Source organism: Pelodiscus sinensis, chromosome 2 (assembly GCF_049634645.1).
Source record: "Pelodiscus sinensis isolate JC-2024 chromosome 2, ASM4963464v1, whole genome shotgun sequence".
Classification (NCBI taxonomy): domain Eukaryota; kingdom Metazoa; phylum Chordata; order Testudines; family Trionychidae; genus Pelodiscus; species Pelodiscus sinensis.
In genome coordinates, this window is record NC_134712.1 from 138952960 (window position 1) to 139097138 (window position 144179).

A 144179-nucleotide genomic window follows, 5' to 3' on the forward strand; every position below is an offset into this window, starting at 1 on the left:
AAGGGAAGAACCCGAGAGTACACCTGAAGGGTTGTTGGGTGTGGGTGAGAGAAATATGGAACATGTATTTGGGGGGGTGGGAGGGATTGCTAGGAGTTGGGGAGCCTTTCCTATGCTGACCCTGGCTGACTCCAAACCTCTTCTCTAACATTGTCAGGAATATCTGTTCCATCTCCATACCCTGCAACTTCACTCCCCATTCACCCTTTGGATCAATGCTATCACCCCACTAGCTTCTGTGTCCACATACAATGCTGCCTCCCCCATTAGCCATTCTGAACCCTCAGTCTGTGAGACTCCCTCAGCATCCTCTTGTACCCCCCTGTATCCACTCCAGGCAGGGTGCTGTGATGAACTCCTGGGTGAATTCTGCCCAACAGTGCGCACAAAGAATTTTTCACCCACAGAAAATACATTCTGCTCTAGAAGTGCTGCAGTTCCACACTTTGCCCACCAAAAGCCACTAAGGCATCAGAACAGCTATTTGCCTTCAGGTGAAAGACAGAATTGCAGCACTTCTCAGGAAGAATGTATTTTCGGTGGGGAAAAATTCTGTGGTTTATATGAATTCTGTGAATCTGCAGTGGCGCAGTTTTCCCCCAAGAGTAGTACACATCAGTGTTGTTCAGAGATGTAATATAAAATGTTCTCATCCTCATGAGTTCTTGATGCCTTTTTTAAATAACTTCAATAGTGTGTGAAAAAACCCCAAGAATTAAACATTAACATTATAGATGGACTGACCTCTGGCACAAGCTTATTATATTAAAAAAAAATCTTGAATACATGGGAAATCAGTGCCTCTAGAATGAGCAAATCTGACAGTGCTGTAATATGTTCATTTCTTCTGAAAATTTTACTTCTACAACAGTGTCCGTGATAGAACCAGGGAAAATACTTCTCCATCAGAAATTGATTTCAGTTAGTACACACTTCAAAGATATACAAAACTGAGTGGGAAATCACTTTCTGGTGGTAGTTATCCCAAAAGTTTCAGATTATGGGATTTCTTTTTCTTTGTGTTTTCTTTAAAAATCCCAACAGATTTTTATACTTTGAGCCCCACAAAAAACCTTTTGAAGTTACTGAAGAAATTCCCAATGATTTCACTGTGCTTTATAACGTACCAAAATGGCAAATACTAAATTGCTTCAAATCCAAATGCTATTTTCAAAAGTACCATAAATGACTTAAATACCGGTCCCATTGACTTTGAATTGGACTCACACTCCTAATTCACTTGGGGACTTTTGAAAATCTCACTGATAATTTTTACAAATATTACCTATCTTTAATAACTGTAACTAGATATACAGAGTTATTATCAGTAAGCAGAAGATAATTATATTACAAAAATCCACTTTCAGTTGATTTATGCATTGAATCATATAATTGGAAGGGATCTCAACAGGTCATCTAGTCTAGTCTCCAGCATTCATGGCAGGACTAAATATTATCTAGATCATTCCTGACAGATGTTCTGTCAAATCGCCCCCACATCTCTTCTACAGACCAAGCCCAGTTCCCGCAGCTTCTCTTCATAAATTATGTACCTCTAAAATCCTAAGTTTCATTCCCTTCCACTAGACTCTCTCCAATTTGACCAAATCTTTTCTGTTGTGGGGGGCCCAAAACAGGATGCAGTTCTCCAGAAGCAGCCTTACCAATGCTAAATAGAGGAGAATAATGACTTCCCTCAACCTGCTGGCAATACTTGTACCAGTGCAGCCCAATATGCCGTTAGCCTTCCTGGAAACAGACCCATTGTTGACTCATATCTAGTTTCTCATCCACTGTAATTTCCAAATCCTTTTCTGCAGAACCGACACTAAGGGTATGGCTTTGCTGTGGTGGTTTTTTTTTTTCAGAAGAGGTATGCAAATAGTGCTCGAATTTGCATACCTTCTTCCATTTTTTTTCCAGAAGAGGCTTTTCCGCCATTTGGCCCTGTATATACAGAGCCAAATGTCGGGAAAACCCCCTCTTTTGAAAGCCTCCTTCCTCATAAAATGAGGTTTATAGAGGCTTTCAAAAGAGGGGGTTTTTGCCCCGACCTTTGGCCCTGTGTAGATGAGGCCAAATGGCAGAAAAGCATCTTCCGGGGAAAAAAAACAGAAGAAGGTATGCAAATGCAAGTGCTATTTGCATATCTCTTCCAAAAAAAACCCCCATAGTGTAGCTGTATCCTTAGACTATTGGGCCCCCAGCCTGTAACTGAACATGGGAGTCTTCCATCCAAAGTTCAAGACTCTGCACTTGTTCTTGTTGAACCTCATCAGATTTCTATTGGCCCAGTCCTCCAATTTGTTTAGGTCACTCTGGACTCCCTCCCTTTCCTCCTCTCCCCCCAGCGAGTTTCCTGAAGGTGCACTCATTCCCATCATCCTGATCATTAATGAAGATGTTGTACAAAACTGGCCCCAGATGAACCCTTGGGGCACTCTAATTAATAAAGCAATTGTTCACTACCCATTGAGCCTGACAATCTAGCCAGCTTTCTATCCACCTTATAATCTATTCTTCCAGTACATACTACTTCAAGCTGCTAGAAAGAATACCGTGGGAGATTGCATCAAAAGCTTTTTTAAAGTTAAGGTGTATCACATCCATCACTTCCCCTATATCCAGAGAGCCAGGTATCTCATTGTAGAAAGAAATTAGGTTGGTCAAGTACGACTACCCTTGGTGAATCCATAGGGACTTTTCCTGTTCATCGTCCTCTCCTCCATGGATTCCTTGAGGACCTGTTCCATGATTTTTTCCAGGGACTGAGGTGAGGCTGGTTGGTCGGTAGTTCCCCAGATTCTCTTCCTTTTCTCTTTTTAAAAGATGGGTGCTATATTTTTCATCTTCCAGTTGTCCAGTATCTCCATTGATCATCATACATTTTCAAAGATAATGGTCAATGGCTCTGCAATCACATCAGTGAACTCTCTCTGCAATCTTGCATGCATTAGATCCAGCCCCATAGACTTGTGCATGTCCATCTTTTTCTAAATAGTCCTTAAACTGTGTTTTCATTACTAAGAGATGTTCACCACCTCTCCATACTGTTTTGCCCACTGCAGCATTTCAGGGCTATGTCTAGATTACCCTTGGCTTCCAAAAAAAGATATGCAAATTACGTGTGAATTCACATATCTCCTTCCGATCCCTTTTTCAGAAGAGGTTTTTTCGAGGAAAAAAAAAGCAGTCTAGATGGTTTTTTTTCATACAAACCCCCACCTTTCTTGAAAGAACCCTTATTCCTCAAAAAATTAGGTTTACAGGGTTCTTTCAAAAAAGGGGGCTTTTTGAGCGAAAAACTCTGTCTAGACTGCTTTTTTTTCCCCAAAAAATCCAAAAAAGGGATTAGAAGAAGATATGCAAATTCATGCCTAATTTGCATATCTTTCAGAAGCCGAGCGTAGTCTAGACAAAGCCCAGGAGATAACCTTCCCTGTTAAAGACTGAGACAAAAAAGCATTGGGTACTTGTGGAAAAAGCTCATCATCTGTCACACAGTTGCTTTCCCCATTTAGTAAGGGACCTGCACTTTCCCTGACCTTCTTCTTGTTGCTAACTTGTCTGTAGAAATTTTTCTTGTTATCCTTCACATCCCATGCTAGCTGCAACTCCATTTACACTTTGGCCTTCCTGATTACATCCCTGCATGGTCAAGCAATATTTTCATATGCCTCCCTAGTCATCTGTCTAAGTTTCCACTTCTTATAAGTTTCCTTTTTGTATTTAAGCTCACAAAAGATTTCTCTGGTAAGATAAGCTGATTGTCTTCCTGTCTGTTTGCTTTTCTTTCTGCTGATTTGATTGGTTTATTCCTGCACCCTCAATAAGGTCTCTTGAAAATACAACCAGCTCTCCTGGACTCCTTTCCTCCTCATATTAGCTCCCTAGGGGATCCTGTCCATCAGTTTTCTAAGGGAGTCAGTCTGCATTTTTGAAGTCCAGGGTCCATATTCTGCTTCTCTCCTTTCTTCCTTTAGTCAGGATCCTGGACTTGATCATCTCATGGTCACTGCTGCCCCAGTTGCCCCCTACTTCTACTTCCCCTACTAATTCTTCCCTGTTTGTAGGTCAAGAAGAGCATGACCTCTATTCGTTTCCTCCAGCACTTACACCAGGAAGTTGCCCCAAACACTCTCCAACAACTTCCTGGATTGTCTGTGCACTGTTGTACTGCTCTCCCAGAAGATGTCAGGGTGACTGAAGTCCCCCAGGAGAACCAGGACCTAAACTTCTATTAGTTGTCTAAAGCCTTGTCTGCCTTATCCTCCTGGTCTGGGGGTGGGGGTCTATAGTCTATTATACCTTAGGAGCATACCAAAGACAATGCTTGTAGCCAGGTCGATACTAAATGAACTAAAGATGTGTTAACTAAGAAAAAGAAACAAAGTTGAAGCAGGAAAACACATGCACAGAAATGCGTCACAGTTTTAGTTTCTAAAAGGTGGTTGAAGCTTCTATAATGAGTAATCTCTGAATGTCTTCTAGAGAACACAGGGTAAGTAGTTGAGGATCTCTTGGTTATGCTTATAAATCGTACCCTTCCAACACTGAAGAAGCACAGAGATGCAGTTTATTCCTGTCAGAATTTTTTATCCTTTCTCCCAGAGTTCAAGCAGCTGGAATCAATCCTCATACATACCTGCCCCTCTTGGGTATGTGGGGAACAGTTCATGAAATCTTTTGTTGTTTGATGTTACACAATGTTTTGTCTGGTATTTCTGGGCCTTTTGCTGGCCAGGAGAACATTTTCTGAATCAAACTATTATTTTGCCTTTGATAATGCCTTTCTCCTCACTGTCAGAAGGTTCCTGGTTTCAGAGCAAGCACTTAAATATTACCTTCTACTATGGGACATAGATATTATAAGTGAGATTAATGTGTACAACAACTTACAGTTCGATAATACTAACACACAGGTAAGTCAAACTGGTTTCTAGCTAGTCTGTGTTCATTTGAGGCTTAGGGGCTTTGGCATAGTGTGAGCAAGCATAAGGGCGTGTGCTTTGCTTTTGAGTTATCTGCACTAAAGGAGTCAAGTCCCACACCATTTAGAACATTCTGTTTTTTGAATCCATTGTTTTAGTCCATATTTTTTGGTTGCCAAATATGGCTCACATTTGAGCTTTGGCAGATTGGGAGGTAAGAGGCACTGTCATGCAGTGACGGCATTGAAGAAACTTTCAGAGTCAGGACCTGAAATTGCTTGGTTAACTAAGACAAAGGTACAATCTAACCCGTGGGAAACTTCCCATTTAAGATGTTATATTAGGCACAGTCCTGAAAAATGTTAGCTGCACCATGCCAGGAGGCAGACATCCTCCCTTGAACAGTTGCCGCCTTGTTTCTTCCTTGCTCTGGGGGATAGGAGGCTAATGAGGGTAATAATTTGATGTATTTGTCACTGGTGAATGCCATGATTCAACAGCCCTCATATTGATTTAAATGAGCTGGCCAATGCACTTGGAGAGGAAAACCCAGCCTCCACTTTCTCTGGGGTCAGGCAGCATATTGGGCACACATTTTCTATTTGCTCCTTTGAAAACAGACAAGTGGTCAGTGCCCAGTTTTATACAGAGAGGAAGCAAAAGATGAAATAATGCCTCAATAAAAAGTTTAAAGGAGAGGAGAAATTTACTATCAACAAAAACTAGAATATGTAAAAAAAAAATCTTTTTTTATTATAAAACATAAAGGGTTCCACTCTCCTTTTGATATGCAAATCACTCTCCCATTAACATCAGTGAGAGTTAAAGCCACTGGCAGCAGGCACCAGTATCAGCTTTCAGACTTTTTCCTGATCTGAATCAACAAAAAATGTGTATTCCTCAAAGCAGCTGCATTAACAGACAAGGAAGTGTTGAATCTTCTGCTGCCTGTTCTTTGTATGAAACTAGATGCTGACCACTTCTTGTCCTTAAAGAGACAGTATAAGTTTTATATAGGCCAGTCCCAAATGTCGATTTATTAACTAGTATTTTTCACTCTTTTATAACTTAACTCCTGGGAGGATTTAACCTCCATAACTCTCTCAGCCACCAACATATAAATAAATCCCAAATACTCCCATTTTAGACAAAAGGCTACCATGGAAAAATTCAGTCCAGAAGGTGAAAACATAAAATAACAATATGTAGAAATATGGGTAATTGTAGTGTAAACAATCTTACTACCTTATATCTGGGTTGACTTGTAGAGCTCATGGGCAGAGGGTGAATCTATGGGTTGGGGAGACTAGTCTCCTAGTCCTGCCCCTTCTGCCACCTTCCCACTTGTTCCATGCTCTCTGGCATCCATCCCCAAGTGTGGCCACTAGCACCTGCCTCAAACTTGTGCCCTCACCTTCCTCGGCCCTGGAGCACTGAACAGTGCAGCCCCAGTTCCCCCCTGCTCTGGAGTACTGGAGGGCCAGGGAGCATGGCCCCAGCCTACCCCTCTAGATGCTCCATGTGGTCCAACCCCTGGGCAGCATGCCTCAGTGCTCTGAGCCACATAGCCTGGCCTGACCCCCAGCCAGCCACCCCGCACCTGTCCAAGCTGCCTCACTTCCCCCACCGCACACAGATGGTGTCCTGGCCCCAACACCGCCCATCCCCACCTAGCATTGAGTAGCACCAATCCCAACAGTCTCCCTAGAGAGCAACCTGTCTAGGCTGGGGCCTCCTTGTAGCTGCACACTGCATGTAGGAGGAGGCGTGGCCGGAGGTGAAGCATGGGCAGTACCACCCATGGCTATTTGGATAGGCACAGCCTTTCCTACATTATGTACCACCCATGTTTACAGCACGGCTTTAATAATAGTAGAGGGACACAGAAATAGCTTGACAGACAAAAGACAATACATGTTTTCATTTGTCACTTAGTCACATCTCCAATGCCACACAAATTATGCCAACTTAAGCTATAGTGTAGACATAAAGTTATGTTTGCACTGTACGTTACGTCAACTTAAATTACATTGATGAACGTCAACTGCTGTAATTAAACCACTTTTGCACATCCACACAATGCTTCTTGTGATGTCAGAGTGCAACCATATTTGGTGCTTTTGCATCAAAAGAGAGAGCAATGTACCGTGAATAGTTATCTCACTGTACAACTTGCCTCCATCTGCCCCTTGGTGCTCTTGGAAGGGATATCAGTGCTTCATGGTAATGGACTCACCACCCCATTATGTAGTCCCCTCTGCTCTGTTATTCTATAAGTTTCTACATTTTGGGCCACTTTTAAACAGCCCCTGTGAACTAAATGCCTGCTACCTCTGTCTGAAAGCGTGGATCCTGCACTACTCTCCAGTTTTGTGATGGGGATTATAAACACAATATGGCTGATAATGCAGTACCTCATGAGCTGTGAATATAAGAATGATACAATGCTGTCTGTTCTGCCATGTATCGTGGAAAGAAACAACTCAAGATTGCTATTGAAATTCACGGACAAGCTGCGTGAGGTGGACTACTGATACTTGGCTCAGGAAAAAGTCCCTGAGTAGCAGGATCACATGGTGATGCAAGTCTGGGATGATAAACAGCAACTGCAGAACTTTTGGATGTGCGAACCTTTCTGGCACTGTGTGTGGAGCTTGCCACTGCCCGTCAAAATGAGAGCTGCTTTCACTGTGAAGAAGTGGAAATCACTGTCTGGAAGCTAAGAACTCCAGACTACCAATTAACTGCCAGTCAGTTTGAAGGTGGAAGGTTGCAGTGATGCAAGTGTGCAAGTCTATAGTATAATAGGTTATAGGGGCATTGCTGAGAGGTCAAATCAAGGTAAATTGCTTAGAAACAGGGCTATTTACAAAGCTATTCCTAGGTTAATTTGTACCTCAGATCTTACCCAAAAGAGCACGCTATGAAAATCTTTTAGAATTTAAAATGTAAACGTTTATTAATAAAAGAGAAAAAGAAAAGGTTGGGAGTAAAATCGTTAAAGGATCGAATTACAAACACCAACTGCAAGATTACTGGTGCAGGCTTGTAGCAGAGGTGGAAAAGTCTGCTATCTTATAAGTCTCTGGAATTCATCCTTAGTTAAGATGGGTGATCAGTCCTTTCAGGCTCAGTTCATAGCCAAGATGCTTCTGAAGTGATGAACTGGAGCAAAGGCCAGTGGAGGAACCTCTAGGGTCCTTTTTATAATCTTGCCCATGTGGAGAGAATTCCATTGTTCTTGCTGCATGAAAGTACCTCCCAAAATGGAGTTTGTCACATGAGCAAGTCACCTGTCCATGCACGATTCAGTCCTTAGCAGCATTTGCCTATGTGCTGGTTTGAAGGTTCACAGCAAAATTCCTTAGATGTGGATTGCACCACTCAATGTCCATTGTCAGTGAAGTACTGCTATTCACTTGAGTAGCCTCCTTCCCCCTTTCACAATAGGTGGGAGAATCCTTTTGATATCTCCCAGAAGCAAATACTTGGAATACCAGTAGAGAGCCACTATTTATAACTTTAAATACAAACATCATACATGCTTATGAATAGTATAAACCAAATCAGCTAAGCATAAGCTTTCAGTAGATACCTCACTTGGCCCACTTTGTACAAAATTTTGGGCAAGCATACTAGAGTAGATGCAATAATGTTCATCTCAGAATTCAAGGGTCATTAATCAACTCCTGCTGAAAAGAAGTGTTAATCTATGTAATGTGTGAAAAATTGTGGATGGGTTTATGGAAATGGGATTCCATAACTACAGTGGGGTGATATATGGCAGGCATATTCCCCTTTTAGCCCAAGACTATCTGTGACATAATACATCAACGGAAAGAGCTACTTTTCTATGGTATTGCAAGCACTGATGGATCACTTGGGTCATTTCACCAATATCGACATGGGCAGGGCTTGAAGAACGGTGGCGAAAGCCGCTCGCCAGCCCCGCACTGCGCATGTGCAAGACCTGCATTGCACATGCGAACGCTGCAAATGAACAGGGCACCCAGCTGAAATCTACTTGTCACGGGTAAGTAGATTCAATACTTTGTCAAGCCTTGAACATGGGGATGTCAGGGAAGGGACCACAAACTAAATATGAGTCAACAGTGTGTCACGGTTGCAAAAAAAGCAAACATGATTCTGGGATGCATTAATAGGAGTGCTGCGAGCAAGACACAAGAAGTTATTCTTCCTCTCTACTCTGTACTGATTAGGCCTCAGTTGGAGTGTTGTGTTCAGTTCTGGGCACCACATTTCAAGAAAGATGTGGAGAAATTTGAAAAGGTCCAGAGAAGAGCAACAAAAATGATTAAAAGTCTAGAACACGACCTATGAGGGAAGACTGAAAGAATTGGGGCTTGTTTCGTTTAGAAAAGAGAAGACTGAGAGGCAATAGGATAGCAGTTTTCAAGTATCTAAAAAGGGTGTTACAAGGAGTGGGGAGAAAAATTGTTTTCCTTGGCTTCTGAGGGTAGGACAAGAAGCAATGTGCTTACATTGCAGCAAGGGAGGTTTAGGTTGGACTTTAGGAAAAACTTCCTAACTGTCAGGGTGTTTAAACACTGGAATAAATTGCCTAGGGGGGTTGTGGACTCTCCATCACTGGAGATATTTAAGAGTAGGCTGGATAGACATCTATCAGGGATGATCTAGACAGTGCTTGGTCCTGCCTTGAGGGCAAGGGACTGGACTTGATGACCTCTCGGGGTCCTTTCCAGTTCTGTGATTCTATGATTTAGAGTGGGAGTTTGCATTGCTCAGCATTGCTTAAACTCTGCCCTTATTGAAGTCAACTGGTGTATTATCATTGACATCAATCAGTCAGTGCTGGGTTAAACCAACACTGAATGCTCTGAAAAATTCACTGTTAACATTCTACACTATACCTGTCAATGACTTCTATGACAGTTCTAATCTATATCTTTAGAGACCTCACTCGATAGACATATACATCTCTATGGCTCCATATTGCAAATATTGTATTGCGTATGGGATAATTTAGGACGAAAGGTACCATATGTATGTATATATAGCAATGCTTGTGTGTGTGTGTGTGTGTGTGTGTGTGTATATATACAGGGCTCACCAAGCCGCAGCGAGCTCTGCTCACCAGCCGTGCAGTTCGGCACACTGCGCATGCGCAGACCACGCTGCGCGGCTGTGCTGGCTGGTAATCTACTTTCCATGGGTGAGTAGATTACATTAATTGTCGAGCCCTGTGTGTGTGTGTGTGTGTATATATATATATATATATATATAAAGCGAGCAGCAGAAAGGAGCATGTACCCATTGTAATTAAACACTTTCTGGGGAAAAAAACTGCAGATGTTCTTGCAATAGAGTGATGTTTGTCTAAAGAAAAACAGCAGAATATGTGCTGGAAGACCCATTCATTATAATCAGACCTTTTAGATCCTAAACCTGAAAAAATTCTTCGACTGCTAAGATGCATCATGCTAAAGTCAATCCAAAAAAATCTCAATGTATTGAGAATGATAGCACTACAATAATTTCCTGAGTTGCTTCACACAGATGTTTCAGGTTGGAACTATTTGAGATCTAAACAGGTAAATACTCAACCCTCCTCTGAACACCCTAATATCTGTAACCACCTGGTTTCTCTGGCCAATAGCTGAAATGGGAGAAAAACAAAAGTATCAATCTGCATTCAGTTCATATGAGCATCCAATAATGTGGATATATCTGAACTATTCAAACATTTATAATCCACAGAACCGGGTTTAAAATTTCTCGTGAGATTTTATGCACTTCAGCTTCTGGCCAGAAATACACGAGAATATACTTTTTGTTATGTTTGACACTCTCATTCTTACTGAAACTTGTGCATTTAAATTGTGCGCAAAAATGAAAAACAAACAACTCACTTCTCTTTCTACCTGAACAATTTCTAACTTTAAGTCAGACAGATCTGAGTTCTATTTTTTAAAATAGATTTAGAATAGAGGCAAGGAAAAGTAGTTTATCAGAATGGGCACACTCATTCTTAACCTCTAATCTGTAGCTTCTCACTGATGTTCTTGTCTATAATCTAGAAATTAAAAAGATGTAAGTACTTTATCAAAGTAAAAAGTGGATCATACTATTGTTTTCATCCTTCTCTCTGTGGTTAAAAACAAAACATTGATGTGTCCAATCCATATAATTAAAGGAAATTTCTGCGTGAAGCCCTTTAAATATCATTTGGTAGAAACTACATTTGACTGTAGTTTTCCTTTTCATGTGGATGCTCATTCTATGCAGACCATACATTTATCATTAGCTTTATTAGAATACGCACAATATTCAGATCCCAAATCTGGTTTGTTGCAATAAATACCTAGGAATTTAATTAGATGCCTTTTGCATTTTCAGGTGTACTGAGGCAGACTCTAATTTCACTTACACTTGTATGAAAAAGGAATGAATTTTCATTGTCAGTTAAACTACTCTGAATTTATTCCAGTATAAATTACATACTAATTTTTCCAATAAATATTTTACATAGTGTAATCCTTCTGCCAGGCAGAGTTGGTAACACCAAGGGCTGGGTTCAATATAGAGGGGTTCTTCTTAACAATGCAGCACAGAAATGGCTTGAGTCCCCACCCAGTAATCTGAGAAAATTAAATGTTACCTCTTGGTCCCTCTAAAATGCAAGCACTGAGTCAGTGTATAGCAAGGGAAACTTTTAATAATAAAGGGAACGGGGCCCAGCATTAATCTGGAAAAATGCCACAATGATAATTTGCAAGCATATAACTTTGAGCAAAATGCCCCCCCTCCAGAATACATTAGGCACTTGCCTCAAGTCCTCACCTTGTCTTAAGTGGAGGCTTATGATTAATTTATACTTAACTATATTAATTGAATAGTGATTTCTTACTCAAGAAATCTGCAATTGTCATCATTTTAATAGAACAAAGCAGCAGAAGGAAACTGTTTTTGAGGGGGCCTGTAACTCATGAACCTGTTGGTCGAATGACCCCAAATTTTGATCACTAGTGTGAACCTGTGCCTAACAAAGCACTCCAAACTTCAAAGTAATCACAGTGACCATTTAGATTTTAGATCATTAAAGGAGTTGATCTGAAAAGCATATAAATTAGCAGAAATTGAATCCTTCTAGCTATTCTTCTGTATTTGTGCATACACAATGTAAAAAATGCACATTTTCTTAAATACTGTTCCCACTTTGGGTTGGCATCAGACTTAGTGGTTGCCCTGCACTTGGGTAAAACTAAACAGACTGCGATCATTTTGATCTGTGCCATATCAAGATTTTGATCTTGTCCAACCCCTGCTCCTAAAGACTCTTTTTTAAAAATAGACATTCTTCGGGGCTTATGTCTCTAGAGCCTCTGTCTCAAATTACTCCAAATTTGGGCCCTTTAAATGTTCAGTGTCTCTTCCTGGGGTACACCAAATTTAAAACAAATCTGACTGAGCATATCAAATTTAGAATTTGGAAAGGTCAACTTTTAAAAAGACATTGTGAGCCAACCTGAACTATAGTGGTGCTTGTACATCACTATAATATATATTTGTGCTATCTCTGTCCCAGCATTTGTAGGCACTGATCAGCTTGTAGTAATAATTCTTGATTTGCATGCCTCAGAGAATCGCTGGTTGAATGTATATATATTTTCCCTATGCTAGGACTCCATCTTGGATCACACATGGCTGTGGAGACACAGAAGAGGGAGCAGGCAAAAGAGAGTTCTTCCATCTTTAGCTGAAGCCATGGAGAAGGTAACAACCTTCATTACAATTATGAGACTGACCATAAGCAGGGAAAGCTATCTCTATTACGTTGTAATAGTCTCCTTAACAATATATCTAACATGTTTGTCTGCATCTTACAAGACTTGCTGGAATGCTGGTTTCTTTGCTCTGTCCTTACAGGTCCATTCCCCCCTACTCCTCCTCAAAGAGCCCCTGGGACTTTTGGCCCAAGGTCTTCTTGGCTATGCCTTGAAGTGGGCATTGCCCTTTGTTCACTCTCTGATTCCAGTGCTCCCAGAGTCTTCTGATTCCTCTGTTCCCACTCCAGTGTGAATGCCACCTAGGATGAAAAACAGGTTCAGTAGGAAAGCACTGACCATTTCCTAGAATGGGCATGTTCTTGATGAGTTGCCTGACTGGGGTTTATGAACTTTAATCTGCTAGTACGTGGTATTGAGGGATTTAATTTTTCCCCTGAGTCTCTGCTGTAAAAGCAGCCAGTAAATATGGGGTTTAAATACAAAAATGGTGTCTATATATTGGTAAGTGACTCTTAGTGCAGAAAAGGAGAGCATATGGAAGACAAGAAAATACAGCTCTGGAGGAATTATGACAAGGCATTGGAAGACTATCAGTACCCAAATTCATTAGCCTGAATCCTCGCTGCAAAGTGGACAGGTTTCCAGCCTGGAGTTAAAGTGGAACCTGGGCTCTAACCGTTATCCAAACCTGAGGCAGCTAGCCCAGGATAAAGGCACCATCAAACCAGGAGGTTTTGTGTGTGCACAGCAGGGAAAATGGGGACAGCATCAAGGTAAGAGTCTGCAATCAAGAGAGAACATGCGGCTATCCAAGGATGCAAATATTAACAAACCCATTTTATAAACTTAAAAACCAATAAATGGTCTGGTAGCACTTTAGACTAGAGACTAACAAAACACGTGGATGGTATCATGAGCTTTCATGGGCACAGCCCACTTCTTCAGATGACCAGAGTTTTAAAACCCGTTTTATGTATATCTACATTCCAAGGACTGTTCTAGGACAGAGGGAGACAGGCAATTTAGACAGAAGCCATGTTAGTGAATTTGGGCTGAGATGCACTAATTCAGCAAACCCATGGCTCAGTCTTAGTGGATTTGAGGCTTGATCCAAAGATGACAGATTGTTTCTCCTTTTGAAAGACACTCTTATTCAGAATGATGATAAGGTACCGCACAAATTTATTGTTTACTGTGCACTTCTCTCACTGGATATTTAGGTGTTAAAATAACCCTTATGAAGGGCAAATTTCGTATTTGTACTACCTTCCTTATCTGTTTAATAAGAGCTTTATTGTACTCCTCTAGGTTGGTCAGTAACAGAGATTGAAGATCCCCTTTTGAGCTTTTATTGCTTTGTCTGAGCCAGTATCATTTTTTCCTGTTTGCACTTTTCTATTTGTTTGTTTGTTGTTAATACACACTCCTCCTCCCACTCTCACCTTCCTTCTCCTGCCCCTTGTAACCACAGCATTTCTTTCATTATTGAAGTTGCAGTAGCGTAAATTGTCCTCCTACATTTCTGTTATGTTGCAGTTTTCATCATATTGCATTACCTTGTATTCATTTCTTTTTTTATTACTTGTGGTTCCTGGCCCCACTGTACGTAGACACCTAAGAGGGTCTTTCTGTCTTTTTGTCTTCTTTTTGCCTTTGTTCCTTTCTCTCTATTAAGTGCATTTGTACATAGGGGCATTTGTGATCCCTTTCTGTTCATCTTCATTTTACAATCCGAAAGATCAAACTGTCCACTGTTTTATCTGACTTCTGTTTTTGATCATTAAAAAGGAAAAAAATCTTCTTCCTGTCAGATTAAAGTGATGAGAAGCTTGATCAGATACCCATCTCTAGGGCTTGTATCTTATTGTTCAAGGAGAAAGCACCTCCCCCCCCCAAAAGAGGGAGGGGGAAATCAGTAGTACACATTCTTCCCTCTATTCCATAGATTGGAATCTAGAATACACCCTCCTAACACTTTCCAAATACTTAGTTTTATTGTTGATTATAATTGCTTATATGGCACTGCATTTACAAGGTACATTGGAAGACATGTCTCCTGTCCATCAGAGTTTTAAATGTCAGCCAGAGAAGACAAAAACAATGAAACAATAGTTGCAAGAAGAAGATATGAAGCATTCAAGGCAGAGAAAAATGTAGAGCATTGGTTCTCAAACTGGGGGGCGTGAAGAAATTCCAGGGGGGGTGCGAGGCGACCCAGTCCCCTCATCAAATTTTGCTGTTCTGGTCAGTTCCTTTTTTTTTTTTTTTTTGTTCAACAAGTTTTGCTGCTATTTTTTGGGGGTGGGGTGGGGTGGAGGTTTCTTAAAAATCAAAAAGGGGGAGTGATGCTGAAAAGTTTGAGAACTATTGATGTAGAGGCAGTTTGAAGCATAGGAGGCTACATGACAGAAGGCACAAAGTTGAGAATGGGAGACAGAGATAAAAGGAGCAAAAAAAATGAGACACCTGGGTAGGGAAAGAGAAAACATAAGATTAGATTTTTAGCCAATGAAGACACTGAGGCTGTGTCTACACTGGGCCACTTATTCCGGAAAATCAGCCGCTTTTCCGGAATAAGCTGCGAGCTGTCTACACTGGCCCTTGAATTTCCGGAAAAGCAACGACGCTCTACTGTACAAAATCAGCCGCTATTCCGGAAAAACTATTCTGCTCCCCCTCGGGTATAAGTCCTTATTCCGGAACACTGTTCCGGAAAAGGGCCAGTGTAGACAGCCCAGTAGTCTTTTCCGGAAAAAAAGCCCCGATCGCGAAAATGGCAAAATAGATTGCGAAAATAGTATTCTGTTTTAAGCAGTTCCGGAAATTCATGCCAGTGTAGACACAGCCTGAAGGAAAACATTTATGTGTTATGAGAGATGGAAATGATTTTTGGCAGTGCATATAGTAAGAGGTTTTCCATTTATTAAATGGGAAGAAGTAATAAAATTCAGTGAAGGAGTGAATATGAGAGGAAAGCAAAAGTTCAGATTGAATACTGATGTTGTGAGGACAACTATTTCATTTGACAGTTCTGACTGTCTTTGGAGACCTATGGCAATTTCCGCCTAGTACTCCCATTTCCAAGCACTAGCACTACACTGAATGCAACACAATCCTCCAAATCAGTCCTAGCAGCAGTACATTATCATCTAGAGGAGAAAAACATTAAAAGATTTCTGTGGAAATATAAAGCTATTAATATAGCAATTAATATAATAGCAGATGGTTCTGATACTGAATAAGAAGAATTTGGCAATGTTATCAAGCCTTTATAATTGTATAGCTGCTCTCATCTCAGCATCTTAAATGCTGTATAAATAACCTGACAATGTTTCTCCTTCCTTACTTATAATTTACCTAGCATAGCATGTAGTGCTCTGTACACAGTTCAAAAATTTAAATATCTACAAAAATCAGCCCAGTTAACATGCAGTCAGGAAAAACAAACAAACAATAATGTAAGCCGTGCCCACTCAGTGTGGAGTTCTGCCCTCCTCTTGTGGTGCTTAGGCTACTGAAAGACTGATGAGCCTGCAATGGCAGCAGCTAAGTGAGGCAGATGCTGTAGCTCAGATATTTGAGGTTCATGTCTAATAACTCAGAGATCCTGTGTTTGACCCCTGCTGCCGGCAATGTGTGCTGGGATATCAGTATTGCAATAACATTATATAATACTCACTCATCCAGACAAAGCAAAAAACTAGACTCTTCCAGTTTCTTGGAGAGAGCCTATGGGCCTTGCAAAGTAGTTGGAAAGACAAAGGACTTGTGGGCTGTGTCTAGACTGCATCCCTTTTCTGTGAAAGGGATGCAAATTAGACATATCGCAATTGCAATGAAGCGGGGATTTAAATCCCCCCCCCCCCGCTTCATTTGCATAAACATGGTTGCCACTTTTTTCCGGCTCGGAGCTTTGCCGGAAAAAAGCACCAGTCTAGACGGGGATCTTTCGGAAAATAAAGCCTTTTCTGAAAGAATCCTTATTCCTCTTAAAATAAGGGATCTTTTGGAAAAGGCTTTATTTTCCGAAAGATCCCCGTCTAGACTGGTGCTTTTTTCCGGCAAAGCTCCGAGCCGGAAAAAAGTGGCAGCCATGTTTATGCAAATGAAGCGGGGGGGGATTTAAATCCCTGCTTCATTGCAATTGCGATGTGTCTAATTTGCATCCCTTTTACAGAAAAGGGATGCAGTCTAGACACAGCCATGATGTATAGGACTCGGTATCCAAAATCAAAAGCCTCCACTGGGATGCTGTTCCCCAATTGCTTGATATTAAAATCCAGCAAGTGTCAGTTCAAGTATAACAACTGAAACTGTTATGAGTGAGCACTAAGTCTCTTAGACTTGGTCTACACTAAACCAGGAAGGTTGCTTAAGATATGCAACTCCAGCTACGTACCTTAAGTTGAGCCTTGGCAAGAACCACACTGCAGAAGGCTGACGGGAGCAAATGTTCCCGTCTGCTTGCCTTACTCCTCGCAAAAGGAGGCGTGGGAGCTGCCCTCAGTTTTCAATTTATACTAGACCCACTAACTCTAATGCCAGAAGATTGACCCCTGGAGTGTCAATCTTCCCGTAAATATAGACGTGCCTGTAGAGGACAGAACTCTCACTGAAATAATAGGCTAAATTCACCAATGATGAATTCAATGATCACACTCCATGGAATTACATACAAATTGGATTTGCTACGTGTCTTTACTGATCTGCAAATAAGTAAGCAAATACCTGTCAATGGCAAATAAGAACTCTGATACAATATCATTCTACAAAAGGACCACTCTCTCCAATACAACAAATAATGATAGATCCTTGGGGTTTTGTAATCATTTGTTGTTAGTTCCATTTTACATGCATTGGCGAAGTTATGCATGTAAAATGTCTTTGTGCATTATTTCTGTAACAAAACTAGTGCAATAAATCTTGAATGTTACATGTCATAAAATGTACTTTAAAATCTAAAACGGCACAAAAATATCTAACATCAAGTTCAACACCAAACTCAGCCACAATCTGTTGCACACTTTTCTTTTATATGCTTTTCCATAATTTTGTAAAAAAATTATGCACTTGAACTAAGATTGACTTGACACAAGTGATACGGTGACCAGATGTCCTGACTCTTTTAATATCTTGTTCCATGTCCTGATGGTGTTTTTTATTATTATTGAAATGGGCTCTTCCTGCATCCCTACTTCCCTTGAATTAATAGGCAATTTAGACAGCCTGCAACTGTGTCTGGACATGCAAATCAAATACAGCTGGGAGAAGGTAATAATGCCGAATTACCCATCAGAGAGAATAAAAGAAACTGTGTACATAGGAACAAAGTATTTTATGTTTGGTGTATGAAAATGTCTTCACAAACTCTTCTGGGGGCTTTCTACTTTAAAACTAACAACATGCTTCATGATTGTAAAAATGAAAAAATAAAAACTCTTACTACATTATCTAGAGACCTTCCAGTTATTGTTCTGTAGCTTAAAGATTTGAATCCTGCATGCAGATTAATAAAAATCCAGTCCTGCTCTGAGGTGACATTAAACTCTGTGGGTAGTTCTAGAAGGTTTTTCAAATTCTACTTCAAGGTGTTGTGGATTTTTTGTGTTTTTTTTTATGGCCACTTGAAAGGATTTGCATGTAGTCTTCCCACACAGATAATTTTATATATAGCTGGTGTTCCCCCCCCCAAAAAAGTCTTTGTTTTCCTTGGAAAAATTTGACTTTTTTGTTTAAAGAAAGTTTTCAGTTTTATGCTTTTTTTTTAATTGGCTTTCAGTGAAAAAATTGTTAATTTTGGGGTTTTAAGTGAAGTAAATTTTTAACAGTAAGGAGACCCTTTTTATGAATTCTGTTGTCTAAAACAGTTTTTAAGAATTTTTTTTTCAGCCAATATTACCTATATTTTACTTTATTTGAACAATGTCAGCTAAAGTCCTTGGTAGTGTAACAAGCCAGCAGATGGCATCTAAGTGTAAACAGCAAACATCTGGAGGATCAATGCCCAGTACTGCAATAAACTGAAGGATTTCAGGACATTTGGGAGAATCTTAGAAGGTGGACTCTAAGAGTTTGTGGGTGATTGACCTCAGCAGAAGAAAGGAAGACGGTGTTCGCCAAGGAGCAATGTACTACACTGAAAGTCCAGAAGTAGCAGTTACCTGAGATCTACAAAACCCACACAATACCACACCTCCCAATCTCATGGGTTAACAGAGTGATTAAATCACTGCCCTATAACCTATCAAAGTGGTATCCAGTCTTCTACCGGATATATATAAAGTTATATAGGTGGGAGATCTGCCCACCTCTTGAGCTCATATCTGGGATAGATGTATTAGAAGTGTTAATCAAGCCATCTGAGTGTGTCATGTAGATAGGAGAATATCTTGGTTGTGTGAGCCAAGTTCGTAAGAGGCATCAGGGTAAGAAAGACAGAAGAAATACTATGATCTCAGTGTCACTGAGCAGTGTCACTGAGCAGGGATGGAGGCGTTGGTGTGGATTTGGGATCAGACAAGAAGGAAGTTGGCAGTGTAAAAAATCATGCAGAAAGTTTAACAATCCCTGCATAATCATGAGAAAATAGTCCAGAATGCTAACTGTCTGCTGAGCCAGGCAATCTTTTGTGGCCCAGTAAGTGAATTCACAATGCAGGGACACTGATACTACACAGAAGCCTTGAATAACCATCCATCCTGAGCCAAAATACTCTGAGGTCCCATATTGCAGCCAGCTGCAGTTCTAACATGTAACCTCTAAGGTCAGAAATCTCAGAGTAGGTATCCTGTCACAATGAAGATGGGGATAAGAGGTGAGCCATCACTTGAGGTGGTCTCAAAGCAAGGCACAACAGGGGAGCAATGCTGAGATTTATCCATGGCAGACTGCAGGCTCAGGAAACCTAGGGCAGACCATAACAGGTGTCTTGACCATTCAGGAGATATGAGGACTATCCGAAGTCACTTCAGCAGAATGCACAGTGCATCCTTTCAAAAAGGTGGAGCCTAAGTGCAGTAGCCAAATCCTGGAGGATCAATTGCCAAGAGCAGCAAGAAACCAAAGGATATGACAATTCCAGGAAGCTGGAGGGCATTCTCACTTTAGAAGGGTAGTACATGAATCTGTCTGTGGCAGTGGGTGTCGGGGAAAAGAAGGAGGACTGTACTATTCTGAGTGGGGAGGGCTGCATGAGCCTGCGGGAAATGACTCTGATGAACACAGAAGTACAGGGCTGGTGGTGAGCACTTTGGACTCAGACTCATGTTTGTCCAGAGGGACAAGAATAGGCCAATAGCTGAGGAGCAAAATACCATCAGGCCCAGAGGCCAGAGGCCCGGACTGAGTAGCCAGCAGAGAAGCAGATACCTCACCAGGTTAGCACATCTCAGCTCTGTGTCTGCCACTAATGGGAATAGAGATAGCAGGTAAAGGTTTGGGGGCATCTCTGGAGGTGGGAGAAGAGACTGTGCTGTTGTTTCACTGTTCCACTGTTGAATTCCATTAAGTTTACAGGCTTCAATCTGGCACATTGGTCTGCCCCAAACCATGGTCTAGCAAAAGCCCCACTGTGTTCTTTCTGGACTTATGTAAGCAAAGGGGACAGAGAATCGTGCAGGCTCACTACCTTAGTTTGTTTCCCAGTGCTTGTGTCAAGCATGGAGGGGGATGGGGGATGGAGGATGGGCCAACAGTATCAGTTTAAAGCCAGGGCATCACTTACTCTGCTTTCAGAGTTATCTAAAGAACAGACGAGAGAAAATTTACTTCATTTCTGTATTCATGTGTCATGAGGTACACTTCTATCTTGTATACAAGAGAGTTGCACATTAGCAACTTGCATGTAACTGAACGGTGGGCTTTTAATTCAGGAATTCAGAAAAAAAATCCCTAGCCATCCCATAGCTCCTAACATCTAGGGCAGACAGATATTCAGATTTGCTCCAAAGAATGCTTTGAAACCTATTCTGGACAAGAGCCATGCATAGATCATAAGGGACCATGGATACTAGGCCTCCCTTGAGCTTCTGCCAGACTGAAGACCCATAAAGTTTATTGTGGTGCACAGTAAACTTTGATTTCAGTCCTCGTGGAGTTACCTTGCTTTAATTATTTTAATTTATTATCCAGTAAATGTTGTTTAATTTTTGTTTACTGTTGTGTTTTGTGGTTTGTTTTGTAGGTTCCCTAGGGTCTCCTTTTCTTCTTGTATTTCCTTCTAGGACCCAGAGATAAGAGTTGTCTGGTGTAGGGGAATAGTATTCCCCAAAGCTCTCTATGTGGCCCGGTGATTTTCCCCACCTCCCTTCTCCTGTCAATTGAAGAGGAACTTGTGTGTAGAAGGGTGGGGATATTGGGTAGTCAGGGGGCAGAATGTATTGCTCTGGCAAGATGACAACGGTTGGTTGTGTATTGATTTTTCTGGGGATAATGAAGAGCCGTGAAAGCCATGCTGTGTATCTTTTAATTAATGACTCTTTCCTGTTCTATCATATTCATTATACTCTATAAATACCTACAAGGGGAACAAATACATAGTAATGGGCTCTTCAAGCTAGTAGAGAAAGATACAACATGATCCAATGTCTGAAAGATGAAACTTGACAAATTCCGATGGGAAATAAGGTGCACAATTTTAATAATTAACCAGTTTACCAAGGGATGTGGTGGATTCTCTATCACTGACAAAACTGGATTTTTTTAAACTAGCAGGCTGTGCCCTATGCTCACTACACTCACCAACCCTCCTCTCTGGCCACTTAATAGTCCTATATAAAGAAGTATATCCCATTGTGCTGTGTGTGTATTTGACTGAAAATTAAATACAATGAGTAATCCTGTGGCACCTTAGAGACCAACAAAAATAAATAGAGAGAATTATGAGCTTTCATGGATAAAACATGAAAAGCTCATGATTCTCTATATATTTTTGTTGGTCTCTAAGGTGCCATAGAACTATTCATTGTTTTTAAAGCTACAGACTAACATCACCACCCCTCTGTGACAAAAGGTTAAAAGAAGATTCTGTTGAAATAAGCAAGTTGACAAGAAAGCAAGAGATGTCTGTATTGAATCAGGAAGAATAAGACTTTTGCCCATCCTGTAAGCCAAACCTGAAGTCTCATTTGGTCTGGATGTGAAATTCTGGGGTTTTACTTAGCAAGGAATAATGAACACATTTTTGTTTATTTTGATCCATCTGGGTATGCAGCCTTGAGTTTTGAGTTCAGATGACCCTTACCCAGAACTAGTGTGAGGATGCTGCAGTGGCAGTCCCATAAAGTGGGCTCTTGTCATTAGCAGAACATTGTTGGGGAATCTTTTGACTTATGCTAACAGCTGATTTCACAGGTGAGGTCCGTTGCACAACTGCTGTGAACGTTTACATCCATATGGTAGGTAGATTGGTTGACGTTGATGTGCTTACTCCCAAATTTCCTGATTGGGTAACTGGAATGTGCCAAGTCTTTCAGAGCTGTGCTTATTATATATACCATTTATTATACCATTGCAAATATTATCCACTGTGGAATCTTGATGGCTTGGCAAATCTCTATCATATTAGCTCTGCCCTTGTGAATGCCACTTCACTTTGCTTCTCTTCCTTCCACTTAGGTTCTCAGATTTGTTCAGTGTGCTTGCACATTGGGGGTAGAAAAATACCAGTTAGGTTACTGCACACAGGAAATACTTGACAACTTTCACTAACAACAACAGCTCCCTGTGAAGAGTGGAGATTCCCCATAATTCTTAGTGTGGAATTACAGTACATATGGACCTTCTGATGATTCCCTAGCAAGTCAACATCAGGGGATAATAGGGCATTTGCCTTTTTTCAGGCCATTGGCAGTAAGAGTGTATGGGTCTAGTGCTTCATATCTACTTCTTCAAAAGATGTTTCATAGGTGGGGTGGCAAAGGAATGTACCATGCATGGCTCTGTGATATGCCAGAATCCCCAGAAGACTCGGGGAAGGGGACCGAGAAGGCTACCTGGCTCTTAGAAGATGGAGAGGGTATAAGGCACCAGGAAAAGGACAAGAGCTAAGGGTAGATGTTCCTAGGGCCCAGAAAAGAAGGAACATCTGTTAGGGTATGTCTACACTTGCCCCCTACTTCGAAGTAAGGAGGCAAATGAAGCATACTGAAGTTGCAAATCAAGCCCGGCATTTAAATATCCCGGGCTTGATTTGCATGTTCTTGGCCGGTCACCATTTTAGAAATTTACTAGCCTGGAATAACTGCCTGCGTTTACAATCGGCAGAGAAATGGGAGTCTGATTTAAAGCCCCTAATTCGAATTATCTGGTAAACCTCATTGCAGGAGGAATGCCGCGTGTAGATGTGGGCAGTTAGTCCGGGCTAGTGAATTTCTAGAACCCATTGTGAACCTTTGCCAATGTTCATAAACAAAACAAAGCCTGATCCTACCCTAATGTTGGTAGAGCTCTAGAGTCCATGGAAACTTTTTATCCTAGTCACAATATCTTTATGAGATAGGAAAATATTATCAATCTCATTTAAGAGGGGAAGGCAGAGAAAGTTTAAGTAATTCATAGAGGTGTTGTGTGGATTAATTAACTAATGGTTGTAGAGTGCTTTAGACATATGAAGTGCTATATAAAGGGTAAGTATTATTATGCTTGTTAGAACTGTAGCAAGCTGTTCACTACAGCTTCTAACAAACAAGCCTCCATAGACTTAGTTTGCAAGTCTACAATTTCCCTGTCATTCTGCCAACTCTCAATCTTGTGATTAGTTGAGAGTCTAGGAAAAAAAACAGGACTATGTAGCACTTTAAAGACTAACAAGATGGTTTATTCGGTGATGAGATTTCGTGGGTCAGACCCACTTCCTCAGATCAAATAGTGGAAGAAAATTGTCACAACCATATATACCAAAGGATATAATTAAAAAAATGAACACATATGAAAAGGACAAATCAAATTTCAGAACAGAAGGGGGATGGGGGGGGGGAGGTAAATGTCTGTGAGCTAATGATATTAGAGGTGATAATTGGAGAAGCTATCTTTGTAATGGGTAAGATAATTAAAGTCTTTGTTCAAACTTAGGCATAAAGTGTCAAATTTAAGCATGAATGACAGTTCAGAGGATTCTCTTTCAAGTGTAGTCTTAAAAGGCCTTTGAAGCAGGATGCAGGTAATCAAGTCGTTGAGACAATGTCCTTTCTGGTTGAAATGGCAAGAAACTGTTTTTTCTTTGTGATCCTGTCTAATATCTGTTTTGTGGGCATTGATCCTTTGGTGAAGTGTCTGAGACGTTTGTCCAATGTACATAGCAGACGGACACTTTTGGCACATGACAGCAAAAATTATATTTCTGGATGCGCAGGAATATGTGTTCTTGATCTTATAACTCACTTGGTTAGGTCCAATAATGGTATCAGCAGAGTGAATATGTGGACAAAGCTGGCAACGGGGTTTGTTGCAAGGGAAGGTACCAGGGTTGGTATTAGTGTGGTATGTCCTGTGGTTGTTGGTAAGAATCATCTTGAGGTTAGGTGGTTGTCTATAGGGGTATGTCTACACTACAAAGTTAATTCGAACTAACAGCCGTTAGTTCGAAATTAACTTTCATAGGCGCTACACAGGCAAACCGCTAGTTCGAACTTAATTCGAACTAGCGGAGCGCTTAATTCAAACTAGGTAAACCTCATTCTACGAGGACTAACGCCTAGTTCGAATTAAGTAGTTTGAATTAAGGGCTGCGTAGCCACTTAATTCGAACTAGTGGGATGCTAGCCCTCCCCAGCTTGCCCTGGTGGCCACTCTGGGCACCACCAGGGAAACTCGTCTGCCTCCCTCCCAGCCCCAGAGCCCTTAAAGGGGCACGGTCTGGCTACGGTGCCCGTGCCAGGTGCAAGCCTGCCAGCACCCAGCCAGCAGACCCTGCACCTGGCACGGCACAGCACGAGCCAGCCACCCACTGCCACCCAGCCCTCCGCCTCTTCCCGGGACCAGGCTGGTGGCTCCCAGGAGCCTGCCTGGGGCCGCAAGAGGCGGGCACCCGCTTGGTCTAGTGCGGAGATCGTGGACCTCATCGAGGTTTGGAGGAAAGCCTCCAACGTCCACGACCTCCGCACTAGGCACAGGAAAGTGGCCGTCTAGGGCAGGATAGCTGCCAGCCTGGCCACCCAGGAGCAGGTTTGCATGAAAATCAAGGTGGTCGAGTGAGACCCCGACCCTGAGCCCTGAGCCCTGAGCTTAGAACATAAAAACATAAGAATGGCCGAACTGGGTCAGACCAAAGGTCCCTCTAGCCCAGTGGCCTGTCTGCCGACAGCGGCCAACACTAGGTACCCTGGAGGAGATGGACCGAATACAATGACCAAGCCATTTGTCTCGTGCCATCCATCTCCAGCCCTCCACAAACAGAGGCCAGGGACACCATTTCTACCCCCTGGCTAATACCACTCCATGGACCCAACCTCCATGAATTTATCTAACTTCTCTTTAAACTCTGTTCTAGTTCTAGCCTTCACAGCCTCCTGCAGCAAGGAGTTCCACAGGTTGACTATTTGCTTTGTGAAGAAGAACTTTCTGTTATTAGTTTGAAGCCTGCTACCCATTCATTTCATTTGGTGTCCTCTAATCCTTCTATTATGGGAACTAATGAAGAACTTTTCTTTATGCACCCTCTCCACACCACTCATGCTTTTATAGACCTCTATCATATCCCCCCTCAGTCTCGTATTTTCTAAGCTGAAAAGTCCCAGTCTCTTTAGCCTCTCTTCATGTGGGACCTGTTCCAAACTCCTGATCATTTTAGTTGCCCTTTTCTGAACCTTTTCCAAGGCCAAAATATCTTTTCTGGGGTGAGGAGATCACATCTGTACACAGTACTGAAGATATGACGTACCATAGTTTGATACTTCCCCTCCTCCTCCTACTCCTGGCTTCCCCCTTCCAGCTCCCTCCTCCCAGGTTTCCTCCTCCCCTCTCCCACCCTCTCTCTTCCCCTCTCCCACCTCTTTTTCCCAGTCTCCCCGAGTTTTGTTCAATAAAGAGAGTTTCTATTTTTGAACACACGTGTCCTTTATATTGTACATCAGCAAGGGGGGCTAGGGAGGGTAAGTGGAAGGAGGTGAGGGAAGAATGGGGTACGAGCCCCCGATGGGGAGGAGTGGGGTGGCTCTGTGGGCTCCTTGGAGTGGAAGTTCTCCTGCAGCCCCCGGATTGACACCCCCCCCAGATGGCAGCCTGCGGCAAGTGCAGCCGGGCTGATGGCCGAGTGCTGTGATGTGTCGAGTGTGGGCCCTCCGGGCACTCCAAGCCAGGACTGCTTTGCTGTCCCTCATCGAGATAGACAAGCGAGCGGGGAACCCCTGAGAACTGTCTGGCCGGGGTGGGGACCGGGGTGGGGGTCGGGTCCCTTTAAGCACAGCCCTCGGCTAGCCTGAGACAGCAGCTCCACGCTCTAAGTCCTCATCTGATGCCCTGCTGGCACTGCTTCCGGCCATCCTTAACCTCGGTTCAGGGTCCACTCAATGTGGACATGCTAGTTCGAATTAGCAAAATGCTAATTTGAACTAGTTTTTATGTCTAGATTCACTAGTTCGAATTAGCTTGGTTCGAATTAACTAATTTGAATTAAGTTAGTTCGAATTAGCACTGTAGTGTAGACATACCCTAGGAGACTATGGGTCTGTCTCCCAGAGCCTACTGGAGTTTAGTATCCTGTTCCAGTATAGGCTGTAGTTTATTGATAATGTGTTGGACAGGTTTAAGTTGGGGGTTGTAGGTGATAACAAGTGGTGTTCTATTGTTGGTTTTCTTGGGTCTGTCTTGAAGTAGATGGTTTCTAGGTATTTGTCTGGCTCTTTCAATTTGCTTTTTTATTTCTCCGGGTGGGTAGTTGAGGTTTATAAATGCTTGGTAGAGATCCTGAAGTTTCTGGTCTCTGTCAGTGGAATTAAAGCAGATGCGGTTGTATCGAAGGGCTTGGCTATAGATGATGGATTGTATGGTGTGTTCTGGATGGGAACTGGAAGCATGTAGGTAACTCTATGAGTCAGTGGGTTTTCTATAGAGAGTGGTGTCTAATTTTCCATTGCTGATTTGTACTGTGGTGTCCAGGAAATGGATCTCTCGTGTAGAATCGTCCAGGCTGAGATTGATGGTGGGGTGTAGGTTGTTAAAATCTCTGTGGAATATCTCCAGTGTTTCTTGGCCATGCGTCCAGATCATAAAGATGTCATCAATGTAGCATAAGTAGAGAAGGAGTAAAAGGGGACAGGAGCTGAGGAAACGTTGTTCTAGGTCAGCCATAAAGATATTAGCATACTGTGGGGCCATGCATGTACCCATGGCTGTGCTGCTGATCTGGAGGTATAAGTTGTTCTCAAACTGGAAATAATTGTGGGTGAGAACAAAGTTACATAGGTCTGCTATCAGATTGGCAGTGGTGTCCTCTGGGATAGTGTTTCTAATTGCTTGTAATCCGTCTTCATGTGGGATGTTGGTGTATAGAGCTTCTACATCCATGGTGGCAAGGATGGTGTTATCGACGTTTTGTAGTTTCCTTAGGACGTCAGTAGTATCTCGGAGATAACTGGAGGTGTTGGTTGCATAGGGTTTGAGAAGAGAGTCTACATAGCTGGATAAACCAGGAAAAAAAGTCTTCCAGCCTCTTACATGGAGTGGAAGTTCTCATCAGTTGCATGTGTAGCCTGTAATAGTTTTATTGAAGTGCAGCAGACACGAGAGAGTGATTTTTCAGGACAAACAGCTAGATTCAGTAAAGTAGTAAAAATGTGCTATAAAGTACAATGTTAAGCTGCAAGGGGTTGGCTCGAAAAGCCAATAGGCCTCCTTCATTTCTAACTGATGATTGAAGCTACGTAACAGTGCTCATATGGGGGAAAATGTGAAGCTGGATTTTGTGTGCTCCAGCCATGTGGTGGGAAGGAGTCTGGAGCACCATCACTGACTCCCCAGTGCTGGTGGGGAGCCCTGAACCTCAGGGGCTGGATCCAGGCAAGTGAGGGGCCATATCTAGCCCCCAGGCCTGAGGTTCCCCACCCCTGTCTTAAAGGCTCAAGATCCAGGAGGCAAATAAACAGAGACTATCATCAGTCTTGTTTATTCACAGAACAGGAAGCAGCAGTATAAACTTGCTTATGCTGCTTTGATACCTCTGGGAGTATGAAGCCAGTTCAAACTCCGTGAGTTGAGAGTGTGAATTTTTTAAACAAATTTGTCAGTAAAACTGAAAAATACAAAAAATGGGCTTTTTTGTGTGATTTTGTTATTTTACTTGTCTCCTTGTAATGCTTTTCTTCCCTCCCTCCATTTTTTTCCATTAGAAAAATGGAAAAAAGGTTTTTGATCAGGTAATATTTTTATTTAGTGAACAAGCAGACAATAGGATTATACAAGAATCTTTCCTGGCAGAGTTGGTCAGATTATTCACTGCAAATCACTTTATTTGTGGCTTTACCTGTCTCTTCTCTTTGTGAATCATTCATATGTCAATATATTTTCTGCTATTGTATTAGTTATAAATACTTGACAACTAGATTGCATAAAAATGTTCAAACAATGGGCTGTGTGAAAATGCTTTGTGAGGACTACTCATGGTGTATCACATGGTAATTTTTGCACCCATTTCAAGTGCAGGAGTAAGACTGAGACTAGGAAATGACAAAAATACACTTCTGGTATTAATTTTAATATGAATATTTCTTTGTGCTAAAATGCTTGAAACTCTGGGAATTCAGATATTTCACAAATATCTGGTGGTTATCTAGATGCTCATGTATGACATGACACCATGAAAGAAAAATAGTCTTTATTTGTGAGTTTTATCCGGAAAATTATTCATGAACCATTTTAATGGTTTTTCTAAAGGTCTGCTTCTTTATACTTGCTCCTGATTTTAAAAAGTAAAATACAATTTATGTGGCTTCATTTAACATGCACTAGCTTTGCAATTACAGAAGAGATCAGAATAGATTATCTCTTCTTGCCTTGGAATCTACAAACCGTACGAATCTGTGATCTGTCCCTTTAAATACTAAGGAACAGGTCAACTTCCAAAATGTCCCTACAAGAATTCTATCCAATCAATAGGTCAGGGAATACAAGATCTAGTGAGACCTTATGATCATTCACTAGCCACTGCTATCAACAATCTGGTACCATTGTATCCCCTTATGTTGGATGATTATGGTTCTTCAAGCTCCAACAGATGTTAAGAGAAGGAGATTTGGAAATGTGTGTGATTAACAAACAGAGAGATGTAGTAGATACTAGCAAAATAAATAACTAACAAGCCTGTACCTCGGGTACAAGGTAGACTAAGTGATTCTATTTCTCTTCTGGCATCACAACTGAACCTCTCCACACCATGAATGGCTCTGTTAATCATGCCTTCTCTGAGGGCTTGCTTACATACAATTTTTATATCACTATATTTGTGTGGATACCAGTATAGTTAAAGCAGTACAACTATCTAGCATGGATGCAGTTATACCAGTACAAAAGTAGTTACATCACTATAGCTTATTCTGCTAAATCTACATTTCTAAACTGATAATAAATTTATCGTAATATGAACATGTATTTAGAGCTGCTCATAAATGCACATCTAATATCCCTCACTGGAAAAAACTACCAACCTACTTTACAGAGTGTTCCTAAATTCAATTAAAAATTGAATTCCCAAGGAAGATGTGCGTCAATTTTTATATCCCCAAAGATGTCCACTGCTACATCTTCTGCTGCTCATGCCAATATGTTCTCCTGAAGATGCTGAATAACTGCAAACTCTGGGTCTTCATGTACCAAAACAAACACTGCTGGCTACTTGGTTACTGAATCTTGAAGTGGTGAAGAAGGAAGTTTTCCAGAAAGGCAGAAATGGGGGTCACAGACTCATCCTAAATCATTACACTCACAGTACACACAAGGGAGCATGAAATAATCCTTGTGTTGCTAATAATAATGGGAAGGTGAAATTGGAGGAGGCAGAGTGCTGAACAAGACTAAGGGGATATCTAGTTACGCAAGCGTACGCAGTACAGTATGGTAGCTAAAATGGAATTTTAGGCTGTGTTTGAAGAGGGATCATATTTCAAGCTTGGAAAACAACAGACCATCTTTAAAGGGGTCTTGTGCAATAACATCTGGAACATAGAATTTAGGTATGACAACCTCATAGCCAGCCATATTGACAAACAAGAGGGACCTCAAAGAAACCGACTTAAAATGATAAGGGAGTCTGGAAGAATTGATCAGTGAGGAAAGATTTTAAAACCTTAACCATGTAACTTGGCCGAGTTACAACTAAAGGGGGAATGTGACTTAATTCTGTAAAAGTGGAGGTATAAACAACAGAGAGAGGGGACTACTGAATAACACTGAAGAAATGGGCTGTGCCCATGAAAGCTCATGATACCATCTACATGTTTTGTTAGTCTATAAAGTGCTATGAGATTATTTGTTGTTTTTTAAGTAACAAAAGTGTTTGAGTAGAGGTCATGGGATAAAAAGAAAGGGTAAATTTAGGCTGCAGTCAGGAAACGTTTCTTGATAGTGAGCTGTGGTATGCTGTTGAAGTTTATTGGGAGCTAAAAGAAACCCATTACTTGGCACAGTAAACCAGTCAAAACTCAGATAAAACCACAAAAGGAAAACACTCCTTTACTGATGGAGAGATAGAGTTGATGAACAAACAGGTCTTTGCAGTCATTAGCTTCAGCAAGCCAAATTAAATCTGGGTGTGACTCCATTCACACATCAGACTGTGTAATATTTAGGAGAACTACAGCTCAGGTTTGAACCTCTGGTGATGTTGTATTGTGCTTTAACAACTGCCAAAATCTCTAGGAAAAAGAGAAAAATCTGGGTTTAACTTTTGCGACATAAATTACTTTCTCCCAAAGCCAAAACAAAGCCCTTAAAATTATCACAGTGAGATTGTTTATATAAATTCATAAAGGAAAGGTGCAGATCACAAACAAACTTTAGTTTCATAGTTCATCTTTAAAACTCCAAAAATTAGACATACATGAATGTAAGTGATGCCAAGATCATGCCCGGTATTCTGAGAAGTAACTAGAAACCATTTAGTGTAGACCATCCATTAATATGACTATGCAACAGAAATATTCAACTCTGCGAATGTTGCTGAATTTAGCTGATAATTATTGTCTCTAGAAAATGTATTATATGATCTGTCCCTTCCTAATGAATATTATTTTGCAGTTGAATTAGTGAATTGGAGTCTTCTTTCTCCACACACTAGCTGACATATTTTTGCAACATTCATGACTTGCAAAGTATGGGTACCTTAAACCACAGCTCTTCCCTTGTTTCAAATGGCATGTAGTTATCCCCTTGGAAGTTCTGAGTGGTTGAGCAGAAGCTGCACTGAAGTCCCTGGATTTTTATTTGGAAATGAATATGTTCAGCATCTTGCAGGGCCAGGCCATGCAGTATAATTCTTATCCTTTCCCGATTGTCCCAGTTTTGTTCCATTAGCAGATGAAAGGCATCATATGCTTGACTGCATTATCTATAAATCTGGTGTATCTTACACAGGGCTAATGGCAATCTATAGTTTATCATGCTTAATGCTATCCTCTGGGAATAAAACAAAAGATGCTATTAGTGCATTCTCCCTTATTATGAAATTATGCTGTGCTAAACCGTGAGTGTATTTAAGACATCTGTGATTTTTCATTTTCAACTTTAAATATGAAAGTACTGTTAATTTGTTGACTAAAAATAATTTGCAATGGTTTTTTAGACTTTCCCCAGGTTCTATGCAGCCTTCACAGTGTGATTGCTTTATTTGGCACATCTTTGTGCTTATTTACAAGGTGATTCTTTTATACAATCCCAGTGATAAAAAGTCAATATTGTAATGACAACATTGCAGAAAAAGACATGTTGTGGTGGTTCATTCTTCAACATATTGATGGAATATAGCAATGGCAAAATTATCATAAATTTACACCTAATACATTTAGGGTGATAAGCAGAATACAACAAACTCATTTCTTGAATGTTATGACAGAAACAGTTACATGTAGCTGCTAGGAATTTCAAACTATGAAATTTCAGACATGCAGTAGAATGTATCCACTTGATGAGACAACATATTGCTCAATATTTACATTATTTCCGTTATCTAATTCAGCCAATTAAAAATATTGATATAGCTATCTAATTTCATTAAGATCCTACATGACTATAAAATTAGCCAAAAAAGCAAAGCTAAAATAATAAGTAATGACGTTAACACTGATTTCTAAGACCCCATTGCAGAATTACCCAGGTCTGCTGTATACTACTGATTGTAACCATTAATCACAATCTGGCACTGGTCTTGCTTAGGGCTATTTCTTTCCCCTCCTCCCTCATTTTAATCTCTGAATTTTTATTTTGAAAATTTCTCTGAAGTTTGTTATACAGTGTTAAGTTTCCACAATTGTTTTGTATCATCAGGTTCAATTTATGATTACTTTCCATTTACTCAGATACACAATAAGGTAGGATCTATATAGGATAATGTGGAGCTTTCTACCTTTAGGACTGAAGGAGTTTATCTAGTCTTGGAACAAGACATTGGTGCTTGAATTCACAGAGTTTGGGGGGGTTTCCCCCTGAAATCCTAGTTATCCACCAGTGTTAAGTGTCCTCTTTCAACTGTCTGGCTAGATACGTCTAGTGTTATTTTTTAGTTTTGGAGCGGAACCTTTTCACAGAAAATTAATCTTAAAATCTATACAACCGGTCCCTGGCTTACGAACAAGTTATGTATCAAACACTAGGTCGTAACTCGATCTGTTCGTAAGTCGGATTACATTCACTTACGTATGGCCGCGCTGTTCATAAGTGCAGATTTTGTTCGTAACTCGGGTTCCAGCTGCATAGGAGGTTGGTCGTAAATACGAATGGTCGTAAGTCAATGTGTTTGTAACTCGGGGATTGTCTGTAGTGTCTTTTCTCCACTAACAGTGTGCAGGAGAATAGCTAACACATATTAGTTACTTCCATGTAAAAACATCATTCTCGGCAGTGAAGGTGTGCTCATCTGTCTTACTCTGGGAAATTACATCATGTTAGATCACATACCCTAATGTAAAACACTCTGTATAGACATGGTCATGCTCAGATGACATGTTAAAAACGACTTCTGCTTAGCAACATAAAGTGCTAAGATGTGTTTAACATCACATTATTGAACACATTCTAACAAAAGATTTCTTAATATAGATTTTCTGTTCCCTTAAGGCATAGTGCATGTCTTTTCTAAAGTGCTTTCATGAGGGATAATGGTGAGTGGAATAGAAGAAGAATTTGTGTAGAGGAATTGTCATTTCCCTCTCTGATTCTTAAGAGGCAAACTTGTGCACTGCTTTAGTATAATTGGTACATGCACCTGGATGTGAAGTGGATGGAGCACATTTTATAAATTGAAACATAAACTAAATCAATATACTGGCACAGATTGCTTTGCTAATTAAAACAAAAAAACAAAAAAACTTTGCCATCATAGGAAAAATCAAGACTTTCAATATAGATATAATTGGAACATTGTTAAAGACAGCTTTTAAATCAAACTCACAGCAGCTGGCACTGGACACTTTATGACACTATAAAAGATGCCAATTTACCTCTACATGTTACTATAGTTCTTTTGTCTCTGTCATGTTTTGACCAATCACATATTTTTAAAGATAGCATTAACATTTTCAAATTTTATTAAGGAAAAAAGTGACCATCTGAACAATACTGGCTTCCTTTACCTGCATAACCCCTCACTCTATACTAAAGATAGCCCTCAATTGCCAAAAAGACAATTGGCTTTTTAGTAGTAGACGTTTGGTTTTCTGGATGAAAGCCTTTTTCTGCAAGTCGTGTGCAAAACTTAACAAAATTTCACAATAATTGATTCCGAGCCTCAGGTGCAGAAGTAACTCTAGTTGCTCTTTGGACTCCAGGCATCCTATTCTGGTTCTATTTGGTAGGTCTTCAGTGTGATAAAAATCCCACAGGACTGTGTGTCAGAGTCTGGGTTAGCTGACTTGGGTACTGTCATGATTATGAGAGAGGGTTAGCAGCTGGGGGAGTAAGGGGTTAATTACACCTAGCTAGGTGGAGTGGCCAATAGAAATGTAGGTAAGACTTTCAACTGGGACAAAGGAATTTTGTTTTTTCCTCCTTTGTCTCTGGGGGGTTTGCTCTGTAGCTACTGAGAGAAACAAGCATGTCTCTCTCTCCCTCGAAGAAAAGACTCTTTCTTCACTTTCTGTAAGTAGGGTAAAGTTTAGATAAATCAGTTAGGTTTTATTGTTTTCTCTTTGGGGATGAGGTCTGATGTCTGGGCACACTTTAAGAAACGGTTAGTTTTTCTCCGTAACTAAGTTACAACTTTGTCCCAGTTGAAAGTCCTACCTATATTTCTATTGGCCACTCCACCTGGCTAGGTGTAGTTAACCCCTTAGTTCCCCAGCTGCTAGCCCTCTCTCATAATCATGACAGGTACAATGGACTTAGGTGGTGTAGCTGAAAAATTTCAATACAGATGTTTGAAATTGGGCGGGGAGTCCAGGCCATTGACTTTTTATCATGGTGTAGATATATTCGCTAAAGTCGATGGCGGTGTTGCTATTGATGGCATCGAGGTCAGGATTTCAACCTATGTCTTTAGTTCTTACAAAAACAAAGAAAGTACAGTCTTCTAGAATGTGGGAGGTTGGTACTACAAGTTACACTCAGTTTTGACATAGGTACTGTGCATGCTACCTCTCACGAAGCTATGTGACTGACTACAGCTCCTTTGCTTTCTAACCATGGCTCACTTTTTCATAGAGACTGACTGTCATGTCAAATTGTGCCAAACAGTGGGATACTCTTTTTAATCAGGATTGGTGCTTCAACCTTGCAGAAGTGAATGAAAGGAGGTCTTTCACTGTACCACCTGCTTTCTGATGTTTTTCTTATTTGTTGTTTCCCTTGCTTTATGAAGAACAATTAATAATCAGCTCCTCAACCAACTGCTAGTTCTTTTCTCATTTCCCTTAGTTTCTTAGGCTGCTTCCATCTGGTCCTGAGGCTTATCCCCTTTGAGATTCAATAACTTGATTACACATTCCTTATTATGGTTCCTGCAATGTGCTACACGGCATGCATACAACAGGACTGGTGGTTTAGAAATTAAGGGAACTGAAGTTTATGTGATGAATTCAGTATTTCTATACTTCACTTTGAAGCTGCAGAGCTGTTCAAATGTTTTCAGCAGCTCAAAATATGCCCATGACTCTTAGAGAGAGCTCACATTTCCAGGCAGAACTTGATTACACATTCCTTATTATTATTTCCTGCTATGTGCGACACAGCATGCATACAACAAGATTGGTAGCTTAAAAGTTAAGGGAATGGAAGCGTTTGATGAAAATTCAGCACTTTATACTTCAATTTATACCCAACTCCGTCTGCCTTCCAATCAGATGGGGAATCCAAATCCTCTGCTTAGCGAGGTCAGTGCATTTGAGCATGATCTCAGAACATGATACGTACAGTCCTGCCAGCTTTTATTCATACAATATGGATAACAACATTTTGTTACCCTGAATTTAGCACTAAAGTGATTTGTAACCCGACACCAGCCAAAATTGAGAACTTGTGCAACTCAGCTCTGTCTGTTAGGGTGTGTCTATTCAGCACAGTTATTTCGGAATAACTGACATTATTTCAAAATAATAACATGAGTGTCTACATAGCAATTCCATTATTTTGAAATAAATTTGAAACCACGGACAGCTTATTCTGACTTCTGTAAATGTCATTCCACAAGGAATAACGCCTATTCTGAAACAGCTATTTCAGAATAGCAATAGTGTGGACACTCCACTGATGCTATTTCGAAATAGCTCCTCCCCAGGACCATTCAAACTAATTACTCCCCAATGCCTCTTGGGGCTCTAAATCGAGGTAGCACGACCACATCAGGGAAGCCCACCCTGGACTAATTTGGAGGCTTCCCTGTAATGTAGATGTCCTATTTCAAAATAAGCTATTTCGGAGTATTTCTTCTGGAATACAGGCAGTCCCCGGGTTACATGGATCCGACTTACATCGGATCTCTACTTACAAATGGGGTGAGGCAACCCCGCACTAGCTGCTTCCCCCCAGCAGACCAGGGAGACGCAAAGCTAGCGCCTCCCCCCCCCCCCAGCAGACTAGGGAGACGCGGAACGGCTTTTCTCAGCAGACACCTCAGCTTGAGAATAAAGGACTGAGGGAAGTGAGGTGTGGGAGAATAAAACTGAGCTCTGGAGAAATGTTTGGCTAGAGTTTCCCCTACAATATGTACCAGTTTCGACTTGCATACAAATTCAACTTAAGAACAAACCTATAGTCCCTATCTTGTACGTAACCCGGGGACTGCCTGTAGTTTATTTTGAAATAAGTGGGCAGTGTAGATGTTTCCTTAGATACTTGGACAGAGTAGGTGTGTTTATGTAAATACAGCCTTGAAGTCTCCCCTCCCCCCATTCCCAGCTCATCACCCGATGCCAAGGGAGAGTTTATACAGATCTCTCACACTCACACTCACACTCACACACAACCTTTTCCATTTTTTTTGCCTTTCACAAAAATTAATAGGATTTCTCCCTTTGATATCTGGAACACTCCCTGAAATGTCGCAGTTGACCAGATACAGCGTTCAGAACTCATTACCTTACAGAAAAAATAATCCCACTGATTTGAGTCTCACATTGCTCTGGCTACTAGGAAAGCATGAGAGACATAATATGCCTGGAGTACAAAAAAATGATTTCTGCAGAGTTCCTGATGAAGTCTTATTCAGAGTCTTTACCCATGCCAGGATTCTAGGACGGGGGTAGGATTTCTTGTCATTTTCACTCTCCTTTTTAGTAAAATATGGCACAGCAGACAAGGAGGTGTGTCCAGAAGCAGGCAGAAGGGAATTCTGGAAGGATGGGCCCCACCAAATCTCAGATACAGACTTGTCAGTCTACTCCATCCCTAGACAAGCAGAGAGACAAGGAAAGGAAGCTCTAGTTATCATCACCTTCCAACAGGGGAATACAACAACATTGCCTCTTAGTATGGAAAGAATCACAGAAATTTAGGTCTGAAAGGAATGTCAAGAGATCATCTAGTCCAGTTCCCTGCCCTCAGGGCTAAGCATTATCTAGACCATCCCTGACAGGTGTTTCTCTAAACTGCTCTTAAAAATCTCCAAGGATGGAGATTCCACACCCTCCTTGGGCAATTTATTCTAGTGCTTAAATACCCTGACAAGTAGGAAATTTTTCCTAATGTCCAACCTAAACCTCCCTTGCTGCAGTATAAGCCCATTGCTTCTTGTCCTATCATCAGAGGTTAAGAAGAATGTTTATTTCTGCTCCTTCTAACAACCTTTCATGTACTTTTCCAGGGTAAACAAACCCAAAATTTTCACTCTTCCCTCATAGATCATGTTTTCTAGACCTTTAATAATTTTTGTTGCTCTTCTCTGAATTTTCTCCCACTTGTCCACATTTTTCCTGAAATGTGATTCCCAGAACTTGGACACAATACTCCACTTGAGGCCTAATCAGTACAGAGTAGAATGGAAGAATTACTTTTTATGTCTTGCTCTAGAGAAACATTTGTTCTATAAGAAAGCAATTACAGAAACCTTTGTTAATGGATGAGGTCTAAAGGAAACAAAGAAGGCATCTTCAAAAGAAACAGATTTGCATCCATGTGAAATTACTACTGTTTTACACAGGAACAAGACAGTGTGTTTGGAAGATGTTACCTTAGAATGGCAGCCTGGTATAAGAAAAGGACTCCAGGCTAGAATATCTCAGTTCTAATAATTTCTGCCATTGACAAAATGAGATCACTTTTAGGTGCTTCATTTTTAATGCAGATAGAGAATAAAGATATCATTTACTCATAAACATTGTAGGATTCTATTTGCAAAGCATGTTGAAGAGATAAAACACTTTAGTCAGTGGCAGTGCCAAATATTACTTGTAATACATTTCTAATCCAGTCTAGAAAAATAATTAAGCCTATATCCAGTTTAGAAAAAATAATTAGGTCTAGAACACCTAACAAATCTGAATGCGGAGAGAGCCATTTCAGTCCCCTTTTTTATAGCACCGTTCTCCTTCACCACACTGCAAGAAGGCTTTGTTGCTGAGACAAAAATCCAGGATGTGGGAGAGGACAGAGATGTAGAAGTCTTAAGGTTGGAATGGCAAGAGGAGAAAATGTTTGAGCAGTATGAGAAAGTTTGACTGGTTTGAGGGTGCATGGGTAGAAGAGTGTAGAGAATCAGCAGTGAGGACAAATATTGTTGCACATGATAAGGCCAAAAGAGGCTATTATGATCATCCAGTCCAGCCTCCTGATGACATAAGCCATAGGACTTCACTGAATTAACTTGTTTGAATAAGAGCAGGTCCCTTAAGGGGGGGGGGGAAGGGAGAATCAAAATTCAACCAAACCTGATTTAAGATTTCTACTGACTGAGAATCCACCATAACCCTTGTTACATTGTTTCAGTGTTTAATTATCCTCACTGTTAAAAGTTCACACCTGATTTAAAAACATTAGAATGGCCATACTGGATCAAACCGAACCATTATCTAGTTTTCTAAAGTGATCAATGCCAAGTGCTTTAGAGAGAGTGAACAGAAAAGGTAATCATCAAGTAATCCATCCCATTCTATCTGGCAGATAGAGGCTGGAGACTCAATCCCTGCCTGTCCTGGCTAATATTAAATTCTACTCTGAATTTCTACTCTAATTTCAACTTTCAGCTACTGGGTTGTCTTATACATTTGTCTGCTAGTTGCTAGCCCTTTATTCTCCAGGTAGGGACTTACAAACAGTGCTCAAAAACTGCTGATCAAGCCTTAAAATGATACCATTGAGAAGAGCACTTTTTATACGAGATGTCATTTTTTGTGTACTCTGAATGGCATGTTTTCAGAAACAGGGAAGCACCCTGGTTCCATATGAAGTATATTATCTTAGAATAAATTTAGCAAGTATTGTTTTGCAGAGTTAGTATTTATTATTTTGGAAGGGTGATAGATGAATTGAAACACTTGCTATTTTAAGGGGAGGACACACTTGATAAAATTATTGTAGAGAAACCATTATCCTTATAAAAAAAATCACTTTGCCAGTGACTAGGGGATTCCACCATCCTAACTGAGGTACAAAACATACAAAACAAAACAAACAAATAACAGAGTAATTCAGAGTTTTGAGATGCTGTTCAATTGAGGACGGAGGATGCAGTTTCCATTTATTGTGCCTGATGTTTCTCTGCTCAATTCCTTTCCCAGCAACTATAATAAAGAAAGGCAGTTGAAACATAATCCAGACAAGGGGACTGCTGGTGAAAGAGAGATCGCAATAAACCTGAAACATGAGAGAAGTTCATGTAGGATAACATGAAGCAAAAAGCTAACCAAACGTGCTGTTTTCATTTCCTTTTCCACATGCCATTTTGTATCACAGCTTTTTCTAGTTCAATAATTATGAAAAATATTAGGAAATATTTTCATAAATAAAAGCCCCTGAATTTAGGGGCTATGCTTTGGAGAATCAAATCATTTTCCTTCATGAACATTGGGACAAAGATTGCTACTTTTCAAAATTCAACCGCTGAAAGTTCCATGAATTTTAGAATGAATTATCATTACTCAAAAAATCATACTGTGTATTAGTAATTATTTGCTATCCATCTTATTAAAATATTGGTCAGGATTGTCATAACTTTTAACAATGTGAGATCTATGATCAATATTATATTGATAAATTATTAATAAATTCTAACACTTGGTTACCATAATAATAAACAGACTTTAAATATTTTTGTATTTGTGTCCTCATCTAAATATGACACACACAAGTAAAGTTCCTTTCACTTTCCCTTAATTTTCTTCTCTAGCTTTTTGTGGAATGACTTCATAGAACAGCATAAAGTACAAATCTGTATTGTTTTGACCTGGAAGTGTTGACCTTTGTTAAATAAAGAGGCATTGTTTTCTGCCTGGGGACCAGATCGTCTAATTGCAGAAAGATGGCTGTGACACAGCTGGTGTATGGGTTTGTTCCCAAGGTAACTCTTCCATAAAAAGTAATTCAAAATCAATCACTTGGTTTATAGAAACAGAGCAGGTGCTCTGTGCTCCATTAGGGGGAAATATTGTTTGACATCAGAGGGTAATGTTTTAATTCAAATCCCACCCCCCTTAGTAAAAAAGAATGAAGTCCTTTGTCAGTGTCTGTTACAGCTGATAGGAACATAGCTATTTCAGTTTGAAAGGTATTCAGGGATTTCTGTTGTGGTGTACTTGAGTTAGCCCTCTACCCTTGCTCTCCAAATTTCTCCTTGAACCCAGAAAACTTGATAGAAAATTGGCTGAAACCTTTTTAGTTTTCCCAGTGTTGATCTAAAACCACAGGGTTAGGGACTAATGGGCTATGTCTACACAGCAGCGTTATTTCAGAATAACACCAGTTAGCAAGCATGTTATTTCAAAATAAATTTGAAATAATGGGCTTCTTATTCTGACTCCTGTAACCCTCATTGTATGAGGAGTAAGGAAAGTCAGGGGAAGGGTGCTCTATTCCAAAATAACTGTTGTGTAGATAGCTTATTTCAACTTTTGGCGCTATTTCAACGTAAGCTATGCAATTAGTGTAGCTCAAGTTGCGTAACTTATTTTGAGTTTAGCCCTGTTGCGTAGACGTGCCCAGGATGATATTATTGATAACATCTATTACACCATAAAGTGCCTCTCACAGAAAAATCTAAAATTGTTCAAGGAAAAAAAAAAGATCTTTTAGTTTAAGAATTTTTATTATTTTTATTAAGAATTTTTATCTGATTGAATTCTGTGGGCCTCTTTCTGTTTAAATCAGTGGGAGCTGAATTGGGCACTTAATAGTTAATTATTGTAACAGGTATGGAAAAATTCCTAAGCAACCAAACAAATTCCCTCGGGCTACCCCTTTCTGAAAACAAACTGACAAAGGGAGAAAATGGGCTGGTGCCCTTTTTGTTTCTTACATGGATGAAGGCCTGAAAGGGTTTCCCCCTCATCCTCTCCACATAACTCATGTTCTTTTCCTGCTTCCTTTTTACTTCTGATATTGGTTCCAAACGAAAACCTGGAACGTGCTATGATTTAAAAATATTAGATATTATCAGGAAAATGAAGTTTAGGGCTAGAGCCACAATGGGTACTTAGACTCAGTGTTACAAAACAGAATTTTTAGGTGCCACAAGTGGAATTCACCACTTTATATTAGGCACCCAGGCTCCCTGTACACTTCATGGGGAGAGTTAGGCAGATTAGAATGAGATCCACAAAAGAAGCAAGCTGAGTAGGAATCTAAGCAGTAGAAAATGCCGAGGAGAGGGGCAAGGCCTAATCCCACTTCTACGAAGCCCAACTCTCTTTCACAGTAGGCACTGTGCTCCCTTTGGGACTCATGGCTGTGAACTCTTTCCTGCAGTTAGGTGCTTACAACAAGTCAGTCTGTTTTTGTTCACTAGCTCTGTGGCTAGAGCACTCACTTTAAACAGGGGTTAAGCTTCCCACTTTGCTTGATGTGCAGGAAGAATTTGAACACAACTCTCCCACTAACGTGCCCTACCCTCTGCACTTTGATGAATTCTGGGGGCACTCTCACTGTCTCCTGTTGAACCTTGTTTCATTTTCTATAAAATATTTAAATAGTCCTTGGAGCAGGAACTTGGACTTGGTCATTCAAATGAATGCCCCTACTCCTGGGTGACAGAATCATTGTCACTTTTGTGCAATGAATATTTAGTTAGTTATACAAAGTTGAGCAGTTTCAACATGAGAAAGAAACAGAAGCCAAAGTGGGGATTTGAGCCTTCATCTTGTGTTCTAGGTGACAGGCATATTGGTTTGGGCAGGGGAGGGGGAAAAGAATGAGCAGAAAGGTGAAAGGAAGCTACCATCTTGTCTTCTTTCTTTGTTTCAGACAGATTTGATCCTGCAAGGCACTGAAGTGAAATGTGATGGTCTATCCCTGGCGGTAAGTGTAGGGATGGTGCAGTAAATTGTTCCATAGTTACTATGGGCAATATTGATTCTGGATGACACATTGCTCATGAAGATGCCAAAGAGTCAGATGAGGCATGTGCTCAAGGTGGCTCAGCGCCCTTTGGGCCCTTTGTCTGTAATTGGCCTCTTCACAAGTATGGTGCCATTACAGCTCACTGTGAGGTGTCCTTCTGAGAAATATTTTGGCAAAACTCAAGGAATACCTGTTTAAAAGCCTTCTTGAGGCTGTGTGAGATGACAAAAGGGAATTCTGTGGAAAAATCAGTGTAGTGATGCAAAGGAGGAGTGTAGTTGCTGCTTCCTGGGTCTGATGGCTAATTCAAATGCAAATACATCAAGCCAGTAAAAAACCATCTCTTCCTTCTCTACATCTGAATCCAAGCACCATATTCAAGCAATTTATTTTGGACTTGAATTTGCAGACTGGAAAATCAAAGACCTACATATTCAGAAGTTTACAGTACATGTTTCAGAACATTTCACCAACTGATACTGTATGAACAGTTACTGGTTTAAAAAACTGCACTTTTATTTTTCTTTTGGGAATGCTAGAAGTTTGTGTGCTCATCCCGGTGAAATATATTTTGTTTTTACTATTGTGTTGTCTCTTTTTCCAGAACTGCCAGTGCAGCAAGTTGTTCAAAAAAACCAGTTACTTCAAAAGGCAATTCTTTAATTACACAATTCTGACAACTGTTATGAGACAGGAAAGGAAGAAAAAGGGCAGGACATTCTAGGCCTTCAAACAAATATATTTTAAACAAAAGCCAAGAAATAAAACAGCTACCTGAGCTCCCTTCCACATCCTCAGTGGTTTTCTCCAGGCTCATCTGAGCTGGGTCTGCATCACCCTCAACTAGCTGTTGTCTGTCTGTAGTATCTGCATCCTCTATATCTTTCTCCATTGCTGTACACTACTCAAGTTCCTTCATTTGGATCTTGAGGTGTTTGAGGGTGAGGTCCCAATCACATATGGAATCCAGTTCTGCATAGAAGTGGCAGATAAGGTACCATCCCAGATTTTTTTGTTGTCTTCTTTTGCTTTGTTGCTACCCTCTTTTGCTTTATTGTATGATTACTTCCATTCCTTCCCCTTGGTCTTGCATTGGTGCTCATCTTAGTTGTAGCTCAGCTACTACATGACCTCTGCAATGTCTTTAGGGATGTATTTATTTCTGAGGTTGTCACAGCTGGGCTTTAACAGTTCATTCTCCCTTCATATGTATTATTTCCAGGACCAGACAGCAATATGAAGTTTAGCTGGTAAATAACAGAGGACAGTCACTGATACACTATGGGACACCCGGTGCTTGTTGGTAGTGCTGCTAGTGGGCATGGCAGTTCTCCCTCATGACAGTAGCAGCCTCCTCTTGTCTCTTGGCCTTCTAGCCAGATCAGTTCCAATTCTCTCCCCTTTCCCTTATACAACACAACTCAGCTAGCATGTGAAAGGGGGAAATACCTCCCCCTCAGGCTGCATCAGAAGCAGGTATCCCTCCACTCAGAAAGGTATCTTCAGGCAGTTGTGGATGGAAGGGTCCTGCCTTCTCTCAGACATTGCAAGTTAAACATCCTTTCTCCTCCCTGGTCTGCCCACTAATGAGCTGTTTTGCCTCCTTTTAACTCAGGTTATACATCTCTTGCACATGTGGCAGGGCGGGGTTTTCTGAGCCCAGTGCAGTTCCTTAAACATGCATGGCCAGGTGTGAGCTTTGACCACTGCACCACACAATGTGATCTGGATCACTTGGGAAGCTGGGCAGAAGCAAACAATATGTGTTTTAATACAGCTACATGTAAATGTGTACATCTAGGAGCAAAGAACATGGCTACATCTACACTGGCATGATTTTGCGCAAATACTTCTAACACAAGAGTTTTTGCGTTAAAGCATTTGCACAAAAGAGCGTCTACACTGGCATGTGCTTTTGTGCAAGAGATGTGCTTTTGCGCAAAAGCATCCATGCCAGCGTGGACGCTGTCTTGTGCAAGAAAGCTCTGATGGCCATTTTAGCCATCGGGCTTTCTTGTGCAAGATTTCATGTTGCCTGTCTACACTGGCCACTTGCACAAGAGGGCTTATCCCTGTGCGGGAGCATCAGAGTATTTGTGCAAGAAGCACTGATTTTATATATTAGAACGTCAGTGTTCTTGCACAAGTACTCGCAGCCAGTATAGACAGGTGGCAAGATTCTGAGCAAAAGTGGCTGCTTTTGCACAAAATCATTGCCAATGTAGACACAGCACATATGTATAGGATGGGAGGAAGCCCTGTGGCGCATAATCAGCTGGACATCAACTCCCAATGCAAAACTTTGGCCAAAAGAGCTATTGTGTTCTTTGGATAAATAAAACAAGGGAATCTCAAACAGGAGAAAGGAGTTCATAATGCCTCTGTTGGGTTGAGGATCTCTGGATTTGAAGCCAGTGTGGAGGGTGGGGCCAACTTCCCTTACAAGTCACTGCTGTAGTAACACACTAAGGCTATGTCTATACTGCAGGCTTCTTGCACAAGAATGGCTGTTCTTGCACAAAAACTTGTGAAGTGTCCATACTACAAGCCAACTCTTGCGTAAAAAGTTCTTGCACAAGAAGCCTGCAGTGTAGACATAGCCTAAGGGTGCGAATAAACTGCAGAGTTTTTTCAGAAAAACAGCCATTTTTCTGAAGAAACTTCACTTACGTCCACATTGCTATTGCGTTCTTTCGAAAAACAAATCGAAAGAATGCAGGATTTTCTCTGACATTGGTAAACCTCATTCTACGAGGAAGAATGCCTTTTCCAAAAGAGCTCTTGCAGAAAAAGGCATATGTGGACACAGAAGAGGGAGATTTTTCAAAAGAAGAGGCCTCCAGGAAAAAGCACAGGTGCCCAGATGGCCACTCCACCCATTGTAATCACAGCTTAAATGTGAGATAGTGTCCATTTAGTGTGAACACTATCTTTTGAAAAAGCAGATAGCTTTTTCCATGCTCTTTGACAGTGTGAACGCTCTTTTTCGGAAGACTTTTTTTGGAAGATCTCTTCCGAAAAAGCTTCTTTTGAAAGAAACCTGCAGTCTAGACATACCCTAAGAAAAGCCCATTTGGGGAACACTGGAAGCAGTCTGAAAGATTTAGATGATACCCTGGTAGGGGGAGAACTTTAATATGACTTAGCTGGAGGATTAAGCCAGAAAGAGAAAAGTGCTCTAGCTCCTAGTAAATGATGGAAGCTATGGGCTGAGTAATGGCAGGAAAGAACATCAGATCATATGGAAGAGAGAATTTCTCTGAAGTGCTGCTAAGAGGTGCCATTTTAACAATGATAGTTATTAACCAACTGGAATATTCTACCTGCAGTTATGTTGGATTCTCCATCATTAGTAATTTTTAAATTAAGTTTGGATGTTTTTTCCTAACAGAAACGCTCTAGTTCAGAGGTGGGCAAAAAGGCTTCCTTTGGCTGGATCCTACCTGCCAGGCAAGTTGATCCAGCCCATGGGGGCCCTACCACTCCCTCCACTCCCAGGCCAATCAGCGTCTGGGGGTGGAGGTAAGCACGTGATGTCTCCTGCCCTACCCCAACCCTGCAAGGAGAGCACGATGTTTAGAAGCTCCACGATCTCCTAGCCAGGCAGGAGGAGACTTTGTGAGCAACCCCTGCCCCCAAGCCCTGATTGGCCTGGGGGAAGGGAGAGCGTGCAAAGTCTCCTCCCACCCTGTGAGGGGCCTGGTGCTTGTAAGTGCTGCCTGCTCTTTGCAGGATGGGAGCAAGGTGGGAGGAGACTTGACATGCTCCTCCCATACCCAGACCAATCAGGGTTTAGGGGCAGGGGGAGCACGTGAAGTCTCCTCCCATCCTGCAAGGGGCTCAGTACTTAGTCAACCAGCAGCTGCTACTCAGCTGGCAGTTGACTCGAAGCACGGCGCTTCCTTGCAGGGCAGGGGTGGGGAGCGAAAGACTTCATGTGCTCACCCTCCCCAGGCTTTGATTGACCTGGGGGCAGCAGGGAGAGTACACAAAGTCTCCTCCTGCTGCCAGGGGCACAGGTACCTAGAGGGAACTCCCAGCTGTTCTGAAGAGCTGGCGGTTCTCTTAGGGGGTGGGGGAGAATGACTAAGACTTTGTGCGCTCCCCAGACCAATTTGGATCTGTGGGTGGGGAAGCACAGAAATGTCCCGGCCTCGCCCCTTCTGCCTGAGGTCCCGCCCCTTCCAGAGCAGCCCGGGGCCACTTAAAAAATTTCTGATATGGCCCCTAGTTAAAAATTATTGCCCACCCCTGCTCTAATTCAAACAGGAATCAATTTAGGGAAGTCTTGTAGCCTGTGTTATACTTGATGTCAGACAATTCTATCCAGATGATCTATTAATTATTAAATCATTCAGACTTTAAATAATAAAATGATAGTATTGGAGTACTTTGCATTTGTCTCTATTTACCTTGGACTATTTCTCCATTTGTCCAGATCATTTTGGATCATAATCTTATCAGAAAAGCACCAGCTTGGTATCATCTTCACACTTCATAAGTGTACTCTCAATGCCATTATCCAAATTGTTGATGAAGATATTGAACAGAACCGGTCCCAAAACTGACTCTTGCAGGACCCCACTTGTTATGTCCTTTTAGCATGACTGTGAATCATAGATGATTACTCTCTGGGAGTGGTTCTCCAATCAGTTTTGCACTTATCCCTCCCCGATAGTGGATTTCTTTTCTTTGTTCATGTCAACATGAGTTTTCTATTACTGCCTGTTTTAAAATTAAGAGTGGATGTTTTGCAAAAATCTGTGCTCTGTGAATTATATTGGAGAAGTTCTGTGGCCTATGTAATACAGGAGGCTAGAGAAGGTGATCACAGTGTTGCTTTTGGCCTTGGCAATCTATGAATCTGGACCTAAATGGTTTAAAGATTGTATTAATATAAATAATATAAAAGAAATTGTAAGTACTATTCTAATATGGTGTTTTTCATTGGTAAATCTCACAAAGCTTTATAAAGGACATTGCTTCATTATCCTCAATTTACAAATGGGGAAACTGAGGAACAGTTACTTGCCCAAGGTCATCCCCTCCCCCACTAATAGCTGAGAACAAATAGAAACCAAATCTTCTGAGTCCTTGTCTACTGTTGGATCCACTCAAGACCACTGTCTCCCTACAGAAAAAGGAAAAATTAATTTCTCAATACATTAAGTATATCTGTAAAGTAGAAATTTAAATAAATATATAAACAATGGTGACTTAATCCCAGATACTTAATCCTATAGCCAGAGTGAAAGTGTAGCATTCCAAGATGGGAGTCACAAAAACATATTTTTCCATTTTTTTCCCATATGCCCTCAGACATTTTCATCTTTCTTTAAACAATATCACAAGGGTCTCCTTTTGGTTACATAAGATAGCTTTCTGAGGTCCCTGAACTTTGGAAAATCAATTTTTGGGTTACAGTAAAACGGACTTTTCTCTCAAAGCCTATTCAGGATTTCTGCTTTATCCAAGTGCAACTAAATGTACTATAAAATCTTAAATGAATTTGACCATTGCCTCGCCCGTCTGACCACTGCAAAATTATGGTTACAAAAATCTGGCCATGCATCAGCTAAGAAGTTGAGATATTTTTGGATGCATTTAGTACTCAGTAGAAAGTATTCACCATCATTTGAGTAAGTCTCTCAACATACTGCATCCTTAATTCCCTTGCCTAAAGGAAGGCTTTTTGTGTCTGAAGAATTCACATGAATGAGCACAACCAACTTTTACTCAAATATTTGTATTACATTATCGGTGAAAAGGGAATGGTCTAGAAAATATAGTGAGAAATTGATTTATAATAAAGCTAAATCCACTATAGGATTTAGAAATCTTTCCCAAGAAGATTTGGTTGCCTGAGTCAGGTCTGGAAAGATATGAATCTTTTCTTTCTTGTATTACAAAATATCCTTCTGATGCCATAATTCATTGATAACTCTGTATTTGCCCCATATAGTTGTAAGAGATTGTTAAAAATCTGTAAGTCTGTAGTGATAAGAAGAGCAGTGAAAGACATTATTAGTGAAATTCAATACTACATAAGGATTTGTGAAAGAAAGAATTGATGATATAGTATGAAATCTAAAAAATATGTAGCCAGTAAGTATGTTCCTTACTACTTAACTGGTCTCATTAGTTGTAATGAGACAACTTGACTTGGGTACTATTCAACATGTGTGAATGTGGTAAAATCTGCCCCCTAATGATTTTTGAACCAATTTTGGGGTGTTTTGCATGCCTAATAAAGAAATATTGTAAGTATTAGCATGGCTTTCCAGGACCTCAAATTTGGAATTCAGAGACAATTACACTACTTAAGATTTTACACTGTTGTTCTGAATTGCAGTTCTCAGATTTCCTAATTTGGAAGAAAATTCTGTAACAGATTTTATTTATCATTAGGTCCCACAGTTTTCAATTAAAACAATCATTTTAATATTTCACTTAATCAAAACATTTTTGAGACTAAACACTTACAAAATTGTGTCTAAAATATCTTCCAAAGTTAGAGTAGAAATGAAATAGGAGAGGACAATTTGTGAGGCTAAGGGCTCGACTCTATGCCCACTGAAGCCTATGGATAGACTCACATTGTTTTCAGTAGGCAACAGACTGTGCCTTGAATCCTAATTATATATGGTACAGAGATACAAAACAGTAAAAAATGTTTAGGTCAGGAAGTCTGCTGCTGTCAGACATCTCAGAAAGCACAATACCCTCACAAAGTAACCCATTGTATTTCATGGTGGAGATAGAGTTCCTTACTGCTTTCCTTAGTAATTGTAGCAGTAAGGAGGAACAGTGAACAGGCTCACTCTTAGCAAGGGGAAGTAATAATGTCTCTGATGGAGAAAAGAGGAAAGATGACTCATTTCATAGTTGCCTGTCCCAGACCTAAGGACATAGTCTGCCCTTGTATGCATGCCCATATCTTCCACTAACTTTAATGGGAGCTAAGTACACTTGAAGATGAGTGTTACATTGGCCATTTATTTAGATGCTGCATAATAGTTTGGAGAACTTATAGTCTAAATAAGCTTCTGAACACGTGTTGTTTCCATATGAGGATACTCAAGTATATTCTTGCTTACTTCATCACTGTAAGGAAATGCAGTCACAGCCTGGATATCAACCAACCATACACAAGCTATTTTATCCAAGTTATTGTACCAACTGATTCCGTAGCTACTTACTTTGGCTGTACTCTATTTACAAAGAGTGAATTCTATTGTACAGCATTAACTTCTCTAGTACAGCATCCTCGGGACCTAACCGGTGCTGAACCATGAGAGGTCAATATTGTCTATCATCATTACCAACACTTCCACTGCTTACTGGACTCTTAGAAGACAGTTAGGGGTATATTAGAGCTAAATAACAGCACAGAACACTGAGAGCCAGGTGTGATAGCTGTAAACAAACTTTATGGGACTGCAGGAAACTTGGCCATCCCCATGATAAGTGGACATCCAGCTAACTAAAATCATGCCAGACCACAGATGTTACTGGACCAAAGGGTCCTGGACTAGAGAGGGTCAACCTGTAGTAAAATGAGCTTATAAAATATTCATATTTGTGCACTTGCATGTGGTGGCACAAATATTTATATATTTATTTAATGCATTACATAATACAACTCCTTTAGTTCATGAATTCTTATAGGGCAGACAATAAAAATCATGCAAAAGTTCAGACAATAAATACAGGCATATATTTACTAATATTACCTTCCCTAAAAGACATGAATGATGATTAAAACAACTAACTATCTTTATTAATATTAGTCACTCAGATATTTACATTCATATTCAAATAATGTCTAACATCACTCGATATCATGGACTACTGTGTTTAAGGCTGAGATTTTCAATGGAGACCTAAGAAAATTAGGTACTTACTCCCAATGAATTCTTAAGTCCCTTATAAAAATCCCACCCTTCAAGTCTCAGCATGCTAAGACCATGCTATTGCAGAATTATATCAGATTTTCTAGGTTTTTTTTTAAATTAAGTTTTGAACTTACATTTATGCTTTGATGGAAAAATCTGATACATTTTTAAATTACTCAGAAATTTAAATAAATAGCATTTTTTGAGGAAAAATATATTCTGTTTCTAGAAGATAACTCATTATTAAGGTTAGGTTTAAAGTTCAGTTCCAAAAAAAACCCCCAAAACAAAAAACAACCTGTGCCTTTTATATATTGAGTCCCTATATTAACATGAACTATTATTACCTCTTTGCTACAATGCTGTGTCTAGACCGGCATGATTTTGCGCAAAAGCAAATGCTTTTGCGCAAAATCTTGCCGTCTGTCTACACTGGCCGCACGTATTTGCTCAAGAATACTGACTTTGTAATGTACAAAATTAGTGGTTCTTGCGCAAATACTCTGACGCTCCTGCCCAGTGTAGACAGAAACGTTAATTTCTTGTGCAAGAAAGCCTGATGGCTAAAATAACCATCGGAGCTTTCTTGTGCAAGAGAGCGTCTACACTGGCACAGATGCTTTTGCGCAAAAGCAAATCTTTTGCGCAAAGGCACATGCCAGTATATACGCTGTCTTGCGCAAATACTTTTAGCGGAAAAACTTTTCCATTAAAAGTATTTGCGCAAAATCATGCCAGTCTAGACGCAGCCCTATTGTTAGTATGCTAACTCAGATGACAGCAAGTAAGATTAGGCTTGCATAAGAACATAAGAACATAAGAACGGCCGTATTGGGTCAGACCAAAGGTCCATCTAACCCAGTATCCTGTCTGCCGACAGTGGCCAGCACCAGGTGCCCAGAGAGGGTGGACCGAAGACAATGATCAGGCGATTTGTCTCCTGCCATCTGTCTCCAGCCTCTGACAAACAGAGGCCAAGGACACCATTTTATCCCCTGGCTAATAGCCTTTTATGGACCTAACCTCCATAAAATTATCTAGCTTCTCTTTAAACTCTGTTATAGTCCTAGCCTCCACAGCAAGGGCTCAAACCTTAAACTTGTACTATAGATGAAGCCTGGTTCTGCAAACATTTATTCACAAGACTGACTTTAAGAATGCGAGGATGCATTTACAGATCTGGATCCTATGGGAACAACAGATTCCATTCCATCTTGTGTATCATCACAAGAACTGTGTACTTTAGTTCCAGTCTGTTACAGCTATAGAAATTCATTGAAGGCCATGGGATTGCATAGATGTCACTGAAGGTTTAAATGGGCCTGCAAAAACTTTTTAATTTGGATGATGATGCATGTATAAAAGAAAACCCACCTTACATGCCCAGGCTGAGTTTTCAGCACTTTCAATTAAAAAGTCTCATCTTTGCATTGAAAACTAAGTAACTTTGATACAGAAAGTGAAAGAAAATAAACATAGAACTTCTCAGTGCATTTACACAAATCCACTTTATAGGGTAAAATAATTTTTAATGTAATTTGCAAGGATTGAGATGTTAATTATTAACAGTTTGATTTTTATGATGGAAAAGCTAGTTCAAGCTGCAATAGAAACAATAATATTGCCACTGTAATTCTAAAACAATCACATTTAAATTTCCAAATGGGGGACAGGTTGGATTTGAATGAATTGTTATGTTGCCAAAGAAAAATGTAGTATGTTCACTCCCTTCATGTTTGTAAATCTTTATTTCAGGCTTTACTCTCTTTAGCTAAATTATCAAGCCCTAATTACATCCAAGTCCTATAATTCTTATCAGCTTTTCACCATAGTCCATCCTTTCTTTTGTCTCATTGATCCTCCTTTTTTCCCATCCTTATTAAATCTCACTTCTCATGACTATGCATTGTGTCGACAAAGTGGCTGGTATTTGCAAAGATCTCTGAACGTCTTCCTCTATTTTCTCTGCCCTGCTTCTTTTGCCATTGTCAGTGAGACACTTTGTGGGCAGAGGGTTCACCATGTGGACATCTCATTGCAGTATGTGGCCTGAAATTTGGTTTTCTTGTAGTTATTAATCTACAATTATTTTCTCATTCCTCCTTTGAAACCGACCTCAAATGCATTGGAGTCATATGGTAAATGAAATGCAGCGTATCATTTCTGGCACATCTATAGTGATATATTCTGGTTGCTGCAAGCTTTGAACCTGCTAATTAAACAACATATGACACCAGTCCTAAGTCACTGCTGCCCAGGGTCAGGTAGTGTGTCTCTTATGGATTTTTCTGTTTTGTCTTCATAAAAAATAATAATCTGTCCTTCACCCGAACCAATGCAAACAGAATGTCAGGCTATTCATCTGCAGCCTGAAAAATCTTTGTTAATGATTGATGACAAGATGTGCAAATTAGGTCATGGATGGTTTAAGGTATTGTAGGAACAGAGCCAACAAACGGGCACATTTACAACCTCGTTATCCATCATACCTGTCTTGGCTGCCATATGGAGAATAAAATGCTATTACCTTGAGGAATAACAATTGCATCTGATTATTTTGCTCAGACCACTGTTAATCTTCTTTTCCATGCCACCATGTTGTGAGAGTAATTATAATGCTTCTATGAAAATGATTGTTAATGTGGGCATGTAAAAACCCTATGCTTCTATGCTTGGGACCTACTGCATGAGTATTTTGGCCCAGAGCTGGATTCAGTTTGTTTTTATTACAATAATTGGAGTGAATCCAATCCTCAAGAGACTAAGGACTAACAGGTAGCACTGCTGGATGGACACACTCTGCCCCCTCTCTCTCCCCTCCTCCCTGCCCCCGAGAGAGAGAGAGAGAGAGAGAGAGAGCGCTATACAACCCTCCCCCTTCCTACGGTCCAAGAGCCTGGGCTCCAGTCCAAACCCAAATGTCTGCACCACAATTGAACATCCTTTTAGCCTAAAGCTGCAGTGTAAACATATACCTAGTGTGTAGGGCTACGTGGAGATCATTTGCTGGTTCTATGGAAGTCTATTCCTAGACCCCAATCAGGGTCCAGCCAAATGCTGCCTATGGACACAATTAGTGCTATTTTCCCTATGTGTGTGTGTCCCGCTTTCCAGTATGCATTTACCTTTTGTTTAGTGTCCAGTATTGTGTCATGCCCATCCTTGTATATGCAGATCACCTTGGGTATGTCTACACAGCAGTGTTATTTTGGAATAATGTTATAGAATCATCAAGCTGGAAAAGACCTCAGGAGGTCATCAAGTCCAGCCCCCTGCTCAAGGCAGGACCAATCCCAACTAAATCAACCCGGCCAGGGCTTTGTCAAGCCGAGACTTAAACACCTCTAGGGATGGAGATTCCACCACCTCCCTAGGTAACCCATTCCAGTGCTTCACCACTTTCCTAGTGAAATAGTTTTTCCTAATTTCCAACCTAAACCTCCCCCATTGTCATATTCTGAAATAACATATTGTGTGTCTACGCAGCAAGCCCGTTATTTTGAAATAAATTTGAAATAACAGGTTTCTTACTCTGACTCCTGTAAACCTCATTGTACGAGGAGTAAGGGAAGTTAAGGGAAGAGTGATCTCTCTAACTGCGGTGTAGACTGCACCAAAAGTTGAAATAAACTATTTCAACGTAAGTTATGCAATTAGCATAGCTCTAGTTCGGTAGCTTATTTCAAGTTTAGCCCTGCTGTGTAGACATGCCCCTTCAGGCCAGGCTAGCTCTTTTGGGAGTCCCTTACCTTCATTTGAAGAAAGAGAGAGAATGTCCTGTCAGAGAGAACAACTGGGACCATTTTCAGAACCCTTTCTCTGCCCTTTGCAAATACGCCTCATCCTGAGAGCAGCCACAAAGGAGAACTCTTTTCTCTCAAACAGAGTCCAAAGGTCCCTCTGAAATGTGCACTGTGAAAGCATGTAATCCAAACTTCAACAGGGGTACATATGTGAAAGGAGGCAGAGCAAAAGCTGCTTTGTGAATTTTAATTCAGAATTCCTCACTTTTGCATGATTACAGTCTCAGATGTGAACTGGTTTTGCCCATAAATATACAGTAAGAGGGATCTAGAAGCTACATAATACAAAGAAGGTGTATTTAGACAGATAAAGTTCCATGGTGATGGATGTGAATGGTACTCTCCATGAAACACAAACAGGAATTTAGAAAGGTCTCTAGCCATGAATTCAATAAAAGTAATGATTATGAAGGTAGCAGCAGAGCTCTGTCATTGCTTAGCAGTCACAAAGGTATTGGCAGCGTGAAAATGCTTGTTCTAAAGAACTCTAGGGAAATGTATAAATCTATTGTTGTCCTTTCCAGACTAAAAGAAAGTAATTATCTTGGCAGAAGTGAAATTCCTGTTGTGTTTGCTTTCCTTAGCACTTTGCTGAGAGGTCGTCCTTTAAACTTTTGTTAAAATAAGTAATGGCTTCTATCTTTTCTGCTGTATTGATCGCATAAGTATACCCATATTTGCCCATATTTCATTACATATAAAGGGAAAATATGTACTTGTGTGTAGTATTATAATGGGCTCCTCTTTGCCTTGATGGTTCTGAAACTCAGTATGAGACCAGAACAACATTAATGCTGTTTTCCCCTGACATTGTTTATTTTTTATTGCGGGAAAAATATACAACAAACAATGATGGATTTCTGACAATAGTTGCTTTTTCAGCCCTGTAATTTGTTCTCAGCTAAAAGAAAATGAGAACTGAGAGAAACTGTGAAATGGGAAATGTCTCCATGGATATCTGACACTTAAGCACTCTCTTGTGTGTGTTTTGTTTTGTAAGGTAGGTCAGTTCAATTGATACCAACTGGTTTACTAGAAAGCCGGGGGGCCTTATGTAGTCATCTGACCTGATTAAAGTTATCAGTGGCATTGGTTCCTGGCCCTACCTTGGCTATTTAACTTTTTTTTTACCAATGACTTGGAAGAAAACATAATATCATCTATTAAAGTTTGCCGATGGCACAAAAATTGGAGAAACAGTAAATAATTAAGTATACAAGTTACTGTTACAGTTTCTTGGCACACTGGATACAAGCAAACAATATATGATTTCATATGGTTAAATACATACAGCTAGGAATGACAAATATAGATCATGCTGACAGAATGTAGGACTCTCCTAGGAAGAGGAGATAAAGACTGGGAGGACGGGGGGACATTTTAGATAATCATCTGAACTGGAGCTCCCTATGTGACACTGTGGCCAAAAGGGCTAATGCAATCCTTAGATATATACATGGGAATTTAAAGGCTGCACAGAATAGGTACTTGCATACCCTAATGTCCACATTTATGGGACAGATTTAGATGGACACTTGAAAACTGGACTCCATTCTGAAAGTGAAGGTCAGCTCAGAATGCAACTGAGAATACCATATTCATTAAATACAGAGAATTATTATTCACTGGTACAATGAATTGTGTATAAGAAACAATGCTTAATAAACAGTCTCCTGTCTTACAAGAGTGCTCCAGAAGATCTGTAACAATTGGACTCCACTGAAGCCAGATCTACACTATGGGGAAGGTTGGCTTAACGTATGCAATTCCAGGTGTGTAAAAATTGTAGCTGGAGTTGACGTACCTTAAATGCTCCCATTGACTTCCCTTATTCCTTGTGCGATGTAGGAATTCCAGCATCAATGGAAGCGCTCTCAGTGTTCGATTTAGCGGGTCTTTACTGAACCTGCTAAATCAAACTCTGGAAGATCAAATGCCGCAGTGTTGATCTTCCGGCCTTAGTCAAGTGGCTCAGCCCAGAGGTGGGTGGCAGTGCACAGCGCTGCTGGGAGAAGCTCTAGGAAGGAACTGCACCTTAAGAAGACACAATTCCACCTTTGTTTCCCACTTGCTCTTGTGAGCAAGTGACTCCTCCCTTTCTTAGGGAATAGCACCTTCTGCCTCAGGGAGTCCAATCTCTTACTCTGACCAGCAAGAAAGGGAATAGCTTGCCAACTAACTCTGATCCCTCTACCATCCTTTTGCACACAGAACAAAGTATGGGGGTTGCTGAGTAAGGGCTTTGGAAACAACGTAGGCCTAGGTGCCTACATTTCTATTCCCTCTGTTTTAAAGGCAACAGATTTGTCAGACCCAATGGTGCAGGCAGTAGGGAAGTTCAGGGTGCCAAATAAATGGTTCACATAGTTTCCAGTATCAGCACCCCCACTATAAAATTATTTCAGTAACTCTGACCCTGTTGGTCCTTTTAATTCCCATTTCATTATTTCTATCTTTGATTAATCCTTAAGGGTTTGTGCAGGAAATCCCAGAGAGCTACTGATAATGAAAACGCGTCTCTTTTAACTGAGCATCAAATATGGGCCCTAAGCCAATTCCCTGGATTCAAACACCATCAGACTTTAAGAAGTTTGATAGCTAGCTACTGATCTGAATTTCACAGGCAAAACCCACCTCTGCTCTAAGTGCACACAATGCTGAATGTGTGTTCTTCCCTCCCTGCTCTCCTTTGTTCTCCTCCTGCATCTGGCTTAAAAAAAAACCCTGATCTAAGAAATGCTGCATCAGATCTGGGAGGAATATATCACTGACTGTGGGTTTGTAGGCAGATGTTCAATACTGCATCCTGTGCCAGGGGACTTACTGGTTTAAGAATAAATCCCAGAGTTTATAACCCGGAGAACAGCTCGTCACTCATAGTTAGCAGGTTTCCAAGTTCTGCTTGGCCTGGATAGTTTGTTTTATCATTAGGCAAGGCCTAGGGCAGTAAAACTGCACTGCTGCTTCCCTCTGAACAGAAGGTTCTCTTGGTTGCAAGTAAGCTATTGTGTCAGTATAGAACAGCCAGAAAGCAAATGCATGGAAGGCCAGACACCAGAACGTAATTCACTGTATTTGTGGACATATTGCTAAAAAGAAAGTTGTCCTGTTTTTTCCATGGGATCCTGTACATCTCTAAAGCTGTTCAGTTTGTTTCTTCATGTGTTTAGTTGGATGTATGGACAATGTATCTTTTTTTCAAGGGTCTTTTTCTATGGTACTCCAATATAGAAAGCTGGAAAACCACATCTTCATCAAGTGGTAGCACAGCCAGTAACACAATAGTTCCAGCAATGATGTCCTGACATTGTGTAGCGATACTCATATCACAAAGTTCTGTCAGCATGATTCAACTTCATCATAAAATATCATGGCAAAATATTGCAGCACTAGGTTAGGAGGCCTCACTATGTCATGTGACTGCATGGAATGATGATTCTTTGTCCGTTTTGTATGGAGTGAGGCAGGCACCCAATTAATTTCTGTAAAAACCCTTAGTCTCCTTATCTGACTGTAAGGAGCCAATTCCCAGTCGTGGATTGCTAAACAGAAATAGGCTTCTCCCTTCAGTGTGGATTTAGGTGCCTATTTCTGAGAGAGAGGTAAATTTTAGCGTCATCTAAGGTAGGTGGCTCCCTGCCTAATGTGCTGTCTTCTCTGAAGTGTATTCTAAGGCATCTCTCTCTCCCCGTTGATTGCACAGAGATCCTAGGTGCCTAACTCAGGTTTAGTGGATTACAGCATTATTCCTGTGATTCTCTAGGCCAGTGTTTCTCAAACTGTGCTCCGTGGAGCCCCAGGGGTTCCACGAGACATCTCCAGGGGCCCTGCGAGGTTGACAAACTGGAAACATCGATAGGTACAACACATACAATTAGTGGACTGCTGGGGCTCCGCATAAATTTTTATGCATCTAAAGGGCTCCGGAGTCCAAAAAGTTTGAGAACCGCTGTTCTAGGCATTGAAAAGTTAGATGCTGTGTCATTTAGTATTGCAATGCCTTTTGCGGCTGTGGCTCGTTGTCTGGATTACCTCAGTAACCTCTATTTTTCACCATTCTATGAGGTTCAGGTTTTAATTAAATTCATTTTTTTCCTAAAGATTTTGTTTATATCTGTCAATATGTAATGAATGTTTAGCACACAAAAGTGCTGATACTACAGATTGAATTTAATTGCCTGGCCTCATCTGCCATGGGTCAGTATTACAAAAGATTAAGACCTCATCACATTACAGGGCTCCATATTCATTTTTGACTCCCATAGCTATAAGTGCAGACAAAGTTTTTCTGAGCAGCAGCCACATATTTCTTTATCTTTGATATGGTGCCAAATTCAGCAACAGTGCGGAACAAATTACAAATAGTAATAAGGAGATTAATATTCCTTTTACAGCTCTTCATTTTAAAACAATTTATGATTATAAAACTTGCAAAGGGTTTTTAATAGTAACACCTTCTTTTAGCTACTGTTCCTAAAAAAATCCACTTACCTTGTGTTGAGCTTTTCACCACTGAGGTAGATGCTCCTTGTAGTGCACATTAGCTGACTCACAGATACATAGCATTTCTGTTTCAAACTTTCAGTCAGAGTTGATACCAAATTCTAGGAAATGGTTTGGCCTTTGTGTTCTTAGAAGTGAAAACATGGAATATAAAATGAGGTAGATGTGGTAGGAAAATTGCTCCTAAAGTTGCAGAGAAATACTGAATTGTGCCGACTGCTCAGATTTGCACATTCTTCTGGCTGAAAATGGACCTTTTTAGTTTTGAAATTATAAAATGAAAAAATTTGAAAATGTAGCGATGGCTGCACAACCTGCCAATTGCTCTCATGGCCAAAGAAGTTAATATTAGTACCTGCAAATTACTTGGAGTGGAAAGAAAGTTTGGATTAGTTTGTTAATATATGCATGTTGTTTCATTGTCCCTAAAGGATCCAAGAAACAAATTTATGTATGGACATTTAGCCAAAGGGCATTAGGGATGTTAAAATGGTTAACTAGTTAAATGATGGTGTTAAATCAGTTAACTGTTTTAATCTAGGTCCTGGTACCTAGCCCACTTCATGGCTCTGCCATGGCCGTAGGGTCCTGCCGCCTGGCCTGCTGACCCCTCCATAGCAGGAGCTGCTTTGGCCCCATGCAGATGGCTGCTGCCAGGGTTCACTAGCAAACGCCAGTTAACCATTTCACATCCTTAATGGAGATCAGCAATGCCAGATTCTCTAAATACTCAGTGGGAGTTTAAATATCCACAAGCATGCATCAGACCTAATTCTATGCCTTATCTCAAGGACACAAAATGTATAATAAGGCTATTAGTATACTGAACAGCAGTGCTAGAGGATGGAGCTGCTAATCAAATCAGCTTTTCTGACTGAGAAGAGCATAAAATAATAAGTAGACTTCCCTCTAGTAAAACTTGTCAGTGAACATCTGCCTTTACATAATTTACTTAATCCACGTGTTTGTATATTTCTTCAAAAGATCAATAATATATATGGAAAAGTACAATTTTCAAACTATAACCCTAATGTACTTACTCTAAAAAACCCACCATCTTGAATTTCTGCTTCACTATCCTCAAAAGAATGAGTGCTAGATCGAAAACTTATCTTTTTAATCATTATTTATCATCTCATTTTGATGGGACACAACTTCCTTACTATTACCCAGAGCCTGGCTAACAAACTGAAAAACTTCAAATATATCCTTTTGTCCTCCACCTTCCAGGTGGATACCCTTACCGTTGGAATACAGAATCTTTCTGGCTTTCTTTCTCTGCTGTTAAGACTGTTTCTCTGTGGACAGAGAATCAGTCTGTTGTCCAGTAGTTAGAACACTCACATGGGAGATGCAGGATCCAAAATTTCTGCTTCAGTCACAGAGTTACTTATCCCAGCAGATACAGCTTTCACAGTACTCTATAGTTAAAGCACTACTGTAAGAGGTAGGAGATGTCTATTCAAGCCCCTCCCCCCCTCACCCCTCCCCCCCTGCCCCGGGTCTGGCAAAGCAGGGGGAATTGAATCTGGGTTTGCCACATCCCAGTGGGCTAAAAGTTATGAGGTAGAAACAGCACAACCTCCTCTTCCAATCAGAGTTTGATAGAGACCCTATCAAGAAGGCATGCTAAGAGGGTTTTATTTAGGCTGCTGACTTCCTATCTTCCCCCACCCATTTATTAATCACTTTGCAGTTTATATGAGAGAGAGTCCTGTAAGATCTGAAACAAAAAACAGGACTATGTAGCACTTTAAAGACTAACAAGATGGTTTATTAGGTGGTGAGCTTTCGTGGGCCAGACCCACTTCCTCAGATCAAATACTGGAAGAAAATTGTCACAACCATATATACCAAAGGATACAATTAAAAAAATGAACACGTATGAAAAGGACAAATCAATTTTCAGAACAGAAGGGGGATGGGGGCGGGGTAAATGTCTGTGAGCTAATGATATTAGAGGTGATAATTGGGGAAGCTATCTACAAAGATAGCTTCCCCAATTATCACCTCTAATATCATTAGCTCACAGACATTTACCCCGCCCCCACCCCCCTTCTGTTCTGAAATATGATTTGTCCTTTTCATACGTGTTCATTTTTTTAATTGTATCCTTTGGTATATATGGTTGTGACAATTTTCTTCCACTATTTGATCTGAGGAAATGGGTCTGGCCCACGAAAGCTCATCACCTAATAAACGATCTTGTTAGTCTTTAAAGTGCTACATAGTCCTGTTTTTTGTTTCAGCTAAACCAGACTAACACGGCTACAGTTCTATCACTATTCTGTAAGATCTGAGGCTGTGTCTACACTGCAGCCTTTGTCGGCAGAGACAATGCAAATGAAACATTCATTAGCATTTCTCACACTCTCATTTGCATAGTCTCTTCCGATCCATTTTACAGAAGAGGCTTTTTGGGCAAAAAAACCGCAGTGCAGATGGGGCCATTTTGCACAAAAAACTCTTTTGTGCAAGAACCCTTATTCCTCAAAAAAGCAGGTATACAGGATCTTGTGCAAAAGGGTTTTTTGCCCCGTCTACACTGCAGGTTTTTTGCACAAAAACCTCTTCTGCAAAACGGATCGGAAGAGACTATGCAAATGAGATAGCAAGAAATGCTAATGTGCACTTCATTTGCATTGTCTCTGCCGAGAAAGGCTGCTGTGTAGATGTAGCCTGAGGCCTTTTTCTGCAGGAAAAACAGCAGCCAGAAGCTAAGTTTCAGAGCTTATATTCCATCATTGCACCAAAACAATGTAATATCAGGCTGTTAAGAAGGCACCTCTGTCCTAATAATACTTACTATGGGGTGGGCAATAAAAAAAGTGGTTGCACTCCAGGGTTAGTATCTGGCAGGCTGCTGTCGCTATGTTCACCTGCATCTCTGCTGGTATTGGGTGATTGCAGTTCCCATTGGCCACAGATGGCTGTTCACAGCCAAAGGGAGCAGTGGGAAGTGGCAGAGACTGGGACACGGCTTCCCACCAGTCCCATTGGCCGCAAACAGTCATCTGCAGCTGAGAGCTGCGCTTGCCCAATACCTGCAGAAGTGCTGGTAAATACCTGTGGACTGGATCTGTCCCATAGGCTGATATTTGCCCACCCCAACCTACTATCACCAGATAAAGAAACAGGTCTCAAGTTGTTTGAAGAAAACTTCGATCACATTTGATCTGGCAAGAAACCACTTATCTACAGTTGTGATTGTGAATTCTATACTTCTCTTTTGTTTGTAGTCCCTACTTCTCTACTGTAAATTGATTTGGTCTTTGTCTTATTCTTTCATTGTTTCTGTCTGTCACTTAACTAATTTCACAAGCTTTGAATCAACCAAAGTGATGGGATAAGTTTAGTTCAAGAATTGTTTCAAAATGGCCAAGGTCTGATGAAAAATACTGCTTTGCTGTACTTTCGTTTAAAATGATTGGCTAAGGTATAGCTATGTAGGATCCACATTTTAACTGTATAAACTAAGGTTTAGTTGGAAGATCTTAACTTAACAGCCCAAGGTCAGAGCTGTCAGTCCTCACCACTCTGCTGACCATATTTTATAGAAGCCAGAATCCCCAGATAATCTAATCTTGACTGGCCATCAAAAAAAGTTAATTTGCTTTATTGGGAGTGATGAGCATTATATGCTTAGAGAGCGCCTTTTGTTGATCAATTGTTAATAAATAAAGGTTTAAGATATTACTGTGCCAGGCTCTTTCTCTGGTAAAAGACCCGGCAGATCCATAAAGTCCTGAGTCCACTGGGAATCAGTGTTATCCCTCACCTTACTGAGTGGTAGAGTTGGGTCCCTTACTCCTTCAGGGTATGTGTACGCTACCACCCTAGTTCGAACTAGGGTGGTTAATGTAGGCAACCGAAGTTGCAAATGAAGCCCGGGATTTGAATTTCCTGGGCTTCATTTGCATCTTGCCGGTCGTCGCCATTTTTAAATGTCCGCTAGTTTGGACTCCGTGCCCGCGGCTACACGAGGCACGGACTAGGTAGTTCGGATTAGGCTTCCTATTCCGAACTACCGTTATTCCTATGCTATGGAGAAGATCGACCCTCTGGAGGTTGATCTACTAGTGTTTGAGTTAGTGGGACTAGTGTAGATCCCAAAAATTGAATGCTAAGGGCAGCCCCCAATGGTGTACTGTACTTCTCCTTCTGCAAGGAGTAAGGGAAGCTGATGGAAGCATGTGTTCCTGTTGGCCTCCCGCAGTGTAGATGCTGTGGTGGTTTGGCTTAAGGGAAGCTGAATCCAACTGTGCATTTTGCCTAGCTAGATGGTATATCTTAAGCTGACCTGCCTGGTCTAGTGTAGACCTAGGCTGAGTGTGTTTAGATGCCTACCAACTTCCCCTCCTTCTTTAGGGTGCATGGGGAGGGAAGACACTACTATCCAAACTTAATTAAGATATACTATGGTGTTATTATTATCCATAGTAATGTTAAAACTTTTTTCTCAGTCCTACTGAGATCTTGGCCTCAATTATATCTTGTATTAATAGAGTTCATAGGTTAATTATAGATTGAAAAAAGTCTTTACTTTTATCTCTTTTACATTCATCGCCTTCTAGTGTCATTGGCCGTCCCTCCCTTCTTGCCTTTTGAGGAAAGGTAAATGGAGAAAATGTGATTCTATATCAAGTATTATTCCATAGATTTTTATCATGTACTCTCTTATTCCCCCTCTAAATGTAACAATTATAATATTTTTGATATTACTTCCTTTAATCCTTTCAATACTCCTTTTTGTCCCCACAGTTATATTATATTATTTTTGGGACATGCTATGCATTATTATTGCCTAATACACATTTTCATCTCTTACAACCCTTATTGGTTGTAAGAGATGGTACTTGGTCCTGCTGTGAGGGCAGGGGACTGGACTTGATGACCTCTCAAGGTCCCTTCCAGTTCTGAGATGGTATATATCCATATATTATTATTATATTCCATGTTTAACAGTCAGCCTAATTTTCAATCTAAATCAAAATGTAGGTTGCAATCTTTCAACTTATCTGGTTTGTAATGGGAAAAAGGAGTGGATAGTGAGGCAATAGATGGGGAAAGAGGTTTTCAAGCATAGTTTTTAAAAAATGCATTTTCACCCCATTTCTCAGATGACACATATAACATGATTGATTACATAGCAAAAATTAGCAATGTGAAAGTCTGAGTGAAAAATAAGTATTTTCTAATACAATCTGAACTCAATTGTCTGGCAAGATAGCACAGCAATTACTTTAAGACCTTTCTGAACAAGCTAATGTAATTTTTAAATTCCACTATTTTAAGGCTTGACAGTGATACAACAAAAGGAAATCTGTACAAGATCGTATCCTCCCTTGTCTGATACTCAGTGCAACTCCCCAAGTTGGAGCAGAATTGGGCCCAAGATGCATTTAGAATAATAGTCAGTGGGCTAGAGTCTGGTCTTATTTGCCATGATGGAAAGTAATTCCAATGGCCCTGGAATTATATTATTTAACTGCTGAGTTCGTATAAGTGCACAATTAAGTAGTATAAATGAAATGGCAATTAACAAAATAAAGTATTGAGAAAAATTTTCTTCCAGGCACACAAGCCAAAGCCTACTGTGGGATATGTGCATACATTTGAAGAATAAATTATCTTCTCAAATAGGGTGACCATAATTCCCTATGCCCAATACAGGACACTCAGGGGAGCGGCTGCCAGTGCTCGGGGCTTTAGCCCAAAGAGGATGGGGGGGCTGCTGTTACTTGGGGCTTCAGTCCCACAGTGTGTGTGTGGCGGGGGGAGGAGCTGCAGGTGCTCAGGAATACAGCTCCTGTGGGGAGGGGGAAAGAGGAGCTGCAGGTGCTGTGGGCTCAGAGTGCCTGTGGATTCCTGTCAATCCTGTGCTGCTGCAGGGGTGAAGTTCAGTGCTGCAGCATGCAGGGTGGAGAGTGCGGGGAGAGGAGGAGAGCCGCTGGCACTCGGGGCTCCAGCTCCATAGTGGAGGGCGGGGAGGAAATGCGACAGAGTGGGGACCAAGCCCAGGAATTGGGGCCTCAGCCCTGTGGTGGGAGCTGCCTGAGAACGGGGCTTTGTTTTGCAGCTGGGACCGCCCTGGAACAAAGCTGAGTTTCATGGTGGCAAAAGGGCTTCGACCCCACAGCAAGAGCCACGTGGAAATGGACCTGCAGCCAGTGTTGAGGGTGCCAGAGAAAGGGTTTCAGCTCTGGGGGGAGGGGTGCCAGAGGTCAGGGCTTCAGCTCCATGTTCTGGAAAGGCTGGCAGACTTTCCCCCTTCTTTAGGGTGCATGGGGAGAGAAGACACTACTACCTGGTTTCTTTCGATGTTTCTCCCTCAGCACCCTGCCTGACTCCAGACCCCACGTGCTGGTACCTGCTTTATCACCAGTCACAAATAGGAGGCTGCTGTGGCTGCGCTGACCAGGGAATTCCAGGACCAGCAGGAGGTGAGCAAATATGGGATATTTTGCCCCCTTTAAAAAAAAAGGCAGTCCCGATAAAAACGGGATGGGTGGTCGCCCTATTCTGAAATCTCAGCAACAAAGTCACAAGGAAATCAGGATTGCTTCTTGAAACTGCAAGAGATTTTCAGATCCCAGAAAAAATGTGTACTAGTATTACAAATAAAACATTATCATTGCTCGTTCATCTGGAAAAGAGACTGTAATAGGGAGCACTGTCTATTAAAGAGAAAATAAGGGCAAAAGAAATATTGAAGCTTTTCTGCAAGGTTTCTTAGCGTATATCTCCAAAATAAAGAAAACACATTTTGTCCAGTCCAAGCTTCTGGAACTGAGAAACATAAGGACACCCAGAGTACTGGGGCTGCATCCGTGCTCCTCTTGGCTAATAGTCATTGACAGATCCATCCTCCAATAACTAATCTCAGTCTACATCTAGACTACAGGTTTCTTTCGGAAGAAGCTTTTTTAGAAGAGATCTTCCAAAAAAACTTCTCCCGAAAGAGCATCCACACTGCCAAAGCTCATCAAAAAAGTGATCTGCTTTTTCAAAAGATATCGTCCACACTGAATGGGCGGTCTCTCTCGCATGTAAGCTGTGATTACTATGGATGGAGTGGTCACCAGGGCACCTGTGCTTTCTCTTCTTTCCTCTTCTTTCAAAATAATTCCCTTTTCCCCATCCACACATGCCTTTTTCCAAGAGAGCTCTTTCAGAAAAACGCTTCTTCCTCATCAAAAGAGGTTTACCAATGTTGAAAAAACCCCTCTATTCTTTCTATTTTTTCCCCCTGAAAGAACACAATTGCAGTGTGGACGTAAGTGATTTTTTTTCAGAAAAACTCTGTAGTCTAGACATAACCTCATTCTTTTTTTCAACCCATTTATACTTTTGGCCATCACAGCATCCCCTGGAAATGAGTTCCACAGGTTTACGGTGCATTTTGTGAAGTACATCCTTATGGTTTTTAAGTCTACTAACTCTTAATTTCATTGTGTGACCCCAGGTTCATTGAAGGGGTAAATAACACTTCCTTATTCACTGTCTCCACACCATTCATGATTTTATAGCCCTCTAATGTATTCCCCATTAGTCATCTCTTTTCCAAATTGAATAGTCCCAGTCTTTTTAATCTCTCCTCTTATGGAAGCAGTTTCATTCCCTTAATCATTTTTGTTTCCTTTCTGTACTTTCCCCATTTCTATTACATCTTTTCTGAGATGGGCTAACAAGAACTACATGCAGCTTGCCAGATATGGGTGTACTATAGATTTATATACTAGCATTATGATGTTTTTTGTCCTATTATCTATCCTTTCCCTAATGGTTCCTAACATTCTCTTTGCTTTTTTGACTGCTGCTGCACATGGAATAGATTTTTGAAAGAGAACTATCCACAATGACTACATGATCTGTCCTTCAGTGGTAACAGCCAATTTAGACCCCATTATTTTGTATGCACACTGGGGATTGTTTCTCAGTGTGTGTGTATATTACTTTGCCTTTATCAACACTGAATTTCACTTGCCACTTTGTTGCCTAGTTACTCAAATTTGTGAGATATCTTTGCAGACAGTGTTGGACCCAACAACCTAGAGTAATTTTATATAATCTGCAACTGTTTGCTCCTTTTTCCAGATAATTTATGAATATGTTGAACAAAACTGGTCCCCTATAGGCCCCCAAGAATGCTGCTATTTACCTCTTTCCATTCTAAAAACAGTTTCTATATTTTGTTTTCTGTCTTTTACCAGTTACTGGTCTCTGAGAGGACCTTTCATCTTGTCCCATGACTGCTTGTTTGCTGAAGTCTTGGGGCAGGGAATCTTTTTTTGCATCGGGGAACAATGACCCACAGACAAATCAGTTGGAGGCCACACAAAAGTGAGAAGCAAAAAAACAAAAAAATAAAAAAAACCCAGCCATGACGTGGATCCTGCTTAGAAGAGAAACACCAGTTTCTGTGGGCCCTAGGGTCCAAATATGGTAACCCTAGTGGGGCCCAGATTGGTGTGCAGGAGTGGGCTGGGTTATGGGGTCTGGACAATGGCAGAGGAGGGTACTTACCTGGCTCAGCTCCCTGGGGACGGACCTGGCTCCATCACTTCCAGATGCTGCCCTCTGTTGCTCCTATTGGCCACTTCAGACCCTGCTTTGCTGAGCTGCCATTTCCCCATCAGGGGGAGAGGGAGGAAAAAGGGTAGCAGCAATGTGTGTAGCTGCTTCCTCCCCCATGCCAGGCAGAACCTGTGGATCAAATTGGGCCCTGGCTTACCTGACTCTGACCTGCAAGGTTCCAGGCTCCTCTCTGCAGCAGAGAGCCAGCACTGTTGGAGTTGCGGGGATGGAGGGAGGTGGAGGAACACAGGGCTGGAGCATCAGCAGTGGCTCATGATGCTGGGGGTGGAGGCACCCCGAGTCTCAGGGGCCAGATCCATGTAGACTGGGCTGTAGGTTCCCCACCCATGAGAGCTCTTTAACAGCTGTTAAAATGATGGTGAAGGCTGCTGAAGTTGTGCTGACTGAGTCTCCAATCAGAATGTTAGGTGGGTGTGCATCACTTAATAGAAGGATGTAAGTTGGTTAGGACAGAAACAGTTGGGGTTGGTCCTGCTTTGAGTAGAGAGCTGGACTAGGTGACCTCCTGAGGTCTCGTCCAACCCCAATTTTTATGATTCTATGAAACGCTAAGAATATCCTAGCTAAAAGGAAGTTTAGGCTGACAATTATGTTGAGTTGTAGTTTGAGAAACCAGTAAAGCCAAACTTCATAAAAGGGTGAGTTTAGACATTAGACACAGGTCTATCTAATCTCACAATTTTATATTGAATACAATTGGATGACAGTTTTCACATAATGCTTTAATCACTAGGAGGATTTGATTTTTAAAACTTGCCTCTTTGCCTCTATTTTTTTATTCTGTTTAGCCATGGTGGCATTATTTTTGGTCCTTTTACAATTCTTTATACTTTGGGGTCTCTATTATGGTGTTTTTTAAACAAAGTTTCCATGCAGCTTGCAGGCATTTCACTTTTGTCATTGTTCCTTTCCATTTCCATTTAATTCATTACCTCATCTTTGTGTAGTTTCCTCTTTTGAAGAGAAATGGTATTGTGGTCAACTTTTTTGGTGTACTACTAAAAATTTCAGCTATAATCATTTTTTTGGGCTCATATTCTATGCTTCACTTGGGACTAAATCAAGAATTGCCTCAGCCCTTTGTGGTTTCCAGGACTAACTCCAAGAAGCCATAATTAATTATGTCTAGAAACATTCTAGAATTTCTGAATAGGTATATATCTAGTAAATATGGGAACAATTGAAATCCCCATTATTGTTTTCTATTTTTCACAGTTTGTTTCCCTTGTATTCATGAACATTCATATTACTCAATCACCACAACAACTTGTTGTTAGCGCATTGCTGATATCCCATGACTTCAGAAATAGTTAGAATACTTTTGCTGTCTAACTGGCACATTGTAACACTCCTCGTGGAATGAGGAGTAACAGTAGTTCGAACTAGGAAGCCTAGTCCGAACTACCTAGTTCGTGCCGCGTGTAGCCGCGCGGCACGGGGTTCGAACGAGCAGGGATTTTAAAATGGCAGCGCCCAGTTTATGCAAATGAAGCCCGGGAAATTCAAATCCCGGGCTTCATTTGCAAGTGCGGTATGCCTACATTACCCCGCTAGTTCAAACTAGCGGGGTAGTATAGACATACCCTATAAGGTTTGTTTCAGATTCTGCTAAATGCATTTCAGTGGATGTTCATGGATTTCAGTAAAACCATTGATTTACAGCTATGCTTTGCTGGAGGATATTGATGAGTACATGGATGGGAGATAGTTGGGCATGCCTTGAGCAATGTATCACTGGAGCAAGAGGAGATATTGCCTAGAAAGGTGTGGGATTCTTTGTTATTTCAGAGTAGACAACATTCTACTCCCCACACCAGATATTACAGGTTGCCCTGGGAGACAAGTTATATGAATTTGCACTGATATGTATACTATCTTAATTTGTGTTTATTTTACCTTGCAGTAGTAATGACTGGGGAATCTATTAAGAAATTCTCTGACATCTAAGTAAGGGGTTACCACTTCACTCTATTTTGTTCATTCAGGTTGAGTCCTGGGTCCCCCTTCACTTTGTTTAATTTGTGGTATTATCAGCCAACAAATATAGGGGCCAAGGCTGGCTGAACAACAAAAGAAAACCTCACCCCAGAAATGGGTGAAATTTATATTCTTTCTACCAGCCTCTGCAAAAGCCCGATTGTGGATACCAATATGTGAGAGAAATAATGCAGTGGATCATCTGTCTCCAGGAAAACTCAGTCTTAGACACCCAGGTTTAATTAGACTTGTGTGGTCTGTTTTCAGAACGTCTATAAGACAATGTTTCACTTGTATGTATTCCCCAGACAAAGAGCAGGAACTCAGGTTCCAGTTTTCCATGAACATACATTTTAAGATAATTATTCTTGGGTAAAAACACATGTTTAACAAAAGTCTCCACACATTGTATTGAAATGAAAAGGAGCCAATATGGATGGGCATTAAACTATCTTTATGTTATTAATCTCTGAGAATCAACAGCAGATGGCATGTCCCTGTGTCACATAGGTCCAAGGGCAATCAAGGAAGCTTCATGTGCTCTCCCCACCCTCAGTATCAGCTCCACAGTTCTCATTGGCCAGAAACCATTAGTCAAGATGTTCAGGAATGCAATCTCCATGCTCTGGGAATCCCTAAGCTTAATGGGACCAGATGACAAGTGATGGATCACTCAATGCCCTGGTCTGTTTATTCCCTCTGAATCTTCTGGCACTGGCCACCATTAGAAAACAGGATAATGGGGTAGAAGGACCCCTGGTCAGACTCTACATGGCTGTTCCTATGTAAAAGTTTAAGTTCTTTCACTAAAGTTGCAAAGTTAAATCAGCTCATTAGTACGTATATTATATATTTTCTCTAAGATGCTCGTGCATGAATTTGATTCAGTTCCCAAGCCAACTTTCACACAGCCACTGAAAGTCTGAAAGGAAAAATGCCTTCAGTATTGAAAAACAGAGCAAATATTAATCAGTTGCCTTTTGTCAGGAGGACAATAAAATGAGGTTTTAATAAAGACCTCTTATTCCATCAGCTACTGTGAGTGAATGAAAGGGAGGAGAGACAGATGAAACTAGCTCACCAGCAGTTCCAAACTAACCTAGCTATGCTAACTGACTCAAAAAGTTGCCAAATCTTGCCTTTTTATTGTCTCATGATAGTTTTGGTTTTTTTTAAGCCACGGCTCTTTGAATAATTTAAAACAAAACAGAGGTTTCCTCATGGCTGTAGAGAAAAGCTTAAAAACATGAACACTAAAGGCTGTGACTATAGAAAAATAATAAAACAGGCCAAACTTTGTTAGTTTAAACATGATGAGATTTTTAAACGAATCTCAGGACTTATTCGTGCATTTGGAATGCTTAGGGTTAACAATACTGAAGACTTTACTTGTGAAATCTGTCCCTTGCATTGGAAAGTTAACACAGTTTGGGGCTAAACAACACTCATTGTAAGCTACCTGCACAAAAAGAGCTGGTTTCCCATTAGAGCACAGATGACTATGTCAAACTCTCCACCACAATTATTACCCTTTCCAATAGGCTTGAAAGGCAAGAATTTCATGGGCCATGGATCCTAAGATAAAACAAAAAATTATTCATCCTCTTCCCCTGGAGAGCAGTAACATTAGTGAGGCAGGGCTAGAAAACCTGCATTAGCACTTTCTACACTGCAATAATAATAATAATCATCCATGGCTTTCAGCTAAGATGTGAATATAATGCTCCTGGAAAAAAATTACTTGATTACAGCAGTTATATGGGTCCAGATCTTCAGAATTCAATACAAGTTAGGACCCTAAATACCTATGAAGAGCTGGACCATAGTCACTTTTCTGTGTCAGTACCAGACATTTAAGAAAAGCTCTAAAAGAAAAGTACCCACTCATCCACATATTCAGTTAGTTTGCAGAGGGGTTAGAACACTGAAACACAGTTGTATGACAGAGGAAAGAAATGTTTTTGTTCCTCTTTTATGTTACTCTCAGAATATGTGGTAGATAGCACACGGATTCAGTTTCTAGACCTATAGCTAATTTTCCTTTCTCTTCAAGTGTATTATTTGAGTCTCACACAAAATTGACACACTTTCATAGGCCAGTGAGTTTCTGTTATAAGATAAATAGGAGTCTATTCGGTTTATTGTCTCTGAAAGTGGAAAACTATAAGCAAAGGGCTCTAAAATTAAATAGCTAGTAAGCTGCAACAAAACAGAGGTGTGCTCTTTGTGTCTATAAAATTTTCTATTATTGCTTTTGGCTCGCAAAAAAAAAAAAAAATCCTAGTTTTCTTTACTTACATCTTACAAGGACCGAAGTTCACAAAACCATTTTTTTTACTGGACAGAAAAGTCAGCAACATGTACATATTTGATCTTACAGCAGCAAAATATTGATCTGATTATTCTGACCTATCTTTTGACTTCAAACTCATTGATCTGGCCCTCTGTTTCATAAAGTTGATCTAATTCTATACTTTATGCTTTTATGATTCTGCGCAAGCCTACTGAATCTTAGCTTCCTCATTGATAAAAATCACTAGATTTACCCAGCATGAGTCAACTCAAGTAATTTTTGTGTTTTGGAAATTAAAATGAAAATGTACACGCTTTATTTAAATCATTCCTCCGGGGTGGGACGGGAGATGAGGAGTACAGCATGCAGGCTTCCCCAGGAAAAGAAGATTACCTCGGCCTGGTAGCAGCTCTCTCAGAGTGGGCCATGGACCACTTTGAGAAACACTGATCTAGTTCAATGCCTGCTCAAAGCAGGATCATCCCCAACTAAATCATCCCAGACAAAAAATGTATAAAGATGGAGATTCCACCATCTCTCTATATAACCCATTCCAGTGTTTCACCTCCTTCCTAGTGAAATAGTTTTTCCTCATCTCCAACCTAGACCTCTCTCACTGCAACTTGAGACCATTGCTCCTTGTTCTATCATTTGCCACCACTGAGGACAGTCTAGCTCTATTCTCTTTGACACTTTTCCCTAGCCCTTTTCAAGGGCACCTGCTTAAGGTTTCAGACTCCCAGCCATTACCTCTCTTGGACTGTGAGAAACCCAAATCTATCCTGTCCTTTGGCTGGGCAGAAAGAAGTCTCTATATCTGTTTAAGCAAAGCCTTTCTAAGGCAACCCCCGTGTTCTTCTTCTACTCTGAATTGCCAGATGTCCATTTTTCAACTCAAACAGCCAGTCAGAAAGGGATCCTGGTGGGTTCAGTGGGCACTACTGGCCTAGTTGTTAAAAGTAAGAGGCACAATGAGAACCCAGGACTTAAGGCAGCCTCCCTATCTGTGTTGGCTTTGTGTGGCTTCCAAAGTGGCCGCCAGCATCCTACAGCCCCTAGGAGGCTTCATCCACATGCTGCCCTTGTGCCTGCAGGCATCACCTGCACAGCTCCCATTGGCCAGGAACGTGGCAACTGGGAGTTGTGGGAGTGGTACCAGCAGATGTGAGACAGAACCTCCCTGTGATTAGCAGCTGCAGGAAGCTGGCTGCCATTTTCTGGGACCCAGGGTAAGAGCCGCTGGGTCTCTGCACCACCAGCTGCCTCCACACCTCAATCCCCTGCACCAGCCCAGAGTCCCTTCCTGTACCCAAACTCCTTCCCAGAGTCCCCACCTCAACTCCCTTCCCCACCTCGGACACCCTCCCCCACACCAACCCTCTCATCCCTGGCCCCCTTGTGCCTTCACACCCTAACCACCTGCCCCATTATGGTGAAAGTGAGTTGGGGGAGAGCCAGCAAGTGATGGAGGAAGGGAGGATGGAGTGAGTGGCGGGGGTGGGGGTTGGAGAAGGAGTGAGGCAGGGGGCAGGGCAGGGAAGTTAGGTTTTGTAGAATTAGAACATTGGTAACCCTAGCTGGTCTCTGGAAGAGCCATTTTGAATCAAAATCTTCAATCCTCGCCAAGGGGTGGTACCTCTCTAGAGATATTTACAACCATGGTGCTTTAGCTTAATCGCGCCTCACTATCTTTAGTTTCTGAGGGTATGTCTACACTACCCTGCTAGTTCGAACTAGCGGGGTAATGTAGGCATACCGCACTTGCAAATGAAGCCCGGGATTTGAATTTCCCGGGCTTCATTTGCATAAGTCAGGCGCCGCCATTTTAAAATCCCGGCTAGTTCGAACCCCGTGCCGCGTGGCTACACGCAGCACATTCCACGAGGAGTACAGCTAGTTCAGATTAGGAAGCCTAATCCGAACTAGCTACTCCGTGCCGCGTGTAGCCGCACAGCACGGGGTTTGAACAGCCGGCATTTAAAAATGGCGCCGGCCGGCTTCATGCAAATGAAGCCCGGGAAATTCAAATCCCGGGCTTCATTTGCAAGTGCAGTATGCCTACATTACCCTCCTAGTTCGAATTAGGAGGGTAGTGTAGACATACCCTGAGAGAGCAGTGGCCGTTCTCCCCTCCAAAATTGCACATAATCCCTGATCCATAGTAACACTTTGGCTACGTCTACATTGGCCCCTTTTCCGGAAGGGGCATGCTAATTTTTCAGATCGTAATAGGGAAATCCGCGGGGGATTTAAATATCCCCCGCGGCATTTAAATAAAAATGTCCGCCGCTTTTTTCCGGCTTTTAAAAAAGCCGGAAAAGAGCGTCTAGACTGGCCCCGATCCTCCGGAAAAAGTGCCCTTTTCCGGAGGCTCTTATTCTTACTTTGAAGTAGGAATAAGACCCTCCGGAAAAGGGCACTTTTTCCGGAGGATCGGGGCCAGTCTAGACGCTCTTTTCCGGCTTTTTTAAAAGCCGGAAAAAAGCGGCGGACATTTTTATTTAAATGCCGCGGGGGATATTTAAATCCCCCGCGGATTTCCCTACGACGACTGCTGAAATTTACATGCCCCTTCCGGAAGAGGGGCCAGTGTAGACGTAGCCATTGTGATGGGGCAGCTGCCCCTCACTGCCTGACAATGGGGTCAAAGCAGCCCTTGGAATGGCGGTACATAAATGAGTCACTCAGAGGGAGGCTTTTCCTCCTCCCCTCTCACAGAGTAACAACCTAAGGCTCCTGGGAATATTTTAAAAGTAGCAAAATTAGTTTTAATTACTGGCCACTATCGTGGAGCAGTTCTGTGCAAAACCAGCTTATTTTGATTTTCATGGATTCCACAAACCTAAACTAATAGGTGATTTGCACATGGATTGGCAGGAGCTTAGAGTGGGATTCACAAAAGGATTTAAGCTTTGCAGATCTGAGAATCAGGCGGAAAAAAAACCACACAGGAACAATACTGTGATCCCCAAAACCACATTTGGTATCTAGGCTCCCTACAAAATGAATGGGAACAGATAGTTACCTTAGGCAAGTGGCTCTCAACCTTTCCAGATTACTGTACTCTTTTCAGGAGTCTTATTTATTTTGTGTTACCCAAGTTTCATCTTACTTAAAAACTACTTGCTTTCAAAATCAGACACAGAAATACAAAAGTGTCAAAGTGCACTATTACTGAAAAATTGTTTATGGTCTCATTTACCATGAAATAATAAAAGAAATCAATTGGAATATAAATATTGTACTTACAGTTCAGTGGAACTAGTCAGTATAAACCAGTCATGAACTATATGAAATTTTAGTCTGCAGTGACTTTGCTCATACTTTTATGTAGTCTGTTATAAAACTAGGCAAATATTTAGATAAGATAATGTATCCCAAGAAGACCTCTGCATACCCTCAAGGGTACGTGTATACCTGATTGAAAACCACTAGTTTAGAGTGTGATCCACAGAGCCAGCACACAAGTTGGAGAGTTGCCTAATCTGTTTTATGGAAGATGCTGATATCTGGGCTGTGTACTAAGCCTCGCCCCTGTTTTGCAGATAAGTACCCAAATTAAGATTCTGCTTAACAATCCTTGAATAGGAACATACTGTCAAGAATCAGATGGCTTAGTGTCTTTGGCATTTCTTGCAGGAATGAGTCAGGAGTATGCCTTGATCCAGGCAATGCAGGAGCAGGAAAAGATGGGTAATAACTTGTAGCCAAGTGGTGAGGACTCTTGCCTGAAGCATGGGAAACCATGTTTCAATGCCTCTTGTTCTATTAGAGGAGAGGGAAAGGATTGGAAACTTGCCACAACTAATCTATAGAGTCAGTTTAGACCCTACACTGGCCCATTTAGTATTTAATTATTCAATTAAAGTAGTTATTTAATCAGGCAAGATGGAGGGAGCTTCCATCAGATTGAACCATAGATGAAGGGTTAGGCCACTTCCTGAGGGATAGTAAATCCCTGATTAAATCCCTTCTCAACAGCAGGAGAATGGAAGATGTGAACCATGGATCTCCCCCCTCTGGCAGAATACCTTAACAATGAGCTACAGGTTATGAGGGAAGACTGGTTGCTTCCCTCACATGTTCTGTGTAAACTTGACTGAAAGGGGTGACAAGACTTGTACCCAACACTGGAAGAAAGAGAACAATTATTTTACTTCTATGGTACTTGAGGATCCTCCTTATTGCTCAACATCTCTCATCTGGGGTCCCTTTTGCGTCTGAGTGGAGACATGCATCCCAGTGGCTTGCAGCCCCTCCCTCACTGCAAATCTTTCTTCTGTGGTGGCCAGCTGCCCCACTTATGGTTTTTTTAGTGCACTTTGTAGCTGTTCCATATACATTCAGTTTTTGAATGGGGGGAAGGGGGGGAGCGCTGAGGAATCTACTGACACTTCCCCATCAAGTTCCATGTTTTCCTTCAAGGCCTTTGAATGGGGAAATTGTTGCAGATACAATGGTCTATTCTGAAACGTCTTTTAAACAATGAAAAAAAAAAGGGAGGAAAAAAACATTTGACAGAAAAAGCAAAAACCTGCTTATATAACTTGAAAGTAAATAATTTTTTATAACATTCAACTTCAGTGCTAATGTCACCATGGCTCTGACAATGAAAACATGATTTATTCCCTGCTTGAAGAAACCTGCAGAGAGGCATGCTTCCACAACCACACTGCAACAGTTAATCTAGTAACTTATATTATCTTTCAAAGTCATTTGTGTTAAAGCATGAAACAAAACTAGCTCATAAATAGGAAATGCAGAGCCATAAAATGTTCACAGAAACTCACCCTCCTCTTCTCCAGACAGATGTGAGCCAGACAGTTTTGTCTTAATCAGTTAGATAGCTTAAAAGAGTTAAGGGAATTTGGTTATCAAGGTATCCATCCTTGAAGGTTTTTCCATACAGCATTATTTGTAAAATTGCCCCTATTGCTAAAGTAGGCACTGTTCATTATAGAGACATTCCTCAGTAGCTGAGTTGCCTTTATCAGAACTTCTGAAAGAGACACATTTTTCAGTGGAATAAATGAATAGACAAATCAGCCTTAATTGCATTAAAAGCACCTGTGTACGAATTGAATTGGTGAATATCCTAATTGTATGATCATGACTCACAAATAAAAGATGCTTTCTAGCTTACAGCCAGCATTTAATAGTTTGGAGAAAAACAATTTCCTTTGTGAGGCTGTCTAAGGGATCTGCTTTGCGTCTGCAAATTTAATTTATCCAGTTTTGGAGAGTGGTAACTTGTATACAATAGGCAGCTTTCTTTATTCAATTAAATTCAGGATCAGCACAATGCTAAATGTAAAGATGCAAAATGATTGACTTACTTTTTTACATTTTAAATAGTGGTCGCCTGTTGCATTTTGAGCACTTGACTCTATTATTATTATTAAAGTTATTTGTAAAAATATGTAAGTTTTTCAGCACGGTCTCATTGAATACTATGTTATCCCTTGAAATGAGCCTCTTCAAACAGTATTTTCAGACTGCATTCCAAATTTGTTTGTGCATTTGTGTTGGTGTACAAAAGCATTTGTTGTTTATTGACAAAATTAACTCCACTATAAAGCAAGCATAGGAAAAAATACAACATTTAATTAATGTATGAATGTATTGATTATTTATTCAAAGATAAAACAAGACTCAGAAGCATCTTCTCAGTCTTCTTATGATAAATCTATTATTCTTTTTAATTTATTTCATATTAGGAATAATAACTATTTATATGATTAATGTAATTAGCTCTTTTTCTAAAAGCAAGGGCATCCTGGCTTAAGCAAAGTTCACAGGACAAAAATGAAGTGCCCTGCTATGGGTAAAGGAGATTTAGTACAGGAAAAGAAAAACCATTAATCCCTTGGGGTATGTCTACACTACCCCCCTAGTTCGAACTAGGGGGGTAGTGTAGACATACCCTTGTAGACTAGTATAAACCATTACATTTTTACCAGCAGTGCTAGACAACAAAGACTGAATTTGGCCCCTACTGTGCATATGATCTATTATAAAATAAAAAAAAAAAGGTAAAAATTACTTAGGCCTTGTCTGCACTATGAGAGAAGGTTGAATGTATTAAGGTCGATTTCTTAGCACCCGGTTTTTTAAAGTCAAAAGTCTCCACTGTGAGCAACAATTTGACATAGTTTGAAGTGGTATTTTGAAGAAAGGGAGAGGTACTAACCTTTCCTACATATCCCAGTCATTCAGTTAGCTAATTTTCCTGTAAAAGGTTTAAACCCAGAGACAAGTGGTTCCCTGAGAATCTCCAGGAAGTGTTGTCAGGGATCTAGAAGTGTCAATAGGAAAAAAACATGAGATTTGAATTGAAACAGGTTCTGCCTGTTTCAGGCTTTTGTGTGAGCAGAGCATGACCTGGGAGAGATGAGTTAACCTGGGACAAGGCATGGATTTTCCAGCAATATCCATATTTAAGAAAAGGACTAAACTTTGGAATAACAGATATGCAAGTGAGCAGGGAATGGTTAGTTAGATATGATCAGGTTATTTTCTTTAATTCTGATTTTGGTTGAACTCTTCTGTGCTGATTTATGTACCACTCCCTCTCCACACACTGTAACCTTTAAACTGAATCCCAGGGAAGCAATTCTCTGTGCTTTTAATCCCCCCTTTTTAGTCATTCTGTAACATCTAGCAACTAAGTATGCTTTACCACATATATATTTCTATTTTATTAATAACCCCCCCCCCACACACACACACACACATTTTTAAGACTGTGATCTGATTCCTGTGTGCTAGAAGGCAGGAGGTTCTGTGTGCACATGCCTGAGAATGAAGGTCAGCTATTAAGAAATTGCCATTTGTTTTCAAGCCTTAAAGAATTTGGGAGTACCCCGCAGGAAGAAATTCCCAAGTGTGTATTCCTGGGTTATCAAAGGGGGGTTTGCATTTAGGTGATGGCAACATACTACCAAGGACTGGAGAGGGTGTCTGTGCACGTGGCTGTCCTGGAAAGCTGACATGAAGGTCATTAGATCTGCCATGACCATCAAGACACTCTCCTAGTTCTTTGCTTCCAGTTCCCAGTACTCTCTCCTGTCTTCACACTCCAGTCTCATTTCCTGTAACAGCATATTTCTCCACTCACTTAATTGCTCCCTGTCCAAGTGGCTGGATTGCATTTGCTCTTTGAATAGCTCATCTCTAGTATGTTTCCACCTTCAGATTTGTGCTAGACAGACAGCTGATGAAGCCAGGGCAGTGTGCACCATGTTTGCTGCTACACCTGCTGCAGTGAAAGTGAAGGGCAGATTTACAGAAGATACATTGAGTGTAAAATCAAATCTGTTACAATGAAAGGAAAGTCTTTCCAAAGACAATAGGGATGTATTATGTACAAGACCACAGAGTTATACTTTTAAGCACCCATTATGCAGCAGGTACCCCTCAGAGATCTTAGGGGATCAGCTGAACTTGGTTGGCTTGGTGGCAGGCATGGTAGGGGGCAGGCTGGGACTTGAGCCTGAGAGGAAGAAGGGATCTGGGTGTGGAGACAAGGCAAGACAGGGCCAGGCAGGGCTCATGCAGTGACCTAGGCATTCATGGTCATGTGTGCTGCTCAGGTGTGCTGCCTGTGCTGAGGTCTGCTCATCACACTGGCCCCACTGGAAATGAAATTCAGATTTTCCTGGGGCTTTTCATTTGCAGCTGGAGAGCAGCAGAGTGGAAAGTCCTGGCTAGAGCCATCGCAGCAGGGCCCTGTGGTACACCTCCTGGAGGCCAAGAATTTCAGCTTTCACAGAGCTGAATTTGCACTACCCTAAAGTTGACCATGCAAGGTCAAATTTAGCATTACTCCTCGAGAAAATCAGGATTACGGAAATAGACTTTAACAGCCCTTAAAGTTGCTGGAACAGGCTTGGTGGAATGTTTAGACATGTTAGATGTCTTCAGATCACCGAGAGCCTGATGAAAGACATCCTAGAATAATCAAAGAGCTGGCTAAAGAGATATCTAAGCCATTAATAAGTAGTTTGAAAATTCTCAGAGGGGTAGCTGTGTTACTCTGTATCTACAAAACCAACATGGAGTCCTGTGGCAACTTGGAGTACGTCCACACAGCAACACTATTTCGGGATACCAGAGTATCCCAAAATAGCTATCCCGCATCTTCACAGCAAGTCCGTTATTTTGGGCTTGCTATTCTGACGTCCCTGTAAACCTCATTCTACGAGGAGTAAGGGACATTTCAGAACAGCGTTTTATAAGCTATTTCTAAATAGCATAAAAATAAGATGAGCAATTTGCATAGCTCAAATTGCATATCTTATTTCAAGTTACAGTACTGTGTAGACACACCTTTAGAGACTAAGGTGGGAGAGATTTTGGAGGGCTAGAATTGGGTGAATATAGTCCAATCTATAAAAAGGGAAATAAAGACAACCTGAGGAATTACAGACCACTCAGTTTAACTTTAGTACCCAGAAAGATAATGGAATGAATAATTAAGCCATAAGTTTACGAACACCTAAAAGATGATAATGTGATAATTAACAGCATGGATTTGTCAAGAACAAATCCTGTGGAACCAACCTAATAACTTTCTTTGACAGTGTAACAAGCCACCTGCATGGGGGGAAAACAGTAGATGTCATATATCTTGATTTTAGTAAGACTTGTGGATGACCTTCTCATAAATAAATGAGGGGAATACAATTTGGATGGCTGGGTAAATACCTCATTGGAAAGCTATTCCCAGAGAGGAGTTGTTAGTGTCTCACAATCAAGCTGGCATATCAATTGGGCGGAGGGGGAGGGGGAGTGAGTCCCGCAGAAATCAGTTCTGTATCTGTTCAATATCTTCGTCAATGATTTAGATAATGGCACAGAGAGTATGCTCATAGAGTTTGTGGGTGACACTAAATTGGGAGGAGTTGCAAGTGCTTTTGGGAGTACGATTAAAATTATAAATGTTATGGACAAACTGCAAAAATGGTCTGGAGGATGAAAATCAATAAGGATACATCCAAAGTACTCCACTCAGGAAGGAACACTCAGATGCACATATACAAAATGGCTATGTCTAGACTGGCATGATTTTCTGCAAATGCTTTTAACGGAAAAGTTTTCCGTTAAAAGCATTTGCGGAAAAGAGCGTCTAGATTGGCACAGATACTTTTCCGCAAAAGCACTTATTGCAGAAAAGCGTCCGTGCCAATCTAGATGCGCTTTTCCACAAAAAAGCCCCGATTGCCATTTTCGCAATCGGGACTCTTTTGCGCAAAACAAATCTGAGCAGCCTACACTGGCCCTTTTGCGCAAAAGCTTTGTGCAAAAGGACTTTTGCCCAAACGGGAGCAGCATAGTATTTCCGCAAGAAGCACTGATTTCAGACAGTAGGAAGTCAGTGTTCTTGCGGAAATTCAAGCAGCCAGTGTAGACAGCTGGCAAGTTTTTCCTCAAAAGCAGCTGTATTGCGGAAAAACTTGCCAGTCTAGATGCAGCCAATGGGAAATGACTACTTAGGAAAGAGTGCAGAGGAATAGGATATGGGAGTCATAGTGGATCTCAAGTTAAATATGAGTAAACAATGTAGTACTGTTGCTAAAAAGCTAACAATTCTGGAATGTATTAGCAGGATTGTTGTAAGCAAGACATAAGAAATAACCTAATTTTTCTTCACAACTCTGCTCTGATTGGGCCTCATCTGGAGTATTTTGTCCAGTTCTGGTGCCACATTTCAGGAAAGCTATTTTCATTTTGCTGGCCCTGTAGCTACTTCTCCACTGTCTCCCTATCAGGTGTCATTTGGAAGCCACTTTTATATTTTCCACTGAGAGAATCAAAATGTTTTGGGTCAGTTACATGTGAATCAAAAGACTTCAGCGGAGGTCAACTTGTCCTTAATCTCCATTGCCTGAGCTGTCATTGTGCCTGTTGTGGGTTCCACTTCAGGTGCCAGATTAACAAAAGTATATAAGCACTTTACTGCTATTTTAGGTGCCTACATTCCAGAATGAGGCCCCATTAGGATTCACAAAACCACTGCTCATTTGCCTCCACTTTCACCACCTGAGTTTGCGCAGTACAAGTTTCCTAGGGGTAGGGGAACAGACCCTCTCTGCAAAGAAGACTGTGGAGGTCCAGCTCTCCTAAGAGGAGAGACATATTGGCACTCATGCTTTTGATCATTTTGATGTGCATGCTCTACATTTCAAATCCCATGCATTCAAATAGCAACATGATTTGTAAACCAAAACCAGCCAAAAATGATTGATTGAGTAAAGCAGCTCCATTATGCTGAACATTTAGGTACAGTAGATATCTCTATGCAAAATACAGTCAGCTCCTAAGGTCTTTTCCCCTCAATGTATCATTAGATTTTCAGAGAAGAGTTCATTCAGATCCTGCTCACATAAGAAGTTATTCAGAAGTATTTCAAATTCTGTTTCCAAATATATATGACTGTACTAAATGTTTATGCACTAAGAAATGGCTAGGTTCTCTTTCTGAGACTGACTGGTGCCAGTTATTAACATCTCTGGAGTCAGGGTGTCACAAACCATAGCTCTGAGCGTTCCTGGAATGCTTTTCTGAAAAGACCAACCTGTGGCCTGTGGTTCAGAACAGTGGTGACCTGAGGTGCATGAAAAAGGGGAGTATAATACTGTGATACATAATATTACTGCCAGTCCCCTCCCATTGCTTGTTGGAGGACACATCCTGGCAGGAACAGCCACGTAACAAAACTACCCAAAGAAAGAAGAGCAACCTGGACTGCAGAAAATGAAAAAAATTCCATCTACCCCCTTAGTTGTAAGTCTTACAAGCAGTCCAAGGAGTGATATCTCCATTGCTGGTCCCTCTTGGTCATGATTTAGTCACGTTTTATAGGAAAGCTTGTACAGGCAGTCCCCGGGTTACGTACAAGATAGGGACTGTAGGTTTGTTCTTAAGTTGAATTTGGAAAAGGTTGTGTGTGAGTGTGAGTGTGAGTGTGAGTGTGAGAGATCTGTATAAACTCTCCCTTGGCATCGGGTGATGAGCTGGGAATGGGGGGAGGGGAGACTTCAAGGCTGTATTTACATAAACACACCTACTCTGTCCAAGTATCTAAGGAAACATCTACACTGCCCACTTATTTCAAAATAAACTACAGGCAGTCCCCGGGTTACGTACAAGATAGGGACTATAGGTTTGTTCTTAAGTTGAATTTGTATGCAAGTCGAAACTGGTACATATTGTAGGGGAAACTCTAGCCAAACATTTCTCCAGAGCTCAGTTTTATTCTCCCACACCTCACTTCCCTCAGTCCTTTATTCTCAAGCTGAGGTGTCTGCTGAGAAAAGCCGCTCCGCGTCTCCCTGGTCTGCTGGGGGGGGGGGGGGGCGCTAGCTTCGCGTCTCCCTGGTCTGCTGGGAGGAAGCAGCTAGTGCGGGGTTGCCTCACTCCGTTTGTAAGTAGGGATCCGATGTAAGTCGGCTCCATGTAACCCGGGGACTGCCTGTACTGCATTCGATAGAAGAATAGGAATAAAGACTTCAGATCTGATCTTGAATGCCTCTCCCCTTGTAAAGTGAGTTTCTACCTGGGCTTCAAACTGGATGTAAAATACAACTGTTCTCATTCAATAGAGTTTTGCATTCACTTTACACAGTTTCAAATGGCTACAGAAGGGGCAAGCTGTGCAGAATCATGTTCTTCATTCTCCAGAGTCCTCAGTCCAGTACATCTTACAAGAATTATATTCACATAACTTTGTTTTAAATGCCCCCATTCTAACCTTCTCTTCTGTCTCCTTTTGAAACACTTCTAATGTGCTTGAGTTGTCACTAGGTGATACCTGGACCCCTCCTCTTACTCAGTTATCTTTAACAGGAAGGCTTATCAAACCTCAACTCAAATATAATGTCTGAATAAAAATATTGTAATTTGAGTTATTCAAAATAATGTGATACTAAAAACAGCAAAACAGACTGGTTTTATCTCAGTTCATTGATGCATGCATCAGTTCATATCCTGTTCAGTGCAGGAGCACTATTGAATGATAATGAGTCCACAATAACAATGAATATAAGAGGGTCATAGAAAGGGATGCCCTGATATTTAAAAAGATGAGAAAATTGTACGGAACATAAGAACAGTCACACTGGGTCAGACCAAAGGTCCATCTAGCCCAGTATCCTGTCTACCGACAGTGGCTGATACCAGATGCCCCAGAGGGAGCGAACAGAACAGGTAATCATCAAATGATCCCTCACCTGTCATCCATTTCCAGCCCCAGCTAAACAGAGGCTAGGGACACCATCATAGCTAACAAGTATTGATGGATTTAACCTTCATGAATTTATCTAGTTCCTTTTTGAGCCTATTAAAGTCCTGGTCTTCACATCAAATAACAGCATATAACAGATTTATATGCCTATTGTGGGAAACCATCTATTCCCTCCTCAAATGAGGTGGTGTTGATTTGTTACATCATTGGCATTTTTATAGCAGATTCCAGCTGAGGGATTCACACCCCAGATCTGTCCTGTGTTCTTTTGTATTCAGAAGCATGTATTTTCCTTTCACAAAATGAAAGGGGAATGCAGTTGACTGAAGTGAATGGGGTTCTCTCAGCTATGAGAATTAATGGTAATTTCTGGGTTTGAATTAATTCCATGCACACTACTTGGTGGATCTGCAGCAACATTAATGGAGGTATTTCTGATTCTGTTAATTTACAGAGACATTTCTCCCCACATATAAGTCACTTTCTTTTCTTTTTCAAGGTTCCATGAGAATCTTTTGTCTAAATGATTAATTCTAAATTTGAAGGATATTAAAATAATAATAATAATTAATAATAAATAATACCATCTCTTACGTAGTGCTTTGTTGTTTGGTTTCACTCTCCTTAATTTTGAAAATGGCACATACCTGTGGAAGAAAGATAGTTTCATGATCCTAGGGACTATTCTGTCCTCAGCACATTTTAGAACAGCCTGCTCCCTTGCAATGCTGGCTTTACGAGGTCTATAGATTTCCTTATTCAGAGAATCTCCAGAAGAGATCTCCAGAGAATCTGCCAGAGAAAACAAAATGTTGCTGAAGATGTGACTCAACAAGTATATTCAGGTGGCTTCAGTTTTCTGAAATACTAATTTTTATTATTGGGTCTCTGCCTCTCATCCTACTTCAGCATGGCATACATTCCTCCCTCATCTTATATCTTGTATAAAAGGGTATCACTGCACTGCTGTGGTTGGGTAGATATTCTGCATACATGATTCACATGAATTCAGTATGTCTTCACCAATATCCTTTGCTATAGTGAGGAGAAAAAAATTAACAGCATAGCAAAGCCTAATGGATTACTACTCAGCAATCTGAATGGGCCTTCTTTTGCTTGATTGTAAGAAGGGAATGAAACCCGGTAAGCTCTCCTTAAGACTTTGTTACACATTTGTTAAAAATAGAACATTATGCTGTAATGCTATACTCTATTGACTTGAGCACTGAATACTGACCTGCAACTAGATTTTGCACTGATTTAACATTGCTACCAACACCAGGCGGGGACGTGTTTTGTTTTTTGTTTAATATGCCAAACAGATAAGAAAGAAACAAAATCTGGGGAAAAAAATCCATCCATTGTAAATCATGGTCTTTTAACTTTCACATAACCAGACTTTGGGTCTTATATTCCTTTTCATGACTCTTAGGCTGAGTCTAGACTGCAGGGTTTTTTCGAAAAAATAGCCTTATTTTGAAAAAACTTCACCTGCATCTAGACTACAGCCGCGTTCTTTCAAAATTAAATTGAAAGAACACGGCTTTTCTTTCGACAGCGATACTCCTCATTTCACAAGGAATAACGCCTTTTTTCGAAAGTGCTCTTTCGAAAAAAGGCACTATGTAATGCAAACTATGCTTTTTCGAAAGAGAGCATCCAGACTGCCTGGGTGCTCTCTTTCGAAAAAGCAGCTTGCTTTTTTGAAAGTACCGATTGTAGTCTAGATGCTCTTTTTCGAAAGAAGCTTTTTCGAAAGTATCTTTTGAAAAAGCCTCTTTCGAAAGAGGCTTGCAGTCTAGACATAGCCTTACTGGGAAAGGAGAGGGTCTACTATGTAATATTTCTACCCACTATTTGAAATATTAATTTCAATTGGGCACCATATATGGACTACAGTACTTCTACTTAAATGTGTTTACTAAATGTCAAGGGACTATTTGGAGAAGAAGGGAATCTGCAGTGGGTTAATAAACACTCATTATAATGAATATATATTTTTGAACTGTTGCTAAAAATCAGTATTAAAGAGTGAGATTTTGCAGTATTCTCTGTAATTATTTGACAGCATTAATTCTTTTTAAAAGGAATTTTATTGATTTGATAGGAAGGTGATAAAATTACTTTCTGTGCATGTGTGTATGTAACACATATTTAAAGGAAGTTTTAACATTATCAATTTTTACTTATTATTCAGTTTAATGTGCCAAAATAAGATGATCTGTTTCCATTGCTTTTCTTGTTGCAGAGGAAATAGAAAAGAAAGGGATGTGAGTCAGAACTGCTGCTTGCTTACACTGTTCTTCCATGCATGGAGCTGACATTATTGTACAAAGGATTGATATAGAAGGATTTCCCATTTCATTACAGAGATAGGAGTAGAGGTTCTTTCTCAAATGGCAGTTTTGATGAAATCAGCTATGTAATAACTAGCTGTTGATTAATGGCTACTAAACAATATGACAGAGCAAAATTCTGCACTGAAGCTTGTAATGAATGGAGAGCTCTGAAGAGCTTTTCATAAATATCTTCCTACCATATGGGGAAATAAAAGCCATGGGTTAGGGCACCCAGGCCCTTAGTCAGGGCAGGTCAATACAAATCTATAGCCCAGACCTGTACTCAAGTCAAACTGCAAATATAGTGAGGGGGCCCAGGGCCTGAGTCAAGGTGGAATAATACAAATATGCAGCCTGGACATGGGTTCAGGCTAAGCAGCAAAGCGGTTTGGGAATCCTAGCTCCTGTTGATGACAAATGAACACAGGCTTCGTGGCCTAGAAAAGGTGTGATGTTAGGGGGTGGGGGGAGGCGGGAGATGTAGGCCCATCCACTCCACTGTGTCCCAGCCTAGGGCCCTACCGGGGCAGAGTGGTCTGCCACGTGGTCAGTGGGGAACTTGACCGCAACATGCTAACCTAATCTCATGCAGCAATGCAGCCAGACTAGGCTCAGCTGTCCCTGGGCCACTTCCTAGCTCCCCCCTCAGGGTGTACCTTGATCTGAAGAGGGTCCTCCAGATCATCCATGGGCTGACCAGCATACAGCTCCTGTGACCCTGGCCAGTCCTCAGCTCCACTTAGGCCTTTGGCAGTCTCCCAGGCCAGAAGTAGACAGAAGGGCATTTAGTTCCCCTTCTGTCTGCTGCCCAACTGAGATCAAAGGCCCATCTTTTATACTATCTTTCTTGCCCACTGACTTGTGGTGGGAAGAATGAACACAGCATAGCTCCACCCATTAGGGCTTAGTGAGGCGTTCTTCCCCCCAGATCCATGAGAGGCCACTCCCCTTCACCACAGGGAAGCTCAGGGAAATCCAGAGAAGGGAATAATTTTAATTATAGAAACTAATATCAAATGTTGTCAATAGTTCTTTGCTTGTGGGCATCTTGGAAACTGTGAGTGTGATGGGTTCATTCACAAAGATCCCCTTAACACTATCACTATCACTTGATTTGATGAAATACCACTGAGCCTACTTACCTGCCCTCTGGGGCACCCTACTACCCTGTCCCACTGAGCCAGACTCTCTGGTCTCCTCCAGTGATTACATCAAGTTAGGGTCATAGCCCATAGCAAAGCAACACTGACACAGATCAGTTCAGCTGTGGGGAGACTCAGTCAAAGGGACTTGACATAGCACTCAGGTGCACAACCCCAATGAGTCCAAAACACCAAATAAATCTGTCTTACTATGTATAAAGTTTTATACAGAGGAAGTTCATTTATTTTTCGCTCCCTTTATCAATGAGAGAGAGCCACAGATTTCCCCACCCGCACCCCCCAGATAACAATGATTTTCTTATGTATAAAATGCAGGATTTAAGACAAGTAGTTACAAGTAAGAGCAGACAGATCAAAGTAAGTTACTAAGCAAAATAAAACAAAACATGCTAGCTAAGTCTAATGCTCAAATAAACTTGTTACATGCATGTGATGTAGTGTTGGTACCTTGCTGGTCTCTAGGCTTGGGCTGTGGGTGACCCCCACTGGTTGCTGTCGATACCACGGCCCAGCAGAGTAGCTGATGGAACAGGAAGGTAACCTGTTCGACCAGTTACCTCCCAGGGAGAGGAACAAAGGAAGGAAGGCAGAATGCAGCCCCTGGCTAGGGGGCAGGGCTGGAAGTTGGGCAGTTTCTGTCTGGTATCATGGAGGAAGCAGCCTGAGCAAGGAGGCTGGGATTTAAGGACCCAGTCTCCCCCATCTCAAGGGGGGCTGAGGCATCACAGGCCTAGCCCTGTAACTGGATTACATCTGTGCTGTGCTGTATCCTGGAAAAGCAATAAACTCCCTCTATTCTACGGGCTGGTGGAGTCTGTTTGTGCCACTACGGGGGTACAAGAGGTGGGGGACCCCCGACTGCGTCGCCACAATGCAATTTCTGTAATAGAAAATTATTATAGTAGTTCTAATAATCTTCTCAAGCCCAGAAGCCTCCCAACTTGAACCTGATCCTTCTCTGTGTTTGGTCTTAGATGTTTCCAGCAGTCATTTTGGGTGGTAAGAAGGGGTCGTTTGGTATCTGGGAACAGGCCCTTTTGTTTGGTTTTGCACCTTTATATTCCTGTTGCCAGAGATGAGAATCCTTTGTGTTCAGTTAAAAATTCACATATCCAGTGGAAAAGTACAACATTCAAAATGGATTCCAACAGCAGGTGACCTGGCCACATGTCTTGGTGGTACCAACCATCGTCCAGGCTTACGAGAAAGCAAGACTATTCACAAATTATTGTCCTGAATAGCAAGCCATTAAGTTCCTTGAGTAATAGTAATGGTCCTCATTTAGCATGTGTACATTAGTAAACTGGTTTATATTTCATATTTATAACTTAAAATACATTCCTATCAATAGAATGTACACATTCAGCAGATTATAAATTTTTCAATGATAGTATTTCACATAAAACACATTCAAGTTATATCATATTCCTATTCGTAAGCATATTTTCATAAAGATTACAGAGTGCAACATCAGTGAGAATTAGGATGGATTTGAATGTAAAGAGTTTAATTGTGTCTCTTTGATGTATTCTACTTTGTTCTTCACTGAGCATGCTCGCTATTCTGGAATACTATAGTTCTTAAAGATTATGATTGATTCCAGGTGCTACACGTGGAAGTCAGAAGTTAATCCGAACTAAGTCCTTAGTTCAGATTAACTGTTACACTCATTGCAGGAGGACTTAGTTCGGATTAACTTCTGACTGTCGCATGTAGCCACGGGCAGTTAGTTCAAACTAAGGGGATTTAAAAATGGTGCCCGCCCGGGAACATGCAAATGAAGCCTGGGATATTTAAATCCCGGGCTTCATCTGCAAGTTCGAATGCCTACATTAGCCAACCTAGTTCGAAGTAGGGGGCTAGTGTACACGTACCCTTTAGAATACAAAAAAGCAGCTCAGGAGATGGGGGTCAGGACTAGGAACTCCCATATAACTTGGGGACATGTGTACACAGCAGCGTTATTTCAGAATAATTCACGTTTCAGAAAAAAAGGCAACAAGCAAAATTTTCAAAAGTTTAGATGACTTAGAAGCCTAAGTCACATTTCAAAAGTGAATTAAGTGTTTTTGAAAATGGGAGTTAGGGGGAGATATCCCAAGACTCATATGGAAGTTAGGCACCTGTCTTCCCTGTGGCAAAATGGCTACTATTGATGGGGTGAGCTCTGTACTTTACTTGGCAGAGACTAAGATATCACCCTTACCCCTGCTCTTGAGGCACCAAGGGGCCCACTGTTGGCCCAGATAAGTGGTAAAGAAGGGAAGCAAGGAAGGGACACAAGCCCCAGTCTCTCTCAGACTCTCCAGGTTTCTTATCCTCTTCCCCCTTAGCTAGAGTTTTGTCATTCAATTGGTAGTTTGATTTCTCTATAAAGATTTGGTTCTGAGTAAATAGTGCTTCACTTTATAGAGGCTGGCCCATCATCAGCTAACCCTATCCTTGCCCCTGAGAAAACAGGACAGTTGAATTGGTCACACTGGATTGCAAGAGGAAGTGAAATCTAGAAATTTAATCCTTGGTCTAGAGAGAGAATCACAGGACTCCATGCTGACAAGGCTAGCGGACTGCAATCTAAGTGGGGTACTCAATGTCAGTGGTGCTGTAACCTTGGGAATTGTGTAACTAGGTTATAAAGCTATTATAAGATGAGAACAGCAACACCTACTTTATGTTCCTTCATGTAACTGTCTGTTGTAAATAAGAATAAGGCTACCTTCGCCAGTAGTTACATAATCTGAAGGAAAAGTCAAGGAATACTCAACCATAAAAATAATTACATTTTTTCCTTCAAGTTGCACTACTCCGGAGCATGTTCTGGCTGAAAGTACAACATAATCAGAACAAAAAATGTGCTTCAAACATTCATTGCTAGTACAAAATGCAGAGGAAAGGAAAATCAGTTTATTTTAAATACGTAGCTCTCTGTCTTGGGGCTCTCATTGCTCCCTCAACTGAAGTGAATCTGAGCTGGGTCTTTCTCCATCCCTCAAACGGCTCTGATCCTGATTCTTTACTGACAGGCTTGAAAGTGTAGTCAATGAGTCACTCCTTTCTTTTCACCCACACCTGGCTTCCCAACAACAGGCTCTGATCTGTAGCAACCTTCTGCTCATCTACCATCCTTACTGAAAGACACGTGGGGCTCAGATGAGTCTTTCCTGAGGCCTTCACTATGAACTCTCTCACCTCATCACAGGCAAGAACAGGTTAAAAGTGTAGTTAATCACATTCACTTCAGTGAGGAGCATGATGCTGTAGGATTGAACTATGGTCATGTATATCTTTGTTGCTACCAGTTATGCAATTGCAATAACTCCTACACAGAGTAGTCATGTGCGGTATTAATAGAAAAGTTACAAGCCATCACATATGATGATCCTGTTTGAACACATGAATGGTCTTTGTCTATAAAGTTATGATAGGGTATGTCTACACTACAGCACTAATTCGAACTAACTTAATTCGAATTAGTTAATTCGAACTAAGCTAATTCGAACTAGTGCATCTAGATCTAAAAACTAATTCAAATTAGCGCTTTGCTAATTCGAACTAGCATGTCCACATTGAGTGGACCCTGAACCGAAGTTAAGGCTGGCCAGAACAGTTGCCGGCAGGGCATCAGGTTAGGACTTAGAGTGTGCAGCTGCTGTCTCAGGCTAGCCACGGGCTGTGCTTAAAGGGACCCGACACCCACCCCAGACAGACAGTTTTCAGGGTTCCCCGCTTGCTTGTCTACCTAGATGAGGGACTGGAAAGCAGTCCTGTCTTGGAGTGCTCTGAGTACCCGCACTCGGCACATCAGAGCACTCGGCCATCAGCCCGGCTGCACTTGCCGCAGGCTGCTATCCAGGAGAGTCAATTGGGGGGCTGTCAGGATCCAGGAGGCCCTGCAGGAGAGCTTCCACCCCGAGGAGCCCACAGAGCCACCCCAGTCCTCCCCATTGGGGGCTCATACTCCATTCCTCCCTCACCTCCTTCCACTTACCCCTCCCTAGTCCCCCTTCCTGATGTAAAAAATAAAGGGCATGTGTGTTCAAAAATAGAAACTCTCTTTATTTAACAAAACGGGGGGGGGGGGGGGAATTAACCTCTGGGGAGACTGGGAAAAGGAGGTGGGAAAGGGGAAGAGAAAGAGTGGGAGAGGGGAGGGGGAAACCTGGGAGGAGGGAGCTGGAAGGGGGAAGCGAGGGGAAGAAGGAGGAGGGGAAGTATAAAACTATGGTACACCATATCTTCAGTACTGTGTACAGATGTAGTCTCCTCACCTCAAAAGAGATGGTTTGGCCTTGGAAAGGGTTCAGAAAAGTGCAAGTTCAATGATTAGAGGTTTGGAACAGGTCCCATATGAAGAGAGGCTAAAGAGACTGGGACTTTTTAGCTTAGGAAAGAGGAGACTGAGGGGGGATATGATAGAGGTCTATAAAATCATGAGTGGTGTGGAGAGGGTGCATAAAGAAAAGTTCTTCATAAGTTCCCATAATAGAAGGATTAGAGGACACCAAATGAAATGAATGGGTAGCAGGCTTCAAACTAATAAAAGAAAGTTCTTCTTCACAAAGCAAATAGTCAACCTCTGGAACTCCTTGCCACAGGAGGCTGTGAAGGCTAGAACTATAACAGAGTTTAAAGAGAAGTTAGATAAAGTCATGGAGGTTGGGTCCATGGAGGGCTATTAGCCAGGGGGTAGGAAAGGTGTCCCTGGCCTCTGTTTGTGGAAGGCTGGAGATGGATGGCACGAGACAAATTGCTTGGTCATTGTCTTCGGTCCATCCCCTCCGGGGTAGCTGGTGTTGGCCGCTGTCAGCAGACAAGCTACAGGGCTAGATGGACCTTTGGTCTGACCCAGTACGGCCATTCTTATGTTCTAAGCTCAGGTCTCAGGGTTGGGGGTCTCACTGGACCACCTTGATTTTCATGCAAACCTGCTCCTGGGTTCACATGTGGCCTTTGGTGGCCAGGCTGGCAGCTATCCTGCCCTAGACGGCCACTTTCCAGTGCCTAGTGGAGAGGTCGTGGACATACTTTTTTCGATAGTACTCTGTTGAAAAAAGGTGCTCCAAGCAGAGCCGGGGAGAGACCCATTGCCACATATTGGTAGAGCAGGGCCCTGGCTCTGTAACTCGCCGGCACTTCCGGGTTCAGGGGCGTGAGGCCTCCTTAGGCACGGGGCCTGATTCGACTGAATAGGTCGAATCGGCCTAAGGCCGGCCCTGTTTGTGAGGCATCTCAATACCACCTGCCCTTAGTGTGAGGGACTCTTGTCTGTGCCTAACAGAGATCAGCTCCCTGACTTCATTAACCACAGACACCACAAGCCCTCCCCTTTCTGCCCATGCAGGTATTCACTTTAAACAGCATGACAGGGGAAATATTTAGTGTGTATACATAGATTAGATTTAATTCAATTCAATTCTCACAGCAAAACGACTACGTATTATTATTTTATTGACTGCTGTGACTGAGTTCCCATGGGAGCCGCATGGGGATTGCTCAAACAGGGCAAGAATGGAGCAGACAATCTCCACAATTGGTGTCTAGTCTAATACTTAGATCCATGGTGGGGAACCTAAGATCCAAGCGACTGGATGTGGCCCCTGGCTTGCCTGGATCTGGCCACTGATACTCACCTCTTCTCCCTCCACTCCCCCTCCCCCAATACTGAGCACAAAATCTACTAGCCTGGCCCTTCCTAAGTTCTAGTGTGTGAGAGGAATATGGGGAGTGTCTTTCTCCTTCTCAGTCAAGCTACATCTACACTGCAATGCTATTTTGGGATATCAGAGCATCCTGAAAAAGCTATCTTGCGTCTTCACAGCAGACCCGTTATTTCAAAATATAACAAACTCGCTATTCTGTCGTCCCTGTAAACCTCATTACATGAGTCACAAGGGACGTTTTGGAATAGCAGGTTATTTTAAAATTTGGTGCTGTGTAGACAGCGCCAAATTACAAAATAAGCTATTTTGAAATAAGATGTGCAATTTGTGTAGCTCAAATTGCATATCTTATTTCGAGCTATGGTGCAGTGTAGCCACATCCTCAGGAGCCACGTTAGTGAAGGGTTTTTTGTTTGTTTTGTTTCTTGTTTCTTGCTTTTTACTTTTGTGCTGCCCTGACTGATTTTTCTGTGGGTCAGTGACCAAAAAAAATGACTCCCTGCCCCAGCTTTCGATCCACTAAGCTGGCAACAAAATAGCCTCTATGATACCTTATTGTTACCAGTAGCCAAAAGCACAGTTTCCTTAAAGCAACCCAGCTTTCGAGCTCTCACATAGACAGCCAAGTCAAATACGATGAGGATTATTGAAAAGCATTTTCATCATATAAAAAGTTCTATCAAAGGATCAGACATACTGCATCTCAGGTAAATTAATATTTCAGATCTTACCCAAATACATGCTTAAAGCAAATCTTATTAACTAAATCAACATTAATTTAAAAAAAGAGTACTAGTTAATAGCTCATTATACCTACAGACTTAAAGAAACTTCTTAGGTTAGTTTCAGAATAGACATGATGGGCATTAGAGCTACAGAGAATTCTTTCAGAATTAGTCCATAAGTTCAGTCCAGTGTCCAATATCAGGGTGACCCAGAACAGAACTGGGGAATTCAATCTTGTGGCTTAAACTTCCCTAGATGAAACATACACAGATTTGGGATGAAAGGATCAAGTCCCAAATTCCCTTTATACATTTTCTGGGCAGCCACTTGACAGCATACACTCCTCAGTGAAAAAAAGTGTCTTTGAAGTAACTTCCTATTTCCCAAACATCATCAGTAATTAAGTACATGAATTAACATAAGGCAATTGCCTATCTCCCACCACCTGCTGGTGAATTGCTATATACTTCATAGAGAAATCAAGAGAATGCTATTGCTATATTGAGTGTTAATTGAAATCTTAATATCTTCTTTTGATCTCTGAATTAACTGAATACAGCAAGAGATAGGAACTGCTTGATTACTGCTTGTTAACTTCTAATAGTATATATGTATACACACAAAAACACAAACATTATCTACTATGTATCTCTAAATGTTGAATTGGGGTCAATTAGCTTAATAGTTGTGTAACCCTTTCTGGCTCTGTGACAACTACAACTGGTTAGTTACATAGTAAAAGCACCCTGATAGGCTAATAACTTAATAATTAAATCATACAGTGTTTTGCTATCATGTGTTGCAAAGAGCCACAGGAGAAACTTGTGGCTCAGAATACTCGGTCTGAGTATAAAGCATAATTTCTGATCCTTTAATCATTCTTGTGGTTTTCCTCTGAACCATCTCAAATTTATCAACATTTCTTGAATTGTAGACACTAGAAATGGACGTAGCATTCTAGGCGTGGCAGCACAAATACCAAATACAGAGGTAAAATAACCTCTCTATTCCTATCTAAAGTTCAACCTATTTATTAATGATCTGGAGAAAGGGGTAAACAGTGAGGTGGCAAAATTTGCAGGTGATACTAAACTGCTCAAAATAGTTAAGACCAAAGCAAACTGTGAAGAGCTTCAAAAAGATTTCACAAAACTAAGTGATTGGGCAACAAAATGGCAACTCAAAGTTAGTGTTAATAAATGAAAAGTAATGCACATTGGAAAAAATCCCAACTATACATACAAAATGATGGGGACTAATTTAGCTATAACCACTCAAGGGAGAAATCTTAGAGTAATTGTGGATAGTTCTCTGAAAACATCCACTCAGTGTGCAGTGGCAGTCAAAGAAGCAAACAGAACATTAGGAATCATTAAAAAAGGGAAAGAGAATAATACAGAGAACATCTTACATGTAAATCCATGGTACACCCACATCTTTAATACTGCGTACAGATGTGGTTGCCTCATCTCAAAAAATATATATTGGCATTGGAAAAGGGCAACAAAGATTATTAGAGGCTTGGAATAGGTGCCATATGAAGAGAGATTAAAAAGACTGGGACTTTTCAGTTTAGAAAAGAGGATACTAATGGAGATACAATAGAGGTCTATAATATAATGACAGGTATGGAGAAAGTGAATAAGGAAAAGTTATTTACTTGTTCCCACAATATAAGACTGAGGGGTCACCAAATAAAATTAATAGGTAGCAGGTTTAAAAGAAACAAATTATTTTTTTTTCACACAGTGCACAGCCAACCTGTGGAATGCCTTACCAGACGATGTTGTGGAGACAAGGACTTTACCAGGGTTCAAAAAACAGCTAGATAAATTCATAGAGGTTAGGTCCATCAATACTTATTAGCCAGGATGGGTGGGTATAGTTTCCCTAGTCTCTGTTTATCACTGGCTGAGCAGTGCTTATCATGCCCATAATGACTACTACAGGTTTGGAATTTCTATTGGAATGATTTTTTGAATGAAAAATGCCATTTTTTGCATAATTGAACATTTCTGTTGGAAAAATTCGATGTTAGAAGAGATTTTAGAAACTTCCCCCCACCCAATGAAAAGTTTTTCCACAAGAAGGAATTTCCATTTTCTAATCAGCTCTACCAGTGACATAGTTTCTTTGAAATCTGTTGAAGGGATTAGCAGGGATTTCTGCTGGTATAAACGTCATGCATATAAACACTTCACACCACAGTGAAGAAAAATATGATGTCCTCAATGCAGTAAAACTGGCTGGAACATTCTTGATGGAAAAAGTTTTTTCTTTGAAAATGGGAAATATTTTAATGAAAAAAATCATTCCTTATGCCACGAGGCAGACTCACTACCACAGCGCTTCCTGTTGATAGCACTGGGAATTAGCTCGTATCCGCCAGCCTGATGCCTCCCTCTGGCTGGTATCTTTCCATGTCAGTTCCAGACCTGTGTCGCTCCCAGACTGTGGGGTTCTCTTCAGGACACTGCCTCTGGCAGTGCCCAGGATTGTTGTCTCTCATGCCCCTTGGGGGGGGGGTATCTGTTTCTGCACTCTGCGGTCCTCCTCTCCCAGGAACCCCCAGTTCCCCTATATCTACCTTGCCTCAGTGACCTACTGCCTGTCTTCATCTAGCCCCTGCCACAGGGGCAAACTACAGTCTGAAATGACCACTCATCATGGGCAAGGGGGTGTGGACTTGCTGCCTTTGCCTATCCTGGCTGCATCCCTGCAGCCCTAGTACCTTCAGGCCTCATGTCAGGCCCTGCAGCGTGGGAGTGACATCAGGCCAGAGCTCCCCAGCTCTGCCTGCCTTTCCCCAGCATTGCTCTGTCTTGGGAAGCCACCAAGCTTCCTTAGCAGCCAGGTCCCTCCTGCTCCCCAGCTAGAGCAAGTGTGTCTCCCTTCCTCCCTTAGGGAGCCCTTATTTATACAGCCCCAGCTGGCTAATTGGCTGTATCTCCCTCAACCCCAGGCTTTGCTCTCAGCCCTCTCAAAGAGTTGGGTTTTACCCTTAAAGGGCCAATGTGGGGCAAATGCCTTGTCACACCATACCTTACCCAAAATTCCAAGAAGCTCTGTAAGGGCATGTCTACACTATGGGACAAAGTTGAATTAAGATACACAAGTTCAGCTATGTTAATTGCACAGCTGAAGTCCAAGTAGCTTAACTCAGCTTTTCGTGCTGTCTACACAGCAGGACGTCGAAGGAAGAACACTCTTCCTCAACTTCCCTTACTCCTTGTGAAAGCAGGGTTAACAGCACCAACAGGTGTGACCCTCTTACTTCGAATGAGCTTTTCTTAACTAGACCGCTAATTCTAACCCTGGACGATTGACAGTGGCAGCTTCAATCTTCCTCTGTAGTGTAGACATGCCCTAAGTGGTCAAAACTTTTCCATTAAAAAATAATTTGACACACATAAGTTTTGTTGAATATTTTATTAACTTTTTTTTCCTATGTGGCCAATAGTTCGTACAACTGACACCTATGCTGAGCAATTTCCATTCATGGTTACAAGTATTTTAAATAACCTAACTCCACTAAAACTCCACTAGAGTTTTAATTTCTAGCATACTGGAAATTTGAAAAACAGGTGTCTAAAGTTAGTGCAAAGAGAGAGTTATGCTCCTCAAACAGGTACCCATAAAACAGCTGAGCAAGGAGCTATTTCCAATGCACCCCTGAATTCACTCCCTAAATGCCTTGTTTCCATCCTCACAGCGGGAAGGAACTTTTTTTCATCTAGGGGTAACCCACAGGAAATTGCACTTCAGAGGTGACTGCAGTATAAAAGGGGCAAAACCATCCCAGGTATTCTCTCTCTCTCACCCACACCCTCACCCTCACCCACACCCACACCCACACCCACACCAGAGGAGACAAAGAAACCGGACCTTTAGGGACAGCTCCTTACTTGGGAATTTGGTCATCAATGTTGCTTGGAACATGTGCTAAAATTTTTGCCTTGAACCAAATTTGTTTAGTTTAGTCACTAGAAAATTTTAACTTTATTTCTCTTGCAACCATTTCTGATTTTACTACTGAAGTAGGGGTATATTACAGCTTGAAAATTACACAGAAACCTTCTTTTGTATACATTCTACATTGTATTGCCTTTATTATACATTCATGCACTAACGATAATTAACTTGTTTTTTTACCTTATTTTTACATTTTTTTGTTAATTTATAGTAAATGTTTTTTTAAAAATTTTGCTTAGACATTTTGATTTTTTTGACCTACTGCCTATTTATTTTTTATTATTTTTTATTTTATTTAACAAGGCTCCTGAAGGTGCCAAGTACTTATTTTGGTCAAGGTCTTAGATACATTTTACTACTTTCATTTTTTTAATATACTAGAATTTGTTTTATTTCCATGATTTGGGGTGGGGGGGGGGGTGCTTTTTAAACATTTATTACTCTGCAGAACATTTTTAAGACTATACTGATAGTAAGCATTATCAATATTAGGCTTAAAGGACAAACCAGGGAATGCAAGCTTACCTCTTCTGGTACAGCCCAGGGTATATTCATTGTTTAAAAATATATTATGTCTAATTGCTTTTTGCTCAGTATCAGGCAATGAGCACCAATTGCTTTATTTTTCTTTTTAAATGTGCCCTAGTGAGTTGCTTATGGTACCTACTAAGTAACTTTTATAAGCAATACAATATTTTTTACCAGTTTGGGTTTTTTTCCATGCCTTCATGAGGCTTGCTGTCATTAGTTAGATTTTATCTCTGTGTTGTTAAACCGTTTAGCAATGTTATGCACATTGTAAATGATGTAAAGAAATAATACAGTAATAGGCAATAATACAGTTGCTTTTACATAGTAGGTAAGTTTAAATTGACTGACAATGTTTTTTAGCTGATTGTCAACGTAATTGTTCATATTTGTTAAACTGAGGCACAGTTGAGCAGTCTTTCATTTATAAAGTATTTTATTATTTTTCCTTGAGGGTTGTGGGTTCCTTTACTATATACCCATATTTGCAGGTATTTTTGAGCTATATCATTAAACAGCTTAAATTAATATAATGAAGAAGGTTGTTTTGTTTTTTAGTAACTGAAATTTAATACACAGCTTAACTTAGGAATCCTTTCAAGTAGGAATAAGGAATCTTCTGGAAAAGGGCTTATTTTCCGGAAAATCACATCTACACTGGCGCTTTTCTCCGGCAAAAACCCCGAGCCGGAAAAAAGCGGCAGACATGTAAATGCAAATGCCGTGGGGGATATTTAAATCCCCCGCGAATTTGCAATTCTGAAGTGTCTCATTAGCATCCCTTTTCCGGAAAGGGATGCCAATGTAGACACAGCCTCTGTTTTAACAAAAGAGTTAGTAACATAAGTTTCAGTACACCTTTTAGAGTTAATTTGCTTGTGATACCAATTTCATTTTTAATTGTTTAGAAGCATAAACTTTAGCAACTACTATTTTTCTTTAACATAACTTAAAAGAAAATAAACTAAACCAAAATGAATTTTAAATACAGATTTATGAAAATACCTTGAGGTTATTAAACTTTCATGATACTTTGTAGTGTTTGGGAGCCAAATATTAAAAATGTTGAAAATGTCTGGTTAGTTTTATGCATAAATTGTTGTTTTAAAAACATTTTTACTGTGACATTTGTATAACTATATTTAAAATGTAAACAAGTTTATAAAAACCTAAACAAGAAATTGATGTTTTGTTAATATTGCCATTGCCTTAATGATGAGATATCCCCTTACATTTTTTCTTTCAATAAAAAGAAAATTACCCCCCCTCAAAAAAAATGTTATAAAAAAGAATTATATTTGTTTGTAATTGCATTATTTATTGAGGCAGAGAAATAATGAAACCTTTTGAACTTTGGAAAAAATAGGTATGTATAATATTATGATAATTATACCCAACAATAATATTAAAATAGAGTGGTACCATTTATATTTTTTTAAATATAAAATTGATGTTTGTTACAACAAAAATCAAATAATAAAGTAGTCGTCTGACACATACAACACAAGACAACTTATAATTAAAAACAAATGCCACTAGTATGCTATTTATAGCTATCCAAAAAGGCAACTAACAGGGCTAAACATTTAAATAAGTTATTACCTTTTAATTTAAACCTTTTATTAAAAATTTATAAATTTATATTATTTACCAAATTTGCTATGTTAATTTAGTAACTTAAAGATCTTTCATTACTTTATAAAATCTTTGCTTTATGGAAATAAAGAAAGCCCACATTTTAAATATTAGTTAGAGAGGCAGAGTCTGCATTTCTGTTGCTTGGCAACCATATCTTTAAGAAAGTTAGGAGTAATTTCAGCCATTACATTCCCAAAGGGTTAAAACAATTAATTTAAATGATTTTTACCTTGGCTTTTCTTTATTTTTTCTTCTGTTTTGTTTTCACTTGCTTTATCTTTTAGAGGGGTTTGTAAAAAAAAAATAACAACTATGATTTTGAATTTTTTTTTAAAACAGAGAGCGAGCAGAAAGAGGTTGGGGCAGGAGCATGAAGAGCAGCCTGAGAAGGTAGGGAGCCAAGAAATTAACTATATCAAGATATCTGAATATACAGGCATCAACAGAGAGTTTTGCAAACTGAGGAAAGTTTTCCTTTATATCCTAACTGGTTTGTAGAAATACAGTATTTGCAAAAGGATATATTTTTAGCTATGAGTCTGGAGTGTAGTTCTGGGGGTCAAAGCAGTTGGGAATCCACACCCAGAGTTTTTATCTGCAGTCAGAGAATAGTGGGGGTTGTTACCTGCTCTTGCAAAACTTGAATTTCTTCCCCCAGTGTTTGTTCCTTTTGTGTCCATGCAGTACTTGACCAAGCCATACTTGCGACCTGGGCAGCGGGCGTGCGGCGCATGTGTGGCCCTACCCCCGGGCGCCAACCTATGGGGGGTGCCTGATTGAAATGGTGAGGGGTGCCACGCACCCAGGAGCATGGTGTTTACCTGGCCTCGCCCCCGGGCGCGCAGCACCCCTTACCACTTCAATCAGGCGCCCCCCATAGGTTGGAGCCCTAGGCACCTGCCTAGCTAGCCCTCCCTTAATCCGGCCCTGTGTTCATGCCAAATGGATTGTGGGAACTAGATAAATTCATGGAGGTTAGGTCCATCAATGACTATGAGCCAGTATGGGTAGGAATGGTGTCCCTAGACTTTGTTTGTCAGAAGCTGGGAATGGGCGACAGATGGGGATTGCTTGATGAGTTCTGTTCATTCCCTCTGGGGGCACCTGGCATTGGCCACTGTCCAAAGACATGATGCTGGGTTCAATGGACCTTTGATCTGATCTACTATGGCCATTCTTTTGTTTTTATGTTTCTTATGTTCCTTCATGCAGTTAATTGTTTTTGGGCGACTCCATGTATTAATTCTTCAATTTTAGGTCTACCTATTTAGACCCCCAGTAAACCTCTCCTCTCTCTCCCTAGCCATCTCATTCTTTTCACCAGAGAAGACAAAAGAAGCAGCTGTTGGACTCTGAGGCTACGTCTAGACTGCACGCCTTTTTCGACAGAGGCTTTGTCTACAGACACTGTCAACAAAGCCTCTGTCGAAAAAAGAGCTTCTAGATTACGTTATGAGGATCAAAAAATCTACCCGTTTTTTAAAAAAAGAGCATCCAGACTGCCGGACGCTCTGTTGAAAAAAGAAGGCACTCGGAACCACTTCTGGCAGGGCATGGGGGCAGCATTTACTTCCTGGTGCTGCTGCCTGCCCTTTGCAGAGACACGTGCTTAAAGGGACCCCCCCCCCCGAACAGCCGTTGCTCTGCTCCTTCAGCAGCCTTGCTTACCTCCTAGAGGGACAGCAAATGTTTTGCAGTGCTTGCTGTGAGTGCCCTGCTTCCTGGGACACCACAGCAGTTTGGGGTTTTTTGGAAGTTTTTCTGATTTTTATCCCCTTTTTTGCCATGGAGCCAGAGCTGCCCCATGGCAGGCAATGGCCCCACACCATCATTCTGCAAGTTCTGCTGTATTTACATGACACAGTCATGATGCTCCTTCCCCATCGGGACCCGGACCAGAGATATGAAAGCTTCGCCCGGGGTACTGGACCAATGCCCTTGCCTCCAAACTTCTTCCTGGATAGGCGTTTTTGGAGGCTTGACACCAGCTCCGACTGGTGGGACTGGCTCGTTCTGGAGTTGTGGGATGACCAGCAGTGGCTCCACAACTTCTGGATGCAGAAGGCCACATTCTAGGAGCTGTGTGCCTGGCTCGACCCTGCTCTCCAACGACAGGACACAGACCTGCACCCCACCATCCCCCTGGAAAAGGGGGTCACTATTGCCCTCTGGAAGCTCGCAATGCCGAACAGCTACCGCTCCGTGGGACACCAGTTTGGCGTGGGCAGGTCTACTGTTGGGGCAGTCTTGATGGAGGTAAGTCGGGACAGTCACTGCTGGGGGGGTGAAAAAGGGGACTGTCAGGAAAGGGCAAGGAGGAGTGGGGGATGGGGTGGAGCGAGAGTGGGAGGGAGCTCCTCCACTCACCCTGTGCTGCTCGGGGGGGGAGGGGAGGGTCCTGAGGAGGGGATTCCGAGGGTGTTTGGGGGGGCAGGTTGGGGGTGTTCTCCTCCCAAGGGCTCAGGCACCCCATCTAGCATTTTATTTTGTCTGTCTATTTGTCTCTTTCTGCAGGTGGTGAGGACCATCAATTCTGAGCTGCTGAACAGGCTCGTCCATGTAGGAGACCTGGACAATGTCGTGGCCAGCTTCGCTGCCCTTGGCTTCTTGAACTGTGGAGGAGCACTCGATGGGACACACATTCCAATCCGTGCACTGCCCCATCGAGCAGCCCAATTCATTAGTAGAAGGTCTACTTTTCAATGGTGCTCCAGGCTCTGGTCAACCACCGGGGACAGTTTACTGACATTTGTGTTGGGTGGTCGGGGTGGGCACATGATGCCTGCATCTTCAGGAACTCCTACCTGTACCAGAGGCTGCAGGCAGGAAATTTTTTCCCACATCGGGACCTTGCACTTGGGGACGTGCACATGCTGGTGTGCATAATGGCTGATGCCGCCTACCCCCGATGCCATGGCTGATGAAGTCCTACACTGGCTGCCGGGATGTGAGCAATAGCAGTTTAATGCTCATCTTAGTCGAGCTTGCATTCAGATGGAATGTCCATTCAGACGTTTAAAAGGGAGATTCCATTGCTTGCTCACACGGCTAGAAATGGGGGAATGCAACATCTCTGAGGTGGTGGCTGTGTGTTGCGTTCTTCATAGCCTCGTGGAGGCCTTCCTCCCAGTGTGAGGTACAGGTGCTGATGGAGTGGAGAGGCAATTTGAGCAGCCCCAGACAGCTGCCATCCACCAGGCTCACCAGTCTGGCATTCACATTTGGGAGGCCCTTACGGAGCCATTCTCTGAAGGAGCTCACTGAATCTCCTGAGAGTCTCCTCTATGGGGGCTTGGCCCTGGCCCAATACAACCTTCCCTCCATAACCCTCATCCTGACCTTCTTTCTAGAAATAATAAACATCAGGTTTTGTTGAAAAGAATAAGTTCTGTCTTAATGTTATCAATATCATTAACTGAAAGCATCTAGAAATGTTGCTAAAATATAAAATCTTTTGTTCATTGTACATAGTTTTCTCTCAAAGCAGTTTCTGATTAAAAAATAAACATTTTTTTAAATAACCAACATTGTCTGTAACTGAGGTGGTGGGGGTGCTTAAAACCTGGAGGGGAGAGGAGGTTCAGGTGGAACGGTGCTTCCCTGCTCGCAAGCTCCTGCCGCCTTGTGCAGGGACCACCATGGCCTCAGTGTTGGGTGGGGCGACTGACAGAGTGCTGGACAGGAGAGGGGAGGCGCACTTGGGTCTGGGAGGGCCGGGGGAGAGGAGGGCTGGAGGACAGGGGGACTGGGGGAGAGGGAGTGCAAAGGGAGAAGGGGATGGTGGTGGTGAAGGGGGGTTTAGTTGGGCAGGGTCATGGCAAGCCGGAGGAGCAGTACAAGGAACAGGAGCAGGCAAGCCACAGACCTCATGGATTGTGGCACAAATGGAAGTACGTTGCTGTACAAGCTCTTCCAGCAGGTGATCATGCCACAGAGCCTCTGCCTCCATCCTCTCTTTCAGGGTCTTGTTGAGATCCTGCAGGGCCACCACATGCATCTTCAGAACCTCTGTATAAGCACGCCAGTGCTTGCGGCTCCCGTGTCCCCGAGATGGAGGTGGGGATGGGGTGCTGTGGCCTTCTTGCACAGGTGGTCCGGCTGTGGAGGAAAAGAGGAAGAGACAATCAGTCACACGTGCAACTGTTGTCCCCGAGGGCATGCCCTTGCTGTAAGGGACTCTTCTTCAGACAGGGGACTCAGAGGTTCTGAAAGTAACATCATGTGTGAGCTGGGCATCAGCCTGAGCATCACAGGGGCCCCAAAGTACCAATGGAACCATATGCCTCCTCACACGTGGCACACACCCACTTCACACTCTACCACTGAATGTATTTGCACATGCACAGCCAGTTGCATGATGTCCAGGCTGAGCATGACATGTTTCCCTTGTGCATCACCCACTGTGCACCCACCTCCCCAATCCTGTGTGTAGCACAACCTCACAGCACTCACCTGCTGGTTCTTCCCCAACTGCTGAAGACACCTGGGAGGCCTCTGGGATCTGGGTGACCGGCTCCAGGGTGAAGGTCACGGTGTTGTTGTCATCCTCCTCCTCCTCCAGCTACAAGTCTCGCTCTCCAGATTCCCTGGACTGCTCGTGCTCCTGGTCTGGTTCATCCACCACAGGCTCTGATAACCCAGACTGCATGAGACACAGTGGACTCTGAGCTTCCCCACCACCAAGAATGTGTGCCAGCTCTGATTAGTACGGGCAGTAATGTGGGCCTGCCCCAGAATGAGAGCTCGCATCTCATGCCTTCACATACTCCTGGCGCAACTCTTTAACTTTGGCCTGCACTTGCTCCTAGATGCGGGGGTGGTGCCCTCTCCTGGCCAGTCCCTGGGCCATGAGGCTATAAGTTTCTGCATTTCTGTGGCATGTGTGAAGGACTTGTAAGGATTCCTCCTTGGACCACAGCTCAAGGAGACTCTTTATTTCTGGCCCATACCATGCCGGGGCCCAGCATTTGGAGCCCCTGGGTGGGTCCTCAGAAGGGTCCCTGGAAGGGCAAGGATGGTCTTGGGGATGGGACATGCATGGGATCCTTTGGGACAGGAATAGCTGTGTGCTGTGGCTGGTTTCCTTCCACTAATGGCTGGCAGGGTGCCTATCCCTTTAAAAGATGGCTGAAGACAGGAACAAGAGAGGAGCCAGGTATGCAGATGGACTCTCCACCAGGGCTTCTTCCTGGAGGCCTTTTTTCCCAACAGAACTGGCTCCCTGCATCCACACATACCCTTCTGTTGACAGATTTCTGTCGACAAAGGTGTTCTTCCTCATAAAACCAGGTTTGCCACTGTCGACAAAACTGCCGCGTTCTGTCGACTTACTGTAGACAGAACATGGCGATAGTGTAGACGCAGGCATAGTTTTTTCGACAAAAGCCAACTTTTGTTGAAAAAACTCTGTAGTCTAGACACACCCTAAAAGTGGAGGCCTGACAGGAAGAGTTTGGCCAATAATGCTGTTGGCAGCATGTGATGAGAAACTTTCTTTTAAATCTAATATCGTGTGTTAAATTAGGCACTACAGGTTGTATGTCCTTGGTCTGGTACCCTTGGGACCTGCTGCTGGCCTCCAGGCTCTCCTGGAAGAGCTGCCTGCCTCTTGGCCACCAGACTTTCATCCTCATTCCCAGCTCTGGCCATGGTCCTGGTCCCAGCTGCTGGTAAAGCTCCCTGGCCCCAGCCATGCTCCTGGCCCCTGACACTGGCTTCCAAACTCCCAGCCAGCCCTTGCTCCCTCTCTGGACCAGCAACATCCATGGTCCTACCAGACCACAGATATTGCCAGACCAGAGACTCCCAGATGAGAGAGGTCCTACCTGTAGAAAGTGATTTTATCTTTTTTTAAAATAAGAATTCTAGCTCTTATGTCTCATTGCTTGTACTCACTTAAAATCTCTCTTTTTGGTTAACAAATGTGTTTTACTGTTTGTCTAATCCAGAGTGTTCAAATTACCATTTCTGGGTAATCCTATTTAAGGAAAGAAGCAGGTGTACACTATTCTTTTAAACAGGCTTAATATATTTGAACTGTCCAGGACAGGGGTAGGCAGCTCAAGACATACACTTTTTTTGGTGGAGGGAGGAGGGAGAAAATCCAACAATGGGCATTAAGTTCATCCTGCAGAAATAGCCAAGGCTGGTGGAAAACAGAATATAACCCAATTGTATCTGGCAAGTTGAAGCTACTTGCAGACACTAAGGGTAGGTCTATACTAGACCTGGAAGGTCAGCTTTAAGGTACACAACTCCTGCTATGTAAATAGCACAACGAATCAACATACCTTAAGCCAATGTTTCTTAAACTTTTTAAGACCAAGGAATGCCAAACAATCATTATTTTTATGAGGAACACCAAGGATTTTTTGTTGAGGAAAAAAAAAAGGGTTGGGGGAAAGTTATTGAGCAAAAAAAAATAGTCACTTGCCCCTTTAAGGGTTACCATTTTGAACTCTGTTGTTCTCCTCAGCACACCGGTGTGCCATGGAACACAGTTTAAGAAACACTAAGAATATGTTGATTACATTAGTCATTGGTCATCTACCATGATAGAGGAAGAAGAAATATGCTGGTGATTCTTTTAGATTTCTCAAGTGCTTTTGATATCATTAGGTCCTATTGACATGGATTCAGTTCCTGGTAAATACAGGTGTAGTCAAATAAGTTGCTCCATTATTTTATTTATAAAATCACTCAGGAAGGTTGATCCGTGACCCCAAGAGATCTCTCTTGTGAGGTTTTTTCCTGTCATAATATACAGATGCCAAAACTTCATAACAGTTAAGGATATGTTAACCCATAAATTCTATACTTGAGCAATTGCTTTCCAAAGAGAAATGCACAGTGCTTGTAAGGCCAAGACACAAATAAGCTGAGCTTGGCATCATCTCCACAGTTGGAGGTTGATGGGAGCAAATGTCTTGTTGGTTTCTCCTTGGCTGTGTCTAGACTGGCCAGTATTTCCGGAAAATCAGCTGCTTTTCCAGAAAAACTTGCCAGCTGTCTACACTGGCCACATGAATTTCTGCAAAAGCATTGACTTCCTACTGTAAGAAATCAGTGCTTCTTGTGGAAATACTATGCTGCTCCCGTTCAGGCAAAAGGGCCAGTGTAGGCAGCTCAGATTTGTTTTCCGCAAAAAAGCCCCGATCGCAAAAATGGCGATCAGGCTTTTTTGCGGAAAAGCGCGTCTAGATTGGCACGGATGCTTTTCCGCAAAAAGTGCTTTTGCGGAAAAGTGTCCGTGCCAATCTAGATGCTCTTTTCTGAAAATGCTTTTAACAAAAAACTTTTCCATTAAAAGCATTTCCGGAAAATCATGCCAGTCTAGACGTAGCTCTTGTGAATAGAGGACTACTGGCACCGACTGGAGGTACCCTCAGTGTTAGATTTAGCAGTTCCTTACTGGACCCGCTAAATCGAATGCCAGAAGATTGATCTCTGACATGGTAGGTAGAGAAGTGTCCTTAGAGTGCTACCTGCATACTAGATGGCTGTATGTAGGAGGTCCAGGTGAGTACTACAGGAGCAAAGCATTGAAAAGCACCCAAGGTTGCAAGGTAAGTATGACACAACTCACTGTTCTTGATTGCACTCTAGTATATCACACTACATGAACAATTCATATTTGTGCCCAGGATTTTGTTATCCATGTCATTATCTATCTATCTATCTATCTATCTATCTATCTATCTATCTATCTATCTATCTATAGGAAGCTCCTTCAAAGCATGTGGTCCAGATCTCAGATCTAGAACACTCTTTTTCTTTTTTTCTTCATGTGGTCACCTGTGTGTGTGTTTGTACAGTTTTTTTTTTAAATTCAGCACTTTAATGTGCTGTTTGAAATTCCTTTCTATTTTGTACGCTGTTCAGAAAAGAAAAGCTGATAAGCCTGCCAAAGTTTCAAAAAGCTTAGTTCAGCCTCAGGTTGTCCTTGTTCTTTTTCCAACCATGATTAAAATAATCTATAACTTGAGGTTGAATAACATTAATGCTTTCTTCAGATGATCAGTAAAACATTTTTTTAAATCACTGACTTAACATATTTAGTAATAAACTTTCCACCAGTCTCTTCTGTCCCAGTAGTAACAGGAAACACGGAGTCAAGAATGTAAATTAGGTTCCTGGCTCTACCAATAATTTGCTGTTATGATCTTTGTGAATTAATTTGACCTGTATGTCCCTCAGTTTACTCCTATGGAAAATAGGGATAATACTCATCATCTCAAATGGGTGTTGTGATGTTTAAATAATTAGGAATAGGGCCTGGTCTATTTGCTGTAAGTACAGAGGTGAGTAGGTTTAAGAGAGCTTTAACAGCTTTCCCTCTCCCATGAAACAGATACTTGAAGCTAAAATTTAGAATGTTTGTCGCCTGAGCACAAGGGGAAGGGATTTCATGGTATTTCCAATAGTACTAGATACCCAATGTGGGCAGGGTGGGGCTGAGTTCAAGGTCCTGCCACTTCTGGAATTAGCTACCAGTGCTGGTAATGGTATGTTACACCCCTATACGACTCATTATGTGCTTCCCAGAACTGCCAGATGTGTTCTTTCTGCTTGTCTTTTATACCCAGGAACCCCTCTGAGAATTGCCAGCTGGCACTGCATCTTGAATTTTGCTTCAAACAGCTGTGGCTTTACACACTACAATCTGGTACTTTAAAAAATGGATTCAAATTGCAGCATGGGAGGTTTAGGTTGTTAGGTTTAGGTTGTTAGGTTGTTTAACCACCCTAACTGTCAGGGTGGTTAAACACTGGAATAAATTGCCTAGCGAGGTTGTAGAATCTCCATCGCTGGAGATATTTAAGAGAAGGTTAGAAAAACATCTGTCAGGGATGATCTAGATGGTGCTTGGTCCTGCCGTGAGGGCAGAGGGCTGAACTGGATGACTTTTCAAGGTCCCTTCCAGTTCTAGTGTTCTATGATTCTGTGAAAGTACCTTGGGCTAGATTCACAAAGGGGACTGTAGTGTTGCGATGCCTAACTCCTAGATGCTCTGTCACGCAGTGGAGTTTACAACGCTGACTTGCTCAGAGTCACCATTCATTGGATGATAAGAGTTAGGTACCTATGAAAGGGATTCACAGAAGCCAAGACAGCAGGGAGATACCTAAGGCAGCCAGAAGTGAACTGCAGATGAAAAGGGGATGTGGCTTTGGGGTCAGACGCACAAAGATACTTAGGTACACATCTTTCTTTTTTTCTTTTAAGTAAGGGCTGAGGGGGCCTAACTCCATAAGGGGGTTCACAGCTCCCTCCAATCTACTCTTAGCCGAATGACAGATCGGAGGAATACGCCTATCTCCACTTTTTGAACCCTCTCCTGGAAGTAGGCACCTAAGTCATATCAAACTTTTCTTTAAAAAGCCAGTGAGAATTCCTTCCTTCCTCTGTAGTTATAGCTAATAGCCCACTGGTCAGGGTCTTCACTTGGGAGATGTGACAAATCTGGGTTCAAGTCCCTGTTCCAAACCAGGAAGAATGGGAATTTGCACCATGGTGTCACACATTTCAGGTGATGGCCCTAGTCATGGGACTATTGGGTATTCTAGGCCACATACATCTACCTGTCAGCTCCAAAAACTTCTGATGTGCTTGCCTCCCCCACTCCTTCATGCAGATTGCATGTGCTCAGAGCATGTGTACTGGAGAATGCCTCATTTGATAATTCTGATGGAGGTTAGGCTTGAGCAAGGGTTTACGAGCAGCTTAGTAGCTGTGGGATCTGGGCCAGCCCACATTTTGGCACCTGAGGTGGGGAGCCCAAATGACGCCCCCGTACCTCCTCGCTTGGGCCAAAACTTTGAAAGGTCTCAGTTCTGCCTTCTTCCTGTTCTACTCCTCTCATGGCGCTCCACCATCTCTGTGTATCTAGAGCAGAGAGAATATATATGTACTAGCAACAGATACAATTTTCTACACTCTGAGTCCTAGTGGCATCTCCCTCCCACCCCCACCCCACGGTCTGGCACCTGAGGCAGCCACCTCAGTTCACCTCATGGTAAGGCCAGCCCTGTGTGGGACAGTGTCAGGACGTAGGCAGCTTTGTTGATGCTCATCACCAGAAACTTAGGTGCTTCTGGGGCTCTACGCTCCTACAGGATTAGGCAGAAGCTAAATAGTGGTTTTGTGAATATCAGCGACTCCTAAGTGTTGGACTTAAGCACCTAAAGAGGCGGTTAGACTAGATTCACAAAGGGACTTAGGAACCTTTTTGTGAATTTCAGGGTATGTCTAACAAAGGCTACAGTGGCACAGCTGCTGCACTGCAGCTATGCTGCTGTGGTGCTTCAGTATTGACACTGTAAGTTTGCTTCATCAGACCCTGATTTGAGAAAATTCCCTCTCCTATTGTAGTGAGCATTTCCTGGAGGCCTATTTTCTTTCAATGTATTTCAGCTGAGCAAAAAGCTCTGTTACAGGGAACAGTAACTTGGCAGGGTACTTTATTTAATGAACGCTCTAAATTAAGCCTTCACCATCTGTTCTGCTCTCTAATTACAAATTCAAAGCAAACCTAATTCGCAGTTGTATCATGAAAATGCAAGACATTGTACAAGGGATTTAAATGCACGTCTCCAGTACGTTCTTTATTCAAATGGCATGCATCTGCTGTTTTGTTTTTGTTTTCCTCCCCTTCACAAGTCTGAGGCACAATTCAGAGATGGGGGAAGGGATGGAATCATACAGAGCTAAATTCTTCCCTCGGGTAAGTACGTGAGACTCTTTTTGAAATCATGGGGAATCACTGGGAATCTGAGGACAGAGCATGGTCCAGGAAGAATGCATAATTGTATTATTGCTTCTGGGTAAGCTGGAACTCAACTTTCAGAAGGATTTCATTGGGCTCTTCTATTTTAAATTCCTGATAGGTCTGTAATTTTAACCAGTTTTGGGGATGAGAGACTTAACTGAGAGCCCTTCAAACATAAATTAGTCTCATTTGCAAAGGCTAGGCCCACTAGTGTCTCCTGTGCACAGTCTGAAGCCATTTACTGAGTTTAATTGCACAAATATTGTTCTGCTCCTTTATTCCACTCAAGTGGGTTTATCAGTCAGAATCTACATAAATTAAACTCAGATGTGCAAGGATTAAAATACACTACTTGCTCAGATACCTGCAACTATCTGGGCTTAAAGTGTGAGTTGGTGGATGTCCAGAACACGAAAGAGCGATTAGTAAACATGTCTATTACAGTAACATCCTAAAGGCCACAAACAGAATTAAGGCCAAGTTTTGTGGTGAGTGTACAAACAGAAGTAGACATAGTGAACTAAAAATAATTGACTGATGCCCAGAATATAGAAAAGAAAAAAAAAACAAGAAATGCTGAAAAATAAAAGGGTAAGTTTAGAAGAACCAATTAGTCTTCTTTGGAGTGTGCAGAACTTTCTCTGTTACTGCTCCCAAATCACCCACCAGATACTTGGAAACCTACCTCCTCTGTCCTATGCTGACTTGGTGACTCTCGGACCAGCCCCCAATCATATTTTCTACCACTGTGGCCAGTGGAGAGAAAACTCACCACCAGAAGCCATTACTTTCAGCAATAGAAAGTAATTCATTACATCCTTTTCCATATATATTTGAGTCACCTCAAACTGGTAAGCAAGGCCTGATTATCCTAATGTGAAACACATACTACAGGAAGTTCTCACAGTGTCTCCAACAGTACAGAAGAATCAGTGAATACTGTTATGATGCAGGTCAGGCAAAACATTATTGAAGCTGATGCATTTGGAGTAAGTTAATTGGAAGAATAGGAGCCATTTGCAAGGCCAGTCAGAAACTAAGTTATGTGTGTGAAGGGGTTTCGCCAGGTATAGTTAGATGGAAGTGCTCATGTGAACTGAATCAACCAGGAACAGACAGAGAAGAATCAGGAAGCTAAGGAGAGAGCCAGCAAAGTACTGGAAGAGTGGTCCTGAGACTGAGCCTAGAGCACTTTTTTAGTGGTAGCCCAGAAGTGGCTTAGAACTGTGAGCAAGAAAACTGCTTTTTATTGTTTGATCCTGCTATGTTCGGGGATACAGGGTTTTGTACATTCTTTGTAAATACACCACAGCGTATCAAAGAAATATTGGACTCAGTCATCAATTTCTCCTCTTTATGGAAGTGACTTGCAAGGCACAAAATATTTGGGTAACAATATGAAAGGGATATTTTCCTCAGGGTGCAGCATACAGACCTTGCCATTCTCCTTGACTCTCTAAATCCTAACATTACTAAACACAGACTGCTTAATGCTATAACACTGACCACATTACAGTGTGTTCTGTAGATTGTTCTTTGATTTGTAAGTTAAATATCTCTCTTGCTTGGCTGTGCAGAAACAGAGATTCTATTGACCATTGTAAAAATGAGGGGATCGTGTTTGCATTTTGGACTATTTTAATGCCATAGGTTCTACTTTCTCTAATATTCTCCTTTATTTCTTGTCCTAAAATTTGTTGTGGTATTTCTGAGTCCTCTTAAATAGTAGCCCTTGGTCTTATCTACAGTGGCATTTTTGTTGCCAAACCACTGCCTTTTGTTGACAAAACAATGGGAGTGTACACACTACAATGCTACTTTTTGTTGGGAAAAAAGCCCATTTTGGCAGTGAAAAACTTCCAGCCCAGCAAGAGACTTTTTTCTCTTCCCCTCCCTTTATTGTCAACAAGGATCCAGTGTGGACTCTGTTGTTTGTTTTGTTGAGAGAAATAGCGTCTACCAGTGTGCTCAGTGTTTTGTGATCTCTGCTGCCCTGCAGACATGCACCTCTTCCCATTTCAAAGCCTGGGGACATATCTGACAGCTGAGTGAGCTGCTCCATTTGCGGAACAAACAGAAAGAGCAAATCATTGGAATGTTCCTGTTCTGCCCTGCTAGAAACACAGCAGCAGGCAGACTGCTGCTTCAGGGGGAGGGCTGAAGAGACTGCAGTGCTGCTTCGACATTCCTCAGCATGGAGAGTTCACAGAGCTACTCACGACGCTGCTCTCAGCTGCTGAGACATCTGTAGGAGAACTTAAATAGAACCCGAAGAAGCATGTGGATCAGCTCTGCCTTCCCACAACACTGCACCTACCCACATTGCTTTGCTCTATCTTTCAACAGGAGAGCTAGCAATGTAGCCATGAAATGTCCACAATAGAAGGCAGAAAAAACAGTTTGACAGGTTTTCACTTTTGCCGACTTTTGCCTGTTGACAGCACTTTTGTTGCCAAACCTTCCCAGTGTAGACATAGCCTTTAAAGTGCCACCAGACTCTTTGTTGTTTTTGATGAAACAGACTAATATGGCTTCCTCTCTGAAGCCTACCTGTAGATCTCTCAACTCTTTGCTCAATAATGTTCTTAATAATCCTTTCCCAAGAGGGTAGTACATTCCATGCACTACTTAGGTTAAATGATGAGTGCGCAATTTGAGTAACCATGCATATTTTAGAGTGCTTAAAAGAATCACCTATTAAACAGAAATTTCTTCACAACCTTAACTTTAGAGAATGTAGGACTCCCTTATATAAGACAATTGTAAAACATTTAAATGTTAAATAAATAAAACAACAATGTATAATTAAATATTTTGAGGACTAAGCAGTAGAACACATTAAACAATCAAATACATTTAAACTCTTTTTCTTGTTTAGCATGTGAGAAATAACTTAACATTTTTAGCCTAGTCTATGGAAGTATTAATTACAAGCTTTCATCGTCAACACTGATGCTAAATTTGTGTATAAAGCTATATATAATCAGAAAATCATAGAAACTTAGGATTGGAAGAGACCTCAGGGGGTCATGTAGTGCAACCCACTGCTCAAAGCAGGATCAATCTGGTGTCTTATCTGAGAATGCTCTTCAAGGGACCAGTGTTTAGAAATTGTTGCAGTCTCTTCAGTCTAAAACCTATCATGTGAACAAATGCTAGACTTCCAGATCAATTTTTTTTAAACAAAGCATGTAATACTTTGGTGTTTGTGTGCTATTCACAGAACATCTGCATCACTTTCTAACTGAGGTACATTGATACACTTTCTCTTTTCTCTGAGTCACTGATTGATTGAAATTCCCCACGCATTACTAGAAGCATGAAACTAAGTAACCTGCACAGACTGCCCTTGTTGCTTTGTTTACCTGTCTGAATCATTGCAGTTTGACAAGATGAGGGAAGCTGAGCAAGATTTAAAGTCTAGAATACTAATACCTTACCACTTCACCCTGTCCCGTTAGGGGTAGTATAATACTTCTCCTCTCCTGTTCACTTGTGGGAGGAAAGGGACTAGCTCCTCTCCCTCTTGTCCAAATCCAGAAAAGCAAGCAAGAATTGCAACATCATAACTGACAACATTACCTTGATTATGAGCCTTCTCAAGCCACTCCCTACATAGCCAATAAACATGTAGGTCTCAAGCTCCCCAGGTGGATAAAATCTAGGCTCTGTTGAACCAAACTGGTAAAATACATCTCAGAATCAAGCAATAATCATGGTCCAGAATTTTTAGATCAGAACAAGTTCAAGAATGATGGATAGTGAAATTTAGGAGAGAAATATTCCTTTCAAATATTTCTACAAATCAAATTAGGAAAAAACACACCAAGAACATTTCTCAGAGGAGAAGTGTACCAGATTAAAAAATAAAGAGCATCAGTTCACCTTACTAGCTGGAAGAGATTTTTGTTTATAACAACATCTTGCAAAGGAAAAAAAACACCTCTGTACATCAGCTATGGAGAAATGAAGAGTTTGCCTATGCTTTCTCTACAAGGTTTCTATGGAGACCGGGCCTGTTGGTTAGCATACCACTGACACACAGGTTTGTTTTCAGTGGCAACATTTGAAAAAAATGTGCAAGAAGAATGTGTGGTCGTGACTTTTTGTCTTAACGGGAAAAAAAGGAGGAAGTTATCTGCTGGAGGGCTTACTCAAGGCCTTGCTTAATCATCATACCATGTCAATAAAAAGGCCACCCACAACAAAGTGAGCAGGTGACGTAAATCATTGATGATAATTCACACTTGTCAAAGCAAGAAGCAATAGGAGGATGTAACTCCAGCCTGCCAGGGGAAGTGAAGCTCTGCTAAATGAAAGATGATGTTTTATTTAGGAAGCTGGTAATGGAAATATGAAAGGGGGCTAAATAATGTATAGTCGTGAGCTTCTTTTGCTACCCCTCCCTCCTCCTCCTCCTCCTCCTTTCTTTGATTAGCATGATAATGTCATGGAAACCTTCAGGGGACACGGAAGCAGGTTAGCAGCTTACTTAGGCAGTACAGGAAACATACTTTCAAATGACAACACAGAATGACTGTTTTCATAGCACAGGAGTAAATGTCAAACTCCCCTCTATACATTTCTCCTTTATATGCAGACAGCACTCAAGAGGTAAAGAAGAGTTTAATTAATACCTAGACCTTACGGGATCATTCTGATAGTATGTCATCGGACTATTAGTGTGCTGCCTCCTTCTGGCTACTCCAGGTATTAGCTCATCAGGTACATTACCTGTGGTTTCATGCTGTCACTTTCAGTAAGAAAGCTGCCTGAAATATAAGGCCTTGTATCAAAGGACTGATGTGAGGCCTTAAGCCTGGGCTAAAGTAGAGGTCAAAATCTGACAAGCACAGAGCTGATATTGCAAACACACACAGTCCTACAAGGTAAAAGTCTCAAAAGCATACATAAAAACACGTTCCAAAAGGATGGTACCAGAACACCCAATGCCCATACAGTCTCCAAAAATAACAGAAACACACTGACCCATCCTAAACATATGGTCAGGATGGCAGCAAGATGGATAGAGAACTTTGAACCAAAAGGTACAAGATAATGAGTGGTAGTTAGCTAAGTCAGAAGGGGGCATCTAAGTATGACAGGGAAAGATATGTAACTTGTTTGTATTAGTGGATAAAGATGTGTCTCTGAGGCAGTGTCTTTGGCTGGCTGAGGGGAGAAGGGAAAGTTCTGCCAGTCACTGAGCATTGCCATAGGCATACATGTGTTAATGTACTTGTAACCATTGAGCTGGGGCATTAGTACAGTGCCTCATTGGTAATAAACCTATGGGAGGATTTACAATGAAACACACCATTCCCTGGCACGGGGCCTCCTCAGCAACTCAGGGTCCTCAGGGCCTCCAGGGCCGGGCAGTCCAGCACTGGGTCCAGCACTGCACCCCGACCCTGCAGGGGTGGCCACTCTGCAAGAGAGGAGCAGTCCCTCTTCAGAGAGGGCTGTGGGGGAGGGGGAGCGGAGCAGGAGAACAAGGAGGCTCACCTGCAGGCTGAAGCCTTAGGAGAGCCAGCAGGAGGCAGTGAACAGTGTGAACACAGCTGAAAGGCTTCAGAATAGCATGGGACAGTCACACGGCCGGCTGAAGAAAAGCAGTGCTTTGAAGCAGGAAAGCAGTGCTTCTCTCCTTCTTTCCGATAGCCGGCTGTGCAGATACCCAGTGTCCCTCTGCAGCCTTCCAGCCTGTGTTCGTGCTGCTATCTGCCACCAGGTGAGCGGTGGCTGCCTATGGTGGTATGGGGGAGGGTGGCTGGAGGATTGAGAGCCCACAAGCTGCGTAGCCATCAAGAAAAAGCGCACGTTGAAGCAGGAAAGCACTGCTTCTCTCCCACAGCTGGCTGCACAACTGCACTGCCTCCTTCTCCTGAGTCCTCAGCCCCTGCAATATTGCACTGCTGTTGGCTGCCACCTGGTGAGTGGCTGCTGCCTGCATGTGAGCAGGAGAGTGGTAAGGGAATGGAGAGCCTTGGGGGGGGGGGCACCCCTCACCTTTAGGTGGAGCACATGTGGGTCTCTGCCCACTGAGGCACCTGAAGCTGTGCTCCTTGGCCATGGAGATCTTCATATCTCCTCTGTCAGTCTTTTTCTCCAGCCCCACCATGGTGGTTCTGCTCCTTCACTGGTCCCCCAGCTCTGCCCATTCCACCCTGAGCTCTGCCCTTCTGGTGGTCAATCCCCCCCACACACACACCCCTTGCCCAGAGGCCTGGCTATTCTATCAGCAGCCCTGCCTGAACCCTTAGTTCCTGTGCCTGTGGCCCATACCCAGGTCTGGAGCTGTGCCTAGGAGAGACAGGGGCTGGCTTTCAGCACCCTACTATTAAAAATATTCCAGTGCACTGGTGTTAATCCTAATTGGGGAATGGGTAGTCCAGACCATGGCCCAGCTAGGCTCACCACTAGCTACATCCCTGCTCTTTCAGAAATTTTTAATCTGCCTAAAAATCAAGGTCAGTTTTTTAGCGAGAATGAAGTGATACTGTGAGTCTGACAGTCAAACACACACACACAAAATGTGAAGCAAAAAAACAAAGCTAAACAAAAAGACAGTTTGTCATCTTATTTTAAAAATCTTGAAGTATTGAATAGACGACATTCATCAAAAAGTGTGGACAAGGAAACATCTCAGTTATCTGATCACTTGCCAAGTTGTGCGATACCATGACAGCTGCAAAAATTGAACAAGTGGACTCTAAAGTGGCAATGGAATGACAAAATATTGGTAATTTTTTTTGAAGTAAGGGAAGAAACAGACACTGAAGACATTTCATTATGGACAAAATCTATTTAATCTATTTCTATCTCATATTCATGAGAGAGTATTTCTTAGTAAATAAACAAAAAATCATAGTTAATATGGAAAATTTGAAAAAAAAGAGTGTGAGATTGGAGTATGAAAGCAATTTAGATTTTCTCAAGTCCCATTTTCAGAGAATGAAGAAAAATGCGGCCACAAAAATGAGAAATTGGTTGATTTTTTCAGAAACCACTATGACCATCAACTGTTATGTTTGCAGATTATTTTCTGACCATAGTAAAGGAAAACAAACATTTTTGTTTATCGAAGAGCATTCTAATTGGAGAAATGTTGCTTATTAATACTATGTGTAAGTTTGTTCAAAGATTCTGCATTATTGGCTCAGTTTGAGAAGGCGTGTTCTTATTGGAAGAAAGCGCTGAGATGTGTTGTTGCCACGGTGAAAATGATGTCTTCTTTGGGACTATTGTTAAGAGGATATGATGAGTAATCAGTGTCAAATTGAAAAGGTAATTTTTAATCTGACTTGAATATCTTAGCGAATTTGACAATTTTCTCAATGAACATTCAAAAAATTACCAGTATTGTGGCTCAGGGAAGACCAACTTTTACGCTAAACCTGCAATGAATTCATTAGTATAATGGCAGACCAGCTCAGAAACCAATTTACTGATGAAGTAAAGGATGCTAAGTACTATTCCATAATAGTTGATTCAATACCTGATGTGAGTCATATGGACCAATTAACATTAATTTTAAGATACGTGACTGGCAACGGTGAAGTTGTAGAGTGATTTCTTTGTTTTGTACACTAAAATCCCACACTTCTGAATGTCTAAAGACAACAGTTGTAGAAATAATTGCAAATTTAGGTTTGGACATCAAAAAATGTTGTAGGCAAAGTTTGAAAATGCTACAAATATGGCAGGAAAATATTCAGGTCTATAGGTAAGAATGAAGAATGCAAATCCCTCTGCTTTATCCATACCATGTTCCAGCCACTCCTTACATTTAACCCGCAATGCTGCAGCTGCATCTTGTGAGAGAACTACACTTTTTTTTTTACTTTTAGTTTTAAAATATTTTTTTTATTTTTGGTTTCCACACATTGATGGAGTATGAACAGGCAAATGGAAAACATCTGACAACCAAAAGAATTTGTAACACCAGGTCGTCTGCTCATGCAGCTGCTGTTTTGGCTTTGAAAATGAGCTATGATGTTATAAAAAGAACCTTATCAGACATAGCAACATCAAATTCTGAAAAACCATGTATAGAAACTGAAGCTAAAAGTTTTAGAAGTATGATATTGCTGTTTTTACTATTTTGTGGGACCATTTACTTGCAATAATTAATGCTGCCAGCAAATCACTGCAAAACATTGATACAAATGTATTGAATGCTGCACAATTGTTAGCCTCAGTTTCAAGTTTTGTCATGGAAGTTCAAAATGACTATAGGTCTATGGAAGCAGAGGCACTAATATTAACAGAAAATATAGGTGTCTCTGATATATCTGATGAGAAGCATAAAAAAACAGGAAGTTATTTTTCAATGACACTGGAGACAATGAAATCAATTTAAAGGGGAAAGAGAAGATCATTGTTGAGACTGTCAATGTTATTTGTGACACAATAATAGTTAAATTTCAGAGTAGAGGTGAACCTTTAAAGAAAACTGTTGGTTTATTTTGCATGTTTTTGATGAAAGTATAGATGAAGATGCTAAAAGCCACTACAGTAAGAAATTAAGTGCATTCTACCAAGAAGATATATACACAAATCTTTTTGAAGATGAAAGAAACATTTCATTCATTTTATTGAAAATGATTAGGTCTGTGCTTTGAGATCACCAGTTGATTTGTATAGACTTGAACAGGATGGTATGTAGACAACCTTTCCAAATATGGAAACCATTCTGAAAATATTTTTAACAATACCTGTTACAAATGCTTCTGGTGAACCTTCTTTTTTCTGCATTGAAACGAGCTAAAAATTATTTGCAAAATATGAGTCAGGAACACTTGACAAATTCAGCAATATTGACAATTGAAAGTGCCTCTTTACAAAATACTTATGATGACTTAATTGATGATTTTGTAAAGAAAAAGGGGAGAAAGAAAGCTATCTTAATAAACATTTTTTACAAATTGAACAGAGTAAGTTAACTTTTATTTTTCCATTCATGTGTCATCTATACATTTTTTGTACATATTTTTGATGTTAGCTTAATGCAAATACAAGCTTTCATCGAGACCTGAAGTTCTCAAAGTGTGCTCTAAGATCTTCATTCAGATGGATTGAAGTTAAACAATTCAGATCTGGATACAATACTGAAGGGTGTTCTGGCTTCATGGATTTCATTCAGCCCATTACAGAGATAGAGGTGATTTTTCAAATTCAATTCCAGATTCAGATTTGAATATGAAAGCTTCCCAATGTTTACTGGTGTTTTTATCCAGGATTCCAAATAGGGCCTTTTCTACTTGATACATATTTGCATAAACATTTGTGCACAAGATTTTGTATCCGTACACTGTATGTCTATATCTACTCAGCAGTGTTCTTTTGGAATAACTGATGTTATTCCAAAATAACACAGTCCGCATCTAGACACAAGCAGTTATTTCGACATAATGACGAAATAACGTTGAGCTGGAATACTGCTTACTGCAATTCCTGTAACCCTCATTATATGAGAAATAAGGGAAGTTGGGGGAAGAGTGCTCTTTCTCTGACTTCCTGCTGTGTAGACAGCTCCAAAAGTCGAAATAAGGTATTTCGACTTAAGCTACGCAATTAGCATAGCACAGGTCACATAGCTTATTTCAAGTTTATCTGTATATGTGCCCTATCAGTTCAGAAAGTTGTCATTCATACTTCAAATGTCAAGTGTCTCATCTGTTGTTAGACTGACCTAACTGATTCTTTAGGTTGCTGATTAAACCCTGCTTTTCCTAGCACAGTTAACACAGCTCAGTTTTCTCATAACTCTTATATATTGCTAAAGTAAGTGCCACATTCAACTTAAAGTAGTCAGAGAAGTCAGAATTCAACTTGGTAAGAGAGAATTGAGCTCACAAATTATGTGTATGGGACAGTTGTTAGCAGCTTGGAAGACTATGAGGTCTATGCTTTTTCAATGCAACCATCGCTAATTAAAAAATGAAAGTAGGAATAAGAGATCCTCCGGAAAAGGCTTTATTTTCCGGAGAATCATGTCTAGACTGGCGCTTTTCTCCGGCTTATCTCCAATCCGGAAAAAAGCGGCAGCCATGTTAATGCAAATACCGCGGGGGATATTTAAATCCCCCGCAGATTTGCCTATTCCAAAGTGCTACATTAGCATCCCTTTTCTGGAAGAGATGCCAGTGTAGACACAGCCAACAAGTAAACAAAATTAAGGAATTATTTGTTGAATATTATATTGGGGGAAATGGCATTGAATTCATCAGATAAATTATTAGATGGCTATATTCACAAAGTATTCAGACAACTCTATGGACAGGGAGAACAATAGGGGAAAATAGATGTTGAATGTTTTATTCTAGAACTATCACTGAATTCATAAAAACAGTAATTTTAATATTATTTGATCAAATGTAGTTTAGTCCTATCCTTTCTTCAACATCTGCAGCAGTTTTAACTGTGTCCTGATTGTATTCAGTTAGGGTATGTCTACACAGCAAAGTTATTTCGAAATAACAGCCCTTATTTCAAAATAACTTTCCTAGCGTCTACAAAGCCAAACTGCTATTTCAAAATAAATTTGAAATAGCAGAGCGCTTATTTCAAATTTGCTAAACCTCATTCTATGAGGAATAACGCCAAATCTGAAAAAGCTATTTCAAAATAAGTGCTGTGTATTTCGAAATAGGGGGCCTCCAGCCTTCCCAGGGTGCCCTGGTGGCCACTCCAGCCTCAACCAATAACACTTCTCTCCCTCCCACCTCCCCAGAGACCTTAAAGGGGTAGCCTCTGGCCACAGTGCCTGTGCCAGCTCCAAGCCTGCCAGCCCAGAGCCAGTAGCCACTGCCCCGACCCAGTGGCCCCAAACCATGAGCCAGCAAGCCACTGGCATCAAGCTCTCCACTGCTCCCCAGGAGCAGTCTGCCAGCTCCCAGGAGCCTGACAGGGCCCAGAGAAGGCAGGCGCCTTCCTGGTCCAGGGCGGAGATCATGGACCTTAATCAGGTTTGGGGGGGATGCCCCCAATGCCCATGATCTCCACACTAGATGGAGGAACGCAGCCATCTATGGCAGGATAATTGCCAACCTGGCCACCAAAGCCCACATGAGAACCCAGGAGCAGGTTTGCATGAAAATCAAGTTGGTCTGGTGAGACCTCCACCCCTGAGCCCTGAGCTTCCCCTCCCCCTTCTTTCCCTTGCTTCCTCCTTCCACCTCCCTCCTCCCAGGTTTCCCCCTCCCTTCTCCCATCCTCTCTTCTCTCCTCTCCCACCTCCTTTCCCCAGTCTCACCAGAGTTTCATTCCCTCCTTCCCAGTTTTGTTAAATAAAGAGAGTTTGTGTTCATGAAAATACGTGCCCTGTGGTGTCCCAAGTGAGGTGTCCCAAGTGAGGACAACCAGAGCACACAGAGACAAAATGCTTTTCTGTCCCTCATCGAGGTAGAGAAGCAAGCAGGGAAACCTGAGAATTAGCTGTCGGGGAGGGGGGTCCCTTACAGCACAGACCTCAGATAGCCTCAGGCAGCAGCCCCACACAGTAAGTCCTGACCTGGTGCCCTGCCGGAACTGGTTCCGGCCAGCCTGAAATGCAATTCAGAGTGCACTCAATGTGGACGTGCTATTTTGAAATAGCAAAGTGCTATGTCGAAATGCATTTTGTGTGTAGATGCGTTATTTTGAAATAAGCTATTTTGAAATAACTATTTCGAAATAAGATATTTCAAAATAACACTGTAGTCTAGACATACCCTTAGTTGTTTTGCTATTGTAGAGCTTCTGATATCACCAAAATGTGTTGCTTTCCATTCATATGCTTTGCTTTCCTCCTGTTGCGGTGACTTCCCGAAAGGAACAGTTTTAGTCATTCTTTCTGTATAACCTGATTTAACACTTGGCTGGAGCTCTGATGGGCCCAAGCCAGATCTGCAGTGCTGTCATATCAGGGAGTGCTGCTTTCTCTTCCGACTGCATCATGCCCTGTACTTTCATTGAAGTGATATTGTCTGACCTGCAGGCTAACAAAATAATTGTTAATGGAACCAGTCAAGAGATGTGAATATCATTTATGTCTCCTAGTCATCTTCCAAGCCAATGAGATTCTACCAGGAAAAGATTCTTTTTTTTTTTTATTATAAAGACTTCTAACATGTTAAGCTATTTCTGGTTAATTAGTGTTATATCATCCCAGATTAAATGTCACATCACTGTACAAGTGATCTTGTGACGTGACATTTCCTGTGATATATAACTTGGCAGAGTATAATCCAAAAGAGAACCCCAGAAATGTGGCTTGCTATATTCATTAGATCAGGTAACTTGCTAATATTTAGGGTAACTACAGTACATCAAACTCAGATGACTTAGGTTTTAATGAACACAGAGATGTTACTGGTAGTTTGGGTGAAACACTAGCTCATGAAAACAAGTGGCAGAATTCTGCTCTGGAACCCATACTGTGGATCTCACATTGTGCACTCAGATCTCACACAGAACCTCCATCAATGTTAGTTTTATACTAAGAGTTAATACTCTGTTGTAACAAGTGCAACAGAGATACAAAGGACTAAATCCCATATTATATGATGTCAAAGTGTAAAAAGCCCCGCAAAAGTTAATTTGTGATTAGTCTGATTGGTGCAAATATCCACAGGTGTTACAGAAGTGCCTGACTGAAGGGAATTCATGTATTTTAGTTACCAGATTATTTCAGCAGTCCTGTGAAGAACTTGCTCCTCTTCCCCCTAGATCTGTTTGGGCCATATAATTGTAGTATCCTTGCTATATTTTCTGTGGGTGGCAGATAGAGAGACTAGAACTGGACCATTACAGTTTATTTGGGAAGTGGAAGAATCTCTAGGCGTTCCCTTTCCAACAACTGGCATGGGGCAAGGAAATAGACAGGGTATTGGTTCCAATATGTCCCATAGTCTCACTGATTAACAGTTTAGACATTCAGAAACTTTGGTGATGAGGGTGTTATAGGAACCAGAGCTCCATTTTGAAGCAGTCAGTCAGCAAAACCAAAAAATCCTAAAGTTTGGAATGAAAATTGGGACATAGGATATTCATTCCAAACATTATAAAGGCCATATGGGGTCAGACTAAGGCTACGTCTCCACTGCACCGTAGTTTGAAATAAGATACACAATTTGAGCTATGCAAATTGCATATCTTATTTCAATCATATTTTGAAATAGCTTATTTCATAATTTGGCGCTGTCCATTATTCTGAAACATCCCTTACTCCTAGTGCAATGAGGTTCACAGGGACATCAGAATAGCGAGTCTGAAATAACGTGCTTTCAGTGAAGATGCAGGAAAGCTATTTTGGGATATTCCCATACCCCGAAACAGCGTTGCATTGTAGACGTAGCCTAAAGGTTCACCTAGCCCTGTATCTTGTCTTCTGACAGTGGCCAGTGCCAGGTGCCCCAGAGAGAATGAAAAGACCAGGTAATCATCAAATGATCCCTCCCCTGTTACCCATTCCCAGGATAGCCATTGATGGACCTATTATCCAAACATTTATCTAGTTTTTGTTTGAACCCAGTTATAGTCAGTCTCATTGGCTCTCAGGATTGTTTGGTCTGAACCAGGGATAGTTGGAAGGAATCCTGAAGAAAATCCATCAGGGAGGATTACCTCTTGCCCCCATGCGGGAAAGTCACTTGCTCCTTTGGTGTCATCCTCAGAACTTGTCATATAGACAGTTTTTATGGAAAAGAGTCACACACTCTTCATCTGAGCAGAGAGAGAAGTTGCGCAGTTGGAGAAATTTTACACAGTTATTTCAGAGGATGACTCTTCAGAATTCCTAGTAATCTTCAGATATGAAGTCCAGGCTGGTCCTGAAAGCTCTACTATGTAGGTAAAAAGGGATATTGCCTACAATGTGGTTCTGAGAGCAGAATTTTTCATCACAACAGGTCATCTGGAAAAAGCAGATTTTTAAAAACGATATCCTCATAATTGAACTCACCTGGAGAACTAGTCATCTTTTAGCTAAGGCCAACAGCAAGAATATAAATATTAGCATCATTTTTTAACATAAAGTGATAAATCAAGTGACATACTATAGAAAATTAACAATTCATTGCAGCTTTATAATCAGTTCTGGACTTTGAAAATAAAATTTACTTGGGTATTATGAGATACAAATGGAGATAATATGAGCAATTGCAGCTAAACATCAACTGATACCAGAAATAGTCATAGCTATAGAACACATTTTGTGATTTGGATATTAATAAAATCACAAAATATAAACACACATATTTAAAGACAATTTACAAAACCCCATAAAGAATTCTGTAGCAAATTTTGTGCCTGGAAATAATTGCTTTAAATAGGTGAAATGATTTTTCTCTTCTTATCGAATGAACTGTCACAGATAATTATGCTATTGATTGTCCATTCATAGGAAATTATTGACAGATGTGAACTTGCCACCCCTCCATTTTGTGAATGTTTGTGATCTGAGCTTTGGATTAGGGTAAAATAGAGATTCAGGGAAACTATAGAGTTCACATATATGTTTATAGGGATCACCCATCTTCCTACACCACAACACAACTGCTGTGCTCAGCAGTGGTGCTCAAGCTGCACCCCACACCCCAATATAAAAGAGGGCAGAGCATTCTCTCTGAGGCCTCTGGAACTTACTTCACCTCTTGATTCAAAAATAGCCCACATAGTGACCTTCTGACCATGTTTCAAAAGGCTTGAATGCATTCTCTGTGAGAGCTGAAGTGCACTTTCTATGAGAATGAAGCATGGAAAGGAGTGTCTATAGGTGGCTATCTGGGTGAGTTCCTGCTGAAATGATTATTGCAGTTGGGACTTGGTTCTGTTACTGTGCAAAGTGCCTTACATGTGATTATTTTAAATCTAAAATAAATACAACATTTATATCAGCCCCAAGCCAGTAAAGCATGTAAGCCCATTCCTAAACTAAAATCTAATTGCAAAACATCTTGGGATAATTGTTTTAGCCTTGAAAATGTAGTGATGTGCTTTACCCAGGGAAAAGCTAAACAACTGACTCATTTCCTACCACTTCACCCAATTTGTTTAGGGGAAGGTATGGTACCAGAAAATAGTTTTAATTTAGTTCTAAAACCTGACTAGACCTCAAGATGACTGTGTCCCTTTAAAATTAAATGAAAAGGTAAACCATACATTCCTACCAGAACTTTTCCCCTTCTCAGAAGAGAATGCCATGATGAGTTGTTGTGAATTTATTCCTCCTCATCCTCCTTTCTCTATACCCAAACTGAGAAAACAAACTATAAATACTGAGTGAGACACATTGCAAAAGACTAGCCATCTCCAAGCAGGATGCTTTATAATTTATTTGCTTGATAATTTATTAAACAAAAAAAGGAAATGAAGACTCACAGCAAAAATAAAATCCCAATGTGAGGGAATTTCAAGATTTTTCCATCTCTCCATAGGAGCACTCTGTAATGGAAAAGGGGAAGGCCTGAGATATGTTCTCTCCGAGTAGAATTTAATGCAAATTAGGGGCTCCCTAAAGTAAAGTCTCATGTTGAAATACAAGCCCACTTTTGAAAAGTAATGGTTATTTGTATGTAATATTTACTTACCTACCTGAAATTTTTCCTTCTTGAAAGTGGTACCTGCTTCTTCCCAAAAACCCACCCAACAGATGCCCATTAAGGAGAAAGATAAGTTTCTGATGGTAAAATAAATTCACCCACATAATTTACATGTCTAATTGTACAGTAGACAGTCAACTGAAGATATTCTAGCAACTGAAGATATTCTATAGGTGAAATATTTATGAGCTTATGTTATTATAAGAACGATGGTACTGTATATGTAGCTGTGATGCCTTTATGAAAATGCAGTATACAGAAAAATTTTGTAAAAAATTCTGCCTGTGAGATCAGATAGCAGACATTCTGCTTATAGAGTTGATGCAGTCAGTGTGTAAACTGTGCTCCTTTCTACAGACTTAGGCTATGTCTAGACTGCAAGCCTCTTTCGAAAGAGCAAGCCGCTTTTTCGAAAGAAAGCACCCAGTGAGTCTGGATGCTCTCTTTCGAAGAAGCCCTATTTACATTCAAGAACGCCTTCTTTCGAAAGAAGCACTTTCGAAAGAAGGCGTTCTTCCTCGTGAAATGAGGTTTACCGCCGTCGAAAGAAAAGCCGCGTTCTTTCGATTTAATTTCGAAAGAACGTGGCTGCAGTCTAGACGCAGGTGAAGTTTTTTCGGAAAAAGGCTACTTTTCCCGAAAAAACCCCTGAGTCTGGACACAGCCTTAAAGAAAAAAGTTTTCCATTAATCTAAAACAACACATTCAGCTTGAAAGTAGATGTTCAGAAAAACATGTCAAGAACTTTAACATAACCATTCTTTTTGTGTTTAAATTTATAACTTTATTGTTTACATAATTTATTTGTGTTAAATTTCCTTGTAACCCCTATTAGTGCAGTCTGGGGCTTTGTCTCTCTCTCTAGTGGCTATTCCACATAAAATAAGAATCTTCTGTTGCTAGCAAAGTTAATCCTGGAACTTCAGAAATCGAGGCTCTACTTCTAGCACTAACAGTCCCAAGCTTGGTCCCTATTTATGAATAATTTGAAAGGAGATGGCCATGCAGCTTGATCAAGAAAGCTATGGTTTTAAATCCACCTCTCAAACTCCTGTGCTCAGTTGCGTTTTGAGGAATAAATGATTCACCTCCAGGCAGCTAAAGGAGGAAGAGGGGGTGAATTCAAACCTTTACAACTGATAGAGCAGCAACAATAGAAAAGTAAGTTATGCTCTGGGAGATTGTACAATATGTTTCATGAGACATTTACAATGTTCTCCAACAACAGTTCTAAGCCTGTAAAGTGAGTGGTGGTTTCCCTCAGCTAACATCTTGCATATTGCACTAGTTTATTGAACTGATTGTTTCTTCCTTTAGTGGCTGGCCTCAATGACAACTTAGTACTTTCTCAGTAGTAGAGGTTCTGAAGGTCTCACCCTGCTGGTGACTGATGTCTGCGTGCAAACAAGGATACCAAAACCTTGCAGAATGCTGATTTCTTTAAAAAGGATTCTTTAAACACTGTGTTTGGAGGATTTACCTTCAGTTTTTATGAATCATTTTGTGATTAACTCAAGGGTTGTTACCTTTAAATGTGCTACAGTTCCTGCATTTCAGGAATTCTGTTGACAATGTCCAAACACTATCACTTTGGCCAGGTTTACACTAAAGAGGAAGGACGAATCAAGATACACAACTCCAGGTACATTAATTATGTAGCTAGAGTCAATGTACCTTGATTCAAGTTTCCCTGCCATCCCCATAGCGGTAGGCCAACAGGAGCAAACACTCCTGTCAGCTTCCCTTGCTCTTTGCAGGAAAAGGAATACTGGCTGCAAACAGGGGGCACCCACTGAGATTGATTTAGTGGGTCTTAGCTAGACTGTTAAATCAAACTCTGGAAGATCAATCATGGCAGTGTCGGTCTTCTGCTTAGTGAAAACATGGTCTTCATCTGAAAGTGAAATTCTAATTTGTGGTGGAAATTGCGTGGGCTGATAGTGGCATAGATGGCATGGGGGATTAATTGGATTCCTCAACTGTGTTTTTCCAGATTTCATAACATCCCTCAATTTCAAAATATCTCTATGATATAGCAGTTTAAAGTTTTTTGATTGAGATTTAGCTGTAGTTTCAACCAGAATTATTTTTGCAAAGTTCTTTGTGTTAGAATATAAAGATTGTTACAAGGGCAATCGTGGACCTGATCATCAAAATGGAGTGAGCAGAAGATGATCGCCCGTTTCCCAGATGCAGGCAATTCTCTTACATCAAAGAATGAATCACTACCTAGTCATACACCTTTGTGACTTGATTATACAAGTGAACCTCTATGTAAGAGCAGGTGATTCATTGTTGCAACAGAGAGGAACAGATTTACTAAATTACAAATTTTAATGTAATGAGTTAGGCTGTAAATTACTCTTCTACGCAATTGATGGATGAGTCATGGTCTATTTAGTAGATGCTGAATACTTAATTGCCAGTATAAATGTAGAGAGAAAGAAAATACTATATAAATATCTAGCAATATAGGATACCATATAACATAGGCACTATGGCCCTGAGCCAACAAAGTACTAGCATGCATATCCTGGGCAGCACATGAACCTCCCTTCCTTTTGCTGAGGCTAGTCTCCTGGCCCTACTTCTTCTGCCTCCCAAAACCCTTGCTTCCACTGAAGCTGAAGAAACCCCAGCTAAACCATCCCAATGTCTGGGCCACTGGCCAGCCCATCTTAACTGCGCTGGTCTGCCTGAACACCACCCCAAGTCCAGGCCACTCACCAGACTAAGCATCAACTTGATCCCTGGACTAGCCTACACCACCCCTGGCCACTGGCCTGTGCTGAGCCCCCAATTCAGGAAGAGGGGGGTACAGGAAGAGGGGGAGTGAGGTCAGGACTATGGGTCAAAGCACGAATGGAACCACAGCATGGGGAATCTTAGCTTCTCCTGACCTATGATATCCACCATCCATGATGCAAATATAACTTCAAGCTCAAGTAGTTCAATTTCAGTGGATGTGCTCAAAATTACGGATTGGGGTCTATATAGGGCTGGGTTTTTTTAACTCTATGTATATAGCAATATAGGGCTAGACTTTAAGATGGTGTCAATCAGCTCACTGGAGCTATGGCTATTTAAATAAGATCAGATCTGGACTTTAGTCTCAGCCATAGTCCTTGAACATCTTATTAGTAAACGTTTTAAGTATTTTGTTCTATTCCTTTTTTTATAAGTATAAATATGACCATGAAAAATCCTACAATATATCCTCAATTCAAAGCTCAAAGAAATCAAAGGAAGTCTTTCCATGTACTCTCTTGGCTTTAGATTTGGCCTACTGGTCTTTCATCTAAGACTTTATCTAAGAAATAAAACGTAATTTGAGTGCATTTCATACTTTCCACATAGGGACAGAATTACAGTTGATTTTGTGCCATATTTGCCTATCAGCATAATGCAAATTATACTTGAATATTGTACTTTCCATAAGATATATGTATATGCAGTTATGAGTTTTATGTGCAATATGGGGTTCATTTAAAAATTAAAATTAACGTTAATTATATGCATTATAGTAATTTGGTGTCTATATCTATATCCACTATGCCTTTCCATTAATTCTCTAATATATATGGGTATGTTTGTACATGCACACACACAGATAGATAGATAGATAGATAGATATGGATATGTGTATATCACATATGTAACACATATGTGCAGAGAGAATTAAGGGAAAGTCTGTAATGTCTGCAGGGTAACAGTTACAATCAAAAGACTTATTTTAATTTTCCATGCCACCCCTTATAATTTTGATTTACAAAATTAGTTTGACCTCAAATTTGACAATTTTAATCTGAAGACAGATACAAATGTTTCCACAAAGGATGGAAGAAATTTGGTCAAAACATAGTTCAGTTACAATTCATTAAAATATTGCCATCATTTATAATTGGTACTTATGTGTAATATTTTTGTTCTCCTACTGATTTTTTAGAAGACTTTTTAACTAATTCATCAAACTATCCCCATAGGTAAATCTAGAAAACTCATGTGTCATCTGTATATGAAGAAATTATACTGAAGCCAAGCATAAATATGAACACCTTGTTTTGGATAGTGGTGGGTTTTCAGTGATTTCATTTGAATTAGGGGAGTGATATTGCTCCTACTACAGGTTGCACCTCACAAATCTGGGATTCTCTTGTCCAGCAACGTCCATGGATCAGCATGACCAGAGATGTTCCTGGATGAGAGAGCCCCAGGGCAGGAGGGCCTGCAGCTGGGAGCCCAGTGCAGTCCCACAAGTCTACTTGCATGAGGGCTGCAGCATCCTGGGCAGAGCGTAATTGGGACTGTCTGCCACCCAGCAGTGGGGCTGGGACCACAGCAGCCCAAGAGGGGAAGCCTGGCTGGGCCACATCAGCCTGGGAGATGGCAGGGCTGCAGCAGCCCAGGTGGCAGTGCTGGTGATGGCAGCAGCAGCATGATTGGGCTTCCTACTACCTAGCAGCCAGGCCTGGGCTGTGGCTGCAGCTGTCCAAGAGGGGAAGCCGGCCACAGCAGCCTGGCAGAATCAGTGTGGCAACATGATGCCCAGCAGGGGGGCTCACGGTGCGGCAGCCCGATGGGGCAATGTGCCATTCGGTAGGGAGGCTGGAGCTGCTTGGCTGGCTGACAGTCAACTTGGGGCTAGAGCTGGCCCACAGACAGCCCACCCCAGCTGAAGGAGCTGGCAGTGGGGTGGGGCAGCAGTTGAGGAGCTGGTGTTGGGGGACATCCCATTGTCTGGCAAATTCTCTCATTCAGGACCAGTCAGGTCTCAAGGGTGCTGGACAAGAGAGATATTAGTTGTAGTCTCAATGGGATATTAATTGTTTTTAGTTGGAGAAGAACCAGGCAATGTGCATTTACACTCTTAACTAAGTGAAGTCTTTAAAGAATATGATGTTCCTAAAAAAGATCATCCTGTAACTCAAACAGTAGAAGTTGTTTCCTGAACCTTTATGACCAGGGATCTCTGTTCAGCTCTTCAGATTTACAGTTAATTCTGGAGAGATGGTAGCTTCTTCATAATTAATGCTGATTTCGATTCCACTTGCAATAATACATTTTTAAGAATCCCATTTTCAAATGAATTTTGAAGATTAAAATGATTGTTTAATTGTTTGTGAAGGCTATGTCTACACTGTGCATTGTTGCTCAAGAAGATATGCAAATGAGCCGCCATTTTTGCGAAAGGAGCTTTTGCACAAGAAGGAGCTGTCTACACTGCTTCTTGCGCAAAAAACCCCTCTTGCTCAGGAGCCATTCTGCCACTTATTTTCAGGAAGAATGGCTCCTGCGCAAGAGGGTTTTTTTGCTCAAGAAGGAGCAATGTAGACAGCTCCTTCTTGCGCAAAAGCCCCTTCTGCAAAAATGGTGGCTTATTAGGTATGCAAATGAGGCATGGCGATATTCAGTGCTCCACCTCATTTGAATATCTTCTTGCGCAACAATGCACAGAGTAGACATAGCCGCTGGCTGTGTCTACATTGGCATCCCTTTCTGGAAAAGATCCCTTATTCCTACTTGAAAGTAGACTTGAAAGTAGGAATAAGGGATCCTCTGGAAAAGGGCTTATTTTCCGGAAAATCGCGTCTAGACTGGCGCTTTTCTCCAGCAAAAACCCCGAGCCGGAAAAAAGCGGCAGCCATGTAAATGCAAATGCCGCAGGGGATATTTAAATCCCCTGCGGATTTGCAATTCCGAAATGTCTCATTAGCATCCCTTTTCCAGAAAGGGATGCCAATGTAGACACAGCCTTTGTGTTTCTCTTTCAGATAAATTGAACTAGCATTTCATCACAGATTGAAACACACACACACATATTGCTGAACCCTCTGAGGTTGCCTTATTATTGTTTTAAAATATTGTACAATGCTTACACAGAATTGCTTATGGCAATAAGTGCTTGACTAAAAATGTAGATAGATTTTGACACTGGCTTATGTGGCAGAAAAATTTCAAGAACAGAAAACATAATGTTTGAAGAACAGGTATAATTTTCCATTACTAAAGAAAAGGAAAAGGAAAATAAAAAGAAAAAGGAAAAGGAAAAGGAAAAAGGAGAATACATTCTGTGATTGCCCTGTTATTGATGCATTCTTTCACACTTATTTCTTCACTCTATTCAAAGATCTCTTTTCTTTTGTCTACCCAAGACCTGCCTTCTCCTTCCATTAGTGTCAACACAAACAATTTGTTCCTGGCCTGTCAGTGCATTGTAGATTTGACTGTCTGTGTTGTCCCTGCGAAACTTCCTCCGTGCACTTTGGTTTAATCCCATTTCAAGATGCAGCAAATCTAAGTGTACAAGGGAAATTTTAGTGTTCAGTAACAGGATCCACAAGGCTAGTTAGTGCATGACAATCTAGTGCACTGTAGATTTACCTACCAGCTTCCTGCACAATAGCTCTTCATGTAGACAAACCCTTACTCTCCTCTGACTATCATGCCAGGAAATAAATGTGACATCCTGTATCCAGTTCCTCACTCTGCTATCTCCAAGCTATTGCGTATAAATCAATCCTTTCAGAGACCTCAGGTGAAGGCATAGCTGCCACGTCTGGCTTCCCAACTATTGATTGCAAGGGAAGGATGCAAGAACTATCTTAAAACTGACAAATCTCTCAGCCAGTAGGTACTGACAGCACATGAACCATCTTTTCTTCAGAGATTCACCGTTCTATACCTAGTTCTCATGGTCTCTCACCCCGATGGAATTGGTAACACACTTAATTTACTTTAGTGCCATTGGATACTGTCATCCTATTGCTTATTTGAAAAAACCACAGATTTAATTGACTAGAAATATACTCTGTCTAGTCATAGGACCAGAAGCAAAACAGTACAGGATTCTACTGCTGTCTCTACCATAGACTTCCTGGTGCTCTCGTTGTGTCATTTTCTCTGCCTCAGTAAAACAGGTGTAATCTTAGAGTGGGGGTATGAAAAATTACTCTTCTTCAAGAACTCAGTGCTCCTTAGATCGTAGAAATTAAAGATAGAAAAGATATCAGGTTGCACAGTCAATTTTCCTACCCATATAGAAGGTGTCATATAAGTGCAAAGTATTATTAAGGTATAGTTATCTCTAGCACCATCATGAAAAGCATTGTTTTCTCCTGTCTGTTTCATTTTTTCACTTAATAAACATTACTTTTCCTTACTGTTTCTTAAGCAGTACTCATCAACATGTGTCAGTTTTATTGCCTAAAAAATATATGTTGCATGTCTGTAGAGCTGTTAGAGCTTCAAAAGCGGTTGATGTGAATATAAATTATTTTATCACCACCACACCTCTGGTAGGTAAATAAGCATTATTACCCTCAGTTTACAGAGGAGAAAACTTAGGTAGAGAAGTTTAATGAGTTGCCTGGGCCCTTAAATCACAGCTGGAATGTTGCATGCTCCAGGTGGAACTGAGGGTTGGCTGCTCCCAGCCCAACCCCTCCACTCACGGCTGTGCCCCTTCTGGAAGTATAGAGCCACCCTCCCCTTCTCTCCCCCCCCCCACCTTACTTAGGACCCAGCAAGTCTGTTGGCCACTCTGACTGTGAATAATAGCATTTTTTGTTTGCTTGTTTCCATTTTTATGTGTTTTTATCGGGGCAGATTATTTGATTATTTTTTTGAAATCCTAGCAGGATCATAACAAATGCTGAGATCTACTTCACGGCATATCTTAACATTATGCACATCCATGTAGTGTTAGTGCTACGATTGAACTGATTTACTAGATCTCATGCAATTTTTCATTCAACTTCGCACATCCTCGTCTCTCGGGCCTCAGAGGTTGCACAACACTGATCGGCAAGCCACAGGGCTAATTAACGTCTGTGTCTACACTACAGTTAAACCCCCACAGCTGGCCTATTTCAGCTCACTTGGGCTGACAAGGCTTAGGCTAAAGGGTTGTAAATTGCTGTGGAGACGTTCAGACTAGGGCTAGAGCACAGGTTTTGGGACCCTCCCACATCCCAGGATTTCAATGCCCAGGCGTCAAACATCTATGCTGTAATTTTAAGCCCACAGCCTGAGCCCTGCAAGCCTGCATCAGTGAATATGGGCTACCATTGGTGGCTTTACTGCAGCATAGGCATACCTAGTGATATTCAAGGTTTGAAACAAAGGAATAGAGAATACAATCAATAAAGATGCAATAGCAATAACCTTATACCTGCCTATTTTATGGTTTTCTTTCTCTGCATTCATTGATTGGAAAAAATCTGAAAACTAGAGTAAAGTGATGAGCACAGTTCTGTGCTTCCTGGTCAGGTTATAAAATATTTGAAAATAAAGAGGAAAAGGGGAAATCATGTCACACAATGAATAAGACACTTTGGACTTTAAATCACCACTGTCTGACTCCAGTTTTACACAAGTATAATATCACTGATTTCAGAATTTAAAATTGAAGTCATACAGTGGTGATTAAAAAGTATAGTTCATCCCCATACTTGGAATTAACAGCAGTTATAAAATGAAACTGCAAATTAACATATTAGCATATAAATGCCCTGCACATTAAGTATGTGTCTGTGGGACTGGGGTTGGTGCACTCAGGGTTTTCTAACTATCTGCTTGAATGTCCACATTGCATTGTCATCCAGGGTTTATAATTGCTTGACCTAGAACTCACAGGCATGTTTACCCAGCTGTACTACACTACACAGACTGTCTGACTTTGTCTACCATTAGACCTATGTTCACACTGCAAAAACAACAGGGTGTGGGCCCAAGTCACAATGGGGTTCAGGCTCAGACCAACACTATCAACAGGATCCTAAGGCCTGAGTCAAACTGGTTGTATGGACAAAAGGGGGACTCTGGCTCAAATCTGACTCAGAGTCCAGGTTTAATGTGCAAAATGGACATACCCACACAGTTTCATTTTCTTGTGAAACAAGAAAATCTTTCCCAGTCAGATACCTAAAGTCATCAGTTCATTAGGAACTTCCTTATTAAAATGCATCTACCTGCCATGCACCGAGCTGCTATGTTAATGGAAGCTATGACAAAGGCCAGTGGTAGAGGGTGGAATTCTAACAATGGTATTGGTCCATTGTTAGGTAGAAATAGAAGACTAGTCAATACATATTTTTAAATCAGCAGGGCTGAATAACTTGCATCCTATTTATAAGCATCTGGCTATTGAAATCCCTAGACTCTTAATGCTGATTTTAATTAAATCTTGAAACACCAGGAAAGTTCCAGAAAACTGGAAGAAAGCTAATGTGCCAATATTTTAGAGATATATAGATGACCTTGGTATTTCTAGGCCAGCCCCTCTGAAATCAATCCCAGGGAAGATAACGGAGTATCTTATACAGGACTTAATTAATAAGGAATTTAAAAGGAGTAACATAGTTAAAGCCAATAAACATGGGTTTTTGGAAAATAGATACTGTCAAGCTTGATATCTTTTTTATATGAGATTATAAGTTTGGCTGCTAAAGGTCACAATGTAGCTATTAGACTTCCATAAGGCCTTTTATTTTGTACCATGAGACATTTTGATTAAAAATTAGAAAGATAAAAATACTCACATTAAAGGGATTAAAAGATGACTAACTGATAGGTCTCAAAACGTCGTTGTAAGTGAAGAATCACCTTTGAATGGGTGTGCAAAAGCGGCGAGGAGTCCCGTGGCACCTTATAGACTAACTGAAGTGTTGGAGCATAAGCTTTCGTGGGCAAAGACCCACTTCTTCAGATGCATGAATGGGTGTGTTTCTAGTGAGGTCCCATAGGACACGTTCTTGGCTCTTTCCTATTCAGCATTTTCATTAATGATGTGAAAGAAAACACAAAATCAACATCGACAAAGCCTGCAGATGACAAAATATAGGTAAGTGATAAACAATGAAGAGTATATGTCACCGTTCCAAGCAATATGGATCACTTAGTAAGATGGGTGTAAGCAAATAATATGGATTTAATATGGCTAGATGTAAATATATACATCCAAGAACAAAAAAATGCAGGCCTTACATACAGGATGGAAAACACTATCCTGGGAAGAAGTGATTTGGAAAAAGATTGTTTTGTGATGAATTATCAGCCGAATGAGCTCTGAGTATGATGCTGAGGCCAAAAAGTGTAATGCAATCCTTGGCTATCTAGACAGCAGAATCTCATGTGGCAGAATTTATTTTACCTCTGTATTTGACATTAGTTAACCCACTGCTGGAGTACTGGTGACCAATTCTGATATCCACAATTCAAGAAGGATATTAGTAAATTGGAGTGGTTTCTGAAAAGAGCCTTGAGAATCATTGCAGTCTCTCATAACTTAATCTACTTATCTTAAAGAGAAGGTTAGAGGATGACATGATTACAGCCTATAAGTAGTTACCTTGGGAACAAATATTTAATAATATCTCTTCAGTCAAGCAGAGAAAGATATAACACAGTCTAGGGGTGGGAATTTGAAGCTAGACACAATCATATCAATAAGGTATACATTTAACTGTTAGGGGTCTGGCCTACCCTGAAGCGGAAAGTCAACCTGAGCTTTGCAACTCCAGCTATGTTATTTACATAGCTGGAATTGGTGTATCTTAAATTGTCATTCATGCAGTGGCAGAATGACAGGAGCAAATGCTCCCATCAGCTTCCCTTTCTCCTCATGAGGAGCAGGAGTACCAGTACTGATGAGGATACCCTCTGAGTTTGATTTAGCTCATCTTCACTACACCCACTAAGTCAAACCCTGGAAGATCGACTATGGCAGCATCGATCTTACCCGTAGTGTAGATATGCCCAGGGTGATTAACCATTGAAACAATCTTCTAAGTGTCAGAGTAAATTCTCCATCACTAGCTATTTTTATATTAAGATCTAGAAAAATATTCATAGACTTGTTCTAGTTCAAACAAAAATTAATTCAGGAAAGAGTTATGGCCTGTGTTCCTTTTTGGCATTGAATCCACAAATGTAGGTTCTAGCCTGTAGACTGTGCGCCCTTGCTGTTACAGGAACCTCTATCAGTTAATCTACACTGAAGCTCCATGTGGGAAGGGTGACTTTTTTCCTTTACCAGACAAGATAAAATAGAGAAAGGAGAACACAAAAGACAAAAGATCTCAGTTTGCTCTCTCTCTAATCCTTCCATACATATACTTATTTCCATCTGCAATGCTCAAAGACAACCTGTGGCAGCTTTTACTGTTCATAATGAAAAGATTCATTTCTTCAACTTAATTTAGTTCAGTTACATGCAAATGAGCCTTGTAGAAGAATTAATGTACGGGTATGTATGATGTGTCGATCTGCCATATTTAACTATCGGTTGTTTGGTGTTACTCATAATTGCCTGATTTTTGCATTAAAATAGTAATAGTTTGTACTTATATAGAACCTTTCATATAAGGATCATGAATCACAGTTTATTAGAAAAATAATGCAGGTAATCACAGTGTAACTGATAACAAATACCTAGTTTAAAATTTTTAAAAAATATGATAATCTTCAGTGGTATAACTACTGTACAGTACTCATTTATTATGACCCACATAATTCACATGACGTTTTATTGCTCATGAATTATGTGACTATATAAATACAAGCATATAAAATATTTACACCTAATTTCTCTCTCCCTTGTGTGTTAGTATAAGAATCACCCGCTTCATGTGTATTATAAGTCAGATTCCAAACATGAAAAAATTCAGCTTGAATGGTTAAAGTATCATCCAAATCACCTGCAACAGAAAGAAAAAAAATATGATGGACAGTGTTAGGCAACATAAATTACAGCCTATTACTGTACTATGCCCACAACATATTATGCATGAACTATTGAATATATACTATCATTCAAAATCACTAGTTGCTTTTGAAAATGTAGTCAAAATAATGTTTTTTAGCTTGTCAAATCAAAACCCAAAGCTTTATTGATACTTCCAAATTAGCTTAGAAAAAAATAAGAAGAAACACATCCCGTGTGATCTTTATCACTGATTTCATTGCTCTGCTTCAAGGGCAAAAGTGTTGAACCGACAATTGTGTTAGCATTAAAGACTAGAAACTAAGTTTTGAATACTTTATTGTTTCCAATTATTTGCTGTGCTGCAATTATTATATTTAAAAAAAAACGCAGCTCTGGATAAAGAAGACAGGCAGCCTGTTTTCCACTGCATAAGAGAGAACAAAAGTTTCCCGCACCAATCTGTGACATACAGCAAACAACACAAAAGGTGCACTCTAATGACATCTTTTTGTTAAAACACCAAAAGGAAAAAGAATGTCCAGCCATTGCAAGATGAAATCAGAAAGCTGAGGGCTTAAGGCTGTTTGAGAAGCCCCTTGTGCTTCATTAGCATAAAGATCACCAATAAACCATCTTGTTAGTCTTTAAAGTGCTGCATAGTCCTGTCTTTTGTTTCAGAAAGCCAAGACTGTCTGTTCATAGCAGTAGTTCTACAGTACATTACTTGGAGTATATGATCTAGAGTTTGAAGCAAATGATGAGGTGGGAAGCATAGTGTAAAACTATAGACTCCCTCAGAATTTTTAATGAAGAAGTCTCACTTTTTAGCCTGCCAAAAAGGGATTTTGACTATTGCATCTCACCATTAAGTTCTGGGGGGTTTGCAGAGCAGATGATGCTTACGCCATGACTTTGCCATTTCCTTCACTTGTTATGAAACTAACAATTGACAGTATCTTGTATGGAACTGATTGTTGCAAGCAAAAGACAATATTCAGGTAATCTGATTTGTCATTAAGTCACTGAAAATCCCTGCAATCCAATTACACCAAATTATTCCCAGCACTCCCACCTGGAAGAAAATATGATTTTCTATTTACAGGTTAACCTCTAAAATTTGGCACTCTCCAGTCCAGAAACATCCGTGGTCCAGAAGGACCATGGTTGCTCCTGGACCAGAGAGCCCAGGAGCCTAATGGCAGGAGGGCAGCAGCCCAGCCCAGGCTGGGGACAGCAGGGCTGGAGGAGCCCCACAGCAGTGCTGGGGCTGGGGTTGGGGCCAAAGAACCCAGGCAGCCCAGGATAGTGTAGGGTTGGGGAACTTTGGCCACTCACAACAGTGAGGAGCTAGGGGCTGGAGAACTCCATCCCCCTGCAGCAGCAAGGGGCTGGGTGTCAGAGAAGCCCAGCAGCACGCAGCAGTGTAGAACCAGGGAAACCTAGCCACCCATGGCTGCATGGGTCTGGGGGGCTGGAGAAAGCCTGGGAGCAACACAGCAATGTGGGGAACCTTAGCCGCCCGTGCAGTGTGTGACCGGGGGCAAAGAAGCCTGGCCACCCACAGCAGCCTGGAGCCAGGGAAACCTGGCTGTCCACAGCAGTGCAGGGCCAGTGCTGGAGCCCAGAGAACTCCGGCTACCCATGACAGCTGGGGGTGGGAGCAGCAGCGGCACAATGGACAGCCCAGTGGGAAGGGAATGGAGGGGGCCAGAGACAGGAAGCTAGCTGGCTTGGGGAAGATGGCAGGGGATATCTCACCTGGTCCAGCAAATTATCTTGTTCAGGACTGGTCAGGACCCAACAGTGCTGGACCAGAAAAGTCCAACCTGCATTAGTATAGTTAGAATTAATCTTTTCTTGCTTTGCAGACTTTCTGGAGCAAAAATTAGAACTAAGTTGTTAGTTGCTTTACCACAGTTTCCTAGACTTCCTGCCTGTTTTCTCAGGCTATGTCTAGGCTGCATCACTCTGTTGACAGAGGGATGCAAACCAAGCATGTCGAAATTGTTAATGAAGCAGGGATTTAAATATCCCGTGCTTCATTAGCATAAACATGGCCAACGCTTTTTTTTAAACGGAAATTTTTCGAAAACAAAAACAAAACCCCGGCAGTCTAGATGTAGATCAAAAAATGAGGTTTACAGGATCTGTCGAAAAAGGGGTTATTTTTGACAGATCTGCATCTAGACTGCCATTTTTTTCAAAAAAGCTCCATTTCGAAAAAAGTGGTGGCCATGTATATACTAATGAAGCACATTTTAAATCCCTGCTTCATTAGCAATTTCGACGTGCCTAATCTACATCTCTCTGTTGACAGAGACGTGTAGTCTAGACACAGCCTCAGTGTCATCTTAGTAACCTAGCTGCTGACTCTCCATTCATTATTCATTTTGAATAGTGCTTATGCCAGGAGTCCCATTACATTAAAGGGGGATACTTCTATGAATAAATGTTATTCAGTGTGAGTAACAATTGTAGTATCAGGACCCTAGTGAACAAATATGGAAACATCATATTGTCGCAGTTCAAGGCAAGTGTGCCTGTAATTCTCTCAGTGATCCAGCAAGGGCACCCACTCTGAGGCTTCCAGCTTCCCAGCCATTCCCTTTCTTAGGTGGAGACACATAGAATCATAGAAGGCTAGTGCTGGAAGAGACCTCAAGAGGTCATCTAATAACCCTTCCAACCTGGGTATTTCCAGGCTACACAACTGTCTGCCTCCATAGTGTTACCCCAATCAGAGACAGATTGTCAAGAAAACCTGATTGCTTTTCCTTAAGAAACAGTTAACAAGTGATTGCCAACAGTTACAGATACCACACAGTGTTCCATTAAAGCATTTTTATTCTTAAGGTAATAGCTCTTTAAAGAAAACACTAAGAACATGTTTAGACCACCCTTTATAGAGTTCAAGGATCAGTGATCCAGGAGCAGATAATTAATAAAAAGTGGGTTTTCTTTTTCGGAACATAGCTTCAAAAAGTGTGAGACAGAAATGGGTCCTTGGAATTCCCCTTACCCGGAGGTACTTCCTAGAAAATACACTTCACACATAATGTTCCAAAAAGCATTTTAAAGATCTTAATACCTCCAGAAATTGCATTAGTCTCCCAGAGAAGTTACATATGTACTATAACACTTAGATAATTTAATTTTAGTACAATGGATGCCAAAGGAATTGAACCTAATTCAACAAATTTCAAACTAATTCAATAAAATTCATTCAGGATATTGCAGGAAATTGTCAACCTGTCACACTTTTGATCCCATTTTCCACAATAAGCCAAATCCTGTCAGTGTAGGTAGAAGTGATTATGATTAATGCTGTTAATTCCCAGACAATATACTACATTAAAATGGGGTTAAGTCTGAAAGTACATGAGCAATTTAACATTATAAAATAATCCAAAAATTATACAATCCGCACTCCCCAAAAAGTATTACAAATCCATAATATTTAAAGTTAAGGTTAAACACAAAATAAATTAAAATAATGATAAATGCACAAATTAAGGCACCCAAACAATCTTAACTCTGCCCGGTCTCTATAGATCCATTACATACAGAATTATGATTAATGCATTTTAACATCTGTGGTCACAAATTTTATTACCCTTTTTTTAAGTTATGCTTTTTCTCCACTTAGCATCACTACAAGGTAGAGTTATAATTGTCTGGATACCCAAATAATGTTAATGTATTCATGTAACTAACTATGGATTTTAGTGCATAACATTAAAGATCAAATTTTGACCAGAGTGCTTTAATGTGGTGATGTGTTCATTTGGTTGTGTGGTTGGTGTATGTGGGTGTATACACAAACTACTTCTGTTCTGGAGCGATGTGGAAGAGTTCCTATACATGAATAGTATTTGTTTGTGTTTTTATTAAGGGGGTGGGCACTAAAGAATAGTTTTGTTTATCGAGGGCAATAGAAATTCTCTGTGGTTATTGCTGAACCTCAGACTTTGACATTATGTTGTAAAATAAGTTAATATTATTGAATATTTGTTGCAATCACAGATAAATCATAGATAATCATATTGATTATTGAGGAACAACATTCTGACAAACTTTTACAAAAATGTAATCGTATATTAAGAAAATCATTGTGGGGCCTCAGTCAGGTTCAGCAATGAAGTTTTCAAGATGTACAGCACAATGTAGCTATATGGGAATCAGGCTATTACACTATGATGTGCAGGGGTTCTCAACTTTTTTTTTTTTGGCAGTGATTCCCTTTGAAAAATATCTCAGGCTGCGATTAAACCCTCTTTGAAAGATGACCCTTTCATACAATACCATCCTTATTTCTGTGCCACTGCTGCTGGGGACAGCGCTGTTTTCAGAGCTGGGTGTCTGGTCAGCAGCTGCTATGTGTTGGGCACCCAGTTCTGAAGGGCTTGGGATGTCAGTCTTGAACATGACTGACAGCTAGAGCCCCGACACATGCAGAAGCTGAAGGCTTTGTGACCCTCCCTCCCATAATAACCTTGTGAGCTGCTGAGGGGTTGAGACCATCACTTAGAGGATTCCTGAGGAACAGAGACATCGAATTAGAGCATAGATTAGTTTCCGGTCTTCCTTCGGGGCTCTGTATATTATCTTCACAAACAAGAAGAAAAATATGCAAAAGTAACACAAACAACCACCAGCTGAAGCCTCTAGTAGCCACAGAGATCTCACAGGTATGGATGTGGGGCTAATCAAATCATCCTCTTACATGCCTCCTGCAGGAGTGGTGCCTGGGACACATCCTTTGTCCACCAACCTCCCCTTTCCCATGAAAAAAGTCATTTTTTTACCGTTCACATGGGTGGCTCTAGACTGGCAGTGGTGAACTATAAGAGTATAAAGCTGTAGGCTAGGAACTATACCGTCAGTCTGGGGTTTGCCTCTGGCATGGCATGCATCCACTGCAGTGGGACATGGTCAGTGATGATTTCTGCAAGTCACTGGGGCCTGATGAAATACATCCTAGAATACTCAAGGAGCTGATAGAGGAGGTATCTGAGCCTCTAGCTATCATCTTTGAAAAATCATGTAAGACGGAAGAGATTCCAGAAGACTGGAAAAGGGCAAATATAGTGCCCATCACTAAAAAGGGAAATAAGAACAACCCGGGAAACTACAGCCCAGTCAGTTTAACTTCTGTGCCAGGAAAGATAATGGAACAAGTAATTAAGGAATTCATCTGCAAACACCTGAAAGGTAATAGGGTTATAGGTAACAGCCAGCATGGATTTGTAAAGAACAGATCATGTCAAACTAATCTGATAGCTTTCTTTGACAGGATAATGAGTCCTGTGGATAAGGGAGAAGCAGTGAATGTGGTATACCTAGACTTTAGTGAGGCATTTGATACGGTCTCGCATGATATTCTTATTAATAAACTAGGCAAATGCCACTTAGATGGGGCTACTATAAGGTGAGTGCATAACTGGCTGGATAACCATTCTCAGAGAGCAGTTATTTATGGTTCACAATCCTGCTGGAAAGGTATAACAAGAGGGGTTCTTCAGGGGTCCGTTTTGAGACCGGTTCTGTTCAATATCTTCATCAACAATTTAGATACTGGCATAGAGAGTACACTTATCAAGTTTGCAGATGATACTAAGCTGGGAGGGGTTGCAACTTCTTTGCAGGATAGGATCATAATTCAAAATAATCTGGACTAACTGGAGAAATGGTCTGAGGTAAACAGGATGCAAAGTACTCCACTTAAGAAGGAACAATCAGTCTCACACATACAGAATGAGAAGTGACTGTCTAGGAAGGAGTACCACAGAAAGGGATTTCAGAGTCATAGTGGACCACAAGCTAAATATGAGTCAACAGTATGACGCTGTTGCAAAAAAAGCAAACATTATTCTGGGATATATTAACAGGAGTGTTGTGAGCAAGACACAAGAAGTCATTCTTCTGCTCTACTCTGCACTGATCAGGCCTCAACTGAAGTATTGTGTCCAGTTCTGGGGACCACATTTCAAGAAAGATGTGGAGAAATTGGAGAAGGTCCAGAGAAGAGCAACAAGAATGATTAAAGGTCTAGATAACATGACCTATGAAGAAAGACTGAAAGAATTTGATTTGTTTAGTTTGGAAAGAAGAAGACTGAGGGTATGTCTACACTTGCATCCTAGTTCGAACTTTAAATATCCCACGCTTCATTAGCATGATCTCGCCGGCGCGTTACTCTTATCAACAGCTGTTTTGAAAGTGAAAGTGCATGCTGGGACACGTTAGTTCGAACTAAACCCCTTGGTTCGAACTAACGTTACTCCTCTTTCACTTTCGAAACAGCTGTTGATCGGCATAACGTGCCAGCAAGCTCATGCTAATGAAGCATGCGATATTTAAATCCCCACTTCATTGACTATTTCAAATGTCTACATTTGCATCCCTAGTTCGAATTAGGGTGAAAGTGTAGACATACCCTGAGAGGGGACATGATAGTGGTTTTCAGGTATCTGAAAGGGTGTCACAAGGAGGAGGGAGAAAAATTGTTCTTCCTGGCCTCTGAGGATTGGACATGAAGCAGTGGGCTTAAACTACAGCAAGGGAGATTAAGGCTGGACATTAGAAAAAACTTCCTAACTGTCAGGGTGGTTAAACACTGAAATAAGATGCCTAGGGAGGTTCTGAATCCCCATCTCTGGAGATATTTAAGAGTAGGTTGGATAGACATCTATCAGGGATGGTCTGGATGGTATTGGGTGCTGTCATGAGGGCAGGAGACTGGACTTGATGACCTCTCAAGGTCCTTTCTAGTTCTAGTGTACTATGATTCTATGATGTTGGCTTGTAGTCTGTTAAAATGGCTTCTTTAGTTCCCTCTTGATTTTGAAAAAGGGCAACTAGTTCTCCATCTGGGAACCCCTCCACCACAAGAGGCTGTGGCAAGAACCAGTTGAAGACTTACATTACAGAGTTCTGATCAGTTCCCTGAAGCTCATCCATGTT

The 144179-nt window shown here is 41.2% G+C and overlaps 1 long non-coding RNA gene across 2 annotated transcripts; it reads left to right on the top strand.

Moving 5' to 3' along the window:
- Nucleotides 1-3417: 3417 nt before the first annotated feature.
- Nucleotides 3418-99936, top strand: LOC142827227 (uncharacterized). Of its 2 annotated transcripts, XR_012901812.1 has the most exons (5): nucleotides 3418-8964; nucleotides 12594-12686; nucleotides 41726-41779; nucleotides 64358-64465; nucleotides 99500-99936. It is a non-coding gene; the product is annotated as an uncharacterized LOC142827227 (long non-coding RNA). The 2 variants fall into 2 exon arrangements; XR_012901811.1 differs by lacking the exon at nucleotides 41726-41779.
- Nucleotides 99937-144179: the final 44243 nt, after the last annotated feature.